Source organism: Hyla sarda, chromosome 10, assembly GCF_029499605.1.
Source record: "Hyla sarda isolate aHylSar1 chromosome 10, aHylSar1.hap1, whole genome shotgun sequence".
NCBI lineage: Eukaryota > Metazoa > Chordata > Amphibia > Anura > Hylidae > Hyla > Hyla sarda.
In genome coordinates this window covers 74,479,782-74,623,629 of record NC_079198.1, presented here as the reverse complement: position 1 = coordinate 74,623,629, position 143,848 = coordinate 74,479,782, and the positions used below count along the sequence as shown (strand labels likewise).

The following is a 143,848-nucleotide window of genomic DNA, read 5'->3' as shown; positions in this document are numbered from 1 at the left end:
TCCTTTAACTGTTTTTTGTTCAAGCGACTTTAGTTCTTGAGTTATTAGAATGTGATCCCTGGTTTAGGATACTCATCTCTTGAAGATGAATACAAAGAGTGTCTCTCTCTCTCTCTCCGGAGGACCTATTTTGTCCTGCATTACACAGAGAAGTGTTACGCCGAGCGCTCCGGGTCCCTGCTCCTCACCGGAGCGCTCGCGGCGTCGCTCTCTCTGCAGACCCGCTGAACGGGAGCGCTGCACTGACATTGCCGGCGGGGATGCGATTCGCATAGCGGGACGCGCCCGTTCGCGAATCGCATCCCAAGTCACTTACCCGTCCCGGTCTCCGGCTGTCATGTTCTAGCGCGCGGCTCCGCTCTCTAGGGCGCGTGCGCGCCAGCTCTCTAAGATTTAAAGGGCCAGTGCACCAATGATTGGTGCCTGGCCCAATCAGCCTAATTAGCTTCCACCTGCTCCCTGTCTATATTACCTCACTTCCCCTGCACTTCCTTGCCGGATCTTGTTGCCTTGTGCCAGTGAAAGCGTTTAGTGTTGTCCAAAGCCTGTGTTCCAGATCTCCTGCTAACCTCATTGACTACGAACCTTGCCGCCTGCCCCGACCTTCTGCTACGTCTGACCTTGCCTCTGCCTAGTCCTTATGTCCCACGCCTTCTCAGCAGTCAGCGAGGTTGAGCCGTTGCCGGTGGATACGACCTGGTTGCTACAGCCGCAGCAAGACCATCCCGCTTTGCGGCGGGCTCTGGTGAAAACCAGTAGCAACCTAGAACCGGTCCACCGACACGGTCCACGTCAATCCCTCGCTGACACAGAGGATCCACATCCAGCCTGCCGAATCGTAACAACAAGCCATTGATTTGCATGAGTATGGTGCAATGCTCAATTTCCCCTCTAGTGGTGCTGCAGGGAAATAGAAACACTAAATGTCAGTTTTACACACAGATTAAAACTTATGCTTGAAGATCCCAACAGAGGAACAGTTTATCGGCTTATATTATATTATATGGGGATAGTTCAAAGAGTAGGACCCCTTTTAAAATTTGACTTTCTTAATGGGTGGAATATAACATTTTAAACAATTTACCCAAAAGACCACTAAAATATATATCCAATACTTTCAGGGGGGAAGATATTTGGACATTGGATCCCAGAGGTGGCTACCAGTAATTCATCCTTCCTCCCAGCATGACAATAACATTAAAGTTTAGCTCAGCCTATGTGGATATTAACTGGATTTGTGTACAACATCTGGCAGCTTAACAACTTTTCTGAATGTTATGTATTGTCTGTGGCCAGCTTTACGCTATTGAGATATAATAGAGGTCTATAAATGTATCACACCCTTATTGCACGCTATCTAGGCACACAAGTAAAGTGAAATACCCCTTTAAATAATCTTAGCCATAAACCAGAATCTCATTTTTGCATGTAGGTGAAAATGTTCCAGTGGTCATGTATAACTGATGTGATTGTGACTGCTTGATGTAAGCTCCAACTATTAAATGCTGGAAATCAATAAATACAAAATTGCTTTAAAAAACTCATTATAAAATAGAATGCAACTGGCAGTAACAAATAAGACCATAAAGTAGTGTAGTGGCAGAATAAAACATGTGTATATTAGTACCTATAAGTTATGTATGCAGTCCAGAGTCTGGCGTACGGACAACAAACTCCACCAACTACCAGGCAATGTCATTTCTTCTAACAGCTCGAGAACTGATGTGAAGTCAGTGTAGTAAATGTAATATATGAACATCCCTACTGACAATGCACGGAATTGCTAATATTTCTAAGTGTGGTATCCAGATCTGATGATCATTTAGGTATTTCTGTTCCTAGAAGCATCACTAATAATGTCCTGGACTGCTGGATACAGCGGAAACTTTATGATTTACAGCTCACAATTAAAAAAATAAGTTGGCATCACATACATTTTTTAGTCTTTTGAGTAGTTTTTTTCTCCTTGAGTTATTTTATACTCCTTTGTTGAGAACTAAACACACTATAAAAAAAGATGTTAAAAGGGATATTTTTTCTTTAAATGGCCACTTTCAGATACAAAAAATGTTGATATGTTGTAAAGAATGCAAAACCAATAGCCAGTCCTGCTGTGTCCACGTGTCATCACCTACGTCATGGACACACTTCCTTGATTGACAGCTGTGAGGACAGGGCTCAGAGTGGGAGCACACTGTCTTCCCGCTGTGAGTGCACTTTGTTTAGGCACACAAGTTGCTTCTGCGGGGCACATTTTTCTGCGTCTGTACCCCCGATCTCCACTCTCAGGGATCGGGGAGACAAACGCGCTGTGCTGCAGGGGGAGATAACTGACAGGTTGCTTTCGCTTAGCTTTGCCTGCTCCGCAACTCACTGTCAGCCTCCGGCGCCATTCACTGTCCACCGCTCACATCTCTGACCCCCTGGCCCCGGACCTCACATCTCCCCTAGGGTTAGCTATACTACAACACCCAGCATGCCCTGGCACTATGGCTGTCCAGGCATTCTGGGAGTTGTAGTTTTGCATCACCTGGAGGCACCCTGGTTGGGAAACACTGCTGTAGAGTGACATATGTACAGGTCACATATCAAGAAACTGTAAGGGTACATTTACACGTACAGTATCCTGCGCAGATTTGATGCGCAGGATTTTCTGCTGCAGATTTCAATGTAAACTAAATGACTGAGCACAGCTTCTAATCTGCAGTTACAAATCCTATGCATAAAATCTGCACAGGATCCAGTATGGGTGAATAGACACTAAAAAGGTTTTTGATCAGGGCACCCTAAGCTATTAATGACAATAAAATCTCAATATTTTAGGGTTGGCCACAGGTCCTCTTTTCAGATTGTGTGATAGATGACCATGCATATCTGATTGGTTGTCAGTTACTTCAATGGGGGCTGAGTAGTAGTAACCTTGTAAAGCCGCCACACAATGAATGGGAATGGAGCTGTATGCTTCTGACTCTGGTCACTGTGTACATCGGCTGATTGGCAGGGGTGCCAAGTGTTGGCAGCCCACCGATATTGATGACCTATTTAGAGAATGTTGCCCCCATTCTACAGGCCCCCAGCACTCATCTTGCTATTCCCTATCGTGTGGATAGGAAACAACTTCATGAGAAGGGAATACCTCTGTAAGTGGATCTTAGACAAAAGCAAATAGCGCTCCATATTGTATTATTCTAAACTGGGGCAAGCAGATCAATTACAATCTTGCTTACCCAAATGGTTGTGCAAGTCATACAAAACAATGAAATGCCTGATGAAGCTGCCTGTGAGCAGCGAAACGCGTTGTATTGTGGTAATAAAATACCTGGTTCTTTTATCTGTTGTGGTGGTTCCTCCAGCGCCGTCTCAATCCTGCCGTTCCTTGAGAAGTTTTCTCCAGACCTTTGTTCCCTTAAGTGGATGGCACAGACACACTAAAATAGGATCACACACGGCAGCTCACTGGGAGCTCCTTCTAATTGTTGTAGTCACTACTTAGCTAGGTATGATCTATCACTTCTGTATCTAAAGCCCTGTATATCACATCCAGTACCTCAATTCGCAGCAGCCTCCTCCACTGTCACTTATGTTGCTTCAGCTAATGGAGCAGAGCTTTTTTTTACCCAAGCTTCACTATGACATTGTATTGTATCCAAAATGCATATGTAACACGTGGATCTATTATACTTTATGTTTTTTAGGGACAGGTAAATAGGCAGTGCTAAAGATTCCAACATCAAAACGTTATAAACCCTCTTAAAGGGGTACTACCGTGAAAAACTTTTTTTTTTTTTTTTTAAATCAACTGGTGCCAGAAAGTTAAACAGATTTGTAAATCACTTCTATAAAAAAATCTTAATCCTTCCAGTACTTTTTAGGGGCTGTATACTAAAGAGAAATCCAAAAAAGAAATGCATTTCCTGTGATGTCCTGACCACAGTGCTCTCTGCTGACCTCTGCTGTCCATTTTAGGAACTGGAGAAAATCCCCATAGCAAACATATGCTTCTCTGGACAGTTCCTAAAATGGACAGCAGAGGTCAGCAGAGAGCACTGTGGTCAGGACATCACAGGAAATGCATTTCTTTTTGGATTTCTCTTTAGTATACAGCCCCTAAAAAGTACTGGAAGGATTAAGATTTTTTAATAGAAGTAATTTACAAATCTGGGAAAGAAATGTATAGATTTGTGTAACCCACTTAGTAGTAGATTGTACCTGAGGTTAAAGGTGTTGCCTTTACCCAAGAAGGCCTATAATTAAAATGTATGAAGGTATATAAACGTAATTTATATAAAACCAGTCCTCAAGGTACAATTTGAAAAAAGAGAAAAGAAAAGAAAAAGGAATATAAGAAATAAGAGTTGGTCCAGAAAAAGTTAACCACTTAAGGACCTAGGGCGTATGGATACGCCTTGACGTCCTGGTACTTAAGGACCCAGGGCGTATCCATACGCCCGTGGGAATTTCGGTCCCCGCCGCGCGCCGGGCGGGGACCGGGCCGGGGTGACTGCTGATATCAATCAGCAGGCACCCCGTGCAAATGCCCAGGGGGGTCATCAGACCCCCCCCCCCCGTCGGCGATCGGCGCAAATCGCAAGTGAATTCACACTTGCGATTTGCGCCGATTCCGGGTCATACGGGTCTATTTTGACCCGGTGACCCGGAATAGAAGGGGGATCGCGGTTGTCTAAGACACCCACGACCCCCCTGTAGGCATAGGAGTGAGGTGGCAGGGTTGCCACCCCTCCTATCCCTGCTATTGGTCTGCTATTGATCGTCAGAGGCGACGACCAATAGCAGACCGGGGGCGGGGGGGTTAACTTTCGTTTTCCCCGTCCTGCCCACCCACAATAGGCGGGGCAGAACGGGGAACCGAAGGGGAACGGGCGCCGACGTCCACTTACCCGTCCGGAGGCTGCGGCGACGTTGATCGGCGGGCGACGTCACGTGCGTCTGAAGAGGACGGCTGCCGGGATCCTACGGAAGCCGGTAAGTAGATCTGGAGGGCTACAGTCTGAGACCGTGGTCTCTAACTGTAGCCCTCCAGATGTTGCAAAACTACAACTCCCAGCATGCCCAGACAGCTGTTTGGGCATGCTGGAATATGTAGTTTTGCAACAGCTGGAGGGCTGCAGTTTGAGACCACTATACAGTGGTCTCTAAACTATATCCCTCCAGATGTTGCAAAACTACAACTCCTAGCATGCCCACATAGCTGTTTGTTGTCTGGACATGCTGGGAGTTGTAGTTTTGCAACATCTGGAGGTCCACAGTTTGGAGATCACTGTGCTGTGGTCTAAAAACTGTAGCTCTCCAGATGTTGCAAAACTGCAATTCCCAGCATGCCCAGAAAGCAAACAGCTGTCTCGGCATGCTGGGAGTTGTAGTTGGGTACCTCCAGCTATTGCATAACTACATCTCCCAGCATGCCCTTCGGTGATTAGTACATGCTGGGAGTTGTAGTTTTGCAACAGCTGGAGGCACACTGGTTGGAAAATATTGAGTTAGGTAACAGAACCTAACTGAAGGTTTTCCAACCAGTGTGCCTCCAGCTGTTGCAAAACTACAACTCCCAGCATGCACGGTCTGTCAGTACATGCTGGGAGTTGTAGTTTTGAAACAGCTGGAGGTTTGCCCCCCCTTGTGAACGTACAGGGTACATTCACATAGGCGGGTTTACAGTAAATTTCCTGCTTCAAGTTTGGGCTGCGGCAAATTCTTTGCCGCAGTGCAAACTCCTAGCGGGAAATTCACCGTAACCCGCCAGTGTGAATGTACCCTAAAAATACTACACTACACTAACACCTAATAAAGGGTAAAACACTACATATACAGCCCTTACACTGCCCCCCCCCCCCAATAAACAATTTAAAACGTCTTGTACGGCAGGGTTTCCAAAACGGAGCCTCCAGCTGTTGCAAAACAACAACTCCCAGCATTTCTGGACAGCCACTGACTGTCCAGGCATGCTGGGAGTTTAGCAACAGCTGGAGGCACCCTGTTTGGGAATCACTGGCGTAGAATACCCCTATGTCCACCCCTATGCAATCCCTAATTTAGTCCTCAAATGCGCATGGTGCTCTCTTACTTCGGAGCCCTGTCGTATTTCAAGGCAACAGTTTAGGGTCACATATGGGGTATTTCCGTACTCGGGAGAAATTACACTACAAATTTTGGGGGGGCTTTTTTTCCTTTTACCGCTTGTGAAAAGGAAAAGTTGGGGGCTACACCAGCCTGTTAGTGTAAATTTTTTTTTATTTTTTTACACTAACATGCTGGTGTTGCCCCATACTTTTTATTTCCACAAGCGGTAAAAGGAAAAAAAGACCCCCAAAATTTGTAACGCAATTTCTCCTGAGTACAGAAATACCCCAGATGTGGGCGTAAAATGCTCTGCGGACGCACAACAAGGCTCAGGAGTGAGAGTGCACCATGTACATTTGAGGCCTAAATTGGTGATTTGCACAGGGGTGGCTGATTTTACAGCGGTTCTGACAAACGCAAAAAAAAAAAAATACCCACATGTGACCCCATTTTGGAAACTACACCCCTCACCGAACGTGACAAGGGGTATAGTGAGCCTGAACACCCCACAGGTGTTTGACGAATTTTCATTAAAGTTGGATGGGAAAATGAAAAAAATTATATTTTTTCACTAAAATGCTGGTGTTACCCTAAATTTTTCATTTTCACATCCTGAAATAGGAAAAAAGCCCCCCCAAATTTGTAAACCCATCTCTTCTGAGTAAGAACATACCCCATATGTAAATTTAAAGTGCTCTGCGGGCGAACTACAATGCTCAGAAGAGAAGGAGCGCCATTGGGATTTTGTAGAGAAAATTTGTCCGGAATTGAAGGCCACATGTGTTTACAAAGCCCCCATAGTGCCAGAACAATGGACCCCCGACACATGTGACCCCATTTTGGAAACTACACCCCTCACGTAATGTAATAAGGGGTACATTGAGAATTTACGCCCCACAGATGTCTGACAGATTTTTGGAACAGTGGTCCGTAAAAATGAAAAATAAACTTTTTCATTTGCACAGCCCACTGTTCCAAAGTTCTGTGGGGTGTAAATACTCACTGCACCCCTTATTAAATTCTGTGAGGGGTGTAGTTTCCAAAATGGGGTCACATGTGGGGGGTTCCACTGTTCTGGCACCACGGGGGGCTTTGTAAACGCACATGGCCCCTGACTACCATTCCAAACTAATTCTCTTTCCAAAAGCTCAATGGCGCTCCTCCTCTTCTGAGCTTGTAGTTCGCCAGCAGAGCATTTTACGTCCTAACATGGGGTATTTCCATACTCAGAAGAAATGGGGTTACACATTTTGGGGGTCATTTTCTCCTATTACCCCTTGTAAAAATGTAAAATTTTGGGGAAAAACTGCATTTTAGTAAAAAAAAAAATATTTTTCATTTACACATCCAACTTTAACGAAAAGTCGTCAAAAACCTGTGGGGTGTTAAGGCTCAGCGGACCCCTTGTTACGTTCCTTGAGGGGTGTAGTTTCCAAAATAGTATGCCATGTGGGTATTTTTTGCTGTTCTGGCACCACAGGGGCTTCCTAAATGCGACATGCCCCCAAAAAACCATTTCAGCAAAAGTTGCTTTCAAAAAGCCAAATGTGACTCCTTCTCTTCTGAGCATTGTAGTTTGCCCGCAAAGCATTTTACATCCTAACATGGGGTATTTCGATACTCAGAAGAGATGGGGTTACAAATTTGGGGGGGCATTTTCTCCCATTACCCTTTGTAAAAATGGTAAATTTGGGGGAAAAACTGCACTTTAAGTGAAAAAAAAATTTTTTTCATTTACACATCCGACTTTAACGAAAAGTCGTCAAACACCTGTGGGGTGTTAAGGCTCACTGGACCCCTTGTTACGTGCCTTGAGTGGTCTAGTTTCCAAAATGGTATGCCATGTTGGGGTTTTCTGCTGTTCTGGGACCATAGGGGCTTCCTAAATGTGACATGCCCCCCAAAAACCATTTCAGCAAAATTCCCTCTCCAAAATCCTATTGTCGCTCCTTCCCTTCTGAGCCCTCTAGTGCACCCGCCGAACACTTGACATACACATATGAGGTATTTCCTTACTCGAGAGAAATTGGGTTACACATTTTGGGGGGATTTTTCATCTATTACCCCTTGTAAAAATTCAAAAACTGGGTCTACAAGAACATGCGAGTGTAAAAAATGAAGATTTTGAATTTTCTCCTTCACTTTGCTGCTATTCCTGTGAAACACCTAAAGGGTTAACACACTTACTGAATGTCATTTTGAATACTTTGAGGGGTGCAGTTTTTATAATGGGGTCATTTGTGGGGTATTTCTAATATGAAGGCCCTTCAAATCCACTTCAAATCTGAACTGGTCCCTGAAAAATTCCGATTTTGAAAATTTTGTGAAAAATTGGAAAATTGCTGCTGAACTTTGAAGCCCTCTGATGTCTTCCAAAAGTAAAAACACGTCAATTTTATGATGCAAACATAAAGTAGACATATTGTATATGTGAATCAATGTATAATTTATTTGGAATATCCATTTTCCTTACAAGCAGAGAGCTTCAAAGTTAAAAAAAATGCAAAATTTTCATTTTTTTCATCAAATTTTGGAATTTTTCACCAAGAAATGATGCAAGTATCGACAAAATTTTACCACTAACATAAAGTAGAATATGTCACGAAAAAACAATCTTGGAATCAGAATGAAAGGTAAAAGCATCCCAGAGTTATTAATGTTTAAAGTGACAGTGGTCAGATGTTCAAAAAATGGCCGGGTCCTTAAGGTATATTTAGGCTGGGTCCTTAAGGGGTTAATATGTGGTATTTATGTGGATATGTGGATTGCAACAATTATTTAAAATAAAATATAATATAGGACAACCTATTAAACCTCAGCAGGGCCCTTGCATGGGGTATAGGGTTCCAAAAATGAGAATGGTAAAATGGAAAAAAGGTAAAACAATTATGTGGAGATAAAATATAATAAAATATAATAATGTACTGTATATCGAAAACAGTTATTGGCAGTCTCTGGTGTAAATCAAATTCATTCGTTTGAAGCGCTTGTTAAAGGGTGCCTGAGATGTTCAGCATTGGAGTGGAAATATACTGTAGTAATGAGCTGGCGAACTGTCACAGTTCATTCAGAAATTAGCATACAGATTTGACGCAATGGTACAGTGTGACAATGTTGGCACAGTTCATGTGACAGTGTGTGGATATTGTCAATCGTCGGTAGATGATACAATGTTGCCAAAGGACTGTGCTGCACTGCAGTATCGTATGGCTGTTTGTAATAGAGTTCGGTGCACAGCACCACTCACCGGCTCCTAGGAAGAACAAGACGGGCCAGACTGGCACGGCTGGGCAGTCGGCACAGATGGAAAAGTGACTGTCCGGCAGTTGGATAGCTGGGTCCTGGGCTGGCACGGCTGGCGTCCGGCCTGTTGAGGTAAATGTCCTGGACTCTGGTTTGCCGTTGGATGTTCCGGAGCTAGTTGCGGGAGTGGTGATCTGTGGTGGCGTCCTCGTGTCTGAACAGAGCGCTATCTGCGCGCGTAAAACGGTGGTCACCGCACAGAGGGCATCCAGCAGTTGCGAATCCCTCCCACATTCCACACATACACCCCCAAAAAAAGAGGCTTCGAAGAAGACAAAAACGAAGCACCCCGAGGAACTCAACCCCCACAAAAAATGGGAAAAACAAATGAAATCACTCCAACATCGTATTTAACCTTAGTTCCACTACCCTCACTGATGCACAATTAAAATTGTTAAATAAAGGATTAAAATTTGCACCTTCCAAACCACTCAATAAATTAGATACATATATCGGTATAGAAAAATATGTAAGAAGACTATGTCTCAAAAAGTATTTTCTCAAACAACCTGTCACCACACCCACTCCTCAATCGAAATTTAACCACACGTCATGCACTTTAAAAACCTAATTTTACCCTAAATATGAAGCCGGCCCAGATATTCTTACTTTTAAAAAAGCCATCGAAACTGACATTAGAAAATTAAAACCTAACTTAAAACACAGAAACATTACTCACAAAGAAAAAATGGCTCTCTCTGAACTGCAGAGCAACAACGACATCACAATCCGCCCCGCTGATAAAGGGGGCGGTATCGTGATATTAGACACCGAAAAATATAATACAGAGTGTATCAGACAATTATCTGATACACAAACATATATCAAATTGAAGTCAGACCCTACAACCGACTACAGTAAAGAACTAAAAACTCTATGCGATGACGCTCTACAGTCAGAGATTCTATTAACCAAAGAACACGAATTTATCTTGGGGACACAGGAGAGACTTCCAGTCTTTTACTGCCTCCCCAAAATACACAAAGATCCTCTCAACCCCCCCCCCCCCCCCGGGTCGCCCTATAGTATCAGACATAAACTCACTTACTTCTAATCTTTCCCAGCTTATTGACCGCCTTCTCCAACCCATCGTACAAAAAACTAGATTTTATCTGAAAGACACAACTCAGGCAATTATGATTTTAGAAAGTATCACATGGGAACCAGACTACATCTTGGTTTCCCTTGACGTTAGCTCATTGTATACAATCATTAAACATGAAGATGGCCTTAGGGCCGTCAAACACTATCTGACGGAAGGGAATGTCCAACCCGAACAAATCGATTTTATTCTACATGCTATTAATTTCATTTTAACACAACTATTTTTATTTTAATAATGAATTTTACTTGCAAGCTACCGGCACCGCAATGGGTACGAGATTCGCGCCCAGTTATGCGAATATATTTATGGCATCCACGGAAGACCAAAACATAACTCCCAGGATCAGCGCGGATCTCGTACTATGGCGGCGCTATATAGATGATATCATTTTTATTTGGAAAGGGACACAAGACACGTTAGAGAATTTTATCCAGGAAATTAACAACAATACCTCAAATTTAAACTTTACCCCACAAATCAGCACTGGCACTTTAGAATTTTTAGACCTTTTAGTCACTATAGAATCACCAAAACTGATGTGTAGTACATACCATAAGCTAGTTGCGAAGAACAGTTTTATTCTTTTTGACAGCTGCCACTTACCAAGATGGCTTTTAAACATCCCTATAGGCCAATACCGCCGATTAAAACGCAACTGCACCCTGGACTCCAAATTTAAAGAAGAAGCTCAAAACCCTACAGACAAATTCCTGGATAAAAACTATCCCAAAAAGATTCTTGATACATCTTACAGCAAGATATGCACTTTAGAGAGATCATCACTTTTCATTCCTAGATCTGATGACCACTCAAATACAAACGATGATCCCAAACTCATTCTACCTTTTAGCAGTGACCATAAAAAAATCGAAGCCATTATTAAGAAAAACTGGCATTTCTTAATCAATGACAAAATAATCGGCAAGGACATCTCCTCACGTCCACCAATAGTTTTTACCAAGGCCCCCAATCTAGGTATAAAAGTTGCCCCAAGCATTGAAGAACCACTTGATACCAAATCTTCATCCACTTGGTTGCAGACTAAAGGGTTCCACAGATGTGGAACCTGCACAGCCTGTAAAAACACAGATTTTCCGAGAAAAATCTCAGAAATTATCTCTACCTCTAATCAATTTTCACACACAATCTCTGAATGCCTTACTTGTAACAGCAAAGGCGTAATTTATCTGGTACAATGCAATTGCGGTAAGCAATATATGGGCCGCACTAAAAGACAACTTAAAACCCGTATCATCAAACACATGTATAACATAAGAAAAGGTTTAAAATCCCACCCACTATCATTACATTTTCTCGAACATCACAAACAAAATCCGTCCGAACTTTTTTTCACAGCCATACAGAGTGTACGAAGATGTTGGAGAGGCGGCGATTATATTACACGGATGTCGAAGGCCGAATCAAGAAAGATTTTCGAGTTCGACTCATTGGCACCAAGAGGACTTAATGCAGAACTCGAGATCTTTGGTTTCCTGTAGGTCCTGGATCTGGCTCGCTCCCATGACCCGTGACTGCCTGGTCGCATATCGACGCAGTGACGGTTCCTGTGAACGAACCTATCCAGGAATTGCCTCATACAGAATACGAAGTTTACCATGTATTTACTGATATATCTACATCCTCATCTCCATCTATTTTTATTTCTATTTTTATTTATTTTTATTTTTAATTTTATTAATTTTATTATTTTTATTCTTATTAATTTTTATTTATTTTTTATTTTTATTATTATTTTTATTTTCATTCCCATTTTTATTTATTTATTTTTATCTTATCTCCATCCTTATTTTCATTTTCACTTTTATTTCCACTGTTATTTACTTTTTTCATCACTTTCATCATTATTTTTATTTAATATTTATTTTTATATTTATTTTGATTTCTATTTTAATTAATTTTTTCTACTTTCATTATTATTATTATTTTTATTTATATTTACTTATTTTCATTTTTTATTATTTTTTATTATTATTATTATTTTTACTTTTATTTTCATTTTTTCAATAAATCTCATATTTATTCTTATTTTTATTTATTTTCGTTTATTTCTCATTTATTAGTTTTTACTTATTGCACTTTATTTATTTATTTTTATCTTTTCATATTCTTTTCCCCCATTTCTATCTATATTTTCAATACCACCTTTTCTAATTCACATTCCTATCCTATCACTACCAATGTCCGTCAACACTCACATCCACCTCACAGATAAATTTGATAATCCTACACACACTCTTATCACACCACGGTTCATACGTGCCCATACCCATGCGCACATATATATATATATGTATAATGCATCTATCTTTACATATGTACTACCACTACATATTATCTACTATATAAAAAAAAAAAAAAAAATCAATATCCTTATATCCACGATCTCCTCTTCATTAAATAATTTTTATAAGACTTTACATACACAATTCTGTGTACACACACTAATCCCAATTACACTCAATTTCTATTTCTTTTTTTCCCACTATTTCACACTTACACTTAATTCTCCTTTTCTGTTACGGTCCAGTAACCATCTTTTACAGTCATTACCTGATTTCCAGGTTTTTACACCGACCCTAAACGATAATGACATCACAGTACAGACACTATAAATTGTTTTATAATTTCTCCTTAATACATCTCCATTGCTACTGAAGAAAAGGCCCGAGGCCTTGAAACGCGTATAGCCATTTGAGAATACACTGTATATCGCTAACCATTCGCAACTGCTGGATGCCCTCCGTGCGGTGACCACCGCTTTACGCGTGCAGATAGCGCTCCGTTCAGACACGAGGATGCCACCACAGATCACCACTCCCGCAACTAGCTCCGGAACATCCAACGGCAAACCAGAGTCCAGGACATTTACCTCAACAGGCCGGACGCCAGCCGTGCCAGCCCAGGACCCAGCTATCCAACTGCCGGACAGTCACTTTTCCATCTGTGCCGACTGCCCAGCCGTGCCAGTCTGGCCCGTCTTGTTCTTCCTAGGAGCCGGTGAGTGGTGCTGTGCACCGAACTCTATTATAAACAGCCGTACGATACTGCAGTGCAGCACAGTCCTTTGGCAACATTGTATCATCTACCGACGATTGACAATATCCACACACTGTCACATGAACTGTGCCAACATTGTCACACTGTACCATTGCGGCAAATCTGTATGCTAATTTCTGAATGAACTGTGACAGATCGCCAGCTCATTACTACAGTACATTTCCACTCCAATGCTGAACATCTCAGGCACCCTTTAACAAGCGCTTCAAACGAATGAATTTGATTTACACCAGAGACTGCCAATAACTGTTTTCGATATACAGTACATTATTATATTTTATCTCCACATAATTGTTTTACCTTTTTTCCATTTTACCATTCTCATTTTTGGACCCCTATACCCCATGCAAGGGCCCTGCTGAGGTTTAATAGATTGTCCTATATTATATTATATTTTATTATACTTGTTGCAATCAATAAATACCACATATTAACTTTTTCTGGACCAACTCTTATTTCTTATATTCCTTTTTCTTTTTTCAAATTGTACCTTGAGGACTGGTTTTATATAAATTACGTTTATATACCTTCATAATTTACTAATCTGTTTAACTTTCTGGCACCAGTTGATTTAAAAAAAAAAAAAAAAAAGTTTTCCACGGTAGTACCCCTTTAAGGTTAAAATGGGCTTGGTCCTTAAGGGGTTGTCCAGAATTTAAAAAAAAACACTGCCTCTTTGTTATTTTGCAAAAACGGCACTACTCCTGTCTGCAGGTTGTAGGTAGTATTGCAGCTCTGTCTTATTCACTTCAGTGGAGCAGAGCTCCAATACCACAATCAGCCTGTGAATAGCAGTGGTGCTGTTTTCACAGAAAAAAAAAAGGGAACAGCGCTTTTTCTAATACTGGAAAACCCCTTTAAAGTAGTTGCTATTAAAGTACTCTGGGAAGTTAAACATGGAACATTTCACTCAATTCATAACAAGCATTAGAAAAAAAATTATTCCATATAAGCAGATTCACATAACTATAAAAACTGCCTTTACCATTATGACAAATCTGAGGTAATAATACATTAGTGCACCTAAATAAGATTTCCCTTTATCATACTGCAAACAGGCCATTGACATCTTCCCGTCACATTCCTGCAGTCATTTTATGGTAGAAGTTTTCCAATTCAGTTGAAAGTATATTAAATTGTGTCACCCGCTTTAATTCATTTACAGGTGGAGATCGGTAAAATGTTTCCATCCTGTGTGACAAATCAATACCGTGTTATTTTCATGGTAAATTATACAACACTGTAGCTGGAGCGAACAGAAGTAAAATGGTGGGGACACACATTAACCTGACACTAGCTGTATTGTGGCTTCCGTCATACCAGCAGAGACTAAGAATTGAATTTCACGCTGTTCTTCGGCTGTCTTCAATTTAAACTGTGATAACCTTCTTGGCCTGACAAATCTTGGCACGGAGACCCAGCATATACATTACTGCACATGCTGTATTCTACTAGTTGTGTGCTGAGCCCCACTGATGGGAAGAGAACATTTCCTCATCTTCTTGAACTAAGGACGACATATAAAGATGCTAACACTTACCTGAACTTTTCAGAATGAGCCGACGTGTTTTTACAGGAGGAATAGCACTATTTATTTATCATCAGTTTTCCCTCTGCAGGCAGCTATCAGTTTTCCCTGACACACTTCCTGGGGCAGTACCCATGACGTCATATGCAAATGACGTCCACATACAGTGGGGCAAAAAAGTAGTCAGCCACCAATTGTGCAACTTCTCCCACTTTAAAATGAGGTCTGTAATTTTCATCATAGGTATACCTCACCTATGAGAGACCTAATGAGAAAAAAATCCATAAAATCATATTGTCTGATTTTTAAAGAATTTATTAGCAAATTATGGTGAAGCAACATCAGAAGGGTCCGGACATGTAGTGGCTTAAGCAGGAGGGACACGTCTGGCCTGCATGATTTGCCTTTGATACTTTGGTCCCAGCATTCTGCAGGTCATTCACTAACCCCACCGGGTGGTTCAGGGATTTTTGCTCACCAATCTTGTGATCATTTTGACACCACGGGGTGAGATCATGTGTGGAGCCCCACATCGAGGGAGATTATCAGTGGTCTTGTGTGTCTTCCAATTTCTAATAATTGCTCCCCCAGTTGATTTCACACCAAGCTGCTTGCCTACTGCAGATTGTCTTCCCAGTCTGGTGCAGGTCTACAATTTTGTTTCTGGTGTCCTTTGACAGCTCTTTGATCTTGGCGATAGTGGAGTTTGGAGTGTGACTGTTTGAGGTTGTGGATAGGTGTCTTTTATACTGATAAGTTCAAACAGGTTCCATTAATACAGGTAACGAGTGGAAGACATAGGAAACTCTTAAAAAAGAAGTTACAGGTCTGTGAGAACCCTAATTTTTGCTTGTTTTGTAGGTGACCAAATACTTATTTTCCACTATAATTTGCAAATATATTCTTTGATAATGTTATGGATTTTATGGACTTTTTTCTCATTATGTCTCTCATAGTTGAGGTATACCTATGATGAAAATTACAGGCCTCTCTCATCTTTTTAAGTAGGAGAACTTGCACAATTGGTGGCTGACTAAATACTTTTTTGCCCCACTGTAAGTATATACAAAAAACAGGTACACACATAATGTCTTATTGTAACCATAAACACAGTATTATATTGATGGATTAATAAATATTTGCTAGATCATTACAAAAATTAAGACCTAAAATGGAGAGCGTATCAAGCCTGATAATTCAAAAGGCTTCTCACATTAGTAACTTACGCGTTCAGTCTCCCCCTTGCCGAGAAGGGAAAACATGCTCTATGCCCATAACATCCAAAACATAAGTATCACCTCCGTGAACTTCCTTGATGTGCCTGGTCAAACCTGACATGGACTTTGAAAAAAAAGAGGAGGACTTCTTTTCAATTTTCTAGTGTTACAACCTATGTATTGCAACTGACATTCCCCACATACCACAGAATACAGTAAATCACATGGGTAGTTTCACAGTTAAATATCTTACCGGATAAATAAATTTCGTGACTGTAGACTTAGAAGTCTGAGATTTCAACATATACTCACACAAATTACATCTAAAACGGAAACATTTGTAATTACCCTGCACTTGTAACCAATTTTTGTTCTCCTTATGAGGATGATAATCACTGTGACATACACGAGTAGATAAAACGCATCCTTTCTTTTCTACCATTCTGATACGGCTTTAGTATCCCTGATGTACGAAATAGTACGTAATACTAACGGTTGAAGGAACTCATCTACCCAGGCACCCAGTATATGGGTGGAGTGGAGGTGGAAACAACAGTTATGGATTTTAGGTAACATATGAAAGACTGGGCACCTGGGATAAGTTGAGCACAGAAAATCCCTCTCCTGCTGTGATATCAAACCCAAAGAAAAACCTTAATTCACAATCATAGTGGGGTCAGAAGTAATTGTCCTGTACGTACTGGTATCCTGCAATATTTCAAGGATGAATTTTTCATACAACAGGATGTCAAGCACCACCACTGCTCCACCTTTATCTGCACTCTTTATAATCACATTTGGATTTAGGGAGAGACCACAGCCTGCAGCACCTTTTGGACAAATCCAGGGTCCTGAGAAGAGGCCACATCCAGCTTATAATGCTTGAAAAAAGTGTGTGGAGAAGACCATGTAGCCACTCTACATATCTGCAGGGCAGGTTTTAGACTAAGTGTGGCCCTGGGCAAAAATGAATAAACCACCTAAAGAGCAAGAACTGATTTGTGCTGGATTTCTCTATGTGTGACCACGTTTACTTACAATAGCTGAGATTCAGCACGATTCAAGGAGAACAACATGGCGATCTTTGACCGTGCGACCCATTTTTGCCATGTAGCCCTAATCTTATATTGTAACCTTGTTCTTTATACAGTAATAGTCACCGCACACAGATAAACAGTGATCTCAATGCTGCCTATCAGTAATAGCGCCCACATATACTAGAAGGCTAAGTTCACAGACAGAATGTCCACATGGAGAATCTCTGTGCAGATATTCCGCAAACTGCAGGACACCGACATAATATGCTGTCACTAGGACTGCACAGGAATGCGCCGTCTCATAGACAGCCATGCAATCTGTGCGGACACAGAAAATTGAATTTTCGTGCCCGAAACATCTGTGGATCCGCCGGTGACACGACCCATGTTGTGCTTCCAGCTGTTGCCACCCCCCTTCCCCTGCCTCACCTGCCCCTGGCCTGCTGAAAATGTTCAGAACGCTGGGGCAGTGGACTAACCCTTTAAGTACACAGCATAGTTCCCCCCATATTAAGTTGGCAGCATAGTTCCCCCACATTAGTTTGGCAGTATAGTCCTCCCCCCCCCACATTAGTTTGGCAGTATAGTTCCCCCCACATTGGGTTTGGCAGTATAGTTCCCCCCAACATTGGGTTGGCAGTATAGTTCCCCCACATTAGGTTGGCAGTATAGTTCCCCCACATTAAGTTGGCAGTATAGTTTCCCCACCTTAGGTTGGCAGTATAGTTCCTCCACATTAGGTTGGCAGTATAGTTCCCCCACCTTAGTTTGGCAGTATAGTTCCCCCACCTTAGGTTGGCAGTATAGTTCCCCCACATTAGGTTGGCAGTATAGTTCCCCCACCTTAGGTTGGCAGTATAGTTCCCCCACATTAGGTTGGGAGTATAGTTCCCATTCATTAGGTTGGCAGTTTAGTCCCCCCATATTAGGTTGGCAGTTTAGTTCCCCCCACATTAGGTTGTCAGAATAGTTCCCCCACATTAGGTTGTCAGAATAGTTCCCCCACATTAGGCTGGCAGTATGTTCCCCCACATTAGGTTGGCAATATAGTCCTCCCACATTAGGTTGGCAGTATAGTTCCCCCACAGTAGGCTGGCAGTATATTCCCCCACAGACATACAGCCTACAACCATATACAGTGTATGGCTGGAGGCTGTATGTCTATGTATTGCCCTGCTTCAGTGCTCCGACCACTGCTCCTCCTGGCTTATAAGCCACAGCAGTAGGTCCCAGGACTGGAGGAGCAGTGGTCGCAGCACGCTGGCAACTTTCCATGCTGGCCAGCGGGCTTCCTCCTGCTCGATGCTCCGCGCCTCCGTTGCTATGGGTGCATGCACGGGATGTCAGTGACGTCCCGGCGGCCCCTGCGTTTTTAAAGTTAATGCAGGGCCGCAGAGAGTTAATGGGTCATAGGGATGTCCTTAATAGTGATGGGGGAAATTAATCTGGGGGGGGGGGCAATTGCCCCATTGCGCCCCCCTCCTCCTGGATCTGCCACTGATACTTACAATACCAATACTGCCAGGGCCATCTTTAAATTTGATTGGACCCTGGGCAAGCAATTTTTTTTGCAGCGGTTTTGCCACCCCTTCTCCCACCTTACTACTGGGGTGACACACTGCAACAAGCCCCCTTCACATGTAATAAGCAAACTAATGGGGTGACACACTGTAACAAACCTCCTCCTCACGTAATCTCCTTACTACTGGGGTGACACACTGCAACAAACCTCATCCTCATGTAATCTCCTTACTACTGGGGTGACACATTGTAACAAACCCCCTCCTCATGTAATCTCCTTACTACTGGAGTGACACACTGTAACAAACCTCCTCCTCATGTAATCTCCTTACTACTGGGGTGACACACTGTAACAAACCTCCTCCTCATGTAATTTCCTTACTACTGGGGTGACACACTGTAACAAACCTCATACACACATCATGCATACATCATAGATACACATCTAACACACATACACAGATCATACATACACATAAATCTATCATGCACACATAATACATATACACATATTATACAAAATCATACACATACATGTACAATACACATCCCCAACCCAAAGCCTCTCCTTACCCCCAGGAGATGATTGCTGGAGATCGAGTTGGCTGAGGCTGCCTTGCTTCTGCGCCAGGGTCACGTCAGTAGGAGCTCCCAGCAGCCCCTGGCCTCCTCAGCCCTGCAGGGCCGCACATAGTAGAAGTAAAAATAAAAATAAAGTGCTGGCAGCGATCGCCCGGGCCCCCGAGCAGTGGAGCGCAAGCAGGATGTGAGGGGGATTTGCTAGTGGAGCGCTGCCTGCTGCGCTCCTCCGAACTTGATGACATCTGATAAGTTGAGCGCTCCTTCAGAATGCTCAGGACAGGGGAGGAGTGTTAGGTGTGGACACATTTTGATCAAAAAGTGCGCTAAGAGCCTCAATTTTTTGACCTAGAGTGCTGTTGCAACTTTCTTGTTTGGAGGAGTGTTAGGCCCTGAATACTGCATTTTGCACAAATTCTCGGTAAAATTGCGGCAAAAAACGCTGCGATTTTACGCAAAATGGAGTATTGTTAGTAATGCCCTAAAGCTTTTAAGGGGCCCCTTTTGGATGGGGGCCCTGGGCAATTGCCTAGGATGCCCCGCCCTAACGCCGGCCCTGCATATCTGTTCTAGAGAGGCCGAAGCTCTCCCGGCCAGGAGAACTGAAACAGCCCTAGTGAAATGAGCTTTAATGCCTACCGGGACATCTTGACCAGCAGCAGTATATGACTGACTGATTGCAGACTTGAGCCATCTAGAAATTGAGTTTTTTTTATGCTTTCTTCCCTCTATTTGGTCCTTGGAATTGAACAAAAAGGTTAGAGTCTTGCAGACTAGGGGCGAGTGGCAGCAGGAGTCACAGCGAGAGTCCTGAGCAACTGGTATCAGCTAGCAGTCGTGTCTCGGCCAGCAACCCATCTGCTGTCATTGACTGGTTTACTCGGTCATCAACTTCCTCACAAGTGACATCTGACACCCCCAGTCAACAGTTGGTGGGTTCCTCAGACACAACCATCAGTTGGCATGGCACGGGAGCAGTCCCTGTCCTCCAATTGCCTCTGTCCTCTGATGTTCCCTCCCCCATAGACGTATCCTATGCTGTGGGTTCAGCTCCACTTTTTAGTCAGAAAGATCTACTAGAGGACAGTCAGCAGCTACTGCCCAGCCAAGAAGTGGAGGAGACATCCCCCACTTCCTTCGCTAGGCGGGCAAGTAGTGATGAGGAGAGTGGCATGGTAGGTGGTGTAGGGAGCGTTCAAAAAAAGTTAATAAAGGTCATTTAACCCCTTCCCTAATAAAAGTTTGAATCACACCCCTTTTCCCATAAAAAAAAAACTGTGTGAATAAAAATAAACATATGTGGTATCGCCGTGTGCGTAAATGTCCAAACTATCAAAATATATAGTTAATTACACCACACGGTCAATGGCGTACGCGCAAAAAAATTCCAAAGTACAAAATAGCGTATTTTTGGTGAATTTTTTTTATCATATAAAAATGAATAAAAAGCGATCAAAAAGTCCGATCAAGACAAAAATGCTACCGATAAAAACTTCAGAACACGGAGCAAAAAATTTGTCCTCATACCGGACCATACACAGAAAAATAAAAAAGTTATAGGGGTCAGAAGATGAGAATTTTAAACTTATACATTTTCCTGCATGTAGTTATGATTTTTTTCAGAAGTTCGACAAAATCAAACCTATATAAGTAGGATATCATTTTAACCGTATGGACCTACAGAATAAAGAGAAGGTGTCATTTTTACCGAAAAATGTACTGCATAGAAACGGAAGCCCCCAAAACTTACAAAATGACATTTTTTCTTACATTTTGTCGCACAATTAATTTTTTTTCCGTTTTGCCGTGAATTTTTTGTAAAATGACTAATGAATGTCACTTCAAAGTAGAATTGGTGGCGCAAAAAATAAACCATCATGTGGAATTTTATGTGCAAAATTGAAAGCGTTATGATTTTTAGAAGGTGATGAGGAAAAAATGAAAATGCAAAAATGGAAAAACGCTGAGTCCTTAAGGGGTTAATCTTTTCTATGGTGAGGACCTATGGTCTTGTCAGGCTGCTGCCACCTCTAGGGTCTGTCATTGTGCCACCATGTGACTCTTATTATATTGGGTTTTGTGATCATACAGTATTAGTTCAAAGTAAATGCTTCAAGCACCCGGAACATTAAACTTGTGAATCTAATCAAAATCTTATATTTACATTTTTTAAAAATCAATGTAATCTTTTCAAGACTGAGGCTCTATGGTCGTCGACATCATATATTACCTGTGGAATTACCACAAGAATCCAATCAAACAGGTTGGAGCGACAACAATAAACCATAAATGATTAAATGAAACTTTCACATTTTCACAGCTGTGGGGCGCTGAGAGTCAGGGGTAGGAGCAAGTGGTAGCTCACCTGGCGGAAGACCGCTAGCTCGATTGTAAGAAACAAGTATGAGTTTTTTCACTTTAGCCACTTATAGGTTTATGTGCCCACTTATCCAATGGCACAGAAGCAAGTATGAGCTTTCTCACTGCAGCAACTTATACACTGCAACAAATATTACACTATTGGAGCTGGAATTACTATGGCTGCTGGCACCAGACGTGCCCTCCAATGGGTCCTCAATAGAGATATGCGAATAAAAATTTTTTAAATTCACTCCTTTCTAGTCGTCGTCATATATTAACTCTGGAATTACCCAAGCATCCAATAAAACAGGCTGGAGCGATAACAATGAACCATAACTGATTAAATTAAACATTTGCAGTTCCACACAAAGTAAGACAGTCGGGGTGGAGGGTGGGGCGCTGAGAGGCCAGGGCTGGAACAGGAGGTAGCTTGCCTCATGGAGGAACGCCAGCTCAATGCTCACCAGAATGGGTACTCAAAAAATTTAAATAAACAAATTAAATTAAAATTACATTAAAAAAATCTCTTTAATCTCTTCAATTTTGATGCCATATGGTCTCCCTGCTGCCACATCCAGACACTCTGCGGCAGTGATTCTAATAGTGATGCCTGTAATCTGCATGTCATACTGAATAACAGTATTATTTCACTAACACAGAACACTCCATATGCGTGTTAGGACAAGGCAAAGTGTTCTACACCCCTATTGAGCCTCTCTGTAGCCCAAAAATAGGTGTTTTTAATAGCGATTTGCCGCAAATAAATTCGGATTGATACAAATTTTGGGGGGAAATTCGCTCATCTGTACATGAGATGTATGAAAATTGGATACAACTTTCGTGAGAAAGGCAGGATTGAGATTTAAAATGATCTTATCATCAAGTACTGTAATGTAAGGATAATCAATAGACAAAGCTTGGATTTCACTTACTCTTCTGGCAGATCTGATTGCCACTAGAAAAACTGTTTTCTAGGTAAGAAACTTGATAGCTAATTCCGATAAAGGCTCAATGGGGCTTTCAGTTAGAGATGATAATACAAGGGTCAAATCCCAAAGGGAAGTAAGATTAAATATTTTTCGTCTTATTCTGGATACTGCTGGAAAAAAAACCTTTTGACTAATTTCTGTTCAGCAATGCTGACATAAAAAAAAAACAGCCAAGAGCTGCCGTCTGAACTTTAAGTGTAATAAAAGATAAAGCTAAATCAAAACCATCCTGCAGGAAATCTAATATTCTGGGAATATCTGGATTAAGAAGACCTTTTTTTCATTTTTCAAGGTAAATGGAAGATGTAGAATCCTTTTTAGGAGGGTGTCAGACACTTTCTTAGAAAGACCATTTTGTTCTAATACGAGCCTCTCAATAGCCAGGTTGTCAGCTGAAGATTCTTTAGATCTTTGTGGAATAGGAGGGCCCTGGCACAATAGATCGTCCCTCTGAGGAAGAAGAATAGGCTCCACTAAGGAGAGTTCTTTTAGAAGACTGGACCAGCTTTTTTTTGGCCACATTGGGGCTATGAAGATGAATTTTCCCCTTCCTAGTCTCACCTTCTGGAGAGCTTTCATGATTAGAGGAATTGGTGAAAATGCGTATGCGAGATTGAACGACCATACTTGTTGAAGAGCATCCACCGCCTCCGGGTTTTCTCTTGGATTGAGAGAGAAGATTAGATGAACCCTGCAATTCTTCTGAGAAGCAGATAGGTCTATCTCCGGAAGGCCCCAGATTTGAGTCAGAGAGATAAAAACTTGAGAATTTAGTGACCAATTCATGGCGACTTAAAAAATCAGCTACTGGGTTGTCTATTCCCTTCAGATGTACTGCAGAAAGGGATAACACATTTTGTTCTGTCCAAAAGGAATATTCTCTCTGCTAGCATCTTCAGGGGAGTGTGTTTTGTTCTGCTCTGATGATTGATAAAGGCCACTGCTGTAGTGTTGTCCGAATAGATCTTTACATGAAGGCTCCCTACTAGGTTTTTTGAAGCTTTTAAAGCTTTGAATATTGCCCTAAACGTTCAATAATTCAAGGAACAGGTTCGAGTTTCTTGAGACCAGGGATCCTGAAGTTGGAGATCTTCCACTACAGCTCCCCAGCCAAACAGACTGGCATCTGTTGTTATGGATAGATGGATGAGAGATCCATGGAACCCCCACAAGAAGATTTTCTTTCTTTAGCCACCACTTTAGGGATTTCTTTACAATAAGAGGTACCTTCATCTTGTTCTCTAGAGAGAACTGAGAGTGATCCCAGGTCTTCAGTATTTGTGACTTAAGAGTTATAGAATGACTCCGGAATAATAGCACCAAGGGATAACAGATCTTTTATACTTGAGCAGAGCCTCATATTTGCATCTTTTGGTCCTAGATCTGTAATACGATATCTTTGAGGAGGAGGGAAGGCAAACTCGATTCTGAAGCCGAACTCTAGAGAGTTCAGAATAAACAGAATTTTTGTAATATTCGCCCACTGGCCACAAGATCGAGTAAGTCCCCCCCATCTGAAGACCGTCATTGTTTTTTAGAAGAAGAGTTTGAGGGAGGGTTGAGCAAGAATTCTCTGCTCTTGCCTCCCTTTGGGTAATTCCATCTATTTTCCCTTTCCTTTATACTGTTTGTCCCTGGAAAAGGAACAAAAATTAGTTTTCTGTTTGGTAGATTTTTCTTCAGGTAGGACCTTTTTCCTTGTTCCAGGATTTTATCTAAAACTGGGCCAAACAGGGTGTTACCCTGGAAAGGAATACCACAAAGTTTGCTCTTTGAGGTAGAATCCCCCTGCTAACTTTTAAGCGATAAGGCTCGTCTGACTGAGTTGGATAGAACCGCCAATCTGGAAGCCATTCTAATCGACTAAGTCGAGGCGTCAACTAGGAAGGCTTTTGCAAGTTTTAACATAGATATAACCAAAATTATGGCACAATATATTATATATTATTATAATTAGGGATCTATGATACCTATATATATATATATATATATATATATATATATATATATATATATATATATATATATATATATATAGTGTTGTTACATATGGCCCTACTATACACTCCTTATACTAAGAACAAATACAAAGGAATGGGATGGAGTAATAAGTGGATAAAAATATGACTTTATTAATAATTCATTACATATTAAAAACAAGAAAAGACATCATACAGAGGGAGAAAACAACTTGTGGTGGAAAAGAGGGAGTCACTCCAGAAAGTACACAATGTAAACTATAGTATTAAATACATTTCATACGTTGTACTACTGCTCATTCTATTGCACAATCCCATAGAGGAAATACCTCAACAACTATAAAGTGCCTAGAGACAGTATACATACCAATAAATAGAATCAAAGTGCAAATACAAGAGGGACTGCTGGAGAGACGCCACCCCAACGTACGTTTCGGGTTGTCCTTCGGCACTTTATAGTTGTTGAGGTATTTCCTCTATGGGATTGTGCAATAGAATGAGCAGTAGTACAACGTATGAAATGTATTTAATACTATAGTTTACATTGTGGACTTTCTGGAGTGACGCCCTCTTTTCCACCACAAGTTGTTTTCTCCCTCTGTATGATGTCTTTTCTTGTTTTTAATATGTAATGAATTATTAATAAAGTCATATTTTTATCCACTTATTACTCCATCCCATTCATTTGTATTTGTTTTAAGTTTTAACATAGGTACAGATGACAATATATCTTCTCTAAAGGTCTTATTGGTTAGATGTTGTTCTAATTCCTCTAACCAGATGAACAAGGATCTTGCTACAGTAGTAGCCACAATATTGGGGTTAATCTGAGCGGAGCAAGTGTCCCATAATTTTATTAATAATCCATCCATCTTCTGATCTAAAAGATCTTTTAGTTGAGAGCTATCTTCAAATATTAAAGTAGTCTTCTTAACCACCTTAGATACTTGTACGTCAATTTTTTGAATTTTGTTCCATAACTTCGTCTCCTCCTCATTATACGGAAATCTGAAATAAAACTCTGTGGAAAGCAACAGTCTTTTTTCAGGTTCTTTCTATTCCTCAAGAATAAGATCCTTAATAGTGTCATGAATGGTAAAAACCTGATGTTTTTTAGGTTTCAACCCCGCAAACATGATATCTTGGATAGAGGTAGATTCTGCAGTTTCAGGAATGTTCATAGCATTTCTGACAGCATTAACCAGAATTTCAGTGTCTTCAGAGGAGAAATAATGGCCCTCATTTATTATTATAAACCCGACTTCTTTTGTCGGGTTTTTTTGGCGAATCTTTGTCTGCGACATGTCGCAGACATTGTGCGCCAGTCTGCGACACGATGCAACATTTTTTTCCGACGGACCCGATGTGGATTCTCCCAAACCCGAAAAAGGGGCTTAACCCGGCATTTATGAGCTTTCCCACGTATTTATAAAGGTTTTCAACCCGAATTTGTTGAATTGTTGTGGATTTTTTCCCGACAACTGAGAGGAGTTGGAAACCAAAACCAACAAAACCCACGTGCGACAAACAGGATACGACATAATAATAAATACCAGGGGAAAAAAGCAGTCGGGTAAGAGAGCAAGATAGACTTACAACCCGATTTTCTAAGTAAATGAGGGCCAATATCTATTATCATTCTTCTGGGTATAACGTTCAATAACTTCACCTTCTTCTTGAGAATTGGAACCCAAAGAAACAATATCTACTTCAGAATCTGAATCAGAATTTACAAACACAGGTTTTCTGTCTTTTTAAAGGAGGATCCAAAAAGGAAGGAAGATCCAAATATGAGAGATATCAACCGATGGAGATGGATCAATAATCTGAGCTTTAGGCAGAGCCGCAGCAACAGAAGTTTGAACTTCAGATTTTATAATAGAGCGAAGTTCCTCCAAAAAAGAAAACGGGGATTCCTGCTGAACTAACTTATCCATACCGGCTTTACATAAGGGCTTATTATATCCTTAATGCAGTTTAATAGCACAAACCCCACATTTCTTAGGTTTAACATTGGGTTCTTTATCCTTAGATTCCTTGTCTCCCTGAAAGGAGAGAAGGAAACCCATAAGAACAGGGAAAATATAAATATACAATTCCCCCCCCCCCCCCCCCCACCACCACCACCACACACACACACACAAAAAGAAAGTAAGTGAATCCCCAATGGGTCAGCTACTCACTGGGTTGCTGGGTCCTGTGTGCTCCAGAGATGCAAAGCAGGCAGAGACCAAACTATCCATGGCAATAAAGAGGATGTTGGATAGACCTGGACTTCCTTATACTGTATGTCCCAGGATTTGAATTTGGCACCCGCCACCCGAAACCCAAATTCAGGCGCCTTCCGGTGAGTGCCGCCATCATGGAGGCGGGACTTGCGGTCTCCAGCCAATCATGGAGGACATGTGCCCACGTGACCTCACATTCATGCGCGCGACATCCCCACTGGCAGAACCTGGAAGCGACCAGGGGAACCAGGACACCTAAGGCCGGCCAGCTGAACTAGGTCCCCTGCATAAACTCCCGCAGTGCTGCAGGGGACCGAAAGCTGGACCAGAGAGGCGCCTAAGGAACAGGTCACGACCCGGTATGGGAAAGAAGAAAGGGAGGCCAATGGCAACCGACTCACCTCATACACAGCTCGCAGAAACAGGTACAGAACCTCACTGCACCCCTGCTCCAATGGAACAGGAAACACTGAGGGGGTATGGAGTGAGGGGCCTTTTAATCACTCTTGTGCTTCCTGTTCCTATTACAGATAGGGGGAATCTCATGTGGTGCTGTCGTGAGGGACGAACTGAAAAATGTTTTTCACAGTCAGCGCCCTTACAAGTCTGTTCACATCTTGTATTGTCTCATATAACTTGAAAGATTAAGTCCTCTTGAGAGTAAATGTATTTGTTCTGCGGTATAGTTGCTGAGATATTTATTACTGGTAACTCTGTTCATTCGTGTTGACTTGACCGGGTTTGTCTGGTGTTTGCACCCTCCCCTATGTCAATTACGTTTTCTTTTTCTTGCGGTTTTACAGCGGTATTTGTCCTGGTTTTTTTGGCAACGGAGAATGGCAGTAAGGCTGGGTTCACACCACATTTTGTTAACTACGGTTCCCGTATACGGCTGGGAGGAGGGGGCGGGGCTTAATCGCGGTGCCCGCACTCAGCCGTATTCGGGAACCGTATTTAATGCATGTCTATGAGCCGACCGGAGTGAACCGCAGCCTCCGGTCAGCTTCATTTTCGGCAGTATGCGGTTTCCCGACCGCAGGCAAAAACGTGGTCGACCGTGATTAAGCCCCGCCCCCTCCTCCCAGCCGTATACGGGAACCATAGTTAACAAAACGTGGTGTGAACCCAGCCTAAGCTGGATCTTCCTGCTCCTCATCCAAACAATCCGTGCAATTGTCCGTTGTCTCTAGATCTAAGAAGCTAAAATTAACAGATTTTTTTTTCTTGACTTCCACTTTTTATTTTTATCATAGGTTACATTCCCAGATTTTTTTAAAATAGATTTCAACTGCTTTTTTGTACGATTTCTTTGCCAGGTATATACCGTATTAGTTGCATAATCACTGAGATCACGGTTAAATGTTGTTTGTTTTACTGTTGCTATAGACTCCTCGAAATCCTTCAGGTTAGCTTTCATTTTAGTATGCAAATTATTTAATTCTGTTAAATCTTCATATAGTTCCAAGGTTTCATTTGTTTGTTTTATATATTTTTTTCCAGTTCAGACATTTTTTTGCCATTGCCTTTCCACAATTATGTCTATTAATTTAAAGAAGTATTCAGACAGCACGTTGTTCCATATTTCAATATATTCCTCCTATATTTTTTTACGAATCCTCAACCCACGAGGAATCATATGTTTTTCCATATACTATTTTAGGGCACGTTCACACGAGCGGATTTAAAGCGTATTTTATGCTGTGGATCCGCTGGTGAAGGCCAACTCTATGCTGTCTTTACATGTGCCTGCTCATAGCGGCAATACACAGCTACGAGCAGACATACTGTGATGTGCGAGTCGCAGTATACTCGTACATCGCGGGAGCACTCTGCCTAGCTCAGAGCAGGGAGAGTGGCCGCGATGTGCGAGTACGCCGTGCACATCGCTGCAGTGTGTCTGCTTGTCGCGGCGTATTGCCGCAACGAGCAGGCACATGTAAAGACAGCATAGAGCGGGCCTTCACCAGCGCATCCGCAGTGAAATACGCTGCAAAAATCCGCTTGTGTGAACATACCCTTAAGGTGGTAATGTCCCACCACATTCGCAACTGCTTGGATCTTAGATGTTCAAGATCCCGTAAGGTTTTTTGTTGTTGTTTTTTTTTTTACACTGCTCAAAAAAACAAAGGGAAAACTAAGATAGATCTGAATGAACTAATCGTATGAAATACTTTCGTATTTACATAGTTGAATGTGCTGACAACAAAATCACACAGAAATTATCAATGGAAATCAAATGTAATTAACCCATGGAGGTCTGGATATGGAGTCACACTGAAAATCGAAATGGAAAACCACACTACAGGTTGATCCAACTTTGATGTAATGTCCTTAAAACAAGTTAAAATGAGGATCAGTAGTGTGTGTGGCCTCTACATGCCCGTATAACCACCCTACAACGCCTGGGCATGCTCCTAATGAGGTGGCGGATGGTCTCCTGAGGGATGTCCTCGCAGATCTGGCCTAAAGCATTCGCCAACTCCTGGACAGTCTGTGGTGCGAGATGGAGCGAGACATGATGTCCCAGATGTTCTCAATCGGATTCAGGTCTGGGGATTGGGCGGGCCAGTCCATAGCATCAATGCCTACCTCTTGCAGAAACTGCTGACACACTTACGCCACATGAGGTCTCACAAGGTGTCTGAGGATCTCATCTCTGGCAGTCAGGCTACCTCTGGCTAGCACATGGAGGGCTGTGCAGCCCCCCAAAGAAATACCGCCCCACACCATTACTGACCCACCACCAAACCGGTCATGCTGGAGGAAGTTGCAGGGAGCAGAACGTTCTCCAAGGGGTCTCCAGACTATCACGTGCTCAGTGTAAACCTGCTTTCATATATGAAGAGCACAGGGCGCCAGTGGCGAATTTGCCAATCGTGGTGTTCTCTGGCAAATACCAAACATCCTGCACGATGTTAGGCTGTAAGCATAACCCCTATCTGTGGATGTTGGGCCCTCATACCACACCCATGTAGTCTGTTTCTGACCGTTTGCGTGGACACATGCACATTTGTGGCCTGGCAGTGCTCCTCCTTGCACAAAGGCAGAGGTAGGTTGTTGCCCTCCTACACGTCTCCTGGTAGCGCCTCCATACTCTGGACACTACGCTGACACAGCAAACGTTCTTGCTAAAGCTCGCATTAATGTGGCATCCTGAATGAGCTGCACTACCTGAGCCACTTGTGTGGGTTATAGACTCCGTCTCTTGCTACCACTAGAGTGGAAACACCACCAGCATTCAAAAGTGACCAAAACATCAGCCAGGTAGCATAGGAACTGAGAAGTGGTCTGTGGGCACTACCTGCAGAACGACTCATTTATTAGGGGTGTCTTACTAATTGCCTATAATTTACACCTGTTGTCTGGTCCATTTGCACAACAGCATGTGAAATTAATTGTCAATCAGTGTTACTTCCTGAGTGTACAGTGTGATTTCACAGAAGTGTGATTGACTTGGAGTTACATTGTGTTGTTTAAAGCATACCTGTCATAGTGCAAAAAAAAAATGTTACTCAGTTCCTGATCACGTACATATGATTTTTCTGTGTCCAGGGCATATCTATCTATCTCTCTCTCTCTCTCTATATATCTATATCTATCTATCTATATCTATCTATCTATATATATATATATATCTATATATCTATATCTATATCTATATATCTATATCTCTCCCTTACAAATAGCCTTTATATGTTGCTCACTTTCTTTTTGTCCTTTCCTTCTGAGGGGATGTTTCCATCTCTCTCCCTCACTGAGGAGGGCTTATCTGCTCTGAGTCAGTCTACAAATCACTGCACAGTAGTTTTTATGCATACATTTTCTATCTGTTCTAAAGCTGTATGCTAATTAGCAAAGTTGTCACTATGTGTGTGTTACTCAGCTATCAGACTCCTGAATGTCTGATCAGCTTCTTTGTCATTCAGGAGTCAGAAAGCTTTGGCTGTTCAAGCATGCTGGGAGTTGTAGTTTTGCAACAGCTGGAGCTGCAGTGTTTATAAAGCATTGGGTTAGATCAGTGTTGCCTTTAGCTGTTGAAAAACTACAACTCCCAGCATGTCCACACATCCTTTGTCTGTAGTTTTTCAAGAGCTGGAGGCACACAGCTGGAGAATACACAGCTCTAAAACAGAGTTTTACAACGATTGTACCCCCAGCAGGTGTAAAACTACAACTCTCATCATGGGAGTTGTAGTTTAGGAACAGCTGAAGGCTGTAGTGGTGCAGTGGTGATCTCCTATACTGGATATCAACATGCTTTACCGCCGATATCCAGTATGCTGCAAAATACAGAGTAGTCTGTCTGCATAAAGACAGATGACCCCTAGTGGTGGCTTTTTAATTTTAGATTGTTTAGTAAAATTGACTTTTTTTTAAAAATAAATGTATAATTAAAAGTCATCTTATCGGTAGTACCACAAAATATTAAAAGTTTTTCATAATGACAGTGCCTCTAAGTGTCCCCTTAATTTTTTTGAGCAGTGTTCATCAAATGACAGAAGATTTGTCTTGACCTAAAAAAACAGATTAGTGTGGAGGCAGTCCACATTATCCAAACTATCATCATCAGTAGGTGGACATACAGTGGTAGATATATTTGTACTACCTACTTGAGAATCCAGCATGTATCATTCAAAAAGAGTATATACATTTATAGTTATAAGTCTCTGAATATAAAGGGCAGAACAAAGGATAGTCCACGGGAGCACAGTAATAAATAAGATAGCAAAAATATACCACAAATGAAAAAATGAGAAACCAGCTCACCGCCATACAATCTATTTTCCTTGCATAAAAGCCCCAGCTCCCATAGGACAGAGGTGTCAGCAGAGTGCACTGTAGTCAGACTGGAAAGAACTACATAACTTCCTCTGGAGTATACCATAGCTGATAAGTACTGGAAGTTTTTTTTTTAAATGTTTTTATTCTTTTATTAAACAAATCATTTTAAAAAGACAGGACAATAGCACTGATATTACAGAAACATAATACCAGACATGGACAAAAGAGAAAACAAAAAAACTTAATGAAATCATGCATGTCACCAAGAAATATACCCATGAATTTACATTATTCAGTTCCTGCACCTGGTCTTCTCTTTACCTAGGAGATTTAACCATCTCAGTCCCTGAGAAAAGCAATGATTAGGTATTCCCATTGTGTTTTCGGGAAAAAAAAAAAAGTTTACATACTTTAGATATGCTGTCACTCAATGGACCTGCAAATTGGTGTACATGTTCATGTATTCTCTAAGTGGTCTATTATTAGTACTGCCAATATAAGTGAGAGATCACTCTGAACAGTGGATTCTGTGGACAAAAATTCACTATTACAGTTTATGAAATTGCAAATGTGATGTATTTGTTTGTCCACAGTGCCCACTATTTCTGAGCATGGTATTGGTATTTCAAAAGTTTATGGAAACCCTTCACTTCAGCCATGTGTTTCTCTGAATTTAGGGAAGCATACTAGGAGTTAAACATGAATAGCTAGAGTAGGGGCTCTATGGACTGGAGAAATTTACACTGTCCCATATCCCCATCTCCAGTTACGGATCATGTTTCTTTGAGTGGAGGTAAGTGTCTTTTCATAATCCTTACTATACTCTGATATTCAAAGCTATACGCAATAACAAAAGTTGGACTATTACTAACCTTATTGTGCCAAACACTCTCCAGTAGCTCTATCCTGTTGTTTTCTGACAATTTGGGCTCTAGCTCTGATCAGGGACCATGCTGGATACAACTTAGTACATGCTCTATCTACGTCCTCTGAAAAACTGGATAACCGTTCCTCTTCATTGGGTTCAATTCACCAACAGGAACACTCAATATGGTATGTTGAGAATGGCATGAACCAGTTCTCAAGGTGGTATTGCCTGCCAGGGGCTTTCTATATGTGCAGGTGGACACCCGAATGTTGTTTGCATTGTTGGTGAGAACAACATTAAGAAAAGGAGAACCAGATTTATTCCATTTATACGTGAAACTCAAGTTACATGACTGTAATTCACGTATTGGATGAAGTCCAGTTCAGTTTTTTCAAGTTTTTTCAAGACTGTAGGGACATTGGGGGAGATTTATCAAAACCTGTGTAAAGGAAAAGTTGCCCAGTTGTCCATAGCAACCAATCAGATCGCTTCTTTCATTTTACAAAGGCCTTGTTAAAAATGAAAGAAGCAAGCTGATTGGTTTCTGATTTTCCTCTGGACAGGTTTTGATAAATCTCCCCCTTTCGCCACATATCTTACTATACCACGCAATACTAAACAAAAAAGGGTTACTCCCTGTAAAAAAGTTCATTCTTCCCACCAAAAAAACAATATATTGAGCTGAAAGGACTTTTCCCTCATTGAAGCTCCAGTTTTCTGCAACTAGAACTTCTCATTAACCCTCTCCCACAACAGGACGTACCCGTACATCCTGCATATTCTATACGCTGCTGGAAATGGCACAGGAGATTAGCCCATAATTCTGTGGTCAGTTCTGAGATACTGAGTACGGAAATACAAAATACAAGAAGTATATCAAAAGTTCTTCAGCTCACCTGTGGCTTATAGTAGTTTTACCAAGTGTTTTATTATTTCGCTCTTAATTCTGTTTTCTTGACCCAAATGAATAACCTTACATTAATCTTCATTTGTCATTTCTTCGCCCAAGCCTCCTCCTTCCTCAGATCCCTCTGTAATATTAGATTATCCTCCTCCGTGTTGATTACTCTACAGTGCTTAATGTCATCTGTAAATATTTAAATTATGAGGTCACTCATTTTAGATGACTAAAATAAAACAGGATACAAGTATCCACTTTTAAACATACTACTTTTTTTCATTAAAACAAGAAAAATGGACATTTGCAAGTCAAACAATCATTCCAATAATGTTTTTATCTACATAAAAATAACCATCATAAATTTTAAAACAAGAACACAACTGTACATAAACAGGAGAACAAAAAAACATGTATAATAATATCTTGCATACTAGAAATAGTTATTCCTTTTCTCCATAAAAGCAATTGTATTAGAAAGGGAAAGTGGCTTAAAATATATAAAATCCTGAATTAAACTCCTCTTTGCTAATGAAACCGAATAAGATCCTCTTGTAATTTAGAGGAACCCATGTAGTGATGCATACCCATGGGGTAGATAAACCAGGGCTATACAATAGTCCATCAGTAAACACAAGTGATATACGTTTATGGCATGTTACAGAGGTAAGAGACACTGTATAAAGATAACGTACTGGTGAGATCACTAAGACAGGGGAAGACCTAACATCACATTAACAGTAATTACCCCTCACATCCAGTAAGGACTAACACAAGTAGCCTCCATGATATAACACACAAAGTGGATAAATATACTGGATTCAGAGAATTACTGTATGACATTATCATGCTCCGTGTTGTGGCTGATGATGCTAGGTGAATTCACATATCTTCTACGCTCCACTTGTAAGCAGACTCCTGAGTAGCTTTCTTTTCAGACATCCTTGCAAAATACTGGTTCTCAAATCCATTGGACCTGAAGGGCAGATAAAAGGTTAAAGCACATGTCAAGTAAGATTGTTTTCCCAAGCATGCCACAGACCCACAACTGACTCTATTAAGACCAATCCTGATAACAGTTATTCAATGGGAGTCCTCTTCCTTTGGCAGCACTCCAACCAGAGGTGCTGACAATTACTCTCCCTTTAGGTGAGCTCCTGTGTCAGAGAGTGCACTATTACATACAAATATCTAAGGACGCAAAAAGGGGTCAAAGTCCTAAAACAAGTAAAACCGGTGTTCTATAGCGGCAAAACAAAGATACAACCACAATACATGAACACAGCCTAAATGATAGCTGGAAAGACCATGCTAATATATATTGGATGGAGGGGAGGGGGATGACCTGTCCTCCGTCATTCTATAATTAATTGTTTTACCATAATGTAATTTGTAATGCTTGCTGATCTTAAATATAAATAATCCCATAAAAAAACTTGCTTAGTAAAACTCACCCCATTGTAGAGCTGGGAGGTACGAGCAAAAATGTGTATCACTATTTTTGTAAGTGACGGCGGTGCAACGGTATTTAACGGTCATGTCACCCGCATGCGCTCCTCTGCTCATCCTCCTATGAGTTGCGGGCCGCCGGCGCTAGAAATCTGTACTGTACTAGAAATAAAGTTTCCCGGGCTGCAAAAATAAACAAAGTAAACTTTAACCTGCCTACGTCCCCCCCATTGCTATGGTAATGTTTTAACTGTCCTGCGCTACGATCCTATTGCTGTTTCCTTGGGAAGGGAAAGTCACAGAGCCACCAGCCTATCATCGGCCGGGGCGGGACATCGCTGCGGCCGGTGATAGGCTGACAGCTTTGTGACGTTCCCATCCCCAGGAAGCAGGTGAGGTCGGTGATGGGTGTAATTTGGACCAACGGGGGAAAGTAGGAAGGTATGTTAAAGTTTATTTTGTTTATTTTTGCAGTCCGGGCAACGTTATTTGTAGTACAGTACAGATTTCTAGCGCCGGCGGCCCGCAACTTATAGGAGGATGAGCAGAGGAGCGCATGCGGGTGACATGATGTGGGGACAGATGTGGGGACAGCGCAGCTGAAAATTCATTGGGGGGCGGAAGAAAAGCAGAACAGCGCTCGCGGGCCACATATGATCAGTTCCCTGTTGTGGGGACAGCGCGCTGCAGTGGACAATTCACTCATTCAAGGGGGGGAGGGGCCCAACCGGTATTGCGGAATGGGCAAAATTCATATCGTGCCGGAAATTTTTTTCGGTATGAACCGATATACCGCCCAGCACTACCCTATTGCTTATATCACTCCCTCTCCTACTGTCAATGTCAGTCTTGCTGCTGCCCTGATCTGGGGAACTCTTAACCAGGACCCAAGGAAACTCTTGTTAGAAAACAGTGTTTTAGAAAGAATATTTACTGGATCAGGCCTTTATTTTGACTGCATGCACTGTATAATAAGTGCAGACCTGTCTTTAATAGTAAAAAGAGAAAGAGCAGTGTAGCTCACTATAGCTTAGTACGTGCCAAGGTTATTGGTGTTGCCTAAAACCCCAGTTAGGCCAAGGAACAATTCAAATGATAGTGTATAATAGAGTTATACAGGAAACCAGTCCTCAAAAGGTACGTAGAAAAAATAGAAGAAAGAAAGGGATATGTCCACATAGCTTTAAAACAATTCTAGATAAATGCAGAAATGTATATAGTCGAGGTCTAACGCAGGGCCCTTGCGCAGACTCAACGGCAACAATTAGAGATGAGCAAACTTACAGTAAATTCGATTTGTCACGAACTTCTCGGCTCAGCAGTTGATGACTTATCCTGCGTCAAATTAGTTCAGCCTTCAGGTGCTCCGGTGGGCTGGAAAAGGTGGATACAGTCCTAGGAAAGAGTCTCCTAGGACTGTATCCACCTTTTCCAGCCCACCGGAGCACCTGAAAGCTGAACTAATTTATGCAGGAAAAGGTATTAACTGCTGAGCCGAGAAGTTCGTGACGAATCGAATTTACTGTCAATTCGCTTATCTCTAGCAACAATAATAAAATAAATAAATGGATAAAATAAAACAAATAGCTGGTATAAAAAAGGTACTAAAAATAATCCCCACAAATGAGAATGTCCGTATGTTCCATATCCCGTATCAGAGGGCCATTTACTACATGGCCATATGATACTTATGAACATACGGACATTTTCATTTGTGGGGATTATTTTTAGTACTTTTTTTATACCAGCTATTTGTTTTATCCATTTATTTATTATTGCTGCCGTTGAGTCTGTGCAAGGGCCCTGCGTTAGACCTAGACTATATACATTTCTGCATTTATCTATAATAAATTGTTTTAACGCTATTTGGACATAACCATTTCTTTCTACTATTTTTTCTACGTACCTTTGAGGACTGGTTTCCTGTATAATTCTATTATACACTATTACTTGAACTGTCTGTAATAGTGTTTATCATATGGTTACATACCTGTCCACACCATCCCAGCGATACCCTGGCCATATATTAAATCTGTTGATAGGAGGATTAGGACCCTTGTATTTTGGGCGCTCTAGAAGAGAGGCAAGTCAAAAAAATAAAGGGTCAAATTATTATCACATCATAATGGACCTACATATCTATGGCAAATATCATGGGTATCCCCTTTACCTTTCTTTCCTTTGCTTTCTTTATCTATTTTCTTTTTCAGGAACTTTGCCATAGGATCTCCCTCTCTCTCCTGTTCACGTAGCATGCGGTCCAGATCCTCATCATCAATGTACCTAGCAAGAGGCTTTGCCATCTCTCGGGCAGCATCCTCAACATTCTGTCTCTGCTGTTCCTGTTGGACCAAACTGAAGGGGAAAAATCTTTGCTTCTTAGAAAAGTAATGCACTAACAAGCATCAATTATTTGCAAAAGTAATAACTTAGATTCTGCATTTTTAACACCATATTAACCCATTAAGGACTGAGCCCATTTTGTCCTTAAGGACCTGGCCAATTTTAGTTTTTGCACTTATGATTTTAAGAAGGGGTGGAGGAAAAATCGAAACACTTAATTTTGCACCTACAGACCTAAAAAAAGGGTTTATTTTTTTGCATCACCATTCGTACTTTGTAATGACATCAAAGAAACAAACACACTTATTTTTGGGGTGAAAAAAAAAAGCTATTTTGTAGTTTTTGGGGCTTCCGTTTCTACGCAGTGCATTTTTAAGTAAAAATTACACCTTATATTTATTCTGTAGGTCCATACAGTTACAAGGATACCCAATTAATGTAGGTTAAATTTATTTTACTACTTAAAAAAAAAAAAAAATTTTATAACTACATGCACCAAAATTAGTATGTTTAACCCCTTAAGGACCAAGCCCATTTTTATTTTTGTGTTTTCGTTTTTTCCTCCTCGCCTTCTAAAATCCATAACTCTCATATATTTCCATCTACAGGCCCATATAAGGGCTTGTTTTTTGCGTGACCAATTGTACTTTGCCATAAAATATACAGCGAACCCATAAAACATTTTTAGGGAGGAAATTTAAATGAAAAACCACAATTTTGCACATTTCGGAGGGTTTCGTTTTCATACTGAACAATTTACGGTAGAAATGACATGTTCTTTATTCTGTGGGTCAAAACGATTAAAATTATACCCATGATTACACACTTTTTTTTTTTTTTTAGCAGTACAAAAATATAAATCTCAAACTTTTTGTACAAAATCAGTAATCTAAAATTGCCCTATTTTGACCACCTATAACTTAAATTTTTCCGTATATAGGGCGGAAGGAGGGCTCATTTTTTGCGCCGTAATCTGTACTTTTTATCGATACCACATTTGCATATGTAAAACTTTTAGATAATTTTTTATACATTTTTTATGGATTAAAATGTGACAAAAAAAGCAGCATTTTTGGACTTTTTTTTTACGTTTACACCGTTCACCGCACGAGATTATTAACATTATATTTTGAAAGTTCGAACATTTAGGCACGCGGCGATACCAAATATGTTTATTAAAAAAAAAAAACGCTTTTTGGGGCAAAAATGGGAAAAACTGACAATTTTCATTTTTATTGGGGGAGGGGATTTTTCACTTTCTTTTACTTTTTACTTTTTTTTTTTAATACACTTTTTATGTCACCATAGGGGACTATCTATAGCAATCATTTGATTGCTAATACTGTTCAGTGCTATGCATAGAGAATAGCACTAATCAGTATTATCGGTCATTATCTGCTCCGGTCTGCTCAATCTCAGACCAGAGCAGAGCAGGAAGGAGACGGACGGAGGCAGATGAGGGGACCTCCGTCCGCCACAACAGATGATCAGCGCTTTGATCTGTACTGATCACGGCATCTGAGGAGTAAATGGCGGACATCCACGCGATCGTGGATGTCGGCCATTACCAGAGGGTCCCCAGCTGCTGATAGCAGCCGTAACCTGCCGTGTATGATGCGAGCACCGCTCTGATGCTCGCGGTCAAACACAGGACGTAAATGTACGTCCTGGTGTGCGAAGTACCGCCAAGCCAGGAAGTACATTTATGTCCGTGGTTGTTAAGGGGTTAAAGGGTACCTCTCATCAAATAAACTTTTGATATATTTTAGATTAATGAATGTTGAATAACTTTCCAATAGCATGTTAATGAAAAATATGCTTCTTTATATTGTATTTTTCCCGATCAGTCCTGTAAGCAAGCATTTCTGACTCATGCTGGAGTCCTAAACACTCTGGCTGTGAACAAAGCAGGCTGGCAGCTCTAACAGGCTGTGAACAAAGCAGGCTGGCAGCTCGTAGTGTTTAGGACTCCAGCATGAGTCTGAAATGCTTGCTGCCAGGACTGGTAGGGAGACCCCTAGTGGTCATTTCTTCAAAGTGGAAAATTAAATAGAAAGAAGCATATTTTTTAATAACATGCAAATGTGAAGTTATTCTGCATACATTAATCTATAATATATCAAAAGTTTTTTTGATGAGAGGTACCCTTTAAAATAGTCTTCTGACCCCTATAATTTTTTTTATTTTCCCACATACGGGGCTATGAGGGCTAATTTTTTTTGCGCTGTGGTCAGTAGATTTTATGAGTACAAATTTTGATGGGACTTTTTCATCTCTTATTTATTTTTCACTTTAATTTTCTATGGTGTCTGAAGTGACCAAAAATGCACAACTTTTGGTCTTGTTTTTATTAAGTGCAGGCCCTCGTCCGTGTGGTTTAACTAACCTTATATTTTTATTAGTTACGACATTTAAGCACGCGGAAAAACCACATTTATTTTTTATCACATTATTTTATTTAAAAATGAGAAACCCCTTAAAGAAGCAGCTAATTTTCACCTTAACCCCTTAAGGACTCAGTGTTTTTCTGTTTTTTGCATTTTCATTTTTTCCTCATCACCTTCTAAAAATCATAACGCTTTCAATTTTGGACATAAAAATTCCATATGATGGCTTATTTTTTGCGCCACCAATTCTACTTTGCGGTGACAGTCATTTTACCAAAAAATCCACGGCGAAACAGAAAAAAAAATTAATTGTGCGACAAAACGGAAGAAAAAAAAATTTCATTTTGGGAATTTTGGGGGCTTACTTTTCTACGCAATGCATTTTTTGGTAAAAATAACACCTTCTCTTTATTCTGTAGGTCCATACGGTTAAAATGATACCCTACTTATATAGGATTGATTTTGTCGTACTTCTGAAAAAAAATCATAACTACATGCAGAAAAATTTATATGTTTAAAATTGTCATCTTCTGACCCCTATAACTTTTTTATTTTTCCGTGTACGGGCCGGTATAAGGGCTCATTTTTTGCGCCGTGTTCTGAAGTTTTTATCGGTACCATTTTTGCATTGATCAGACTTTTTGGTTGCTTTTTATTCATTTTTTTATGATATAAAAAGTGACCAAAAATTTTGGACTTTGGAATCTTTTAGGCCTACGCCATTGACCGACAGGTATTTTTTTTATTTTTTCGATTGGACGTAACGGAGCAAGGAAAGGGGACCTCCGCCCGCGTCCTAGCTGATCGGGATTTGTATCGCGATAGTCCCGATCAGCCCGACTGAGCTGCCGGGAAGCGTTTACTTCCATTATCAGCACGGCGATCAACTTTGATTGCCGCGTCTGAAGGGTTAATAGCGTGCGGCACAACGATCTGTGCCGCGCCCTATTAGCCCAGGGTCCCGGCTATGAATAGCAGCCAGGAGTGACCCAGTGTGATGCGGGGTCACGGCGTGACCCCGTTTTAAACAACGGGACCGGGCACAGGGTGTACAGGTACGCCCTGCGTCCTTAAGAGGTTAAGGACGCAGGCCTTTTTTGCAAATCTGACCATTGTCACTTTAAGCATTAACAACTCTGGTATGCTTTTACTTTTCATTCTGATTCCATTGTTTTTTCGTTACATATTCTACTTTATGTTAGTGGTAAAATTTTGTCGATACTTGCATCATTTCTTGGTGAAAAATTCCAAAATTTTATGAAAAATTGCATTTTTTTAACTTTGAAACTCTCTGCTTATAAGGAAAATGGATATTCCAAATAAATTATACATTGATTCACAAATACAATATGTCTACTTTATGTTTGCATCATAAAGTTGACATGTTTTTACTTTTGGAAGACATCAGAGGGCTTCAAAGTTCAGCAGCAATTTTCCAATTTTTCACAAAATTTTCAAAATCAGAATTTTTCAGCGACCAGTTCAGTTTTGAAGTGGATTTGAGGGGCCTTACTATTATAAATACCCCACAAATTACCCCATTATAAAAACTGCACCTCTCAAAGTATTCAAAATGACATTCTGTAAGTGTGTTAACCCTTTAGGTGTTTCACAGGAATAGCAGCAAAGTGAAGGAGAAAATTCAAAATCTAAATTTTTTACACTTGCATGTTCTTGTAGACCCAGTTTTTGAAAATTTACAAGGGGTAAAAGGAGAAAAATCTTCCTAAAATTTGTCACCCAATTTCTCATATGTGTATGTAAAGTGTTCGGCGGGCGCAGTAGAGGGCTCAGAAGAGAAGGAGTGACAATGGGATTTTGGAGAGCGAGTTTTTCTGAAATGGTTTTTGGGGGGCATGTCACATTTAGGAAGCCCCTATGGTGCCAGAACAGCAAGAAAACCCCCACATGGCATACTATTTTGGAAACTACACCCCTCAGGGAACGTAACAAGGGGTCCAGTGAGCTTTAACACCCCACAGGTGTTTGACGACTTTTCGTAAAATTTGGACGTGTAAATTACATTTTTAATTTTTTTAACTAAAATGCTGTTTTTCCCCAAAACTTTACATTTTTATAAGGAGTAATAGGAGAAAATGTCCCCAAAATTTGTAACCCCATCTCTTCTGAGTATGGAAATACCCCATGTGTGGACGTCAAGTGCACTGCAGGCGCACTACAATGCTCAGAAGAGAAGGAGTCACATTTGGTTTTTGGAAAACAAATTTTGCTGAAATGGTTTTTGGGGGCATGTCACATTTAGGAAGCCCCTATGGTGCCAGAACAGCAAAATAAAAAAACTCTGCTGGTGCATTACAATGCTCAGAAGAGAAGGAGCGCCATTGGGCTTTTGGAAAAAATAATTTTTGGAATGGAAGTCAGGGGCCATGTGCATTTACAAAGCCCCCGTGGTGCCAGAACAGTGGACCCCCCCCCCCCCCACCACATGTAACCGCATTTTGGAAACTACACCCCTCACAGAATTTAATAAGGGGTGCAGTGAGTATTTACACCCCACTAGCGTTTGTTAGATCTTTGGGACAGTGGGCTGTGCAAATGAAAAATTACATTTTTCCTTTTCACGGACCACTGTTCCAAAAATCTGTCAGACACCTGTGGGATGTAAATGCTCACTGTACCCCTTATTACATTACATGAGGGGTGTAGTTTCCAAAATGGGGTCACATGTGGGGGGGGGGGGGTGTCCATTGTTCTGGCACTATGGGGGCTTTGTAAACACACATGGCCTTCAATTCCAGACAAATTTTCTCTTCAAAATCCCAATGGCGCTCCTTCTCTTCTGAGCATTGTAGTTCGCTAGTCGCCAGCAGAGCACTTTACATCCACATATGGGGTATGTTCTTACTCAGAATAAATGGGGTTACAAATTCTTTTTTTTTTGGGGGGGGGGGGGACTTTTTCCTATTTTCCCTTGTGAAAATGAAACATTTAGGGTAACACCAGCATTTTAGTAAAAAAAAAAAAAATGTTTTTCTCATTTTCCCATCCAACTTTAATAAAAATTCTTCAAACACCTGTGGGGTGTTCAGGCTCACTATACCCCATGTTACGTTCCGTGAGGGGTGTAGTTTCCAAAATGGGGTCACATGTGGGTATTTTTTTTTTTCGCGTTTATGTCAGAACCGTTGTAAAATCAGCCACCCTTGTGCAAATCACCAATTTAGGCCTCAAATGTACATGGTGCACTCTCACTCCTGAGCCTTGTTGTGCGCCCACAAATAACTTTACGCCCACATATGGGGTATTTCCGTACTCAGAAGAAATTGCGGGAGGCTTGTTTTCCTTTTTCCTCTAGTGAAAATGAAAAGTATGGAATAATACCAGCATGTCAGTGTAAAAAAATGTACACTAACAGGCTGGTGTAGACCCCAATATTTCATTTTCATAAGGGGTAAAAAGAGGAAAAGCCCCACAAAATTTGTAACACAATTTCTGCAGAGTATGGAAATACCCCATATGTGGCACTAAACTGTTCCCGTGAAATACGACAGGGCTCCGAGGTGAGAGAGCCCCATTTGCATTTGAGGCCTAAATTAGGGATTTGCATAGGGGCGGACACGGATGCAAGCATTACTCTTGCCTCTTCCACCACAAATACCCTACGCTAGTGTTTCCGAAGAAAAGTGCCTCCAGCTGTTGCAAAACTCCCATCATGCCTGAAAAGTCAATGGCAGTCCTGCAATGCCGGGAGTTGTTGTTTTGCAACAGCTGGAGGCTCTGTTTTGGAAATGCATTGTTATATGGGGGGTGGGGGGAGTAATTGTGTAAAGGTGTATATGTAGTGCTTTACTTTTTATTTTGTGGAAGTGTAGTGTAGTTAGTGTTTTTACGGTACAGTCACACGGGCGTGGGTTTACAGTGAGTTTCCCGCTGGGAGTTTGAGTTGCGGTGGAAAATTTGCTGCAGCTCAAACTTGCATTGGGAAACTCACTGTAAAGCCCTGCCCCTGTGAATGTATCCTGTACATTCACATTGTGGTGGAGTAGGGGGTGTTTACGGGCGCAAACCTCCGACTGTTGCAAAACTTCAACTCTAAACATGAACTGACAGTCTGTGCATGCTGGGAGTTGTAGTTCTGCTACAACTGGAGGCACACTGGTGGGAAAACACTGAATTAGGTAACAGACTAACTGTTTACCCCCATGTGCTTCCAGCTGTTGCAAAACTACAACTCCCAGCATGTACTGACAGCCGCTTGTTGCCGGGCATGCTGGTAGTTTTGCAACATCCGGAGGGCCACAGTTTAGAGACCGCTGCACAGTGATTTCGAAACGGTGGTCCTCCATATCTTGCAAAACTACAAATCCCAGCATGCCCAGACAGCAATTGGCTGTCTGGGCATGCTGGGAGTTGTAGTTTTGCAACAGCTGGAGGCACACAACAACAACTCCCAGCATGCCCAGACAGCCGTGCATGCTGGGGGTTGTAGTTTTGCAACATCTGGACTACTAAAGTTTGGAGACCACTGTGTAGTGGTCTCCAAATTGTGATCCTCCAGATGTTGCAACTACAATCCCCGGCATGCCCAGGCAGTGTACTTCAGTAATGGAATCACCTAAGGACGTGTGCTGCGCACTGAGTAAAAAATTATGCATTGTAGCAAAACAGCAAAGAGCTTTATAGAGCTGTATTCCATTTCTAGAACATTACATAGACTGGATACAATTGTATCCGCTTCTCTACTAAGAGCAGGATTAGCTACATAAAGCCTCTGAATGTAGTCAAAAAGTTCAGGGAATATTAAAAATGAAATATTTTAAAAGATTGGAATCAAACTATTAACTATTTAAGCCATGCACAACAGTTTGTAAAGGAACAAGAACTTAGCATAGCTTTTAGATTCACCAAGATTTAGAAAACAATGAAATGCAAGTATCGAACATAAACTTCTATATAGATCTTTAACCGTCACTGATACTGTTGTTAATAGGGACAATGTCCTCTATGTTGTTAAAGGGAAGAAGATGGCTTCTTCTGCCATCCCATCTGCAACATGATCATAGGGTAGACAAGGGTTGCCATTTCAGTTGTCAAATGAAGGCCCTTTAGGTCTGCCATCTTCATATGTCTATTAACCCCTTAAGGACCCAGCCATTTTACACCTCAGGACCCGGCCATTTTTTGCAATTCTGTCACTGTCACTTTAAACATTAATAACTCTGGAATGCTTATAGTTATCATTCTGATTCCGAGATTGTTTTTTCGTGACATATTCTACTTTAACATAGTGGTAAAATTTTGTGGTAACTTGCATCCTTTCTTGGTGAAAAATCCCAACATTTTATGAAAAATTTGAAAATTTTGCATTTTTTTAACTTTGAAGCTCTCTGCTTGTAAGGAAAATGGATATTCCAAAAAATTTTTTTTTTTTATTCACATATACAATAAGTCTATTTTATGTTTGCATCATAAAATTTATGAGTTTTTACTTTTGGAAGACACCAGAGGGCTTCAAAGTTCAGCAGCAATTTTCCAATTTTTCACAAAATTTCCAAACTCACAATTTTTCATGGACCAGTTCAGGTTTGAAGTGGATTTGAAGGGTCTTCATATTAGAAATACCCCACAAATTGCCCCATTATAAAAACTGCACCCCCCAGAGTATTCAAAATGACATTCAGTCCGCGTTTTAACCCTTTAGGTGTTTCACAGGAATAACAGCAAAGTGAAGGAGAAAATTCACAATCTCCATTTTTTACACTCGCATGTTCTTGTAGACCCAATTTTTGAATTTTTACAAGGGGAAAAAGGAGAAAATGTATACTTATATTTGTAGCCCAATTTTTCTCGAGTAAGCACATACCTCATATGTCTATGTAAAGTGTTCGGCGGGCGCAGTAGAGGGCTCAGAAGCGAAGGAGCGACAAGGGGATTTTGGAGAGTACGTTTTTTTGAAATGGTTTTTGGGAGGCATGTTGCATTTAGGAAGCCCCTATGGTGCCAGAACAGCAAAAATCCCCCACATGGCATACCATTTTGGAAACTAGACCCCTTGAGGTACGTAACAAGGAATAAAGTGAGCCTTAATACCCCACAGGGGTTTCACGACTTTTGCATATGTAAAAAAATAAAAATAAAATTTCACTAAAATGTGTGTTTCCCCCCAAATTTCACATTTTTGCAAGGGTTAATAGCAGAAAATACCCCCCAAACATTGTAACCCCATCTCTTCTGAGTATGGAGGTATCCCATAAGATGACCTGAGGTGTACTATGAGTGAACTACAATGCTCAGAAGAGAAGGAGTCATATTTGGCTTTTTGAGAGCAAATTTTGCTCGGGGGCATGTCGCATTTAGGAAGCCCCTATGGTGCCAGGACAGCAAAAAAAAAACACATGGCATACCATTTTGGAAACTAGACCCCTTGTGGAACGTAACAAGAAATAAAGTGAGCCTTAATACCCCACAGGGGTTTCACGACTTTTGCATACGTAAAAAAAAAATAAAAAAAATAACTAAAATGTGTGTTTCCCCCCAAATTTCACATTTTTACAAGGGTTAATAGCAGAAAATACCCCCCAAAATTTGTAACCACATCTCTTCTGAGTATGGAGGTACCCCATAAGTTGACCTGAAGTGCACTACGGGCGAACTACAATGCTCAGAAGAGAAGGAGTCATATTTGGCTTTTTGAGAGCAAATTTTGCTCGGGGGGCATGTCGCATTTAGGAAGCCCATATGGTGCCAGGACAGCAAAATAACCCCCACATGGCATACCATTTTGGAAACTAGACCCCTTGAGGAACGTAACAAGGCATAAAATGAGCATTTACCCCCCACTGGTGTCTGTCAAATCTTTGGAACAGTGGGCTGTACAACATTTTTAATTTGCACAGCCCACTGTTCCAAAGATCTGTCAGACACCAGTGGGGTGTAAATTCTCACTGCACCCCTCATTACATTCCGTGAGGGGTCTAGTTTCCGAAATGGGGTCACATGTGGGGTTTTTTTTTTTTTGCGTTTGTCAAAACCGCTGTAACAATCAGCCACCCCTGTGCAAATCACCTCAAATGTACATGGTGCACTCTCCCTTCTGGGCCTTGTTGTGCGCCCGCAGAGCACTTTGCGCCCACATATGGGGTATCTCCGTAGTCGGGAGAAATTGTGTTACAAATTTTGTGGGGCTTTTTTCCCCTTTACCTCTTGTCAAAATGAAAAGTATAGGGCAACACCAGCATGTTAGTGTAAAAAGTTTATTTTTTTTACACTAACATGCTGGTGTAGACCCCAACTTCACCTTTTCATAAGGGGTGAAAGGAGAAAAAGACCCCCAAGATTTGTAAGGCAATTTCTCCCGAGTACGGCGATACCCCATATGTGACCCTAAACTGTTGCCTTGAAATACGACAGGGCTCCAAAGTGAGAGCGCCATGCGCATTTGAGGCCTGAATTAGGGATTTGCATAGGGGTGGACATAGGGGTATTCTACGCCAGTGATTCCCAAACAGGGTGCCTCCAGCTGTTGTAAAACTCCCAGCATGCCTGGACAGTCAACGGCTGTCCAGCAATACTGGGAGTTGTTGTTTTGCAACAGCTGGAGGCTCCATTTTGGAAAGAGTGGCGTACCAGACGTTTTTCATTTTTATTGGGGAGGGAGGCTGTGTAGGGGTATGTGTATATGTAGTGTTTTTTACTTTTTATTTTATTTTGTGGTAGTGTAGTGTAGTGTAGTGTTTTTAGGGTACAGTCACACGGGCGGGGGGTTACAGCGAGTTTGAGCTGCCGCGCAAAATTTGCTGCATCGCAAACTTGCAGCCCGATACTCACTGTAAGCCCCCTGCCCATGTGAATGTACCCTGTACATTCACAGGGGGGGGACCTCCAGCTGTTGCAAAACTACAACTCCCAGCATGCCTGAGAATGTTTGGGAGTTGTGGTTTTGCAACAGCTGGAGGCACACGGGTTGGGAAACACTGAGTTAGGAAACAATGTTTCCCAACCAGTGTGCCTCCAGCTGTTGCAAAACCACAACTCCCAAACATTCTCAGGCATGCTGGGAGTAGTAGTTCGGCAACATCTTTAGAGCCAGATGTTGCCGAACTACAACTCCCAGCATGCTTGGAGTTGTAGTTTTGCAACATCTGGAGGACTACAGTTTGCAGACCACTAATACAGTGGTTCCCAATCTGTGCCCTTCCAGATGTTGCAAAACTACAACTCCCAGTATGCCAAAACTGTCCAGGCATGCTGGGAGTTGTAGTTCTGCAACATCTGAAGGGCCAGATGTTACAGAACTACAACTCCCAGCATGCCTGGACAGTAAGGGCATGCTGAGGATGTGTAGTTTTGCAACATCTGGAAGGGCACAGTGGTCTCCAAACTGTGTACCTCCAGATGTTGCAAAACTGCAACTCCCAGCATGCCCAGACGCCAAGGGCTGTCTGGGCATGCTGGGAGTTGTAGTTTACAGGGTCCTATTACAGCAATGCATGTCGCTTTACGGCGACGTGCATTGCTGTAAAGGGCCCGACCGCGGCTGAAGATCTACTCACCTGTCGCCGCCGCCGCCGCCGTCTTCATCGTCTGGATCCGGGTCTTCAGGGACGAGGTAAGTACCGGGGCCCGTCCCCCGCCGCGTCCTCCGGTCTTCCTCCCGTCCTCTCCGGACTTTCAGGGGCCGGGCAGGACGGGAGGAAGTAACCGCCCCCCCTCCTGCGATTGGTCGGTTAACTAACCGACAGATCGCAGGGGATCGGAGGAGGTGGCCGGCTTGCCACCTCGCTCCGATACTCCAGCATGGTCCTGGCTGTCTGCGACAGCCGGGATCATGCGAAATTACCGGGCGGTCGGGTCCCAGAGTCCCGATCAGCCCGGTATCGCCGCAGATCGCAAGGGCGATTTCCCTTGCGATTTGCGGCGATCGCCGACATGGGGGGCCTACATGGCCCCCCTCGGCGTTTGCCCTGGATGCCTGCTGAAGGATTTCAGCAGGCATCCAGTTCCGATCTCTGCCCGGCGAGCGGCAGAGACCGGAAAACGCCATGACGTATGCATACGTCATGGGTCCTTAAGACCCAGGGTGTGAAGACGTATGCATACGTCATGGGTCCTGAACAGGTTAAAGCGTACCTGTCAGATCCCACAAAAAAACTATTATATGTTACTCAGTGCCTAATCCTGATCAAGTACATATAATTTTTGTCTCCATCACCAATATTACACTAAAAAATAGCATATTACAGCTGCTCAATGTCCTTTCCATCTTCCAAAAGGGAGCGAGCATGTCCCCCCTCTTGCCTGCACTGTGATGACTTCTCCTCCTCCATCACTCTGCTGACTCACTATTTTGGGAAGAAAGCCTGGCAGCCCTGCTCTGCAACCTTTACCTCGCAGGTTTTATGCTGTACACACACACACACACACACACACACACACACACACACACACACACACACACAATTACTGGAGATTGCCTGTACTCTACCAAAGACAATATGGTGAGTGTATAACTTACATCTTCCCAAATAAGTACAAAGGTTTAGAACACTTTTTTTTATGCATATATTTTATATCTGTTTCTGTCATTCATGTGCATCATCCTTTACCAGTCCTGTAATGCTGGAACTTAAGAGTTATCCAAACACTGCACATCCAACTATTCCAAAACTACTTTTTGTAGCAGTGTTGCCTTCAGATGTGGGCCTACAGCTTTTGCAAAACTACAACTCCCAGCATGCCCAGACATCCTTTGACTGTCCAGGCATGCTTGGAGTTGTAGTTTTGCAACAGCTGGAGGTACATATTTGATAAAACTCTGTTACAGCAGGGTTGATGCAGGCTCTGCTCCACCTGTAGCCTTGTCAATCAGCCATCTCATGTCCATGATCCTTGAACACGCTCATGCTACTGTGGGACTCAGTGTCCCTGGAGGTATGGGGACCCCTAGAGGTGGGATTTTCAAAAGGCAGTTTTGTTTAGTAAAATGTAAAAAAAAAAATTTGAAGAGACTGTGTGGTCCTCAGGTCTTCTTTACAGTGCTGCGCGGCACACTCTCCTCTTCTGCTTTGTGTGAAGCATTCCCTCCCCCTGTGTGTGCGGAACCTGAAGAGGGAAGAGCACTGCACAGCACTGTGAAGAAGGCCTGGTAACCGCAAAGTATTGTGAAGAAGAAACAGGAACCGCACATTGCGGTGCACGAGGCAGACACGGGGACCGCAAAGCACATATAATGAATGGGAGGTAGTTTGATTGACATACTGTAAACAGATATGAACATACTAAAAAAAAAACTGTTACTTCTCATTCAGCCAAAGGTTCACATGCTCATATGCCTGGGGGGAATATAAGAGCTTAACTTGTCTTTATAACTTACCCTTTGCCCCATTTGGCATATATTTCATCCTTCTTTTCCTGCTGGGCCTTTTTCTTTAGTTGCTCTTCGCGCTCAGAATTTAAGTCTCTGCGTTTGCCACTCTTGTCTCGAAAAACTGTTTCTGTATTGCTTGATTCAACTAAACAGAAAATAAACATTGAAAACACTAGTATGAGAACCATTCTCCAGATTCAAAAACCCAAACATTATTAATGACAATATGAACACAATTTAGATCTGGAGCACGATATCTTCAACTAGAAATAAAGAGGGCAGATTTGGATTTTGCATGAAACATGTAGAGTATAATTTGGATACTGAGCAGGGGATATCAGATGTGAATGCAGGTACTGGTACAACACCAATTAATCACTTCAGAGAACTGGAGAAACCAATATCAAAACTATAAAAACTATGCCATAGCCAGTTGATCTCTCCAGATGATAACAAGTTTTGAATATGCAAACAAGTTATTCAATTTCTAGAATTTTCAGGCTCTTACCTTAGGAGCAACAAAACACAATGGTGAGAAAATACACTGTTCTACAGGTAAGAAGCTACGAGCATGCAAATAGCTGTTCTTACATAATTTTGGAGTGCTAAAAACAAAAATAACATAGAAAAAAAAAAAAAAAGGATATTGGCTCGAGTTTCCATGATAAAAACAACCAACTAATGGAGTAAGATTTATAAAATGCATGATGCAACTTACACCATAGATTACATACAGTGTGAACCCACCCTTGGGCAGCGTTTTTAAACATTGGGGGAGATTTATCAAAACCTGTCAAGAGGAAAAGTTGCTAAGTTGCCCATAGTAACCAAACTTGCTTATTAATTAGTTTTTCTTGATAAACATATTCAATAGATTATTTCACATATGCACTGTTGCAAATATAATTCACTTAATTTTAATAAAAATATCCAGGTTTATATATACGTATTAAGTTTTGCCTATTACCTGTAGTTGGAAAATGTAAAAATTAGGGATGTCCCGATACCATTTTTTTTAAGACCGAGTACGAGTACCGATACTTTAATTCTAGTACTCGCCGATACCAAGTACAAGTACTTTTAGTAAAGGGAATCAGACAGCAGGGTGACCCGGTTTCTGGTGCTGCTTACCGTATGATATGTGGGTCCTTGTTGTCTACAATGGAGGCGGCTGCTGTAGCATGAGCCAAGATTTCTCACTTCTCCATTGGACAGAACAGGGAATTTGTATTGGCGGCGAGACTGATGATCACATGGTGAGCAGCGGCAGAAACCGGGTCACCTGAACTATCTACCTATAAATTTAAGTTAGTGCAGGCGACTCTGCTGTAAGATTGTCTTTAATAGTAGGTAGTATCCCCTTGTAAGTAGTATAGATAGTTGAAGACATTAGACAGCAGCCCACCCTGTAGACAGCAGCCCCCTCCCCCCTGCAGACATTTGTATCAGCCCTCCTGTAGCCAGCAGGAACCCCCTTTTAGCCAGCAGGGCCCCCCTTTTAGCCAGCAGGGCCCCCATTTTAGTGAGCAGCACCCAACTTTTAGTGAGCAGGACATCTCTTTTAGCCAGCAGGACCCCCCTTTTAGCCAGAAGGACCCCACTTGTAGTTGCTTACTTGCCTTTCGCTGCTCCGCTGTCCCGTTCTGCAGCTCCCTTTACTGCTGCTGCTCCGTTCTGCCGTCTGCATCCTGTGGTCTTATGGAGGAACATGTGACACACACTTCACTCTGCTTCCTCAGTAGCGTTACGCTGGGCGCAGGGGAGGACGTGGAGTGACGTGTGTGTCACATGTTCCTCCATAAGACCACAGGATGCAGACGGCAGAACGGAGCAGCAGCAGTAATCGGAACAGCAGAAAAGGCTGCGGCATGATGCGGATCAGAGAAGCAGCGGAACACTCCACCAGGTATCAGCTTTGGTATCGGGGACATTGGATGAGTCCCCGATACCATGCAAATACCAGGTATCGGCCCCAATACAGATACAAGTATCAGTATCGGGACATCCCTAGTAAAAATGTCTGTTGCATGGAAACGCAAAAAATGTATTATTCATGGACAATTATATTGCTTTACTATTCTGTAAATCTGCAACCACACAGCAATAAACACATTTTTTTCTCACCTTCCAGGTTCTTGTTACTTTTCTCTCCTCTCCTCTGTTCTTCTTTCTCTTCTCTTAGAACCTTTGCAGACACCAGGCCAGATCTGCCCCCTGAGAGCATCTAAAATGGACAGAACCAGATTAAAAAGGTTTCAATTAATCTTTATTATAAACAATTTATAAAACAGAAATAACCTATATAAAATGTGGGCTACAAAAAGTTGAAAGGATACAATTGTCCAAAATGTCTCGGTATGCATTAGGTGATCATAAAAGAGCAAAATGACCTCGCAAATGGCGCTGCTGGTTCCGTGTAGATGTAGGAATAAACCAAAATCCAAGGTGGAATATTGTAAAAGCTTGTGGATTTTATTACAAATTAATAAAATCAATAAAAGCAATTAAAAAAAAGCGATACAAGTTGAGATTACGCGTTTCGGGGGAGCCACCCCCTTCTTCAGATCAGTATGCAGACTATACAGACAGAGATTCTATAAATAGTGGAAAAAAGGGCGCCAGGTACATTAGGGGGAGGAGTTATGCAAATGACATACATGTGAAACAATAGGAAAAAACACAGAAACCGAATGTAATCAAAGTATGTCAATCTTAGGTAGCTAACAGTGGGGACCATAGGTTATTAGACAGGGAATTCAGTGTGTCTATTGGGGAGATGGGCTAGTGGCCATACCTGGGTACTGTGGGCATCTCCCCAATCTCCCATCTCCCCAATAATCGTCATTACACTCCCCTATTTCCTTTCCTTTCTTAGTCCTCCCATGCTCTGTATCCCCCCCATCCCCCTGCATCATGCATCACTCTCCCCCAAACAACACACTTCACTCTAATTTAAATCCATTTATTCATTTCTAGATATCCTCTTCCATCCCCCTGTAGTTCTCGCCAGCTTACACAGAACCACACACTGTTAGATGCAGCGCACGGATCTGTCAGCATACCACTGACAGCTCTCCGTGATCACTGCTTCCCGATTGGCTGCACTAGCCACGTGACGCACGCACCTTAGCAACGCGTCCGTGGCAACTCCCCCCTGACGCGCGCCCCCGCATTACACATCGCGGCCGCTGTCAGAGCTATTCTGGCTCACATCTGGACCCCGGATGTTTACATCTGCGGTCCGGATGTGTGGCCTGACACTGCCAGACATCGGCAGCCTCATTTTTGAGTTACACACTGAATTCCCTGTCTAATAACATATGGTCCCCACTGTTACCTACCTAAGATGGACATACTTTGATTACATTCGGTTTCTGTGTTTTTTCCTATTGTTTCACATGTATGTCATTTTCATAACTCCTCCCCCTAATGTACCTGGCACCCTTTTTTCCACTATTTCTAGAATCTCTGTCTGTATAGTCTGCATACTGATCTGAAGAAGGGGGTGGCTCCCCGAAACGCGTAATCTCAACTTGTATCGCTTTTATTTAATTGCTTTTATTGATTTTATTCATTTGCAATAAAATCCACAAGCTTTTACAATATTCCACCTTGGATTTTGGTTTATTCCTACATCTCCACGGAACCAGCAGCGCCATTTGCGAGGTCATTTTGCTCTTTTAGGATCACCTACTGTCTCCAAGAGACGGTTTTTACCTCACCTGTTACCTCAGTCTCAGCAGCGGTTCCGGCTATCTTGTAACCCGTGCATTGGGTTGATATACAAGTTTAATACTTGCTCTAAGGTGAGCAGTTACTACCTAAGGGGCCTGCAAGCTCCGCACCTACTTCCCTTCCTTTTCCCTCTACCACCCAACGATATCACACGAGGCGCCCTCTCTGGTCTCTTTTTTTTCTCCCCATACTTGCTTGGTATGCATTAGGATTTTCCTTTACTTCAAGTAAGGGATTATTCCCTATTGACTGCTTAAGGCACAACTACTTGATTATACCAGATATTTTAATGAATCAGCTTTTTTCTGCCCTATAATCCCTCAAATGTGAAGCCTTTTATAGACTTGTAAAGCAAAGAGAAAAACAGGCGCTCCCTTGTGAAGAACCAACGGATCACAGGTGTGTGGGAGGGGGAGGGAAAAGTAAGGCTCACCCTGCCAGGTTGTGCGTAATCCCACACAACCAAGATGTGCGTTTGGTATGATGATCTCAGTCTGCAGCCTTCCCAGAGATGGCGTAAAGATGTGAGGTGAACTTCAGAAACGATGGGAATATCGGCGCTGACCAAGGAGAGGACAATAGAGCCAGGTGTGTAGCGAACAGATTTAATCCAATGCTAGCATTGGATTAAATCTGTTCGCTACACACCTGGCTCTATTGTCCTCTCCTTGGTCAGCGCCGATATTCCCATCGTTTCTGAAGTTCACCTCACAACTTTTATAGACTTGGACAGTTTCTGATGGTAGATCTCACAGCCTTCAAAAATAGACTTCCATGCCTTATCCATTTCAGATAATGAGTCCTCAATGTCTGACTCAGAACCCTCCTCTGCTGAACCCTCGTATAAGGACTGCTCTGCTTATAATAACTGATTATCACACAATAAGGAGAATTTTTATGCTTACCATAAAATATCTTTCTCGAAGGATCCATTGGGGGACACCGACCATGGGGTGTATGCTTTGGTCACCAGGAGGCTTGACACTACGGCAACAAGAAAAGTCAGCTCCTCCCAGCAGGATATACCCGCCCACAGGCACCTGAGCTAATCAGTTTTAATCCCAGAGCAATAGGAGAAGACCGACAGGTCAAGTGAAAACCACAAACTGTCCGAGCAATCAGAAGAAAAGGCAACTGACACACCTTCGGACAGATAACTGAAATAGGAACACCAGAAAAAAGGATGGGAGCTGTGTCCCCAAATGGATCCTTCGAGAAAGATCGGCTCCATTGGGGGACACAGACCATGGGACGTACCAAAGCCATCCCTTGGGTGGTTAAGGAATCAGACAGGTGGACAGTTGGACCACAGCCATCTGCAATGTCTTACAGCCCAGAGTAGCATCAAATGATGCGAAGGTATGAATCTGGTAGCACCCTGAGAAAGTGTACAAAGACAACCACTTGGGAAGAGAAACCGCGGGTCCTCAACCGTTGTCTCAACCGCCACGCTGGCAAAAGCAGAGAAGGTAAATAGGGGTGGCACAGGAGACCTGAGATAGGAGGTCTGGACAATAGGGAAGGCGCAGCGTTAAGACGTTCAGGAGTTTGACCATGACGACTAACCACGGTTGGGCCACGAGAATGGCGGGAACGCCCTACTATGAGAAAAGAGAGGAAGCGGAGGAAACAGACAAGGTAGGACAACGCCCGACCACTAAACAGATAAGGTAGGGCAAAGCCCGACCAAGAGAGAGGAATGCTTCGGTTGTGGCAGGACAAGCAGAGGTCCACGCCAGGAGCGCCCCAGGGGTTGCAGATCACTGCAAACACCCCCGGATGTGGGGACCAATCGTCTTGGACGACTGAGGACCAACCGAGAAGACCACATCCCAGGGACGGCCGGAATGAAGATAGCCAGAAACCTGAGTTCCACCCAGAAGGGAAATTCCCAAGAAGCAAGCAAAGAAAGAATTGCCCTAGACCCCAACATGTTGAAGGGGAAAAGGGCTTCTCAGGGGACCAAGGCCCCAGACCGGCCGGTTCCTGAAAACACCTCCCCAGCTTGACAGACTGGCAGGGAGGGGCAGGAAGGAGCACCCCTGAAAAATCAGGGGGAAAACGAAGCCACCATAGAAGGGACCGACAAGACTGTCGAGAGCCAATGGAGACCTGTCCCACCGGAAGAGAATCACCAGTTGAAAAGGTCAGTGATTAAAGTGGGCAAATGGCACGGCCGCCACCAACCGACCCAGGACATCCATGCAAAAGTGAATGGAAACTGGAGCAGGGTGCCAAAGTCATCGGACTTTAGATAAGAGAGTCGGACGATTGTTCGGCGGAGTCGAAAGCGGGCAGAGGCCGCGTCGAACTGGAGCCCCAGAAGAGCGGTTGGACTTGTCCCGACAGATCATCCAACCGAAGTGAGACAAGGTCTGGAGGTTGAGACTAAGACTCTCCAGGATCTGGGCCCTGGCTGGAGCTCTGATCAGGTCGTCGTCCAAGTCAGGAATCACGGAAACAACTGATGTCCGTATTGAAGGGCTATCACAGGCGCCAGGACTTTGGTAAGGGTACGCGGAGAAGTGGCCAGACCGAAATGGAGAGCCACAATAGAAAATGACCATCCGGAACTGCAAAGCGGAGGTACCGCTGATGACCGGGAAACGATGAGACGTGGAGGTAGGCCTCCTTGATGTCCAGCGAGGAACGAAAACTCCCCTTGAATCATGGACGCCAGAACCGAACGGAGAGACTCCATTCGGGATGGGAAAGCAGAAGATGCTGTCTGACATACTCGAGAACCAAGATTGGGTGAACAGAAACGCCTTTCTTGGGGACCACAAAGAGGTTGGAATAAACCTCGAAAACGTTCCACTGAAGGAAACGGGACCATTAATCCCTGGATAAAAAGGAGCTGGAGTGCGCCCCGAATGGCCTTCGCTAGAGAGGGGAACCAGAGGATCCAGGAAAGAAAAAGGCAATCCCATGGAAGGGAAGCAAATTCGATCCTGTATCCGCTGACTACCACATCCCGTCCAAGGAATCCTGAATGTGCGTGGTCCAGGCATCCCGGAAGAGTAAGAGGCAACCAACCACCCGAGAAAGGTCGGCGGGTGGGGCGACCCTTCAGGCCGAGGAAGGCCTACGGGTGCCTGATGGGGCAGAAAAACAGCCGGAACGGATAGCCGACCTCTGGGAGGGACGGATCCGGAAGGGGGGAGCCCTCTACCCGTGAAGGCGCCTGGCTGGACCCTTTGTTGGAACCAAAGGTCCGCAGGACCGGAAGGAGGAGGACTTCCGATGGAAAGTGGTTCTGCGAGTCTTATCCAGAGGTATAAGGAACTCTTACCACCCATCGCCTCCCTTCTTTAAGGCTGTGTCCGCATTCCAGGCTATAAGCCACATGGAGCGATGGAGGGCTACCAGGTAGCCTGTGACAAAGGCAGCACAGCGGCTGCGCATGGGAGCAGAACACAGAAAATCTCCGTCTGAGGAGCATCGGAGAGCTAGTTCAGATAGATCCTCCGGAGGGATCCTGAATACTACTTGGCGGAGTTGGGAGACCATACTGAAAGGGCATCTGACACCCAGGCAGAAGCAAAAGCAGGAAGAAAGGAGGAACCTGCGGTCTCAAAGGCAAATTTTGCCAAAGTCTCCACCTTTTTGTCCGCTGGATCCTGGAAGGCAGCCGCATCAGTCAACGGCAGGGTAGTCTCCTTATAAAGCCCAGAGACCGGTAGATCCACAGTTGGAGAGGAGGTCCACCGAGCAATGAGGTCCTTGGAGAGGGAACACCGCGCTTGAACCTTCTTTATTTCCTGAAACTTCTTGTCATGGTGCCTCCAGGCGGATTCCAGCAGGGCGTCAATTTCAGCGTGAGAGCTGAAAGTCTTGGGTGTCGGTCGGGCACAAAGAAAGGAGACTTCTGGAGCCACGTCCGAAGTTCCTGGGTCCTTTAAATGGAAGGTGTCTCTTATGGCCGAAACCAATGAGTATACCACATCAAGCATATTCGTGCGGTCCTCTGAGTCGGAGGCCGAAGCAGAAACCTCATCCACAAGTTCTCCAGGTGAATGGGAACGAGGTGAGGCAGCCCTGGAAAAGGCAACTTCTGGAGCCACGTCCGAAGTTCCTGGGTCCTCTAGATGGAAGGTGTCTCTTATGGCCGAAACCAATGAGTGAACCATGTCCGACATATCCATGCGGTCCTCTGAATCAGAGGCCGAATAGGAAACTTCATCCACAAGATCTCCAGGTAAATGGAACGTGTGAGGTGGCCCTGGAAGAGAGGGATAAACTGACCTGATCTGGAGAGCCAGAGCGGCGACCATGGGAGCGTCCTCTAGGGGAGCAACGCTTGCTACCAGCTGGAGTAACAGGACGATGCCTGTGAGGGGAGCGCCTGTGCCTGCCAGGAGACTCGGGGGAGGAGTCAGATGAAACACCCCTATGACGCTGTAAGAGCGTCAGGATAGGGGAAGAGCGGTTCCCTCTGGAAGGCCGGTGTAGGGAGGATTTCTCCAAGGCAGTCACCACAGAACTGGAGCCCTTCACAGGGGGGTCTGGGGGAGCAGTGGTGTAGGTAGAACAAACGGGTTCAGCAGAACCATACATTTTTTGCGTTACAGCCCCTAAAGGTGTAATAAGTAACCTCCCGTAGCTGTTTAGAGAGAGGAACCGGTCTGGCCTTGGACATAAGTCTCACCCAGCAAGGGCATCACTGATTGGCCCTGAAAATCCCTCTGCACGCACACAGCACCGATTTGTGGATAATTTGCACGCTCTGAGGAATCCCCGCTGGCCACGGGTGGGCGGAGCTAAGTCCGTACAGGGCCCGCGGTCCAACTACATGCGGCCGACGGCAGCCTCCACAGCCGGCAGCCTCCACTGCCGAACAGGAAACTATGACAGGCACGATATGCAGCCGAGGCTGATCACATTTAAAATAGTGAAAGTCACAGCCGTTGCTCGCAGGTGGGCGGGGCTTAAGACCGTGCTGAGAACAATGTGGCCGGGAAATAATGGCGCCCGCTCTCAGCCCTAAGCCCATATGCGGTCGCATGTGCGAGCTCAGTGGGAAGGGAGCGGGTAAAAACACCGTTGGCAGCTTTTACACGCTGCCGACGGGAACAGAGAGACGGGCGCGAGATGCGGCTGAGACTGAAGCCGGCACTCGCAAAGTGAAAGTCGGCAGCAGCGGCTGCTGAGGGAGGGAGCTGGCCAGTGCCTGAATACAGTTCTCACTACTGCAAAAAGTGTCACACTACTGCATATGTCCCCCAAACCTGAAACTAAGAGGGCTGACTAGTCCCTCTTGAATAAGCCACCAGACCACCATGAAGGGGTTGCCCAGGTGAAAATAAAGAGTGAGCCAAAAATTAGGGGTCTCCAGAGGTTGCAAGTCCGCACCTAAAGGGGGAAATACTCACCTCAGTCTGAAGAACTTACCTCATGAAGTCTTCAGCCAGCTTTAGTCACCTCCATCACGCCGGGCTACCATGTGCGAGCGAGGCAAGCAGGGAGGTAGGGGGACCCGGACAGATGAGGTACAACCCCAGGCGCTGACCGTTGGCGAGAGGGGGTTGACCGCACATATACGCAATGTCTGTGCCCCCTCAATCGCAATGGGGAAACAGTGAGCCGCAGTTCCTGAGTCCCCACCTGAAAAAAGGAAAGAAAACGGAATAAAAAACTAACATCCCTAAATCTAGGAAAATAATAAAACATAAGACCTGGTCTGGAGAACTCCAGACCATGTCCACCTCCTTAGACAATAAGCTAAAACTGATTAGCTCAGGTGCCTGTGGGCGGGTATATCCTGCTGGGAGGAGCTGACTTTTCTTGTTGCCATAGTGTCAAGCCTCCTAGTGACAGCAGCATACACCCCATGGTCTGTGTCCCCCAATGGAGCAGATAGAGAAAACTGATTTTTTATTGACCTCATCTGCAATATTTCCTTCTCGTTTTGCTTTAGAAAATATATAAAAAATGGACCTGCTGCATTTGCTATTTTGCACTGGATCTTTGTTTGTATCTGATCAGTGTTATCCATCTCTAATGAAATATATGGGATATATAAGGAGTTACATAGGAATAAGTCATTCTCTATGCCATAAGAAATGCCATTTGTACGAAATCCTTCAATGACTACCAAAATACATCCTTAAAACAAGACTGTAAAGGGAACTGTTACCCCCAATAGGACCATATGGAACATCCAATGCTCAACAATTCATCCCATTTCAGAGGACGCTTCCGATCTTGCAACTTCGTCACAGACTCAACCGGGGCTTTAGGTGAAGGAAAGGATGCAGGGTGTGGAGCCTTTGGATAGGGGATAAGATGTCTAGCAGCGGAGTATCCCTTTAATGAGGATAATTGTGTGACCAAAAGAGCTAACCTGTCTTCAGGGAGACCAATTTTAATTTATATTGTGGAAAACATAAATTTGTCCCATAACACATTCCCTCACACAAAGGATGTAATTTTCTTCACCACACAGTTTGACTGGATGAAGCTTTACTGGAGAGCATGCTCTTTCAGTGCTGATCTAACATTCAAAATTCTGAAGCGATCTAACATTCTCGCAAGATCAACCTATGTGACTGCTGCAGCTATGCTGTAGCTACACAGTCACTTTTGCTTTACTCTGATGGCAGAAAGAAGGCAGTGTCTGGCAGCCAACACCTGTTGCTGGGTAGCTGCCTCAGAGACTATAGAGATCGATCATTCTAAAGGACACAATTTCCATAAAACTGTATTCAGCATATCATTACCTGGGACCCTTTGCTCCTTTTTTCAGATTCAACTCTGCGTCGAGGTGGTGACAAGTCTGAATCAGAGTCTCTTCTCTGTACTTGTCGGGGAGGTGATAAGTCAGAGTCTGATCCATTGTGTTGAGTGCCCCTTCGAGGTGACATATGCGAGTCCTTCTGTCGTATAGCTGAAAAACAAGATATGGATGCATGAAAACAGAACTCAGTGCAGTCATTACAGGTATAAATACAAAAAAAACAAGGCTCAGCATATTTGTAGTGTCAAATGAACATAGCACAGAACAGCAATCAAAAGATTGGTAGAAATATTCCCCTGTGGAAACTTAAAATGTAAAAATAAAAATAAAAAATGTGTTTCAAAAATATAGTCCCTCCTCAATAAAAATTAAATCATCCCCCAAAACAAACAAATGTATTTGCCATTGCCGCATGCAGAAATGTCCAAACTGTCTATTCTTTCTGCGGATTTTCCTAGTGCCCGCCATATTCTTCAAGTGTGCGGAACACCGGTCCTGTTTTCCAGGCGGACATTCCGCACATTATCCGCTGTGTGAACTAGGCCTATTGGTGGTTTAGCTGATGATCTACTTTACATATCTGCCTTGCATGAAGTGTGGTATGTCATTAGCAGTGAAAGAATTACTCCTGATCGTGTTAAATATGTGTCCATCAAGTTTAACCTCCCATGTAGTATATCTATGGAAAAAAAAAAAGGAAGAGGAATATTCAAACCTTTTTTCCGACTGTCTTGTGGTGGTGACACTGCTCTATTCCGGGGAGGAGAAAGGTCAGAATCAGAATCATGCCGCAAAGAGGAATGTGAAGAACTTTGAGATTTCTTCGTATTATGCTTAGATTCTTTAGCATAGGACTCCATACTTGGTTCACGTTTTTCTTTTTTAAGAAAATCTGAAGAGGTATTTTTATTTTTCTGAGAAGAGTCTGTGTAGAAGGATTTGTGAGTTTTGGTTGGATTGAGATGCTTTTTTCTTTGCGGTGACAGTTTTCTTGCTTTTCTGGAAGGGGATAGGGTAGGAGAGTCCTGCCTGGTCTGGGTGGGCAGAGAAGCATCTGGGGAATCCCATCTGGTCCTCCTGTGCGGATTGTCCTGCCTGCCCCTTCTGGGTGGAGAGGCATTTGGAGAGTCTTGCCTGCCCTTCTTGACTGAAGAGGCATCTGGAGAGTCCCACTTGGTCCTCCTAAGTGGAGAGTCTCGTCTGCCTCTCCTAGGTGGAGAGGCGTCTGGAGAGTCTTGCCTGCCCCTTCTGGGTGGAGAGGTGTCTGGAGAGTCTCGTCTGCCCCTTCTGGGTGGAGAGGTGTCTGGAGAGTCTTGCCTGCCCCTTCTGGGTGGAGAGGTGTCTGGAGAGTCTTGCCTGCCCCTTCTGGGTGGAGAGGCATCTGGAGAGTCTCGCCTGCCCCTCCTGGGTGGAGAGGCGTCTGGAGAGTCTCGCCTGCCCCTCCTGGGTGGAGAGGCGTCTGGAGAGTCTCGCCTGCTCTTTCTTGAGGGACTCGGCTGCCTTTTAGGGTGAGGAGAATGGTCCGGAGAGTCATGCCTGGCCCTTCGAGCTGGAGAAGGGTCTGGAGAGTCATACCTGGCCCTTTGAGGGGGAGAAGGGTCTGGAGAGTCATGCCTGGCCTTTCGAGGGGGAGAAGAATCTGGAGATGCAGGAGAACTGAGACCAGTGTTACCAGCATTAGCAGAGACATCTTCTGTAGCCCTATAGAGGATATAAAAATATAACTGAAGACAGATTACATAATAATGGAAACAAACAATGCATTCTAATATCTAAAGGAAGAAGCAAACAAGGAAATACCGTATTTATCGGCGTATAACACGCACTTTTTAGGCTAAAATTTTTAGCCTAAAGTCTGTGTGCGTGTTATACGCCGATACACCCCCAGGAAAGGCAGGGGGAGAGAGGCCGTCGCTGCCCGCTTCTCTCCCCCTGCCTTTCCTGGGGTCTAGAGAGCTGCTGTCGGCCCTTTTCACCCCCTGGTTATCGGCGCCGCTGCCCGTTCTGTCCCCCTGACTATCGGTGCCGGCGCCGATAGCCAGGGGGAGAGAAGCGGCGCCGACAGCCAGGGGGAGAGAAGGGGCAGCGGCACCCATTGGCGGCGCCGCTGCCCCGTTGCCTCCCCCCATCCCCGGTGGCATAATTACCTGAGTCGGGTCCGCGCTGCTCCGCTGCTCCAGGCCTCCGTCGTTGCTATGCGCTGAACAGCGCGGCGCATGACGTCAGAGCGCTGCGCCGTGCATAGCAACGATGCTGGGGACGCACGACGGAGGCCTGGAGCAGCGCGGACGCGACTCAGGTAATTATGTTGGCGCCGCTTCTCTCCCCCTGGCTATTGGCGCCGGCACCGATAGTCAGGGGGACAGAACGGGCAGCGGCGCCGATAACCAGGGGGTGAAAAGGGCCGACAGCAGCGCTCTAGACCCCAGGAAAGGCAGGGGGAGAGAAGCGGGCAGCGACGGCCTCTCTCCCCCTGCCTTTCCTGGGGGTGTATCGGGGTATACACGCGCACAAACGCACCCTCATTTTATCATGGAAATTTGGGTAAAAAAACTTTTTCTACCCAAATATCCTTGGTAAAATGAGGGTGCGTGTTATAGGCCGGTGCGTGGTATACCCCGATAAATACGGTATATGGGTGGCCAAGAACTCAAGTTGTATAATTTTTTTTTTGTAAAAACTGAAGTTTTTACTAGAGTTTAAAAAGAGACACCATCACCAATTTGATTTTATATTTAACGCATGTTAAATTCTTTCAATTTTGCACCTAAAAATCCATATGATGCAGGGATGTGGCATTCCTATCGCCCGACGCCCGGGACTAGCAGTTTTGGGCGCCGGGCAGGTGAATTTGTCCGGCCCTTAGCCCGGAGCTTCGGGCAAGCAGGGCCGGACCTGACAAGTGCAGCGGCGATCTGCAGTCTGTATGGAGCGGGCTCCCGACTCCTGCCCGCTCCATACTCTGCAGCCTGTGTCCTCCGAAGCAGAGCAGGGGAGATGAGAAGCTGTGTACAGTATTTGTCTTCTCTCCCCTGCTCTGCAGACGTGCAGGGGGGAGATGAGGGGGCGTGGCTTCTTGCTCCCCATGCAGACCTGCATCCTCTGCCTTCACTCCCCCCAGCTGTAGCTTCGGAGAGCTGAGGGGAGGAGGCGCGTCTGCACAGGGAGATGCATGCGGCGCTCACAGGAGTATGGAGCGGGCTTGGGATTCCTGCCTGCTCCATACTCTGCAGCCCCGGCTGTTCTCAGTAGCCGGGGGCTGCCGCTAATAGCCAGCATGCGGCGATTTTTTTCTTTTGGTTCAGAGAATAGGTTATTGAAAAATTAAAAAGGTATCCTTATAGTAGGTAGTTATGGCTATTATAGGGCGAGGAGGAAAAAATTTGAGCGTAAAAGCGAAAATTGGCCCGGACAAGTGGATCGTCATGAGGGACAAGTAGATTTTGCTCCATTTTAGTCCCGTGGACAAGTAGTTTTTTATAAAATTTCCACACCCCTGTGATGGCTTATTTTTTGCGCCACCAATTCAACTTTGTAATGACATAAGAAACGGGGAAAAAAAATCATTGTGCGACAGAATTGAAGAAAAAACGCCATGTTGTAACATTTGGGGGCTTCCGTTTCTACGCAGTACATTTTTCGATAAAAAGGACACTATTCTGTAGGTCAATACAATTAAAATGATACCCTACTTATATAGGTTTGATTTTGTCTTACTTCTGGAAAAAAATCATAACTATATGCAGGAAAATGTATACGTTTAAAATAGTCATCTTCTGCCCCCTATAACTTTATTTTTTCACATCCAGGGCGGTATGAGGGCTAATTTACTGCGCTGTGATCTGATGTTTTTAGCGGTACCATTGGTCTTTATCGGACTTTTTGATCACTATTTATTCATTTTTTCAAGATATGAAAAGTGACCAAAAATATGCTATTTTGGACCTTGGCATTTTTTTGCGTGTACGCCAATGACCATGCGGTTTAATTAACGATATATTTTTATAATTCAGAGATATTTCCGCATGCGATACCACAGGTTTATTTTATTTTTTTGCAATGTTATAGCCCCCATAGGCTATAACACAGCACACACTGATCATTGTTATACCATAGGATAACATTGATCAATGATTCTGCTGCTTGACTTCTGATGCCTGGAACTCAGGCACGGAGCAGTTATTCGGCGATCGGACAGGACTGGTTCTCCTATCATGGAGTAAGATAGCAGGAGAACCAGAGCACCAAATGGGACCAGGTAAGTATGATTTTATTACAAGACGGAGGCTCATATTATGACAATTCTTCTTTACTAGCTCATATAGCAGCAAACAAAGGGTTAAAAGAAAAAAACAGTACGATGCAGAAATCTTAAAGGGTACCTCTCATCAAATAAACTTTTGATATATTTTAGATTAATGAATGTTGAATAACTTTCCAATAGCATGTTAATGAAAAAATATGCTTCTTTCTATTGTATTTTTCCCGATCAGTCCTGTCAGCAAGCATTTCTGACTCATGCTGGAGTCCTAAACACTCAGAGCTGCCAGCCTGCTTTGTTCACAGCCAAACAGGCTGTGAACAAAGCAGACTGGCAGCTCGTAGTGTTTAGGACTCCAGCATGAGTCTGAAATGCTTGCTGCCAGGACTGGTAGGGAGACCCCTAGTGGTCATTTCTTCAAAGTGGAAAATGAAATAGAAAGAAGCATATTATTTAATAACATGCAAATGTAAAGTTATTCTGCATACATTAATGTATAATATATCAAAAGTTTTTTTGATGAGAGGTACCCTTCATTGGGGACGGAGCCCATTATGACCCTAAGGACGGGAGCATTTTTTGCAATTCTGACCACTGTCACTAAGCATTAATAACTCTGGGATGCTTTTACTTTTCATTCTGATTCCGAGATTGTTTATTCGTGACATATTCTACTTTATGTTAGTAGTAAATTTTTGTCAATACTTGCATCATTTCTTGGTGAAAAATTCAAAATTTTGATGAAAAAATTGTAAATTTAGCATTTTTCTAACTTTGAAGCTCTCTACTTGTAAGGAAAATAAACATTCTAAATAAATAATATTTTGATTCACGTATACAATATGTCTACTTTATGTTTGCATCATAAAGTTGACATGTTTTTACTTTTGGAAAACATCAGAGGGCTTAAAAGTTCAGAAGCAATTTTCCATTTTTTCACAAAATTTTCAAAATCTGAATTTTTTAGGGGACAGTTCAGGTTTGAAGTGGATTTGAAGGGCCTTCATATTAGAAATACCCCATAAATTACCCCATTATAAAAACTGCACCCCTCAAAGTATTCAAAATGACATTCAGTAAGTTTGTTAACCCTTTAGGTGTTTCACAGGAATAGCAGCAAAGTGAAGGAGAAAATTCAAAATCTTAATTTTTTACACTCGCATGTTCTTGTAGACCCAGTTTTTGAAATTTTACAAGGGGTAAAAGGAGAAAAAGCCCCCAAAATTTGTAAACCAATTTCTCTCGAGTATGGAAATACCTCATATGTGTATGTCAAGTGTTCGGCGGGCGCAGTAGAGGGCTCAGAAGGGAAGGAGCGACAATGGGATTTTGGAGAGTGAGTTTTGCTGAAATGTTTTTTGGGGGCATGTCGCATTTAGGAAGCCCCTATGGTGCCAGAACAGCAAAAAAAAAAAAAAAACACATGGCATACTATTTTGGAAACTACACCCCTCAAGGCACGTAACAAGGGGTCCGGTGAGCCTTAACACACCACAGGTGTTTGACGACTTTTCGTTAAATTTGGATGTGTAAATGAAGAAAAAATTTTTTCACTAAAGTGCAGGTTTTTCCCCCAAATTTACCATTTCTACAAAGGGTAATGGGAGAAAAATCCCCCCAAAATTTGTAACGCAATTTCTCCCGAGTACGGAGATACTCTATATGTGGCCCTAAACTGTTGCCTTGAAATACGACAGGGCTCTGAAGTGAGAGAGCGCCATGCGCATTTGAGGCCTGAGTAAGGAATTTGCAATAGGGGTGGACCCGGTTACAAGGACGGGGCTTGTCTCCACCAAAACCCTACAGCAGTGTCTCCCACAGGGTGCCTCCAGTCAGTGCATGCTGGGAGTTGTAGTTTTGCAACATCTGGAGGACCGCAGTTTAGAGACCACTACACAGTGGTCTCCAAACTGTGACCCTCCAGATGTTGCAAAACTACAACTCCCAGCATGCCCAGACAGCCTTTAGCTGTGTGGGCATGCTGGGAGTTGTAGTTTTGCAGCTTTTAGAAGGCCACAGTGAAGATCACTTATCGCGATCTTCACTGCAGCCTTCTCAGCCGCACTTTCCGGCCGCCGCTCTTCCTCCTGCCGCCGCTGCTCTGGGATGCCGCTGCAGGTCCGGGTAAGCCGGGCCATGTCCCCCCATCCCCCCTCGCCGCCCGTGTTCCCCCCGCTCTGTACAGACTTCGATCGGTGCGCAGAGTGGGGGGGTATTAACTATAACCCCCCAGCCCCCCTCCTGCCATTGGTGGTCAGCCTGACCGACCAATGGCAGGGATTAGGAGGGGGTGGCAACACTGCCACCTCGCTCCTATGCTTTAGGCTGGTCGGGGACAGCTCCGATCAGTCTTATTTTCCGGGAGATCGGGTCACCAGTGACCCGATTTGCCCGGATCGCGGCAAATCGCAGGTCTGAATTGACCTGGGATTACCGATCTAGGGGGGGTCTCAGGACCCCCCTAGGCACTGCCACGGGATGCCTTCTGATGGATATCAGCAGGCATCCCAGTCCGATCACCGCCCAGGCGAGCGGCAGTGATCGGAAATGCCGAGGGCGTATGGATACGCCATCCGTCCTTAAGTGACGGGATGCGAGGGCGTATGCGTACGCCATCCGTCCCCAAGGAGTTAATCATATGTACAGCAATACAATAACAACCAATCATATGAGGGTAACAATTGATATATGGTAAAGTGCCAACTGAAACATCCTCCTCTTTGCTGCTTATTGATGAGATAAGTTGCTGTACAATTTTCTCCTTTAATATTTACATTATTATTCAGTTCTTCATTTCCCATATTTTGTTATTACCTTTTATGTATTAATTTTTATACATTTAATATATATTTATGTATTTCATGATCTATATCTAATTTACTTTTATTCATTCATATATTTATTAATTTTTCTATATATTTATTTATTTATGTTTTCAGGTTCCATTTGACATTTATTCATAGACAGTTTAATAAAATTCAGAGGATCTTTTGCTACGATTTTCATTTTTCATTTGTTTGTTTTCTATTTTCTTTCCCTGTTTTTCTGTTAAATCGATATTCCCATTCATCCCCTCTATTTACCTTGATTTCTCCCTTCTGCTCGGGCTCGCACTACCTCTGTCATGGTTCTGCTCTGTGTTCGTTATCTTCATGATGCCGTTTCTTTTCCCTGCATCTCGCGATATTGACTACGCAGCTAGTGATTAGCTGCTGCACAATCACCCTGTCGCATACAGCCACTGGATGTCATCCTGACTAAATCTCTGCTTCCACCTTCTGCATATTTTCCAGTATTTCACCTGCATATTCCCTATTATGCAAAATCCAAGATGCAAAAAACTTCAGCACAGCAAGCTCCCATACAATAGGTCTTCACTAGTGAGCATACAGTTCACTCCCTCTCTGGACGTTTTTCAGGTGGTGCAAACTAATGAGAAATCGTTCAGGCAGGTACAGTTCAACAAAGTGTAAATGAAAGCACTCACTTCATTGTGCAGATAATGTTCTTCAAACTTTATTCTTGGAACTTCGTACACGGAGGGGGTGAAGGTGCAGGGCGGCAGGATGGTGAAGGTAGGGGAAAAGGACGCCGGGGAAACGTTTCACACCAAACTGTGCTTTCTCAAGCCCTCATTCTTATATTCCCTATTATTCTCTTTCACCCTAATTGGCCCTTAGCTGTTGGGATTATATTTATTTTTTAATTATATCCTGTACAAACATTAAATATACAAAAACATTTTTATTTAACATTTATATATTATTCCTTCCATTTTAAATGTTTATATAACACATATATACACACACACACACACACACACACACACACACACACACACATATTCTATATTTATTATGGCCGCAGATGAACTTGACATGAATTCTGCTGACCTTAAAGAACATCACTTATGTTAGTGAGGGCCATATTCACTCACTGGTCAATTAATAAATCTGTTCAATCTGCTATCAAACATGCCATGTCCTCCATACAGGAATCCATTGCCAAGTCTGACTATAGCGATTTCTCAGGCAACCCCACATAATACATCTAGACGTGTTTCTACTCAGATACCTTCTGGTCGGCTGATGAATTGTCTTCTCAATTAGCTAAGGGTTTCCTTAAATCCAGTTAAGTGTCAAAAAAGAGGAATCATTGCCAAAACGAACTCTCCACTCATGTCCCTAAAAAATCCTCTGTGGTCTAAAGAGATCAAGATCTTGATGACAGCACACATAATAGGCATAGCAAATTATCTGGTGTAGTTGATTCTCACCCCTTACCCTCCGCCCCCGAGGAAGAGTAATTTAAACTGGCACATTAGACCAATGAGGACATATCAGCAGATGAAGAGAATCTTATTTCTTTACCTGAGAAATCAGATTCCAAAATTGTGGATAGTAGAGTTCAACCTTTTTTTGACCCAGGGCAAATTAGACACCCTAGATCCGGTGAATGGGTGCCTCACCCTAATGTTGCTAAATATCTCAGACTTTTGCTCAAAAAGCCTCTTGACAAAGTAGCACGTAACAAACTCCAAGCAGAATGCCCGAGACCTATACTACCTAATATTACTACCTTGACCCAACTTTGATCAAGTTTATTATGAAATTTTGGAAGAACCCAAAGAAAGAAATAGACAGGTCCTTTAAATCCTGTCAAGATAAACTGTTAGACATGCTGGGCCCCCTGTCTGAGATTATGGATCTCTCAGAAGAAGCCATTGCTTCAAATAAACCCATTGATAACACCATCGAGAGGCTGGATTCAGAGTGCAATGTGTTTCTTCCGGAACGCAAAAGCTGCTATTTGTTCAGAAAGAAGGAGTTCTCTGTTAATGAGGCTTGATCCTCAACTAACCCATCTGGCCACTTCAGAACACAGCAATTCAAATTAGAGGTGCACCGAAATGGAAATTTCAGAACCGAAACGAAACCGAAAAAAAAAAAATGTCCGGCCGAAACCGATACCGAAAATGACTTCTCCCCGTCTTCTGGTAAAATGCAGCGCTCCGCTCATTAGATTCCCCCACATTAGATTGCCAGCTCCCCCACATTAGGTCGGGAGTTCCCCCACATTAGTAGGCAGCTCCCCCCCACAATATTAGGCAGCTCCCCCCCCCCCCACAATATTAGGCAGCTCCCCCCCACATTTGTAGACAGCTCCCCCCCACATTTGTAGGCAGCCCCCCCCCCCCACATTTGTAGGCAGCTCCCCCCACATTTGTAGGCAGCTCCCCCCCCCCCACATTTGTAGGCAGCTCCCCCCCCCCACATTTGTAGGCAGCTCCCCCCCCCCACATTTGTAGGCAGCTCCCCCCCCCCACATTTGTAGGCAGCTCCCCCCCCCCCACATTTGTAGGCAGCTCCCCCCCCCCCCCACATTTGTAGGCAGCTCCCCCCCCACATTTGTAGGCAGCTCCCCCCCCCCCACATTTGTAGGCAGCTCCCCCCCCACATTTGTAGGCAGCTCCCCCCCCCACATTTGTAGGCAGCCCCCCCCCCACATTTGTAGGCAGCTCCCCCCCCCCCACATTTGTAGGCAGCTCCCCCCCCCCCCACATTTGTAGGCAGCTCCCCCCCCCCACATTTGTAGGCAGCTCCCCCCCACATTTGTAGGCAGCTGCCCCTCAACAATATTAGGCAGCCCCCCCCACATTTGTAGGCAGCTGCCCCCCAACAATATTAGGAAGTTCCCCCACAATATTAGGCAGCTCCCCCCCACATTAGGTCAGCAGTTCCCCCACAATAGTAGGCAGCTTCCCCCCACCCCACAGACATACAGCTTCCAGCCATATACAGTGTATGGCTGGAGGCTGTATGTCTGTACTGCTTCCCCCACAGTGATCCGGTCACCGCTCCTCTGGCCCGGGGTCACATCTACTGCTATGGCCTATGGACTATAGCAGTAGGTGCCGTGACCGGAGGAGCGGTGACCGGAACACTGAACAAGATGACGCGGTCACTTACCAGGCCCCGGCCTGCGTGCGTTCTCCTGCGACGATCCTGCGGTCCTCCTGCGTCTCTATGTTGTCAGTGACGTCCCGTGCGTACGACCATAGAGGCAGAGAAGCGAAGGATCGCAGGAGGACGCGGGGGAATGGTGAGTGACCGGCGGACATCCTTATGTCCCGAAAAGATTTTTCGGGACACAGGGATGTCCGGGATAGGAATACTTCTTTTTATGTGCCCGGGCCGGCTCCCGTGTGTGGCTGCAGGCGGGGGCCAACCAGAGCATATAAAAACTAATACTGTATACTATAAACCAGGGGGCCTCCAGCTGTTGTGAAACTACAACTCCCAGCTTGCCCGGACAGACTTTGCCGGTCCGGGCATGCTGGGAGTTGTAGTTTCACAACAGCTGGAGGCCCCCTGGTTTATAGTATACAGTATTAGGTTTTATATGCTCTGGCCGGCCCCCGCCTGCAGCCACACACAGAAGCCGGCCCGGGCACATAAAAAGAAGTATTCCTATCCCGGAGAGAGCGCCCCCCCCAGATGTTGCGCCCGGCCCCCCCTGCATCCCCCACGAATGCCTCTGCCACTGGCAGTGTTTGCAACTTGTGCTGTGGGCGGGCAGGGGAGGTGGGTCATTATCGGCACATTTTTTGTTGTTTCGGCATTTCCCCGAAACAGCTATTTTCGGCCGCCGATATATCGGTGCATCCCTAATTCAAATGATCCATTACTCTTTGGGGAATCCTTTATACAGGAATTAAACACGTGGGCCTTTTCTCCTCATCAGACAAGGCCCAACATCCCTTAGAAAAGTTTTCGATGGGAAGGTTTTCAACAGGGCCAGGAGAGGCAGGAGCCGCTTTCCCGGCCGTTACATCCAAGACCGTCACCAATTCAGAGGCTCCTCACACTTCTCCAAACCTCCACATTTTGCTGATCCTCCCAACAAACTCATTTCTACCACTATAGAGGGAGACCATGGAGAGCCAGAGGACAGTGTGAATACTCCAAGTCCAGACCTTCTACAGGTAAGTAATGTTTTCACCTTTTTCCCACATTCCTCTAGGAGGCAGGAGTCTGGTCCATGATTACATTGGACACTTGGGTTTTAAACACTGTAGGTTACCAGATAGAATTCATGACTTACTTTTCAGACTCCTCTTCCTCATCCCATACAATTTTGCAAAGCAGATAAAAATCTTATGGATTTAGAGGTCAAAGAATTGGCAGTGAAAAACACGATTATTTCAATTCCTCATCAATCAAACTTATTTCTAAGCAATCTCTTTCTCGAAAAAAGAAAAATGGAGGTCACAGGCCTGTTATAAATTTGAGATCTCTCGACAATTTAGTCAAATACCAACACTTCAAAATGGAAGGGATCCATTTATTAAGAGATCTGTTAAGACATGGAGACTGCTTGACCAAAATAGACCTCAAGGATGGCTCTCTCACGGTCCCAATTCATGCTTCTTCTCAAACTAACCTTCAGTTTGCATGAAAAACTCAAATTTGGCAGTTTACTTGCCTTCCTTTTGGCCTGGCTTCAGCACCCTGGTGTTTCACAAAACTGATGAAACCAGTGGAAGCTATGTTGCAAAGCCGTGGTGTTCGTCTGATAATATACCTAGACGATATTCCTTATTATGGCTCAGTCTCGTTCTCTCAGTTACCTCCACATGCAATGGACTTTGTGTAGATCTAGGATTTCTGAATAATTTCAAGAAATTTATTCTGACCCTTTCCAGGGAAGTAGAGTTCTTAGGCTTCATGGCTAACACCAATCTAGCCACATTGAGTCATCCATTCAGGAGCTTGAAAACGATCAGGTGAGAAATGTGTTCTGTTTTGAACAGGCAAATGATTTCTTTGAGAACCACTGCTCGAATTGTCTATCTGTTGTCAGCTTCAATTCAGGCCATTTTCCCAGCTCCCCTTCACTACCGGGCTCTTCAACGTCTCAAGAGTCAAAATTTGAAAGCGGGTCTGGGATACACAGATACGATTTCTCTTACTTCGGAGACAAGAAGAACTTCTCTGGTGGTTAGAGCACATATAATCTTGGATTGGAAAAGCCATTTTCAATTCCATTCCAGATCTTGCTATAGAATCAGACACAAGTCATCTTGGTTGGTGTGCTCACTGCAGTCAATTGTCCACAGAAGAATCATTGTTAAATATTAACTGCTTAGAGCACCTAGCAGTATTTTTTGCTTTGAAGAGCTTTTCAAGGAACAGATCTCATTGTTTTTCTTTTAAGGATGGACAACATATCTGCAGTGCAATATGTCAATCGTCTAGGAGGCACGAAATCGAAATTCTTAGCGAACATCGCAAAAGTTTTTTGCCATTTCTGCTTGGAAAAAGACATTGTCATCAATGTGGAATACCTTCCAGGCCTTTCCAACGCTGTAGCAGATTGGAATTTCCGATTTCTTCTACATTTGAGCGATTGAAGTCTAGATTCTTCGCTCTTTTTTCAAATCAATACTCTATGGAAATACTGGAAGTAGTACAGCTTCACTCCTAGCCCTCTGATACATCTGTGTCTTGGACCCATCTGCACCGCCCCGGCTTCAAGGCAATTAGAACACAGAAAAACGAATGTCCAGCACTGGGTGTTCAGATGAATTTCTTTGGCTCTTTATTTAGGATCAACAGTATACAAACGACACGGTACAAACACTGATGCGTTTCACGCAGTAATGCACTTAGTCATAAAATAGTTTCTTGTTACAAACAACATGTTAAAAAGATTTTTTAACACTTACCGTAAAATCTCTTTCTTGAAGGATCCATTGAGGAACACAGACCGTGGGTGTATGCTGCTGTCTCTAGGAGGTATGACACTATGGTAACAAAAAAGTCGGCTCTTCCCAGCAGGATATACCCGCCTCCAGGCCCTGAGCTAATCAGTTTAAGTACCAGAACAATAGGAGAGTACCGACAGGTCAATGAAAAAACCTGAACTGTCCGAGAACCAGAAGAAAAAAATATAACTGAACACACCCTCGGACAGAAAACCAAAGAGCAACCCAAAAGGGCGGGAGCTGGTTCCCCCAATGGATCCGTCGAGAAAGATTTTAATCGTAGGTGTTAAAAAAAAAAAAAAATCTCCTTTTCTCGATCGGCTCCATTGGGGGACACAGACCGTGGGACGTAACAAAGCTGTCCCTTGGGTGGGCAGATAATCAGTTAGGCAGACGGCTGTTCCACTGCCGCCTGCAGCACTTTACGGCCCAGACTAGCATCAACCGATGCGAAGGTATGAACCCGGTAAAACCTCGAGAAAGTGTGCAAAGACAACCAAGTAGCCGCCTTTCAAATCTGCGAGGCCAAGGCATTGTTCTGGAGAGCCCAGGATGCCCCAACAGAACGGGTAGAATGAGCCACAACCCTGAAGGGAGGAACCTTCACCCTACAGCGATAGGCTTCCGAAATGGCAGACCAGATCCACCGAGAAATGGTGGCCTTGGAAGCAGGATGTCCCTTGCGACGACCTTCCGTAAGGACGAAAAAGGAATCACACTGACGAAACGAAGTAGTGACAGAGAGGTAAGACCTAACAGCCGAACACATCCAGTTTGTGGAGTAAATGCTCCTTAGGATGAGAAGGAGCGGGACAAAAGAACGGAAGAACCTTAGGCAAAAAGGAAGGATCTGGCCGAAAGACAATCTTGTCCTGATGAAGCACCAGAAACTGAGAAAGGCAGGAGAGAGCTGACAATTCAGACACTCTCCGGATGGAGGTGATAGCAACAAGAAACGCCACTTTCCAAGAAAGTAGGCGCAGGGACACCTCCCCAAAAGGTTCACCTTGGAGGACCCCCAGGACCAGATTCAAGTCCCAAGGGGGAGAAGGGGACCGATATGGAGGGGCAGCATGCGCCACTCCTTGAAGAAAGGTCCGGACATGAGAATTAGAAGCCAGAGGATGCTGGAAACGAATGGAAAGAGCCGAAACCTGACCCTTAAGGGAACTGAGAGACAAACCTAGTTCCAAAACCGACTGCAAGAAAGAAGGCGGGGAACAGAAAAAGTAAAAGGAGACACAACCTGAGCTTCGCACCAACGAAAATAAGACCGCCAAGTATGGTGGTAAATTTTTGACGAGGAGGGCTTATGAGCCCTGAGCATGGTGCGAATGACTGGGGAAGAGAAACCACAGGCTCTAAAAACCGCAGTCTCAACCGCCACGCCGTCAAATGCAGAGACTGTAAATTGGGGTGGCAAAGAAGACCCTGAGACAGTAGGTCCGAACTTAGTGGAAGGCGTAGTGGAGTGTCGTCCAGGAGCCTGACTAAGTCGGCGTACCACAACCTTCAGGGCCAATCTGAAGCTATCAGAATGGCGGGAACTTCCTCCGCTTTGAGCTTCCTCAGAACCCTGGGAAGGAGCGGAAGGGGAGGAAACAGATAGGGCAGAGGAAACCCTGTCAAAGGAATTATTAGGGCGTCCACAGCTAGCGCCAGAGGGTCCCTGGACTTCACTACAAACGGAAGGATCTTCCGATTGTGCCGAGACGCTAAGAGGTGCACGTTTGGAATGCCCCAGAGGTCGCAGATCTGCGCGAAGACATCTGGATGCAGGGACCACTCGCCGGGGGTTGGCTGAGGACCGGCTGAGAAAGTCCGCTTCCCAGTTGAGCACACCCGGAATGTGAATCGCCGAAATGACCGGAACCTTGGTTTCCGCCCAGATGAGAATCTCTCACCTCGGCCATGGCTGCCGAGCTGCGAGTGCCGCCTTGTCGACTTATGTATGCCACGGCCGCGGCGTTATCCGACTGGATGCGGACAGGGCGGGACTGAAGCAGGGACTCCCAATGAAGAAGGCAAAGAAGAATCGCCCTCAGTTCCAAGATGTTTATCGGAAGAAGGGCTTCCCGGGGAGACCAGAGGCCTTGAACCATCCAGTCCCTGAACACACCGCCCCAGCCCGACAGACTGGCACCAGTTGTAACCACCTGCCAGTGGAGGGGAAGAAATGATCGCCCCTGAAGAAGAAAGGGGGAGCGGAGCCACCAGAGCAGAGACTGACTGATCCAACGAGGGAGAGCAATCTTGCGATCGAGAGACAGAGGAGATCTGTCCCATCGAGAGAGAATCACCAGTTGAAGTGGACGGTAATGAAATTGGGCAAAGTGTACGGCCTTCATGGCCGCTACCATCCGACCCAAGACTTCCATGCAAACGCGGATGGAAACTGGGAACTGAGCCTGAAGGGAGCGGACTCCTGACAGGAGAGTCAGATGTTTGTCCGGCGGAAGGCAAATCCGGGCAGAGGCCGTGTTGAATTTAAGTCCCAGGAAAATCAGAGACTGGGTGGGAGAAAGGACAGACTTGTCCCTGTTGACCATCCACCCGAAGCGATCTAGGGTCTGGAGGGTGAGATCCACATTCTCCAGGGTCTGGACTCCGGTGGGAGGCTTGATGAGAAGGTCTGTCTAGGTAAGGGATCACTGAGACTCCTCTCGACCGCAACAGGGCTATCACTGGCGCAAGGATCTTGGTAAAGACCCGAGGAGCAGTTGCCAGACCAAAGGGGAGGGCTACGAATTGAAAATGCCCCTCCAGAACTGCAAAACGGAGGTACAGTTGATGGCCGGGAAATATTGGAACATGGAGGTAGGCATCTTTGATGTCCACCGAAGAGAGAAATTCCCCTTGCTCCATGGATGCCACTACCGAACGGAGGGATTCCATTCGGAAGTGGCGGATGAGAAGATGACGGTTGAGACGATTGAGGTCCAGGATTGGCCGCACCGAACCGCCCTTCTTGGGGACCACAAAAAGATTGGAATAGAAACCCCGAAAACGTTCCCTTGGAGGAACGGGGACAATAACTCCCTGGAGAAGCAGGGACCAATGAGCCTCTTGGAACTGCTTCGCCAGAGAAGGAAACCGGGGAGCCCGGGACCGAAAGTTACGATCCCTCGGGAGGGAGGCAAACTCGATTCGGTACCCGTTGGACACCACGTCCCTGACCCAAGAGTCCTGAATGTGTGTGGTCCAGATGTCTCGAAAAAATAAGAGATGACCTCCCACCCGAGAAAAATCTGCGGGTGGGGGCATCACTTCATGCGGAATTGGGTTTGCGGTTGCCCGATTTGGCCGCAAAACGTCCGGAACGGCTGGTGTCCGACTTCCAAGACGGGTGTGCCCGGAACGAGGGGGCCTTCTTGTCCCGTGAAGGCACCTGCCCCGACCCCTTATTGGGGCCAAAAGTCCGAAAGGACCGAAAGGAAGAGGACTTCCTCTGAGAAGTAGAGCGAACCTTATTTTGAGGCAACAAGGAACTCTTGCCCCCCGTCGCCTCAGAAATAATCTCGTCAAGGCGCTTGCCAAAAAGACGGACACCAGTAAAAGGAAACTCAGTGAGAGACCTTTTGGAAGTGGCATCCGCATCCCAAGCCTTAAGCCACATGGAACGGCGGAGAGCAGCCAGGTGACCCACAGCAAAGGCAGCACAACGGGCTGACTGCATGGAGGCTGTGCACAGAAATTCCCCAGCTTTAGAGCATTGGAGAACCAAGGCAGAAAGCTCCTCTGGGGGGGATCCCGCCTGGATACCCTGACTGAGTTTTGAGCACCACAACAATAGAGCTTTGGACACTCAAGCCGAGGTGAAGGTGGGAAGTAGAGAAGAGCCTGCTACTTCAGAGGCAAACTTCGCCAAGGACTCCTCTTGTCTGGATGTTTCCATGCAGATTCCAGAAAGGTGTCAAATTCAGCGTGAGTGCTGAACCTTTGAGGTGCCGGTTTAGCACGATAAAAGGATACTTCAGGAGTCACGTCCGAAGATCTTGGTTCCTCTAAGTGAAAGGTCTCTTATGGCCACAACCAATGAGTTCACTGTTTCAACTGAATCCAAGTGGTCTTCAGAGTCAGATGCCGATTCAAGCGCATCATCCGCCAGTTCACCAGGAGAATGTGAACGAGTGGAGGCAGCCCTGGAGGGGGGCGACTCAGAACGGGTACGTGGCTCTGGCGAGGCAGAGTGGCAACTGCGGGAATGTCCTCTGGAGGAGCGATGTTTGTGACTAGATGACCCGGGGGGGGGGGGGGGGCGCGGGACCCACAAGGGGAACGCCCAACGTCTACCTGAAGACTCAATGGAAGAGTCAGAAGATGCACCCCTAGTATGCTTGTGAGAGCATGAGGTATGTGGAGAAGGGGAGCCTTTAGAGGGCCGGCGCAGGGCAGACTTCTTCAAGGCAGACACCATGTCACGGGAGGCCTCAGCCACCGAACGGGAGACTTGAGTCAAGTCAGCCATATAGTGGGATAGGGAAGAAACCCAGGCTGGAGGGGTGGCCTAATCCACCGGAACTGAAAGAGAATCCGGGGGAACCATGGGGTCTGGGGCAGCAGAGGAGCAGGCAGAGCAAGTGGGTTCAGCAGAACCAGGCATTTTGGAATTACAGGTCTTACAGATAAAATAGGAAACTAATGCTCCAGTTGTCTGTTTAGAAGGAGGAACAGTTCTGGGTACGGACATAATGAAAAAAAAAAAGAACCCTCTCACCCAAGTCTGTGTCCCCTGTGTCCCCAGCTGTTGTGAGGAGAACTCCGCTCTGAGAGAAAGAGAGGGAGAAACAGGCCAGCCAATAGCCATAGAAGGGCGTGCCTGGAGCAGAGGCACTGTCTAATTGGCCTCTGTCCCCCGAAAATCGCACGCACGGCGCTGATTGGAGGGCGGTTTGCGCCTCCAGTAAGCTCCGGCGGCCCTGTGGGCGGAGCTATATAGCGCCCCGGCCGCCGTGAGGAAGAACAGTAATGTCGCCCGCTCCTTTCCCCGGGCGCACATGTCAGTCGCGTCTGCGGGGAAGGGAGCGGGCGATTCACATGTACGTCGGCAGCTGTCTGCTGAAATGAAAGTAAGTTGGCGCTCTGTGCGCCGAACAGTACAGACGCCGCGGCTGTCAGCCGCATAGTAAGTGCTGCGGCTGACAGTCCCATAGTATAAAACACCCACACACACGTACATAGTAAGAAGTAACCCCTTCCTGCTCAAAATGCCCTTGCTCGCCCCTGCTTTGAAGATAGAGCCCCAACACAGGCCAGCCCCTTAACCTGAAAGTGGTCCAAAAAATGAGGGTCTCCAGAGATTGCAAGTCAGCACCTAAGGGAGAAAATATATACTCACCTCAGTCAGAAGAACTTACCTAATGGAGTCTTCTGCAAGGTCTTCAGTCAGCTTTTGTTACCTGCATCACGCCAAGCTACCATGTGCAAGCGAGGCGAGCAGGGAATAGGGGGACCCGGACCCATGAGGTACAACCCCAGGCACTGACCATCGGCGAGAGTGGGTTAACAGCGCATATATGCAATATCTGTTCCCCCTTACTCGCAATGGGGAAACAGTGAGCCGCAGTTCCTGAGTCCCCACCTGAAAACATGAAAAAAAACTAACACATTCCCTAACTAGGAAAATAATAAAACATAAGAAGATCCAGAGAAATCTAGACCATGTCCACCTCTTTCAGACACTAAGCTTAAACGGATTAGCTCAGGGCCTGGAGGCGGGTATATCCTGCTGGGAGGAGCTGACTTTTTTGTTACCATAGTGTCATACCTCCTAGAGACAGCAGCATACACCCACGGTCTCCCAATGGAGCAGATAGAGAAATACTCTTGACATTTAATCACATGGTACAATTAAAATCAACAGTTGGAAAACACGGTATGGATTCAAATACTTGTGTTTCATTCGTATGGCTTCATAGTTAAAAATGTAATGAAACATGAAACATGTACAATATGTATTACATGTTTCATTACATTTTTAACATTTAATACTATTAACCCCTTAAGGACCCATGACGTACCGGTATGTCATGAGTCCGCTCCAGTTCTATAACGGGGGGGGGGGGGGGGAGGGGGCCACGGCCATAGCGGGTTGGGCCTGGTCACTAACAATGGCTGGGACCCGTGGCTAATAGCGCGCGGCACTGATCGGCACTGTGAGACAGCAGGAGGGTCCCTCACCTTGCCTCCTGGTGTCCATTCGCCGAATGACTGCTCAGTGCCTGAGATCCAGGCATGAGCAGTCAAGCAGCAGAATCATTGATCAATGGTTCCTATGAGAAACCATTGATCAATGTAAAAGATCAGTGTGTGCAGAGTTATAGCCCCCTATAGGAACATTACAAAAATAAAAAAAAATAAAAAAAATAAAAAGGGTAAATCAAGATCATTTAACCCTTTCCCTAATAAAAGTTTGAACCACACCCCTTTTCCCATTTAAAAAAAAAAAACTGTGAAAATAAAAAACATATGTGGTATCGCCAAGTGCAGAAATGTCCAAATTATAAAAACATATCGATTAAACCGCACGGTCAATGGCGTACGTGCAAAAAAATTCCAAAGTCATAAATAGTGTATTTTTGGTCACTTTTTATATCATGAAAAAATGAATAAAAGATCATAAATAAATCCTATCAATACAAAAATGGTACCGCTAAAAATGGCGCCAAAAATTAGCCCTCATACCGCCCCATGCGCGGAAAAATAAAAGTTATAGGGGGTCAGAATTTTAAACGTATACATTTTCCTGCAAAAACAGAAAAACCCTTGGTCCTTAAGGGGTTAATAGTAGGTACAAAAAGGCAAATAAATAAGGTATATATGATATTAATAGACAGTGATCAGATCTAATCTATGATTTAACCCCTGTGGGTGTATCGTTTTAAGTGAAAACCTCCAAAATGTTTTTCTGTTTAATAGATGTCTCCGCAAATCTCCACCCGGGGTTTCTTCTTAATTTTCTCTATACCTTTTATTCTTAGTGAATCAGTATTACTATTATGGACTTCACAAAAATGTTTTGTTAAGGCTGAGACTCCTAGCTTAATTCCTTTCATATCCGAAAGATGTCTCCTAATCCGAACCTTCAATTTATTGCTTGTAGAACCCACATATTGTAGCCGGCACTCAATACAGGAGGCTAGATAGACTACATATTCTGTATTGCAGTTAATGTAACTTTTTATCGGATATGTTACACTGGTAGCATATGATGTGAACTGGTTTGACTTCTCCATATATCCACAAGTAATACATCTCGTGTGTCCACATCCTACACTACCAGTGTATTTTAACCACTGTGTATTTTCCTGAGTGTGACTACTTTTTGCTCTATATAGGCTGGGACAAATAACCGAACCTAAAGTCAATCCTCTTCTAGAGACTATATTCACACCTGGTGCGATAACCTCTCTCAAAACCGCATCTACCTCAAAAAAATTGTAGGTATTTGGAGATGATGTGTTTTATAGCTACAGACTGTGCGCTATATGCTGCAACAAATTATGGTTTCCTACTAACCTTATTTGTATTTTTTCCCTGTATTACTAAAAGTTTTTCTTTTTAGAGTTTTCCTGTCTCTCATTAGTTTTCTGCATAGCATTTTGTAAATTTATTTCAGCATATCCTCTCTCTCTCAGTCTAATATTAAGTTCCTTTGATTCTTGTAAAAAAAATTTCATTTCGTGTACAATTTCTTTTTAATCTGCAAAGTTCTCCATACGGTATATTTTTAGTAGCGTGTTTGGGATGAGAGAGGCTATCGCACCAGGTGTGAATATAGTCTCTAGAAGAGGACCAACTTTAGGTTCGGTCCTTTCTCACAGTCAATATAAAGCAAAAAGTAGTCACACTCAGGAAAATGTTTATAATTTTATCCTTTTATAATTATATAATTTATAATATTATCCCTCCTGATTCCCATCCTGATTTTATCTTTATTTTTTCTCTTTTTCAGTGTGACCTCTATACATGATGGATTTGTCCTCTTCATTTATCTGTCTATCTGTTGGATGGATACTTCGTTGTCAAGTTGTGCTTCCGGTTCCTGTTATTTTTATTGAACTTATTCTGATTTTGCAATTCTAACCTCGCCACAAAGAAGAGGATATTTCAGTTGGGACTTTACCATATATCACCTGTTACCCTGATTTGATTGGTTGTTATTGTATTGCTGTACACATGATGACACAAAGTTTTCTGCACCGTACTATTTTTTCTTTTAACCCTTATTGTTTGCTGCTATATGAGCTAAGAAAGAAGAATTAGCATAATATTTGCCTCCTGTCTTTAATAAAATCTATATTTTCCGTCATCAAGACTAGGAAAATCTCCAATTGTCATCAGTGCCACCCGCACTACCTGTCTGTACCGACAGGTTAGTGCAGGTGACACTGATGACAGATTTCCTTTAAAACAGTATTTAGTGCAGAATGTCTGAATGTGGAATAAAATAACCAAGTCCTATATTATTGTGCTGCATTACCTTGAATTTTGTTCATGGGAACCTTCATCTTCAGGGGAGTCATCACCTACAATAAAATCAGATATTTGCAGTCAATCAACTGCTTACTAAGATCTTGCATTTATAAAGATAACAAAGATAAATAAATGTTTAACCCCCTTCCCCGGCATAACTTTGGGGCTTGCATTGCTCATGCATTAAGCTAAAATGGTGGCTAAATGGAGCACTGATCTCACTGTTTAAAGTAAATGCAATTTTATAATAGCATGTATACTAGTGTTTCAAAATTATTATAAAAGCTCATCCCCTAATAATTTTTTTTTTTATAACCTTATAAATGTATATAAATAAAAAAAATATATGTCACCTATACTTGTTAATGTATACTGTACTCACCTTTTATCACTTTCCACTTATTGGTGTTCCTGAACTCTTCCATGCGCTTGATCTCCTCTGGACGTTCATCTACAAACTCTGCCACCTGTAAAGGTCACACAAAAGAAAAAGTGACACAACACAACAATAACTGGATGCATTAATTGTAATGCACTAAAAAAAAAAAATTCTCCAGTGGGCCATTATACTAACATGGAACAGTTTATAGCAACATCAAAAGGGGCACCCCGGTGAAAAACAAATGTTTTCATATCAACTGGTGCCAGTAAGTGAAACAGATTTGTAAATTACTTCTATTTAAAAATCTTAACCCTTCTAGTACTTCTGTGCTGCTGTATGCTCCAGAGGAAGTTGTAGTTCTTATTTGCCTGACCACAGTGCTCTCTGCTGACACCATGTTAGGAACTGTCCAGAGCAGGAGCAAATCCCCATAGCAAACCTATGCTGCTCTGGACAGTTCCTGGCACGGACAGATGTGTCAGCAGAGAGCACTGTGGTCAGACTGGAAAGAACTTCAAAAACGTGCTCTGGAGCATACAGCAACTCATAAGTACTGGAAGGGTAAACCCCTTAAAGGGGCATTCCAGGCAAAAACTTTTTTTTTACATATATCAACTGGCTCCGGAAAGTTAAACAGATTTGTAAATTATTTCTATTAAAAAATCTTAATCCTTCCAATAGTTATTAGCTTCTGAAGTTTTCTGTCTAACTGCTCATTGATGATGTCACGTCCCGGGAGCTGTGCATGATGGGAAAATATCCCCATAGGAACTGCACAGCTCCCGGGACGTGAGTCATCAGAGAGCAGTGAGACAGAAAACAACAACTCAACTTCAGAAGCTAATAACTATTGGAAGGATTAAGATTTTTTAATCAAAGTAATTTACAAATCTGTTTAACTTTCCGGAGCCAGTTGATATATAAAGATAAGTTTTGGCCTGGAATACCCCTTTAAGGACTAAGCCCATTTGGGCCTTAAGGTCTCAGCCAGCTTCATTTTTGCGTTTTCATTTTTTCCTCCCTACCTTTTAAAATCCATAATTTATTTTTCCCCATCCACAGACACATATGAGGGCTTGTTTTTTGCGTGACCAATTGTACTTTGTAATGACACCTTTTATTTTACCATAAAATGTACGGAGCAACCAAAAATTATTTATTTTGTAGGGAAATTAAAAAGAAAAGCACAAGTTTGCAACCTTTGGAGGGTTTTGTTTTTATGCAGTGTACTTTACAGTAAAAATGATGCTCTATATCAGTGTTTCCCAACCAGTGTGCCTCCAGCTGTTGCAAAACTACAACTCCCAGCATGCCTGCACAGCCTTCGGCTGTGCAGGCATGCTGGGTGTTGTAGTTTTGCAACAGCTGGAGGCACACTGGTTGGGAAACACTGCTCTATATATTCTGTGGGTCGATACGATTAAAATCATACCCATGTTAACATGCGTTACCATTATTGTACCAATTTTAAAAAAATCTCAAACTTTTTTTTAAACAAAATTTGTATATTTTAGGTTGCCCCATTATGACCCCTGAAGCTTTCTAATTTTTTCGTATATGGGGCTGTATGAGGACTCATTTTTTTGCTCCATGATCTGTAGTTTTTTTTGGTACCACTTTTGCGTATGTGACTTTTTGATCACTTTTTATTTATTATTATTGTTATTTTAAATTATTTTTTTGAAAGGACAACTGCAGCGCTAGCAAATTAGGGCCCAAATGTAATTATATCACAAGTTATATAAGTTTCTAAATGGGATCCATTACCTGGCTGGTCCCATTCCTCCGCTATGCCGCCACCGGAAGTCATCTCCTGGTCCCCTAATGCGCGTAGCGTCGACCTATTATTCTCTATGGAGCCGCCATCTTGGTCGACGCTACGTCACAATTGCCCATAATGCGCCGGGGGATTGCTTCACTCCCCCTGCCGGCCCCTCTCCTCCCATCCTATAAATATTCATAATATTATGCGCTCAGCCCTGATTGGCTGAGTGCACAGTAGGGGCCGCTAGTGCTGGGCGGTGTCAAATTTGCCCCCGCGAGCGCGATCGCTACCATCACCGCTAGCGGGGTCCCTGTGCCCACTAGCAGTGTCACAAGAATGCTGAGCGTGGCTCTGTTCCCCGTCCCTGTCAGCTCTCAGGGTACGGGAACAGACTTAAAAGCCTCGCGCGCAGCTAACGTAGTACTGCGCATGGCTCATAGCGCTGCCTACGTTAGCCCTACGCTATTTGCGTAGTGCTGCACCTGCGCAGTACTACGTTAGCTGCGCGCAAGGCTTTTAAATCTGTTCCCGTACCCTGAGAGCTGACAGCGACTAGCAACAGAGCCGTGCTCGGCATTCTTGTGACACCGCTAGTGGGCACAGGGACCCTGCTAGCGGTGGGGATTGATCGTGCTCGCGGGGACACTGGCTGACAGGCGCAGCGGGGGGGGGGGGGGGGGGGGGGACACAGTAAACGGATTAGCTTCTATCGGCCACAGAAGCACACCGGGACAAGTGAGGGCACCGCGCTGGGCTCTACAATTCATCCGGAGGGTGGGGGAGGGGCCCGACCGGTATAGCGGTATGGGCAAAAATCCATACCGCTATATGCGGTTCTCACCGGTATACCTCCCAGCACTAGGGGCCGCAGCCTATCAGTACATGTGGTGATGGTGGAGAGGGCTGATGAGCTGGGAGGGGGAGGATGGGAGGAGATTTTTTTTCTAACTTTTATTACACTTCTATAGTCCCCATAGGGGATTATTGATAGCAATCACTTGATTGCTAACACTGTTTAGTGCTACACATAGGCATAGCACTGATCAGTATTATCGGATATCTACTGCTCTGGTCTGCTTGATTGCAAACCAGAGCAGAAGACACCGTTATGACGGTGGGAGGCCGGTGAGGAGATCTCCACCATCTTGGCTGTAGCGCCACGGGCGATCTGATCACCCATTCAGTGCTGCACTGCCGCAGATGCTGTGATCAGTATTGATCAAGGCATCCGAGGGGTTAATGGTGGACATCAGCGCTATCGCTGATGTCCGCCATTAACAGCGGGTCCCTGGCTGCTGATAGCAGCTGCGACCCACAGTGCATGATGCAAGCTCCGATCCGGTGCTCAGGTCATGTATGGAACGTAAATGTACGTCCTGGTGCGTAAGGTACCACCACACCAGGATGGACATTTACATCTAAAGTCGTTAAGGGGTTAAGATTTTTAAATAGAAGAAATTTACAAATCTCTTTAACTTTCTGGCACTAGTTGATTTAAAAACAGGCTACCCTGTGAGTTTTTTGTGTGAGGTTTGCAGGCAGATCCACACGCCGGTATGACCGACGAGTGCCCCGCCTCCAAACCCGACAGAACACACAGGGCTTCCGCCAAGTTGCCCTGTGTGTATGCTCATCAGAGAATATGCTGTGTGTTTCCCGCTTTGCAGCAGATTTTGTGAAATAGACTGTAAGCGCTATATGGGACTGTACCTTTAGGCTAAGTCTCCACTTTTTTTTTTTTTTTTTTGCAAAACGCAAAGAAAAACGCCAATTCTGCCACATGGCGGTTTTTTGGTAAAAAAACGCTGCGGCCAGATGTTAGCTCTAAGTCAATGAGAAAGCGCAAATTTTGAATTCCACTTTGCGTTTTTTCACTTTTTCTGCGTTTTTCTCCGCTCTTTGGCGTTTTGAAAAAAAAACGCTGTAGTTCCCTCAAAACTGCGTTTTTTGTCAAAATCGTGGCGTTTTGCTCCAATAGAATTCTATGGGAGTGAGAAAATGCCAAGAAAAACGCTATGTGGATTTTAACTTCGGCGTTTTTTAATTTTTTTTTTTTACTTTAGCGATCCAAAAAAGTGATGTAGCTGTTTTTAAGAAAATTTCGTAGGGTATCATTAAAAATTTTATTTTTTAAATATACAGTAGTGAAGGAAAAAATTGTATCTAACGAAATGTATATTATTGAAAAAAAAAACTATTACTTTTTAAACAGGGATCAATTTGTGTGTGCGGGGAAATAAAAATGTAGCTGACGATTATAAAAATGTATTGTGTGTGTTTTTCACTTTTTTTGCTTTATTTTTTTTAGTTAGTACTACTACTCCCAGCATGGAACACACTGTTCCATGATGGGAGTAGTACTACCTGTACTAATAGACAGATCGCCCGCTGCGATCTTTCTGTATAATATATAGATGCGGCCGCTCTTCTATGGTCCCCTGCCCTGACGTATATTTACACTTATTCATATTTCCCACAGAGCTGTGATTGGCCAGATGGTTCCAGCCTATCACAGCTCTAGGAATATGTGTATATATACGGCCGTGCAGTGGACCATAGGAGAGCTGCCGCCGCATCCATACATTATACAGGATCACAGCGGCTGTCAGAAGTGATAACCGCTGTGATCTTTCCATAACTGCAGCTACTACTACTCCCAACATGGAGCACACTCTGCCTCATGCTGGGAGCTGTAGTACCTGCATTAATAGACAGATCGCAGCAGGTGTCAGAAGTTACACTTGCTGCGGTCTATTAATACAGGTACTACAGCTCCCAGCATGGAGCAGAGTGTGCTCCATGTTGGGAGTAGAAGTGCCTGCTTAAGGACACATCACAGTGGATGTCACTACTGACACCCGATGTGATCGTCCTGTCTATAGCAGAGATGGAGCGACTGTATACATCGCTCGCATCCCTGCTCTGCACTATACTCCGGGCCGGCCACTCATTCATTCATCTTTTCCTCAGAGCTGTGATTGGCTGAAACCATCCGGCCAATCACAACTCTGGGTGGGAAATATGAATTTCTGTTGACATCAGTGGCCGGAGTATAGTGCAGAGAAGCGAGCGATGTATAGACCCGCTCACTTCTCTGCTATATTATGGACGATATATGTCTATAGTACAGGTACTATCACTCCCAGCATGGAACAGCCTGTTCCATGCTGGGAGTCGTAGTACTACATAAAAAATTTAAAAAATGTATTTTAAAAAAAATAAATAAAAGTGAAACACACACTTTATTAAAAAATAATAAAAATTGGGTTATAAAATATATACGGTACATTGCGTTTAATAAAAAAAAATTCCATCACTGCGGCAGCCTTTTTTTTTGGTACCCAAGAAATTTTGGGTACCAAAAAAAAAACCGCCAAGGTGCAATTTCCACACAAATGAAAAAACGCACGAAAAAACACATGATGACGTCACTTGCACTGGCGATTTTCAGGCGTTTTTTTAATCCCTAAAAACACAGTGCAAAAAACCAAGTGGAGACTTAGCCTTAGGGAGAGATTTATCAAAACCTGTGCAGAAGAAAACTTGACAAGTTGCCCATAGCTTCCAATCAGGTTGTTAATTCTTAAGAAAGCCTATGAAAAATGAGAGAAGCAAGCCGATTGGTTGCAATGGACAATTGGTCAACTTTTCCCTCTGCACACAAGTCATTTGCTAAATATGGTCTGGGCAAAATGCAGAAGCCTCTGTGTGACTACTGAAGATGGCCTGAGAGTTGGCATTAGACCAACTGTGGAGGTACTGAAGGGAAGATGTGGTGCAGAAAATGGATGAAGAGTGGAATAGAGTCCTTCCTTCACCTAGATTAGCCTTCTCCAATCATAATGAAAGCATTATCCAACTCTATATTCTACTTTTTCGGGCATACTACATAACCCCTAGGGTCCATAACTTCACACTGTTGACATTCAGCCAGTAGAATTACACTAGCAGCAGGCACCGAGATCGATAGTAGGACCGAGATGACATGTGCCTTCTCATAGATGGCAATGACATAGGGCAGCATTCTGCCCAAAGAATGAACATCCCCCCCCTATTGGGACTCTGCTGCAAGCGGAATTTCCTCAGCTGAATATCCAGTGTGGACAAGGTCTTAAATGAATGCCCTAAATGCCTTGGCCTACCAGATAACTTTTTTTTAACCTGTTTTGGAAATGCCCAAAGGTCCTTGGTTGCTGGAAGCAAGTGATAATATTTCTAATTGACAAAATGGGCACACCTGTACCCCTCTGCTAGAGATGAGCGAACTTACAGTAAATTCGATTTGTCACGAACTTCTCGGCTCGGCAGTTGATGACTTATCCTGCATAAATTTCAGGTGCTCTGGTGGGCTGGAAAAGGTGGATACAGTCCTAGAAAAGAGTCTCCTAGGACTGTATCCACCTTTTCCAGCCCACGGGAGCACCTGAAAGCTGAACTCATTTATGCAGGAAAAGTCATCAATTGCCGAGCCGAGAAGTTGACGAATCGAATTTACTTTAAGTTCGCTCATCTCTACTCTCTGCCTCAAGTAAAGTCTTCACTTTTCCCTATATTTTGCTATAAAAAGTGACAGACAAAATAGGATCACCTCCCGTTCTCTTACACTGGCAGAATAGAAGGCACTTGTTAACTCCACTCTTCCCCACAAGAAATTTAAAAAAATTGTGGGGAAAAAAAAATTGAAAACAAAAAAAATAAAGATTTAGTTGGATTCTTGTGTCTGCGCAGTGCTCTTTTCCGTAAAAATATCATGTTATCTTAATTCTGTAGGTCCATACGATTACACCACCAATTTAGATTTTATTTTATTTAGCAGGTGACTGTGTGTGAAGGGGATTTTGTTCAAGTGTGAACTGTGCTTTACGTTACTGTGACAAGACGTGGAAACACGAGTGGTGTACCCTTTTCTCCAGTAGCGAGACAGACAGTCAGTCTGAGGAGTACAAAGAAAAGCTAAGTGTGAACTAGGTCTTATAAGGTTGCAGACTGCATGTTTTAACTGGCAGGGATTAGTCCACCAGTTGGCAGAGAAGGTCTGTGTTGTGTAGGTCTGTGTTGTGTAGCTAGTGTCTTGACGGCATAGTTTTTTTTAATGTTATGTTTTTATTTTGTCCTGCAACCTGTGTAAATAAACCTGGCAGTGGCAGAGTCAGTTGCATTAAGAGACGTTGGAGTGGACCTGGTTTACTGAGGTGAAAATGTGTCCTTTTGGCTGTGGCGAAGGACGATCCCTGAGCTAACCCCAGAGTAAATCTCACAATATAAATTATATACACACACGTATATATGTGTGTGTCCTTTTGTACAAAGTAATATGCTTAAAATTGTGCTCTTTTGACACCTATAACTCTTATTTTTCTGTATAAGGAGATGATGGCTGATTTTCTGTGCAGTAATCCAAAGTATTTACTGGTATTTTTAACGTTTACACTGTTCACCGTGTGGTTTCATACACGTAATATTTTAATAGTTTAGTTTAGACATTTTTGTACACGGCACGTGTTCGTTTTTATATTATACTTATTTTAAAAATGGGAAAAGGGGGTTGATTCAAAATTATTTAAGGGGCTTATTAATTTTGATTTTTTTGGACACTATTAAATGCCACCTTGCCACAATTTGAGAGGTGCCCAAATTCTGCCGAAATTGAGACACAAATAAATGAAGAAATTTTACACAGTGGGAAACAAAAAATGATAAATGCAAACACACTATTGATAAATTCCCTGCAATATTTTCTAATTAACCCCTTAAGGACCAATGCAAATAAACCTGTACGCCCCTGAAAGACCAGGCCTGTTTTTTCAAATCGGGGATGTCTGTCTTTATTACAGAATAACTCTGGTAACGTTTTGCCAATCACGATAATTCTGACATTGTTTTTTTTGTCACAAGTTGTCCTTCATGTACATAGTAAAAGTAAGCCGATATCATTTGTAGTTTTTTTTTACAATGCAAAAAATCATGAAATTTTTACAAAAAATTTAAATTTTTTGCTATTTTAACACTAATAGGTTGCATATATTTATACATACTGACCAAATAGTTTATGAAACATACTTTCAGATGTCTACTTTATTTTGACATCATTTTTTTGTTTTTAATTAACATTTTAAATTCGTTAGAAGCCTAACAATTTAACTTGAAATTTTGAAAATTTGAAAAGTACATCTTTTTTTGTGTGCTATGCAAGGTTTGCAGAAATTAAAAGGTAGTAGAACATAGGAACACCCCCCCAAATGACCCCATTTTGAAAACTAGACCCCTCAAGGTTTTCGCTAGGGGGTACAGTGAGTATTTTAACACCATAGTTTTTTGGCAGGAATTATTACAAAGTCAGTGTTAAAAATTCGAAATTTGCAATTTTTCACAAATGCATCATTTGGGGGGCATATTTTTTGTACATCACTTCTGATATTGAAAGAAATGCACCCTATATTTTATTTAGCTGCTTGTCCCATGTTCAGAAATACCCCCGCTTTGGCCATATATGGTTCCTTGGCCGCGTGGTAGGACTCAGAAGGAGAAGAGCGCCATTTGGCTTTCAGGGCAGAACAGTACCCCCACCCCCACAAGTGACCCCATTTATATACCGCACCCCTACAAGTTATTGGCTGGACCAGGGACCACTCTGACTGGTCCTTGGTCGGCTGGCAGTATAACGCGTCTGTCTGTGACAGTTAAGGCTCCTGATGGATATATCCGCCATATTGTGGGAATAAGCACCCGCTCATGGCGAATATATCCATCACTGCTGCGGTTGGGTAGCTCAGTGTGTCCGCTCATGACTGCCGGCGGGAAATCCGCCGCTATGAGTGGACACACAAAGCTACCCAGCCGCAGCAGGGAGCTCATTACCGTGACTGCTGCATAATGTGTAGGATCACATGGTGGACATCCGCAGCATATTACATGCTGCGAATGTCCGCCAATGCGATCCTACACATTATGCATTTTTTTTAAATTAGATTAATTTAATAAATGTATTTTTAATATATATATATATATTTATTTATTTTTTTACACTTTTATTACATTTTTATTTATTTTTACACTTTTATTTTATTTATTTATTTTTACACTTTTTAATGCTTTGGAATACTTAGTATTCCAAAGCATTGCAGTTATATGCTGCCTGCCAGTTTTCACTAGCAGGCAGCATATTAGGACGTGCCTCTGGCACGTCCTTTCAGGCAATACCCAGGGCAGACCTGGGGGTCTTTGTAGGACCCCCGGCTGCCCAGGTATGCAGCAGCACCCCACGATGCTCCGGGGTGCTGCAGAGGAGACAGAGGGAGCCCCCTCCCTCTGTCAGAACACCTTACAGCGCGCGGTCACTTCTGACCGCGGCTGTAAGGGTTAAACTGCCGGGAGTGAAGTGAACTTCACTCCCGGCAGTGCGGCAGGTCCCGGCCAGCCGCGGACACACACAGCACCCCGCGATCGCGATGCGGGGTGCTGCAGGAGTGACAGAGGGAGCTCCCTCCCTCTGTCATAACACTTACAGCCCGCGGTCACTTCCGACCGCGGCTGTAAGGGTTAAAACTGCCGGGACCAAAGTTTACTTCGGTCCTGGCAGTGCAGCAGGGTCCCGGCTGTGTGATACAGCCGAGTCCCTGCCGCGATCTCGTGGGTGCACTGGGCAGCACCCACGAGAAGAATGGACGAGTATAGACGTCCAGGTGCGGGAACGCCCGCCAACCTGGACGTCTATACTCGTCCTTGGTCGTTATTGGGTTAAACGACCTTAAACGAAATTAATCTAAACTTGTTACTTTGTTTTGGTAAATTCTAGTTTTCCTTATTATTGAGACTCAAATGTAATGCATAGACCGTATTTTTCGCCATATAAGACGCACTTTTTCTTGCCCAAAACTGGGGGGGAAAAGTTGATGCGTCTTATACGGCAAATACACATTAAAATCCTGTCCTATCACGGCGGTCCCTGCGGCCATCAACAGCCGGGACCCGCGGCTAATACAGGACATCACCGAGCACGGTGATGCCCTGTATTAACCCTTCAGACGCGGCAATCAAAGCTGACCGCCGCGTCTGAAGCGAAAGTGACACTAACCCGGTTGCTCAGTGGGGCTGTTCGGGACTGCTGCGGTGAAATCGCAGCGTCCTGAACAGCTTACAGGACACCGGGAGGGACCTTACCTGCCTCCACGGTGTCTGCTCCGTGCCGGGATCCCCTGCATGGCCGGCGCTCTCCTTCAATGTCATCACGTTATCACGCACGGCGTCCCATCATCCAATAGGATCGGCGTGCGTAGCGGCGGCGACGGAGAGTGAGGATACCGGGCAGCAGAGATGTTCCGGAGGGACGAGGACGCCACGAGGACGCAGCAACAGCGATGGAGGGCGACATCCATGGCAGCGGTGACGGGTCCGGAGCGGTGGGGACACGTGAGTATTACCTCCTATACCAGTGGTCTTCAACCTGCGGACCTCCAGATGTTGCAAAACTACCACTCCGCGCATCCCCGGACAGCCAACGGATGTCCGGGCATGCTGGGAGTTGTAGTTTTGCAACACCTGGAGGTCCGCAAGTTGAAGATCACTGTCCTATACTTTACATTGTATTTGGTTCAGAATCGTTTTTTTTAGATTTTCATCCTTTAAAATTGGTTGCGTCTTATATGCCGGAGCGTCTTATATGCCGAAAAATACGGTACCTCACCAGGTTGCATATCCTAGGACACTGTGATGCAAGCTTCACTAGTGAGTCACCCCTATTTGTTGGTGTTGTAGTTTTCACTAAAGTAACTATAAGCTGCACAGCTATTTCCCTACAGGAGAGGGGAGTGACAGGGGTAAGGACCTGCTCTATCATTTTTAAAGGGGTACCCTGGAGGAAAACGCCCTTCCCCCCCCCCCCTCCTTTTTTTTTTTTTTTTTTTTTTTTTTTAAATCAACTGGTGCCAGAAAGTTAAAACAGATTTGTAAATTACTTCTAATTAAGAATCTTAATACTTTCAGTACTTATCAGCTGCTGTATGCTCCAGAAGAAGTTGTGTAGTTCTTTTCTGTCAGACCACAGTGCTCTCTGTTGACACCTGTCTGTCAGGAACTGTCCAAAACAGGAGAGGTTTTATATGGCGATTTGTTCCTGCTCTGGACAGTTCATGACACGGACAGAGGTGTCAGCAGAGAGCACTGTGGTCAGACAGAAAAGAACTTCACAACTTCCTCTGGAGCATACAGCAGCTGATGAGTACCGGAAGGATTAATTTATTAAATAGAATTCATTTATAAATCAGTTTAATTTTCTGGCACCAGTTGATTTAAAAAAATGTGTTTTCCAACAGAATACCCCTTTAATTTTAGTGCATGTCATGCTCTTTACTATTATTACCATGCCATTGCAGCTGTACTTTAGTGTCCCAAGTAAGATGATCAAGTAAGACCTCAAACTTGGTCCTATCTTCTACTTAAGGACATTTTATATTACAGGACAAAAAAACTGAAGTACCGTATGTCCCAAAATCAGAATATACATTTATAATAACCCCAAAATGCTGCATTTTTCAAATGAATATTTGCTTTGAATGCTAAAAAATTTTTTATGACTGTACAGCATAAAGGACTGAATCACAGGAACTCACCACTGGCTGGTCTTCCTCCTCTTCCACAGGTTCATCCTTTTTGACAGGTCCCTTCTTCCAGTCTTCTGCATCATCATCGACTATCCGCATCCTAATTTTAGGAGAAGTGTTATTACAGTAGGTCTAGACCTATTACTGCAGACTTATTGTTGCTCTCCGTAACATCTGCCACTCATATTTTCTCAAGTCAATGGGGAAAACCAACAAATCTGCAGCATTTTCTGACACTAAAATTGACGTTATAGATTTGAAATCCACACCACAGGTCCATATCCACATGGAGTTTGTGCACATTACCTCCTGTGCATCTGTCACTTGACTTATACCTGCTAAATTATCGACAGTCTATCAGTGGAGTGTGGCCAAATTCAAGGCATACTGTTTGTGGATTTGTTAGCTTTACTCTATATACAAAACATTTTATTGACCGTCCCTGATTGTCAGAGAGGCCTGGGGGCCATGTCTGCCCTGCTCCTCCTGTTGATTGACACACAGGGCTTGCTTGATAGTGGGTGCCTTGTGTAGATTGTCAGCGGATGTATCATCCGTGGATATTGTGGTGCACGCACGGTGAGTCTTAGGATAAGAATCACTCACAGACTCACTGTGCATGCACTGAAGGCGATCTACACAGGACTGGCGCTGTTTGGTGAGCCCTGTGTGTCAAAACAATAGTGAGCGTGACCTTAGAGGGGAGAGACGTTGTAGCCTTGGGTTTAGTGGACCCCCAGACCACATCTCTCTGACAATCTGTGACAGTCTACAAAACATCTTTACACCGAATAAAGCCAACAAATCCACTTACAAAAGGTATGCCTTGAACGAGGACACTAATCCCTGCTCGCCTGTGTCAGCAGTTAAGCAGGTGTAATTCAAGTAACAGATGCACTTCAAATACATTTTTTGAATATTTTATAAACTATATATTTAAAGGGAACCTGTCACATTGAACTTACAGTCCTATCTGTGGTCATCACATTATAGAGCAGAATGATACATAGTTTTATGGGTAACAATTTGGGATTATTTACTTATTCATGTAAATCTCTGCTCATACTGGACTAAGTAGTCATGTGCTTGTGTGTATTTGGCAGCTACTTGGTGACTGACAGCTATTTGTATGTGTGCATATAGAGAGATACCCGTCAGTCACTGAGTAGGACCGCCCAAATTACTAATTAGCCCAAAATGAGCTCGGAGTTCCATGACTAATTGATAAGTTATCCTGGAACTTTAGCCACCAATCTATATATCAATCTGTTCAGCTCCTTCTGCTCTAACATAAGGTTTGCAGATTGGACTGCATATTCAATTGGACAGGTTACCTTTAAATTATAAAGTAATACTAAAATTAATTTTATATATTTGCATTCATTATTTTTATTTGTAATATACTGTATTTAAAAGTACTTGTCACAAATTTTTGACATTTCCTAGAAACATGTCAAAAGTTATGATCAGCAGGTGTTCAGACCTCTAACGATTAGCAAAACAAGCCAGGAAAGCCCGCCCTGCGGCACGCTCCTCTCCCTGCTATGTGTGACATGATCAAGACACGCTCCATAGACATTTCGAGACCCCCTCGATCATGTGACACAGAACAGAGCGCGCTGAGCACAAACTTCCCCCGGCACGAAGCCGCGGCCGACATGCCCCCTCCATGCAGCTCTATGGGAGAGTCGGTGTGAGGTGTATTTTTGCATCCTATGCAGCTCTGCATTCGCTCCTCCTCTCAGCCCCCCGAAGACTGACAAAGCTACAGCCGAGGGGGAAGGCAGAGCAGGGCAGTGTATCAGCTGCCGTGATTGGCTGGGAGAACGTACATACCTCACTCAGCTCCTAGGGACCCCACTCTGAATAGGTGGCCTTGACGTGGCGAGTGGGCTTATACCTTTTAATCAAAATGTATACTAACAACCTGTTAGTTTTTGAATTTATGCTGAGTTTTAAGTAGATCAAAATACAATATGTAGATGTGTGACCATGTCTGTTTTCTCTACCTGAATTCACTCAGCTCCTAGCACCGTTAGTTGTACAGCTGCACTGAGTGTGTTCATGTCAGGAGGGACGTAGAAATGCAGTGGTGTTCATGTCAGTTCATGAACACCCTAGGACCCTATTGCTGTACAATAAACAGTGACGAACACCACTGTGCACTTCTACGTTCCTTTTCACATAAACACCCTCGGAGCTGCTGTAGAATGAACATTGCCGGGAGCTGAGTGAGGTGTGTAAATCCTCCCATTCAATCGTGGCAGCTGTTACACTGCCCTGTTCTGCGTTCGCACCTTCCCTCGGCTCTCCGAAGACTGTCAAAGATGCAGCCAAGGCGCGGTGGGAACGCAAAACTGCATAGGACGCAAAAATGCACATCACACCAGAGCGCTGATCTCCGGCTCTGCCATAGAGCTGAATGGAGGGGGTATGTCGGCCACAGCTTCATGCTGTAGTTGAAATGTCTCTTCATGTAGAGAGGGGGTTTGCTGATCGCTTGGCTAAGTAGTCATACTTTGTATTAAGAAGAAAAGAAAAAAAGGCAAAACTCAGAGCTATAAGATGCTCCTGGATTATTCTAACTGGGCAATACAAGTACAGTGGTCCCTCAAGTTACATTATTAATTGGTTCCAGGACGACCATTGTATGTTGAGACCATAACTCTATGGAAACCTGGTAATTGGTTCTGAAGCCACCAAAATGTCATCCAAAAATAGGAAAAAGAGGGGATTAAAGAAAAATAAGTAGATAACTAATACAGATAAAGCAAATCCTTACATATAAAAGTAAGAAAGATTTGCCGGGAGCTGTAATCACTGTCTATGTCAGTGTTTCCCAAGCAGGGAGCCTCCAGCTGTTGCAAAACTACAACTCACAGCATGCCCGGACAGCCAAAGGCTGTCCGGGCATGCTGGGAGTTGTAGTTTTGCAACAGCTGGAGGCACCCTAGTTGAGAAACACTGGTCTATGTAGAGGACAGGAGCTTCTTCAGGGTCCTGTACAGTACAGGCAATGTCTTAAAAAAGTAAAATGGAGTTGCCCTCACCTGGTGTCCAAAAGGAGCAGGTAGCCCTGGCACAGGTAAAGTGTACAAAACAAGTAATACCTCCCTGTACTGTAGGGGGCACTACCAGACATCAGTCAGTGCATGCACTTCAGGAATACAAGGGTTTTAGCAGTGAAATGTCCATTCTGATTGGTCGGTTCTTCCAGCCATTGAGAAGTTTCTCAGATTTCATAGCATTGTATGTTGAGTCTGGTTTCAAGTTACAATGGTCCAGAAAAGACCATTGTATGTTGAGGCCACTGTAAGGTGAGGGATCACTGTATTTACTAATACAGAAAGGTCCGGAGAGGCCACAGTCACCAAGGACAACTACAGTCCTGTCAGAACATGGGGGGCGCACTCATCTGTAATACAGATTATATAGATACAAACAGCTTAAAATGGGTAACGCAGAGCTACATATACGCTGGGACTTGTAAACCGCATAATGACTGGAAAGGGGGAGACAGTACACAGTGATGCAGCACGCGCCTATCTTACCCTTTCCCTTCCGGCCTCTTCTTTTTCTTCTTCTTCTTGACGGGTCCATCAGCTAAACTCCCCGTATCCAGATAGCGCTTCAAATACTCAGCCTTAGAAAGCCCCTGCATACCACTAGCGGGCGCAGCCATGTTACCAGAGACGGAAGTCAATGTCAACAAACACTTCCGGATTAGTGATAAAGAAGAACAACTTCCGGTGATGTAAAGTTTTTTCCATTCTGTGGAAAACGCCATGCGCAGTAGTTCTAGCGTAGACTCGCGCATGCGTATGGCGTTTTTCACAGATTGGAAAATACCTGTATTTCCAATCCGTGAAAGTGCTATGCGCATGCGCGAGTCTACGCTATTAACGTAGACCTGTAGGGCTAGCGTAAACCTGCGCATACGCAGTAGTAAATTTAGCTTATTGGAAAATACTTTAGATCATAGGCTTACGTTAATAGATTATCTCTTAGCGTAGCCGTGGAAATTAGCGTAGCGTAGTTAGTGGGTAGCATAGTGTAGCCTTAGGCTTACCATAGATTTATATTAGTGTAGTGTACCTAGCGTAGGTTTTAATTTAGCGTAGTTTAGGATTAATAGGGAAAGGAGGTAGGGTATAGGTTTTGAAGAGACTACAACTTCCAGCATGCCAAGGCATGCTGGGAGTTGTAGTTTAGCTTATATTACATTGAAGGGACCACAACTCTCAGCATGCCCAGACAGCTAAAGGCTTTCCAGGCATGCTGGGAGTTGTAGTTTTACACAGGTATAGAGTAGTTAGCGGAGTGTTAGCGCAATTTAAGCGTAGTTAGTGTAGCATTAGCGCAATTTTAACGTATTTAGTGTAGCTTAGTGTTAGCACAGTTTTAGCGTATTTAGTGTAGTGTAGTGTTAGCGCAGTTTTAGCATAGTTAGTGTAGCGCTAGCGCAATTTTAACGTATTTAGTGTAGCTTAGTGTTAGCACAGGTTTAGCGTATTTAGTGTAGCTTAGTGTTAGCGCAGGTTTAGCGTAGCTTAGTGTTAGCGCAGTTTTAGCGTGTGTAGTGTAGTGTTAGCGCAGTTTTAGCGTAGCTTACTGTTAGCGCAGTTTTAGCGTATTTAGCGTAGTTTAGTGTTAGCGCAGGTTTAGCGTATTTAGTGTAGCGTAGTGTTAGTGCAGTTTTAGTGTATTTAGCGTAGCTTAGTGTTAGCGCAGTTTTAGCGTATTTAGCGTAGCTTAGTGTTAGCCCAGTTTTAGCGTATTTAGCGCAGCTTAGTGTTAGCACAGTTTTTTAGCGTATTTAGCGTAGCTTACTGTTAGCGCAGTCTTAGAGTAGTAGGTGCAGCGTAGTACTGTATTAGCGTAGTGTTAGCGCAGTTTTAGCGTATTTAGCGTAGCTTACTGTTAGCGCAGTCTTAGAGTAGTAGGTGCAGCGTAGTACTGTATTAGCGTAGTGTTAGCGCAGTTTTAGCGTATTTAGCGTAGCTTAGTGTTAGCGCAGTCTTAGAGTAGTAGGTGCAGCGTAGTATTAGCGTAGTGTTAGTGCAGTTTTAGCATATTTAGCGTAGCTTACTGTTAGCGCAGTCTTAGAGTAGTAGGTGCAGCGTAGTATTAGCGTAGTGTTAGCGCAGTTTTAGCATAGTTAGTGTAGTTGTACGCAGGTGTAGTCAGCTAACTTAGTTTTACAGGCAGATAAAGCGTAGTTTAGAGAGTGTAGCTTAGCTTAGTTCTAAAGTGAAGGGGCTATAACTCCCAGCATGCCTAGAGAGCCAAAGGCCGTCCGGGCAGGATGGAAGTTGTAGTTTTGCAAAAGAAGCAGAGGCACTTGCGCTCTGCTACATTAAAGTAACAGAGGCCATTGGGCTCTACTACTTTAACGTAGGAGAGGCGAGTACGTCCTTGTACGTTAAAGTAACAGAGGCAGTTGCGATCTGCTACGTTAATGCAGTATCCAGCCCTCTGTATATATGGCTGGATACATTGATCAGAAGGCCACTTACCCACATCCGTTCCTGCTCCGTCACTGGACGTGTAGCATCGCAGGATGATGACGGAGCTGGAACGGGGGTGGTAAGTTAGGCTCTCCAGGGGAAGTTCCCCCAAAAATGTACTAACCCATTTTTTTGTGTTTTTCTTCTCGTTTCAGATACGTGAATGCGGAGGACTACGTCGGATTCGGTGGACTACAACCATGACGTGCATTTTTTCTTTGGTTTTAATAAAATGTTTAACGAGGGCTGTGGGGGAGTGTTTTTCCTAATAAAAATGTTTTAACTTGTGTGTGTTTTTTTAAAATTATTATTACTTTACAGGCATAGTAGTGAAAGCCGTCTTGTAGACGGAATCCATTACTAAGTCTGGGCTTAGCGTTAGCCCCAAAAATAGCTAGCGCAAACCCCCAATTATTACCCCGGTACCCACCGCCACAGGGGTACCGGGAAGAGCCGATACCAACAGGCCCAGAGCGCCAAATATGGCGCTCTGGGGCCTAGGCAGTAACAGGCTGGCGTTATTTAGGCTGGGGAGGGCCCATAACAATGGTCCTCGCCCACCCTGGTAACGTCAGGCTGTTGCTGTTTGGTTGGTATTTGGCTGAAAATGTAAAGACTGGGAACCATACACGTTTTTTTTTTTTTGTTTCTTTTTTTTAAATGTGTGGTTCCCCGTCTTTTCATTTTCAGCCAAATACCAACCAAACAGCAACAGCCTGATGTTACCAGGGTGGGCGAGGACCATTGTTACGGGCCCTCCCCAACCTAAATAATGCCAGCCTGTTACCGCCTAGGCCCAAGAGCGCCATATTTGGCGCTCTGGGCCTGTTGGTATTGGCTCTTCCCGGTACCCCTGTGGCGGTGGGTACCGGGGTAATAATTGGGGGTTAGCACTAGCTGTTTTTGGGGCTAACGCTAAGCCCAGACTTAGTAATGGATTCCGTCTACAAGACGGCTTTCACTACTAAGCCTGTAAAGTAATAATAAAATAAAAAAAAGCACACACAAGTTAAAACATTTTTATTAGGAAAAACACTCCCCCACAGCCCTTGTTAACCATTTTATTAAAACAAAAGAAAAACATGCAGGTCATGGTCGTAGTCCACCGATTCCGACGTAGTCCTCCGCATTCACGTATCTGAAACGAGAAGAAAAACACAAAAAAATGGGTTAGTACATTTTTGGGGGATCTTCCCCTGGAGAGCCTAACTTACCACCCCCGTTCCAGTTCCGTCATCTTCCTGCGATGCTACACGTCCAGTGACGGAGCAGGAACGGAGGTGGGTACGTGGCCTTCTGATCAATGTATCCAGCCATCTATACAGAGGGCTGGATACTGCATTAACGTAGCAGAGCGCAACTGCCTCTGTTACTTTAACGTACAAGGACGTACTCGCCTCTCCTACGTTAAAGTAGTAGAGCCCAATGGCCTATGTTACTTTAATGTAGCAGAGCGCAAGTGCCTTTGCTTCTTTTGCAAAACTACAACTTCCATCCTGCCCGGACGGCCTTTGGCTCTCTAGGCATGCTGGGAGTTGTAGCCCCTTCACTTTAGAACTAAGCTAAGCTACACTCTCTAAACTACGCTTTATCTGCCTGTAAAACTAAGTTAGCTGACTACACCTGCGTACAACTACGCTACCTATGCTAAAACAGCGCTAACACTACGCTAATACTACGCTGCACCTACTACTCTAAGACTGCGCTAACAGTACACTACGCTAAATACGCTAAAACTGCACTAACACTACGCTAATATTACGCTGCACCTACTACTCTAAGACTGCGCTAACACTAAGCTATGCTAAATACGCTAAAACTGCGCTAACAGTAAGCTACGCTAAATACGCTAAAACTGTGCTAACACTACACTACACACGCTAAAACTGCGCTAACACTAAGCTACGCTAAATACGCTAAACCTGCGCTAACACTAAGCTACACTAAATACGCTAAAACTGCGCTAACACTACACTACACTAAATACGCTAAAACTACGCTAACACTAAGCTACACTAAAAACACTAAAACTGCACTAACACTACACTAAATACGCTAAAACTGCGCTAACACTACACTACACTAAATACGCTAAAACTGTGCTAACACTAAGCTACACTAAATAAGTTAAAATTGCGCGAATGCTACACTAACTACGCTTAAATTGCGCTAACACTCCGCTAACTACTCTATACCTGTGTAAAACTACAACTCCCAGCATGCCTGGAAAGCCTTTAGCTGTCTGGGCATGCTGAGAGTTGTGGTCCCTTCAAAGTAATATAAGCTAAACTACAAGTCTCTTCAAAACCTATACCCCACCTCCTTTCCCTATTAATCCTAAACTACGCTAAATTAAAACCTACGCTAGGTACACTACAATAATATAAATCTATGGTAAGCCTAAGGCTACACTATGCTACCCACTAACTACGCTACGCTAATTTCCACGGCTACACTAAGAGATAAGCTATTAACGTAAGCCTATGATCTAAAGTAATTTCCAATAAGCTAAATTTACTACTGCGCATTCGCAGGTTTACACTAGCTCTACAGGTCTACGCTAATAGCGTAGACTCGCGCATGCGCATAGCACTTTCCACAGATTGGAAATACTTTACATCACAGGTCTTTTCCAATCTGTGAAAAACACTATACGCATGCGCGAGTCTACGCTAGAATTACTGCGCATGCTCGACATTACGCAGACATTACGCAATTAGTGTAGCGTACGCTAATAGCGTGAACTCGCGCATGAGCATGGCGTTTTCCGACGTTTGGAAAAAACTTTACATCACCGGTGTATTATCTCCAACGAGCGTGCACAGTTAACCGATGACGTCACGTTCTTGAAAACTTAGAGCACATGCGCAGCACTACGCTAACAGCTTAGGGCTAACGTAGGCAGCGCTAGGAGCGTAGGCTGCGTATGCAATTGTCTGTACCGTGCAAGCAGTTTTCTACGATTCGTAGAATCCTAAGAGCGCACGCGCAGCTTTCCTCCGCTACGCAGTTAGCGTAGGAAGGCTAGCGTAAGTAAGCGTTGTTCAGAGTTGTTCAGAGAAGTCTGTAGAAAACTGTATGCGCATGCGTAGTGTACCATAGCTAGCTTAGATTGTAACGTAGTTAGCGTAGCATGCTGGAAGTTGTAGTTTTGTATGTTTTACAGTGAAGGGACCACAACTCCCAGCATGCCCAGACAGCTAAAGGCTGTCCAGGCAGGATGGGAGTTGTAGTTTTACACAGGTATAGAGTAGTTAGCGTAGTGTAATGTTAGCGCAGTTTTAGATTAGTTAGCATAGCACAGTGTTAGCGCAGTTAGCGTAGGCGCGTATTTAGCGTAGCATAGCGTTAGCGCAGTAAGCGTAGTGTTAACGCATTTAGCGTAGCCTAGTGTTAGCGCATATTTAGCGTAGCATAGTGTTAGCACAGTTTTAGCATAGTTAGCGTAGCATAGTGTTAACGCAGTTTGTGTAGCATAGTGTTAGCGTGTATTTAGTGTAGTGTTAGCGCAGTTTTAGCATAGTTAGCGTAGCATTAGCGCAGTTAGCGTAGTGTTAGCGCGTATTTAGCGTAGCATAGTGTTAGCGCAGTTTTAGCATAGTTAGCATAGGGTTGTGTTAGCGCAGTTTTAGCATAGTTATCGTAGCATAGTGTTAACGCAGTTAGCGTAGCATAGTGTTAGCGCGTATTTAGCGTAGCAGTGTTTGCGCAGTTTTAGCATAATTGCGTAGTGTTAGCGCAGTTTTAACGCAGTTAGCATAGTGTAGTGTTAGCGCAGTTTTAATGCAGTTAGCATAGTTTTACACAGGTGTAGTGTAGTTAGCGTAGCATAGTGTTAGCGCAGTTTTAGTGTAGTTTTACACATGTGTAGTGTAGTTAGTGTAGCACACTTTTAGCACAGTTTTACACAGGTGTAGTGTAGCTAACTTAGTTTTACAGGCAGATAAAGCGTAGTTTAGAGACCGTAGTATAGGGTGTAGCTTAGCTTAGTCATAGTCATACAGTGAAAGGGCTGCAACTCCCATCATGCCCAGACAGCCAAAGGCAGGATGGGAGTTGTAGTTTTGCTAAAGTAGCAGAGGCAATTGCACCCTGCTATGTTAATGTAGCAGAGGCCGTTGCGCTCTGCTACACTAAAGTAGCAGAGGCCATTTTGCTCTGCTACATTAACGTAGCAGAGGCGGGTACGTACTTGTACGTTAAAGTAGCAGAGGCAAGTGCGCCCTGAGCACTTGTACTAACCCATGTACTAACCCATTTTTTTGTGTTTTTCTTCTCGTTTCAGATACGTGAATGCGGAGGACTAAGTCAGATTTGGTGGACTAAGACCTGCATTTTTTTTTGTCTTAATAAAATGGTTAACGAGGGCTGTGGGGGAGTGTTTTTCCTAATAAAAATGTTTTAGCTTCTGTGTGCGTTTTTTTTAAATTACTTTAAATGCTTAGTAGTGGAAGCTGTCTTATAGACGGAGTACATCACTAAGCCGGGGCCCTAAAAACAGCTAGCGCTAACCCCCAATTATTACCCTGGTACCCACCACCTCGGAGGTACTGGGAACAGCCAATACCAACAGGCCCGGACACCAAATATGGCGCTCTTGGGCCTAGACGGTAACAGGCTGGCGTTATTTAGTCTGGGGAGGGCTGGTAACAATGGTCAACACCCACTCTGGTAACGTCAGAGTGTTTCTGTTTGGTATCTGGATAAAAATAAAAAGATGGGGAACCACGCACATTTTTTTTTAAATAAATAAAAAACGCATTGGTTCCCCTTTTCATTTTCAGCCAGATACCAACAAGCAGCAACTGCCTGACGTTACCAGGGTGGACGAGGACCATTGTTACCAGCCCTCCACAGCCTGTTAAAGCCTAGGCCAAAGAGCGTCATATTTGGCGCTCTTGGCCTGGTATGGGCTGTTCCCGGTACCCCTGTGGCGGTGGGTACCAGGGTAATTGGGGTTTAGTGCTAGCTGTTTTTGGGGCTAACACTAAGCCCGGGCTTAGTAATGGACTGCGTCTATAATAAAAAAAAGCAATACAAAAAACACACACAAGTTAAAACATTTTTATTAGGAAAAACACTCCCACAGCCCTCGTATACTATTTTATAAAAAAAAAAAAAAATGCAGGTCATCGTTGTAGTCCACCGAATCAGACGTAGTCTTCCACACTCACGTATCTGAAACAAGAAGAGAAGAAAAATACAAAAAATGGGTTAGTACATTTTTGTGGTTCTTCCCCTGAAGAGCCTAACTTACCACCCCCGTTGCAGCTCTGTCATCTTCCTGTGTTGCTCCAAGTCTAGTTACGGAGCAGGAACAGAGGTGGGTAAGTTGCCTTCTGATCACCGTATACAGCCATCTATATAGATGTATACCCCTAATGAACTAACTAGCGCACCTCAGGGCGCACTCGACTCTTCTACATTAACGTAGCAGAGCGCAATGGCCTCTGCTACATTAACGTAGCAGAGCACAACTGCCTCTGCTATTTTAACGTACAAGGACGTACTCGCCTCTGCCACGTTAACGTAAAATGGCCTCTGCTACTTTAATGTAGCAGAGTGGAACGGCCTCTGCTACATTAACATAGCAGAGTGCAATTGCCTCTGCTACTTTTGCAACACTACAACTCCCATCCTGCCTTTGGCTGTCTGGGTATGCTGGGAGTTGTAGCCCCTTCACTGTATCACTGAGCTAAGCTACACCCTATGCTACACTCTCTAAACTACGCTTTATCTGCCTGTAAAACTGAGTTAGCTACACTACACCTGTGTAAAACTTTGCTAACACTACAATATGCTAACTTCACCACACCTGTGTAAAACTATGCTAAAACTGCCCTAACACTACAATGCACCTGTGTACAACTGCACTAACACTAAGCTATGCTAACTGCGCAAAAACTCAAACCAGTCTATGGGCCGCACCTCCCCTCAGACAAGGCAGCAACGGACGCCGCACAGCACCACACCAGTGTGAACAAGGTGTAATAGCTCACTTACCATGCTCTCCCAGTCAGACTGGGAGGCTGCTAGGAAAGAAATGGCCCTTGTGTAGCTAACTACTACTTATATAGGGTTGGGCTGAGGGGGTGGGGAAGAGTGCAGCACATGTTCAAACAAAAAAAAAAAAGGAGGGGATAGAAATCACAGTGTGAATTCGGGTAGAAAATAGACATGGTGCACATCTACAATCTTGTATAATGATCTGATTGCTTCTCAGCATAATATCAAAAACTAACAGGTAGTTAGTATACATTTTTGATCAAAAAGTACAAGCCCACTCGCCACGTCAAGGCCACCTATTTAGAGTGGGTCCCTAACGTCCCTAGCATAAAATGGCATAGCACTGGGCGACGACCCACTGGCAGAGCGGCCCCAATGCCACACAAACCAGTCTATGGGCCGCACCCACCGCGGCGGTCCCGAACAGCCCGACTGAGCAGCAGGGATACTTTCACTTCAGACGCGGCGGTCAGCTTTGATCGCTGCGTCTGAAGAGTTAATACAGGGCATCACCGCGATCGGTGATGTCCTGTATTAGCCGCGGGTCCCGGCCGTTGATAGCCGCCGGGACCGACACGATATGACGTGGGGACACCGCGTGACCCCGCGGCATATCGATGGAGCCGGCGGAGGACGTAAATATACGTCCTGCGTCGTTAAGGAGTTAAAATTGTCATCTCCTGACCGCTATAACTTTTTATTTTTCAGCATACGAGGGCTCATTTTTTGCACTGTGGTCTTTTTTTTTTTTTTTATCTGTACCATTTTTTTTATGGGACTTTTTGATCACTTTTTTTTAAAGTTTTTTATGGTATATGAAGTGACCAAAAATGCACAATTTTGGACTTTGGTATTTATTTTTTACGTATACGCCATCAACCGTGCGGTTTAGCTAACCGTACATTTTAATAGTTTGGACATTTACGAACGCGGCAGTAGCACATGATTATTTTTTTATTACATTATTTTATTTTAAAAATGGGAAAGGGGGGGGGTAATTTAAACCTTTGATAGGGAAGGGTCTAATTCCCTTTTATTAACTTATTTTTACACTTTTTTTTAGCCCCAACACTGGGCTATAATATGCAATTTTTTGATTGCTTACACTGATCAGTGCTATGCCATAGCATAGCATTGATCAGTGTTCTCGGCGCTCTGCTGCTCTAGCCAGGCTTGGAGCAGCAGATCGCCGAACGGATGACAAAGACAGGTGAAGACCCTCTCGTCGTCCAGTAAGCTGATCGAGACATCGTGATTTTGTCGCTATAGTCCCGATCAGCTCTGCTGAGCTGCCAGGATAGTTTTAGTTTAATTTTAGATGCAGCGATCAACTTTGATTGCAGCGTTTTAAGGGTTATTGCCGGGCATGGGCCGATCGGTGGTGCCCAGCTTTAGCCATGGGTCCTTGCTGCCCGTAGCAACCGGGACCCACCGGGTTTAACCAGTTCTCCGCTTGTGAGAATGATTTAAACCCCGTTAACGGGACTCAGGACGTACAGGTACGCCCTGGGTCCTTAAGTACCAGGTCATCAGGGCGTCTGTTAAAAGGGGGTACTCCAGCCCAAAGACATCTTCTCCCCTATCAAAAGGATAGGGGATAAGATGTCTGACCGCGGGGTCCCGCTGCTGGGGACCCCTGCAATCTTGCATTCACCACTCACCTCTGAGCTGCTTACGGCACTGCCAGCTCACAAACTGCCGGGTGACGACCACGGGGCCGGAGTATCGTGACAGCGTGCAGCTCAAAGAGGTGGGTGCCTAATGCAAGATTGCAGGGGTCCCCAGGAGTCAGACATCTTATCCCCTATCCAAAGGATAGGGGATAAGATGTCTTAGGGCCGGAGTACCCCTTTAATGGTCAATATGGACTAAGATGTGTATGGCTGTATATGGGAAAAGATCAAATAATCATTTGTTCTGCCATCAACCTACTTGTAACTATCGTGTAAGGCAACCGTAGGAACTGAACATTAGCTTGAAATGTGTCAGAAAAGCAGCTTGTATACTGTTGTCTATATATGCTTGGATATTAAATAAGACTTAATAAAAGCTGGAGGTTTTACCAAAAGTACAAGATCACTTGCAAAATAGTACTACCATAACTGATAATACAAATGATATTCATCTCTTAAAGGGGTACTCCCGTGGAAAACTTTTACATTTTTTTTTAAATAAACTGGTGCCAGAAAGTTAAACTGATTTGTAAATCACTTCTATTAAAAAACATCTTAACCCTCCCAGTACTTTTTAGGTGCTGTATACTAAAGAGAAATCCAAAAAAGAAATGCATTTCCTCTGATGTCATGACCACAGTGCTCTCTGCTGTCTATTTTAGGAACTGTCCAGAGCAGGAGAAAATCCCCATAGCAAACATATGCTGCTCTGGACAGTTCCTAAAATGGACAGCAGAGGTCAGCAGAGAGCATTGTGGTAATGACATCAGAGGAAATGCATTTCTTTTTTGGATTTCTCTTTAGTATACAGCCCCTAAAAAGTACTGGAAGGATTAGAATTTTTAATAGAAGTGATTTACTCATCTGTTTAACTTGGCACCAGTTGATTTAAAATAAAAAAGTTTTCCACAGGAGGACCCCTTTAACTAATGGCTGTTTGCAAAAAATATAAAATCATGTTTTTCTTCTAAAGAAAAAAGGGGGAGATTTATCAAAACCTGTGTAGAGGAAGAGTGGTGCAGTTGCCCATAACAGATGGCTTCTTTTATTTTTAAAGAGGCCTGTGAAAAAAACGAATGACACCATCTGATTGGTTGTTATGGGCAACTGCACCACTCTTCTACACAGGTTTTGATAAATCTCCCCCAAAGTGTCAGTGGTAGTGCTGGGCTGCAGCATAGATGCCTTCTACCCCACCCCTCCCTGCATCACTGGTGTAAGGCCACAATACAGGAAGACATACACTCTACACTTGGTCTTAGAAGCTCCCTTTAGCTATGGGAGCTATAGCACTGCAAAAAAAGTGAAAAAAAAATAAGTTAACAAAGGTCATTTAATCCCTTCCCTAATAAAAGTATGAAATCGCCCCCCTTTTCCCATAAAAAAAACAAACAAAAAAAACCTGTAAATAAAAATAAACATAAGTGGTATCATGGTAATTAGTCCTTAAAAAGTTATAGGGGTTAGAAGATGAGGATTTTTAACATATAAATTATGGTTATGGTTTTTTTCCGAAGTATGACAATATCAAACCTATATAAGTAGGGTATCATTTTAACCGTATGGACCTACAGAATAAAGAGAAGGTGTCATTTTTACCGAAAAATGTACTACGTAGAAACGGAAGCCCCCAAACGTTACAAAATTCAATTTTTTCTTAAATTTTGTCGCACAATGAATTTTTGTCTCCGTTTCGCCGTGGATTTTTGGGTAAAATGACTGATGTCACTGCAAAGTAGAATTGGTGGCGCAAAAAATAAGCCCTCATATGGAATTTTATGTGCAAAATTGAAAGCGTTATGATTTTTAGAAGGTGATGAGGAAAAAATGAAAATGCAAAAATGGAAAAACCCGTGGTCCTTAAGGGGTTAAATACCTGTAATGTTTCACACTAGCACATGCAGTTGAGAAAGGCATCTTTGCCGGAACGCGTGCTGCTACATTCAATGCTGTATATGCAGTAAGAAGCGAAGTAAAGAGCATTTAAAATCATTTCTAGAGTGCCGGGATTTATTACTATCTACTACTGTTACCTATCCGCGAGCATTGGGAGAATATTGCAGTGCCGACCTATCATTTACTCACATAATCTTCATGTCAGCTGTCTGTCGCTGCGAGCATGATATAGAGCTTACAGATTCCCTTTAAAACATACCTGTTTCAAAATGATTTTCATAACCCTGTGTGTTTTTGTTACGTTAACCCTTCAAAATGGCAGTTTCTCATTCTCTCCATTTTAGGGTGCGGGACCAGGGCTTGCAATAGTGCACACCCAGGCACTTCCTCCCTTAGTGACCTAGACAATCGCAACACAACCTCAGTTCTTACTGCTATGACATAACATAGTGCACTGACTAAACAGGCCGACTCTTCGCTGGGGGATGATTTCCACTGTACACTCCTACAGAAGGAGTTACACTTACTGCTACAGAGAAGCTAAAAGGAGTGCAGCACTGTGGACAAGACTAGGGACACTGGTACTTTACATGAGTGATCAGAGATGAGAGAGAAGCCGCAGCAGTGACATGTGTCAGGCTAGTGGTTGGCTAAGCAGGAAGGTCCTGTAAATCCTATAAGACACCATACTGCACAGAGAATTGGATTTGCGGTAAAGTGGGGTTAAGTAAGAATCAAGGCACAACATTAATGGGGGAGATGTGACATGGGGGTGTGGACATGTGAAATGGGGAATGTGGACATGAAATTGGGGTATTGGCCAGGATATTGGGGACTTCATTAATTATATTTCAATCGTATATCTAAATAAAAATATTAACCTCCATAATCTAAAATTTTCCCCAAATCGTGCTGCGCTACTTTGTGTTCTACAAAATTTTATCCACATATCTAGGTATGAATGTTGCCCAATAAATGTAGGAAGAAACCTCACACTTTAAAATCAACATAAAAAACAAAACTCTGTTTTATTTCAAGAAAATAAAATGACATTACCATCTTTGTTTTAAGAAAGAAAAAAAAAAAAAACATTGCTGCAGCGAGTATTCACAATGGGAGATGATCGCACAGCATTTTTTTGCTGCAAAGCCAAGAACCACTGCATAATATATATATAAAAAAAATAATAATAATAAAAAAAATTTACGCTATTTGCTACAGCTAGCATAGGTAGAGCTCAAATAGCAGTAAAACTGTGGTTCAATGGCCCTGTGTGAATACACCCCAATTCATCTTCCACACAAGAATAAATATGTTGCACTTAAGCAGGACCCTGGTATTAAATGCGTTCATGGTTTTTAAATGGTATTTCCATCCCATTTGGATTCCAGCAGCAGATTGAACCTGTTCATTCTTCTGCCGGAATCCATCAGGAAAGTCCCATCTGTCAATCGGACCGCACTTCTGTCCACAAAAAATTGGCATGGATATAAGCGCTAATTGTGGATAAGCTCTGTCCATGCAAAAGATTTTGGATTCACAGAGGAATTCAGAATTTTCTCAGTGTGAACATCCCCTTATAAGCACAGCTTTTTATGTCACTTCATCTATATTTTGCTGAGAAACAAGCGTATGTGGCTTCCATAAGACCCTGCCCACCTAATGCTCCTGGTAAGCAAGCAATTACACAGTTAGGAGCAGAAAGCCCTGGTTGTCTATAAGTTCATCACCAGTGAAAAATTTTATTCAAGAGCAATTTCAAAACACTTGTTACCAGATGGTACGGTCCATCTACCAAATAACTAATGTAGTAGAATGGAGCTTTTCCCAGTTTCTAAGGAATTTACCAATCAAATATGGTGTACTGTGTGAGGGTTAATACTGTACTGTTGGTAGAAGAAAATAAAAAACCTTGCACCCCAATGCACGTTGAGAAGGATGCTTAATTTTCAGTCTTGGCATCTACTTATTCTACTATTCAAAATATAGGAAACATTAAAGTATACTTATTTGCAAAAACTTAATATTAGTAGATCATATATTATATATTTATTTGTAATATACAGTGGTTAAAAAATGTGTATATTTTTGTGTTAAAAAAAAATGCTGTCTTGTCCCTGCAGCTATTGCATATGTGTCTCTGTGAGGAGACCAAATACAGGAAGTGAGGCTCTTGGCTTGTCAGTCATCCTGCTGTATGTCCACTCACACTTCCTGTATTTTGTCTCTGCACAGAGACACACAGGCAATAGCTGCAGGGACAAGACAGCATTTCTTTCAGCCACAAATATACACATTTTTACCACTGTATATCACAAATATACATATGTTATTTAGATTACATAAAAAAGTTTTTGCAAGTAACAGTGCCCATTTAAATTGAAAAGGGTTTTCAGAGCAAAAAATGATTGATGGCCCATCCTCAGGATCAGCACCCCACCAATCAGCTGTTTTGCAGGCCTGCTGGGCCGGGGCAGGAAGCAGTTTTCTGTTTACTGCAGCTTAGCACCTACAGATGAAATATGAACTGAGCAGAAGTAACCAGGCATGGCCACTACACAGCAAACACAGCCAACTTTGCCTACAGCCCCATTCACAGACATGATCTGGCCATGGCAGTCCTGCTATAGCTGATTGATGGCTTCTCCCAAGGACAGGCCATCAATCATTTATGTCTGGAAAACCCCTTTACGAACACTGTCTGGCACAAAATCAAAAGGAGGTTGTCTTAAAGACATAGCGTCCTATCACTAGGATAAGCCACCAATGTCCGATTAGCAGAGGACTTATCTCTGACTCATGCAGAGTGCTACAATGAAATACAGTGCGGCTGCCACATTGTTCCAGCTATTGTCAGATTAGTGCCATATTGTAACGATGTCCCACCAATGTCTATGATGAGACATAAATAATTGTCCTTTAGTTCAGATATCCCCATGGTTAGTCAAGTAAGGGCTGGGTTCACATCACGTTTTCTCCCATACGGGAGCGCATACGGCAGGGGAGAGCTAAAACCTCGCGCTCCCATATGCCTTTCTATGCACTCCCGTATGCCTTTCTATACGCTCCCGTATGTAATTCATTTCAATGAGCCGGCCGGAGTGAAACGTTCGGTCGGCTCATTTTTGCACCATATGTGCTCTTACAACCAGACCTAAAACCGTGGTTTACCACAGTTTTAGGTCTGGGGAAAAAGCGCATACGGCGCAACGTTTTACTCCGGTCGGCTCAATGAAATGAATTACATACGCGAGCGCATAGAAAGGCATATGGGAGCGCGAGGTTTTAGCTCCCCCCTGCCGTATGCGCTCCCTTATGGGAGAAAACGTGATGTGAACCCAGCCTTACCCTTTCATTTTACCAATTGTTACCCATAATGACAGTGCAATGTGCACTGATTAGGTAAACAAAGCTGTATGCACGGTTATTCTTACGTAACACACAGAAAATAGCAATAACTATATTTTTTTGCCATGAACATAAAATACTGGTGTTTTGATCCTTTCCCCTGCACCGTGGGTATTATTGATTCTGTGTCTAATACTTGTCCACAATCTTCCTCTCAAGAAAAAAAAAAAAAAAAAAAGAAGAAGGTCAGAACACATAGTGCCCCCTATCTTGAGAACTTTAAAGGACATATAGGATAACATTATACAATGGGGGCCCTATATCCTCTTGGATGGTTTCTATGCCAATATAGAAAGTTGGTTATTTCTCAGCATATCTGGCACAAGGTGATGTAGCTGCTGGACTGTTCTAGAAGCAGATTGCAGAATGACTCTCTGCTTTCTTTCCACAGTCTGAAGCGTGGATTATAGACTGCTAACAACTACTTGGTTCGTGTTCTTCATAACCTTCAGTTTTCATGTCATTGAGACCCAGGTCTTCATTCTGTTCAAATGATCGCTCATACTTCTCCACTTTCATTTCAGGATCCTCCTCTGGAGCATACACATTCTGCAAAGAAAGGAAATTATTACAATGGGAGCACAATATCGGCAGTTACCTCTGTCTTCATACACTCACTGGCCACTGTATAAGGTACACCTGTTAAATTGCTTGTTAACGCAAATAGCTAATCAGCCAATTATGCAGATGTGGTCAAGACAACTTGCTGAAGTTCAAAAAGAGAAACAGAATGGGGAAAAAATGGGATTTAAATGGCTTTGAAAATGGCATGGTTGTTTGTGCCGGACAGGCTGGTCTGAGTATTTCAGGAACTGCTGATCTACTGGGATTTTTACACACCGTCATCTCAAGGGTTTACATAGAATGGTCTGAAAAAAAAAATCTCCAGTGAGCTGCAGTTGTGTGGACGAAAATGCTTTGTTGATGTTGGAGGTCAGGAAGAATGGCCAGACTAGTTTAAGATGACAGAAAGGCAACAGTAACTCAAATAATGAATTTGTTCCAGCCAAGGTATGCAGAATACATGGGCAACTCAGCAACTTTTCCTCTGGACAGGTTTTGATACATCTCCTCCAGTCTCTAAAACACACATTAAAGGACATCTGCAGTGCTGGGCAAAAAAAACGTTTTTACCTAATTTAATAGGTCTTTGAAAGACCTTTCCAATGAGGTCTCCCCCGTCAAAATTGGCCCAGCCGTTCTCAGCACACGAATTACTGAGGAGAAGTGGAAGTAAAACTACATCTCCCATCATGCCTTGTGCTTACTTCCTGTAAGCTGCTGCCCGCCCCCTGTTCTATCCCCCGAGCAAATTATATTGTAACGCCTACATCTCCCTCCACTATACATATACCCTCCCCTTCTGCTCATCTGCCCCTTCCCATGCTGGCTCCTGTCCTGTGATTAAGCAGCTGCCTCCGTGCTCATGTTAGATCCTAACTATATAGACAGACAGTCTGCATAGCTATACTCAGCAGTGTCGGCACTGGAGAGTGGATAGTGAAAGTAAAAATGGTAAAAAACATAATTGTTTGTCTATAAAAAACTGTCCTGATAGGGGTCCCTCCATCTTTTTCACAACTACAACTCCAAGCATGCCCAGTTATTTTTTATGCTGTTCGGGCGTTGCAGTGGTGCCTCCAGCTGTTGCAAGACTACAAATCCCAGCATGCCCTGTCACCTTTCTGCTGTATGTGCATGCTTGGAGTTGCAGAGGTGACTCCAGCTGTTGCAAGACTACACATCCCAGCATGCCGTCACCTTTCTGCTGTTCGTGCATGCTTGGATTTGCAGCTGGGGCCTCCAGCTGTTGCAAGACTACAAATCTCAGCATGTGTAATCCAGTGTATACAGCAGAGCTGGGTGTGTGATCGAGTGTTTACAGCAGAGCCGAGTGGGTGATCGAGTGTATACAGCAGAGCCGAGTGGGTGATCAAGTGTATGCAGCAGAGCCGAGTGGGTGATCAAGTGTATAAAGCAGAGCCAAGTGTGTGATCATATGCATACAGCAGAGCCGAGTGTGTGATCATATGTATACAGCAGAGCCGAGTGTGCGATCGTGTGTATAAAGCAGAGCCGAGTGTGTGATCATATGTATACAGCAGAGCCGAGTGTGCGATTGTGTGTATACAGCAGAGCTGAGTGTGTGATTGAGTGTATGCAGCAGAACAGAGGCTCTGCTGTATACACTGGATCACACACTTGGCTCTGCTGTATACACACAATCACACTCGGCTCTCCTGTATACACTCAATCACACAAGTAGTCTCCTGGGAGTTGTAGTTCAACACCTATATTGTATCTCTATAGTCTCCTGGGAGTTGTAGTTCACCAACTCCTCTATTGTATCAGTAGTCTCCTGGGATTTGTAGTTCACCAACACCTCTATTGTATTTCTGTAGTTTCCTGGAAGTTGTAGTTCACCAACTCCTATATTATTTCAGTAGTCTCCTGGGAGTTGTAGTTCATACAAAAGTGTTTCCCAACCAGGGTGCCTCCAGATGTTGCAAAACTACTACCACCAGCATTCCTTGGTTGGGAAACACTGGCATACACACACCTAACAGGGACTACAACTCCCAGCATGTGTCATTCAGTAGTCCCCCCCCCCCCTCTCACACACAGAAATCATCTCCAGTATGAAATGTATTCCCTGTAGTCTATACACCACCAGCCCCTGCAGTGTAATATGTCTCCTTGACACACATGTCCTCCCCTCCCCCCTCCCTGCTCTGTGGTTTGCTCTGTGTTTTCCCTGTGAAAACCTCAAACCTCCCTGTGATAGGTGAGGTCCTATGTAGACAGAGCAGGGGAGGTGGGAGGAGCTGTGTACGTCCTCTTTCTCCCCCTGCTTGAATCTTACAGATAGGAGACAGAGAGAGATTACAGATAGGGGCGTTTCTGCGGCTGAGCCTATGGCTGCTTCAGAAAGCACCCGCCTATGCATATGCATAAGCAGGGAGGACTGGACGGAGGCTAGGGGAGCACAAACACTGCTGGGAGGAAGAGATCTCCGTCCCCAAGATGGAGGCTGCAATGTAATGAATAGGGGACGGACGCAGGACTACTGGACCATGCTGGCAACTCGAATATCTCAGAAATGGCTGCATATAGGTAAATATAACTATTTGACTGAATTGTATAACTTTTGTTTGGGGAACATTTGGGCAACATTTGGGCAGGGATTTTAGACCACTACAGTTGTCCTTTAACCTCTTCAGGACATAGGGCGTATGGATACGCCCTGCATCCCGAGTCCTTAAGGACCGAGGGCGTATCCATACGCTCGTGGGAATTCCGGCCCCCACCGCTAGCCGGTTGGGGACCGGAGCCGGATGCCTGCTGAAATCGTTCAGCAGGCATCCCGGCATATCACCCAGGGGGGTCATTATGCCCCGCCATGTCGGCGACAATTCAGTCCAGCGATCTACGGCGATTCCGGGTCAATCGGGCCTCCAGGGACCCGGTGACCCGGAATTACTGGCTGTTCGGGGCCGTCTCTGACGGCCACGAACAGCCAGAGCCTGCAGGGGTGAGGTGGCACTGGTGCCACCTCACAATCGCCCTGATTCGTCGGCCGGATTACCGGCCGACCAATCAGGGCGCCTGCTGCGGGTGTCACTCCCGCACCCGCTCCGCCCCTCTTCCGGAGGACGTGAGCGGGTGCGGGACGTGCACCCCTGGTGCTGGGGACCCCGATCCCCGGCGTCAATGTTGGGATCGGGGCCCCAGGAGCAGCGGCGGCAGCAGCGGCGAGGGACAGTCCTCATGCGGCTGGATCGTTGGAGGTGAGTGACAGCCTCCTGCTGTTGCTTAGCAACAGCTCCCAGCATGCAAAAAGGGCATGCTGGGAGCTGTAGTTATGCAACAACAGGAGGCAGACCACCACAACTCCCAGCATTCCCTTATGGGCATGCTGGGACTTATGGTTTTGCAACAGCTGGAGGCACATTTTTTCTATGGAAAAGTGTACCTTCAGCTGTTTTATAACTACAACTCCCAGCTTGCACAAACAGCTAAAGTGCATGCTGGGAGTTGTAGTGGTGCATCTGCTGGTTGCATAACTACAACTCCCAGCATGCCCGTTGGCTGTCAGTGACTGCTTAGAGTTGTAGTTTTGCAACAGCTGAAGGCACACTGGTTGTGAAACTCAGAGTTTTTTTTTTACCTAACTCAGTGTTTCACGACCGGTGTGCCTCCAGCTGTTGCAAACTACAACTCTCAGCAGTCACCGTACATCATGCACCGTACATGCTGGGAGTTGTAGTTTTGCAACAGCTGGAGGCACACTGGTTGTGAAACACTGAGTTAGGTCACAAACTCAGTGATACATAACCAGTGTGCCTATAGTTGTTGCAAAACTACAACTCTCAGCAGTCACCGACAGCCAACGGGCATGCTGGGAGTTGTAGTTATGCAACAGCTGGATGTCCCCCCCCCCCCCCCAATGTGAACGTACAGGGTACACTCACATGGGCGGAGGATTACAGTAAGTATCTGGCTGCAAGTTTGAGCTGCCGCAAACTTTCTGCTGCAGCTCAAACTGCCAGCGAGAAACTACTGTGAACCCCCGCCGGTGCGACTGTACCCTAAAAACACTACACTACACTAACACAAAAAATAAAAAGTAAAAAACACTACGTATACACATACCCCTATACAACCCCCCTCCCCTCCCCAATAAAAATGAAAGCGTCTGGTATGCCACTGTTTCCAGAACGGAGCCTCCAGCTGTTGCAAAACAACAACTCCCAGTATTGCCGGACAGCCGTTGACTGTCCAGGCATGCTGGGAGTTTTGCAACAGCTGGAGGCACCCTGTTTGGGAATCACTGGCGTAGAATTCCCCTATGTCCACCCCTATTCAAGTCCCTAATTCAGGCCTCAAATGCGCATGGTGCTCTCACTTTGGAGCCCTGTTGTATTTCAAGGCAACAGTTTAGGGTCACATATGGGGTATCGCCGTACTCGGGAGAAATTGGGTTACAAATTTTGGGGGGTATTTTCTGCTTTTACCCTTTTTAAAAATGTAAAATTTTTGGGAAAACAAGCATTTTAGGTAAAAAAAAATTTTTTTTTTTACATATGCAAAAGTCGTGAAACACCTGTGGGGTATAAAGGTTCACTTAACCCCTTGTTACGTTCCCTGAGGGGTCTAGTTTCTAAAATGATATGCCATGTGTTTTTTTTTTTGCTGTCCTGGCACCATAGGGGCTTCCTAAATGCGGCATGCCCCCAGAGAAAAATTTGCTTTCAAAAAGCCAAATGTGACGCCTTCTCTTCTGAGACCTGTAGTGCGCCAGCAGAGCACTTTTCACCCCCATATGGGGTGTTTTCTGAATCAGGAGAAATTGGGCTTCAAATTTTTAGGGGTATTTTCTGCTAATACCCTTTTTAAAAATTAAAAAATTTGGGGAAAACAAGCATTTTAGGTAAAAATTATTATTTTTTTTTTTACATTTGCAAAAGTCGTGAAACACCTGTGGGGTATTAAGGTTCACTTTATCCCATGTTACATTCCCCGAGGGGTCTAGTTTCCAAAATGGTATGCCATGTGTTTTTTTTTTTTGCTGTTCTGGCACCATAAGGGCTTCCTAAATGCAACATGCCCCCCAAAAACCATTTCAGAAAAACGTACTCTCCAAAATCCCCTTGTCGCTCCTTCCCTTCTGAGCCCTCTACTGCGCCCGCCGAACACTTTACATAGACATATGAGGTATGTCCTTACTCGAGAGAAATTGGGCTACAAATACAAGTAAAAATTTTGTCCTTTTACCCCTTGTAAAAATAAAAAAATTGGGTCTACAAGAACATGTGAGTGTAAAAAATGAAGATTGTGAATTTTCTCCTTCACTTTGCTGCTATTCGTGTGAAACACCTAAAGGGTTAAAACACTTACTGAATGTCATTTTGAATACTTTGGGGGTGTAGTTTTTATAATGGGGTCATTTATGGGGTATTTCTAATATGAAGACCCTTCAAATCCACTTCAAACCTGAACTGGTCCCTGAAAAATACTGAGTTTGAAAATTTTGTGAAAAATCGGAAAATTGCTGCTGACCGTTGAAGCCCTCTGATGTCTTCCAAAAGTCAAAACACGTCAATTTTATGATGCAAACATAAAGTAGACTTATTGTATATGTGAACCAAAAAAAAATGTATTCGTAATATCCATTTTCCTTACAAGCAGAAAGTTTCAAAGTTAGAAAAATGCTAAATTTTCAAATTTTTCATCAAATTTACGGATTTTTTACCAAGAAATGATGCAAGTATCGACAAAAATTTACCACTATGTTAAAGTAGAATATGTTATGAAAAAACAATCTCGGAATCAGATTGATAAGTAAAAGCATTCCAGAGTTATTAATGTTTAAAGTGACAGTGGTCAGATGTGCAAAAAACGCTCCGGTCCTTAAGGCCAAAATGGGCTCCGTCTTGAAGGGGTTAAAGCAGATTGGATACAGCAGCAAAAACAACACACTTGGCGCAACAGTAAACTGAGGGTACAATTCTCACAGGCTCACCAAAATTGGACAATTGAAAAGTGGAAGAACGTTGCCTAGGCTGATAAGTCCCAATTCCAGCTGTGACATTCAGATGGTAAGGTCAGAATTAGGCTTAAATGGGCACTGTCAGATATAAAAACTTTTGATATGTTGTAAAGCATGCAAAACCAATAGGTTTTGCAATTGCTTTCATTTAAGGGGTACTGCAGTGGAACACTTATTTTATTTTTATTTTTTTTAAATCAACTGGTGCCAGAAAGTTAAATAGATTTGTAAATTACTTCTATTAAAACATCTTAATCCTTCCAGTACTTATTAGCTGCTGAATACTAGAGAAGAAATTATTTTCTTTTTGGAACACAGAGCACTCTACTAATAACGAGCACAGTGCTCTCTGCTGACATCTCTGTCCATTTTAGCAACTGTCCAGAGTAGGAGAAAATCCCTGTAGCAAACATATGCTGCTCTGGTCAGTTCCTAAAATGGACAGAGATGTCAGCAGAGAGCACTGTGCTCGTGATGTCAGCAGAGAGCTCTCTGTTCCAAAAAGAAAATAATTTCTTCTGTAGTATTCAGCAGCTAATAAGTACTGAAAGGATTAAGATTTTTTAATAGAAGTAATTTACAAATCTGTTTAACTTTATGGCACCAGTTGATTTAAAATAAATAAAAAAACTTTTTCTACCGGAGTACCCCTTTAACCCCTTAAGGACCAGGCCATTTTACACCTTAGGACCAGAGCGTTTTTTGAACATCTGACCACTGTCACTTTAAACATTAATAACTCTGGGATGCTTTTACCTATAATTCTGATTCCGAGATTGTTTTTTCGTGACATATTCTACTTTATGTTATTGGTAAAATTTTGTCGATACTTGCATCGTTTCTTAGTGAAAAATTCCAAAATTTGATGAAAAAATTGAAAATTTTGCATTTTTCTAACTTTGAAGCTCTCTGCTTGTAAGGAAAATGGATATTCCAAATATTTTTTTTTTATTCACATATACAATATGTCTACTTTATATTTGCATCATAAAATTGACGTGTTTTTACTTTTGGAAGACACCAGAGGGCTTCAAAGTTCAGCAGCAATTTTCCAATTTTTCACAAAATTTCCAAAATCACAATTTTTCAGGGACCAGCTCAGGTTTGAAGTGGATTTGAAGGGTCTTCATCTTAGAAATACCCCACAAATGACCCCATTATAAAAAGGGGATTTTGGAGAGTACGTTTTTCTGAAATGGTTTTTGGGGGCATGTTGCATTTAGGAAGCCCTATGGTGCCAGAGCAGGAAAAAAAAAAACACATGGCATACCATTTTGGAAACTAGAAACCCCTTTGGAAACCCCTTGAGGAACGTAACAAGGAATAAAGTGAGCCTTAATACCCCACAGGTGTTTCACGACTTTTGCATATGTAAAAAAATTAAAAAAGTCACTAAAATGTGTGTTTCCCCCCAAATTTCACATTTATGCAAGGGTTAATAGCAGAAAATACCCCCCAAAATTTGTAACCCCATCTCTTCTGAGTATGGAGGTACCCCATAAGTTGACCTGAAGCGCACTACGGGCGAACTACAATGCTCAGAAGAGAAGGAGTAATATTTGGCTTTTTGAGAGCAAATTTTGCTCGGGGGGCATGTCGCATTTAGGAAGCCCCTATGGTGCCAGGACAGCAAAATAACCCCCACATGGCATACCATTTTGGAAACTCGACCCCTTGAGGAACGTAACAAGGGGTACAGTGAGCATTTACCCCCCACTGGTGTCTGTCAGATCTTTGGAACAGTGGGCTGTACAAAATTTTTAATTTGCACAGCCCACTGTTCCAAAGATATGTCAGACACCAGTGGGGTGTAAATTCTCACTGCACCCCTCATTACATTTCATGAGGGGTGTAGTTTCCGAAATGGGGTCACATGTGGGGTTGTATTTTTTTTTTTTTTTTTTTTTTGCGTTTGTCAAAACCGCTGTAACAATCAGCCACCCCTGTGCAAATCACCTCAAATGTACATGGTGCACTCTCCCTTCTGGGCCTTGTTGTGCGCCCCCAGAGCACTTTGCGCCCACATATGAGGTATCTCCATAGTCGGGAGAAATTGCATTACAAATTTTGGCGGGCTTTTTTCCCTTTTACCTCTTGTCAAAATGAAAAGTATGGGGCAACACCAGCATGTTAGTGTAAAAAAATTATTTTTTTACACTAACATGCTGGTGTAGACCCCAACTTCACCTTTTCATAAGGGGTGAAAGGAGAAAAAGCCCCCCAAAATTTGTTAGGCAATTTCCCCCGAGTACGGCGATACCCCATATGTGGCCCTAAACTGTTGCCTTGAAATACGACAGGGCTCCAAAGTGAGAGCGCCATGCGCATTTGAGGCCTGAATTAGGGATTTGCAAAGGGGGGGACATAGGGGTATTCTACGCCAGTGATTCCCAAACAGGGTGCCTCCAGCTGTTGCAATACTCCCAGCATGCCTGGACAGTCAACGGCTGTCCGGCAATACTGGGAGTTTTGCAACAGCTGGAGGCTCCGTTTTGAAAACAGTGGCGTACCAGACGTTTTTCATTTTTATTGGGGAGGGGGGCTGTGTAGGGGTATGTGTATATGTAGGGTTTTTTACTTTTTATTTTGTGTTCGTGTACCCTGTACATTCACAGGGGGGGGGGGGAACCTCCAGCTGTTGCAAAACTACAACTCCCAGCATGCACAGTCTATCAGTGCATGCTGGTAGTTATAGTTTTGCAACAGCTGGAGGCACACGGGTTGGGAAACACTGAGTTAGGACACAGACAATGTTTCCCAACCAGTGTGCCTCCAGTTGTTGCAAAACCACTACTCCCAAACATTCTCAGGCATGCTGGAAGTAGTAGTTCGGCAACATCTTTAGAGCCAAATGTTGCCAAACTACAACTCCCAGCATGCTTGGAGTTGTAGTTTTGCAACATCTGGAGGACTTCAGTTTGCAGACCACTAATACAGTGGTTCCCAATCTGTGCCCTTCCAGATGTTGCAAAACTACAACTCCCAGTATGCCAAAATTGTCCAGGCATGCTGGGAGTTGTAGTTCTGCAACATCTGAAGGGCCAGATGTTACAGAACTACATCTCCCAGCATGCCTGGACAGTAAGGGCATGCTGAGGATGTGTAGTTTTGCAACATCTGGAAGGGCACAGTGGTCTCCAAACTGTGGACCTCCAGATGTTGCAAAACTGCAACTCCCAGCATGCCCAGATGCCAAGGGCTGTCTGGGCATGCTGGGAGTTGTAGTATACAGGGTCCCAATACAGCAATGCATGTCGCTTTACGGCGACGTGCATTGCCGTAAAGGGCCCGACCGCGGCTGAAGATCTACTCACCTGTCGCCGCCGTCTTCATCGTCTGGATCCGGGTCTTTAGGGACGAGGTAAGTACCGGGGCCGGGCCCCAGCACTCCCCCGTCCTCCGTCGCGTCCTCCGGTCTTCCTCCCGTCCTGTCCAGACTTCCAGGGGCCGGGCAGGGTGGGAGGAAGTAACCCCCCCCCCCTGCGATTGGTCGGTTAACCGAAGAATCGCAGGGGATCGGAGGAGGTGGCCGGCTTGCCACCTCGCTGCTATACTTCAGCATGGTCCTGGCTGTCTGTGACAGCCGGGATCATGCGAAATTACCGGTCAGTCGGGTCCCAGAGACCCGATCAGCCCGGTATCGCCGCAGATTGCAAGGGCGATTTCCCTTGCGATTTGCGGCGATCGCCGACATGGGGGGCCTACATGGCCCCCCTCGGCGTTTGCCCTGGATGCCTGCTGAAGGATTTCAGCAGGCATCCGGTTCCGATCTCTGCCTGGCGAGCGGCAGGGACCGGAAAATGTGTCCGCTATTGAGATAAAAGGCTCAAAAATCTTTCTAAATGATCAAATACTGTACTATACTCACTTCAGAGTGTAATTACCTATAAAACCTGATATAAAGCAATATTACAGTAGACTCTACCAGTGATGTTTAATTCCCCCTCTTGTTCCCTTCAATGACACTTCATTCTTCTCTCTTACCCCCTGTGCCACATCATTTTCCCCTTTATTACCCTCTATGCAAATTCTAACACCCCTAACACCCCCTGTGCCATTTCATTCCCCCTTTAAACCCCTAGTCCATTTTATTCCCTGTGCCAAATCATACCCCCCTCACCCCTTGTGCCTCACCACTTTTCCCCTTCCCTTGTTGTTCTCACCTGGCCAGCAGGCTCAGGTGCAGAAGCTCTCAGTGGGTTTGACATTCTCTTGACATCCTCTGAGCTGAACTTACTGAGAGCAGCAGCAGTGGCTGCGGGCACTGTCGAGTGACGTCAGGAGTGTCATTTGTCAATGCCTCCAGCCGCCGCTGCTCACAGCCTCTCAGAGGAATGTCAGGAATGTCAGGAGAAAGCCAAACCTACTGAAAGCTTCTGTACCTGAGCCTACTGGCCAGGTAAGAAGAACAACAGGGGGAGGAGGGAAGGAGAAAAGTTATGTGGCACAAGGGGTGAGGGGGATGAAATGGCACACAGAGGGTACAAATACATTAAGTCTTATGGGACTCTGCCGGGGAATAAAAAACTGTCCACTATTGGGAGGTGTCCACTAAGGGATATTTTACTGTACCTGGAGATAGCTGTTCCCTGCTGAATCCTCCAGAACAAAATGAACTTTTATCTGTCCTTCTAAGATCTGTGGGGGGAAAGAAAAAAAAATAAAAAAAAAATAAAAAAATTATTCAAAAACATCAATGAGCAAGTAACAATCTGTTCATGAAGATTTGTGTTGTCACACGTATAACAATATGGTGGATCCATTGTACTGTATTGCTCCCTGTTGACTTCTGATTGATCTGCTCGGATTCCAGTATTTACTGAACTCCATATTCTCACTGTCAAGAACGATGGAAACTTGAGGAAACCTACCAATGCTAGTGTGTAAAGTGATGAACTAAAAAGAGATTCCCAGGAATATTTACCTGGTCAATTTTTCTGCCGAATTCCTGCAATTTCTCCTTTCTGTCTGATGTACTGCTGTCGCCAAGAGTAAAGGGATTTTTGTCAACCACCTGTAAGAACATTAACAGAATAAAGAGTCTACAAATTCACGTCATGTACTGCATGTGGTCTGGCTCAGTCTATGTTCTGATGAATAACAATATCTAAGCTACAAAACAAGAAGCAGAAAATGACCAAGTAATATTTTTACATAATTTTAAAATGTCATTCCTACTTGAACATGTATGTTATATCCTCAGCCCTACCTTTGGGAGCCACATCTATGGACCCCTCCACCTGCGTGTGGCCGCCATTAGTGGTAGCTCACAGTGCCATACTATTTGTGCACTTTTCATAAATGTTGATTAGACATACAAATTTAACTGGCCTTATGGAGCTAAACCATGCGGGCCTGTAGTGCCTACCTTAAATGGGGTTTCTAAGATATTAATATTAATGGCCTATCCTTAGGATAAGCAATCCATATCAGGTCTGAGCGGGTTGAATTCCTGGCAGGCCCACAATCAGATGCTGCGTCCATAGAGGCGTGCTTTTTACAGCAGCTATATCTAATAGAGCTGGGCGGTATGACCAAATACGTGTATCACGGTATTTTTGTAACTTATGTTATATACCGGTATATAACGGTATTTCTTTCACCCCTCACCCCCACCCCAAAATCATGTGACCCGCCAGCGCTGTTCTGCTCCCCCCAATTAATTATCAGCCCAGCGGGGTACTACTCACATATGTCAAGCACTGCCCTCCTCCTCTTTGTTGGGGGCTGCTGGTGCTGGAACTCTCTGTACGCCAGTGGTCTCTAACCTGCGGACCTCCAGATGTTGCAAAACTACAACTCCCAGCATGCCCGGACAGCCAACGGCTGTCCGGGCATGCTCGGATTTGTAGTTTTGCAACAGCTGGAGGTCCGCAGGTTGGAGACCACTGCTGTACGCTGTATATGCCCGGGCTGCAAAAGATACAGAAAATAAACTTTAACTTACCCACGTCGGCCATATGCTGGGGACTGGAACGTCGGACAGCCGTCAGCCTATCACCGGCCGGAGCGATGTCCCGCCCCGGCCAGTGATAGGCTGAGCCCACTGTCATGTAAAAAGCCGGCTTTTTACATGACAGTGGGCTCAGCATAAGGCCAACGTGGGTAAGTTAAAGTTTATTTTCTGTATCTTTTGCAGCCCGGGCATATACAGCGTACAGCAGTGGTCTCAAACCTGCAGACCTCCAGCTGTTGCAAAACTACAACTCTCAGCATGCCTGGACAGCCATTGGCTGTCCGGGCACGCTGGGAGTTGTAGTTTTGCAACATCTGGAGGTCCGCAGGTTGGAGACCACTGGAGTGCAGTGAGTTCTAGCGCCAGCGGCCCCCAAAGAGGAGGAGGGCTGTGCTTGACATATGTGAGTAGTACCCCACTGGGCTGATAATTAATTGGGGGGGGGAGCAGAAGAGCTCTGGCGGGTATGAATGAATGAATCAGCGCTGGGCTGATTCCTTCATTCCCGAGGGGGAGGCGGTATCGGAAAAATTCATATCGTGCAGCCCAAAAATTTCGGTATTTCGGTATGCTGTTCACTTTGTGGTGGAGAAGATAGGCGATCAATATTAAAGCATTCCTGTCATTAAAAACAACTTTTGACATGTCGATCAGTCGTGTCAAAAATGTTTAACACACACTGAATCTCACTCCTTAGATCCGCTGTGATCATAAGTTATTAGCCGGGAAAGAGGGCTGTATTACACCCCACTCCCAGGCTGGCGGTAAGATCCATCCACTTTTCTGAATAGAAATCTATGCAAAGAAATGTACGGTTCTCTCGCCAGCAGGTCTCAGGAGTAAGACCCTGAGCAATCAACAACTTTAGACATGGCTGATCGACATGTCAAAAGTAGTTTTAAAATAACCTGGAAAATCTCTTTAAGTATAATGACATCATTATATGCTGATCTGTGCCTTCTCTCTCATCACTGTGATAAGGGCAGTTTTTGGCATGCGCAGGTGGACATTGCTGCTATATATTTTTTCCTTTAACTTTTTATGCTTAATTTGAAAAAATGGTATGATTTAACGTTATTGGTAATAACACCTTATTAGAAGACACCATTTCATTTTTACCTCAGATAAATAAAAATCATACAGCATAACATGCAGAATCATCTATTACCAGATCTTTTATGTCCTTCAAGAGTCCCTCCAGAGTAGTAAACTTCCCTCCCAGAGCTCCCATTCCCAGATCAAACTCCAGTTCTGGAATGCTTAAGCTGCAGGTCTCAGACTGTCGGATTAAAATAGTAAAATTATCTTATCACAACTGTTAAATCTAAGAATGCTTAAGTAATTGTGATGGAAGGATGAAGGGATTGATACAACTGCAGCTAATACGATAATACAAGAGAAAAGTTTAAAAAAAATAAATCATCTGTAATAGTAACAAATAAAAAATACACAATACAAGGGACATAACTAGTCTTCTACAACAAAGGTCACCAGGATAAAAAGCTATAGGCTATATTAAACAGTTATATTTACTCACTTTTAATACATCTCTAGTAAGATCAGATGGATCTGTTATGTGTAGTGTAATTCTAGTACCAAGAGGTTCAATCGCTCCTCCAGATTTAACCTACAATAAAAATATTGTACATTTACACACTGTTACAGGGTACAGTCCTAGAAGTCCTTTACTGCTCAATTTGGAATTTTGAATTTTCCTAGCAGGTCAGTGAAATACACACTACTTCTGTGTGATCACTCTCCCTGATCACAAATTATTGCATAACACTGTAAGACCCCTTAATGATCAGCAATGCTTCCTAGAATTTTGCAAATAGTGACATGAATTTACTGTCATGTTGCCATGTGCAGCTAATCCTGCCGTCCCTTTTCTGGAATTGTAACTTTAGAAAAAACAAACCACCATTTTGTCCCCAGAGGATAGTGATGGAGCACAGCTAAAAGCAATATACTATGAAAAATCTATAAATAAGTTTTGCAGATATCTCCATGAATGATTGGGACACGGACGTGTATCTTTTCATAAAACAAAGTGTCTAATGCTTGAGCTAGGTTAACAAATTCTGGATTTTGGACTAAACCTTGAGAGTTTCCAAGAAGTCAAAAAAGAGGAATCAAGAGAAGAGAGATGTAGGGCACTGCACACTTTGCTTTCAAACATAAAGAATTAATGTTCTAGTAGAGCATAAGCAGAGTTTTTCAGCACAATTTTTCTGATCACAGGTGGGTATAATGAAGGGGGGGGGGGGCTGATGACAGGCGGTGATGATGAAGGGGGGGGGGTGGGATGACGACAGGGTAATGATGACAGGCGGTGATGATGAAGGGGGGTGTGGGATGGATGATGACAGGCGGGGATGATGACAGGCGGGGATGATGATGAGGGTGTTAATGACGGGGGTCTGGATGATGACAGGGGCGGGGGGGATGATGTATTTCCCACCCTAGGCTTATAGTCGAGTCAACTTTTTATTGGGTTTTTGGGGTGAAATTAGGAGACTCGGCTTATACTCTAGTATATACGATTATATATATTTATATTAAATAAAAAATGATGAGTAGGTAAATCACAAAGCTTTTTTGACTAAGGCTTGATCCTTATACTTTTAATATGAACTTACCTCATTGGTTCTGTGGCCGCAGGCATCACAGTTCGTGGCCATGATAATGACTTCTTTAAAGTGAGGGATTTCTGAGAATCAGTTAAGGGAGGCATCACATTGTACACAAAGCAGTAAAAACAAACCCATCACTTATTGTAACCCCAGAATACTATATTTTGCTCCAGTCAGAAAATTGTGTGCTCCCAAGTATGTACAGTCCGTGGTGATGCAGACTATGCACGCATTTGTCCATTCATACGGTCCCTGCTATCATACATACATTTCATGGCATGCTATGCCAATAGCTTAGCAAGATACAGAACGTACTTACAGCGGTTGTCCTGTCTGAACACCCTGCTCTTTTACTGTACAGCGGAGCAGGGCTTCAGCTGTGGTCTGTACATGATGACATCATTCTCTCACACCTAGCCAGCAGAATAAGTACTGCGCTGCTTTGGTGACTGGAGCAGAGCGGAGGAGGAAGAGGGACCAAACTCTGTGTGGGAGCAGAGGGGATGTGAGTGGAATTACCTATTTTTGAAAATTAGGGGCAACTTACCTTCCATCTGGGGAAATGGGGAGGGATACCCATCTATACCTACTGGGGGCAAAAATTACCTACCCAACTGGGAGCTACCTAATTAACTTCTCTAAAGTAACAGAATGCACACTGCGATTGTAGGATACGCACTAACTTCATATTGGTTGCTGCAGGAGCATTACACTCAGGACAGTTAGTGTGAAACTGAAGAACCTGTAAAAAGAGAATAAAGCATCAGCAAAGGGAGATTTTTTTGTTCTCACCATAAAATCTCTTATCGTAGCCTTCATTGGGGGACACCTATACTGATGGTATATGCTCTTGCCACTAGGAGGCGCTGACACACTAGGAAAAAAAGTTGGCTCTTCCCTGTCAGGATATACCCGCCCACTGGAAGTGAGGTAATCAGTTTTGTCACAAAGCAGTAGGAGAAGCCAACAAAGAAACATGTCCAAAAGGACCCAGAAAGAATCCCGGATTAAGAAAACTCAACCAGAAAAAAATATCTGGACAAAAAAAAAAACGAAGAGATAGGTGGGTGCGGTGTCCCCCAATGAAGGCAACGAGAAAGATTTTAGGGCGAGTTTAAAAAAAAAAAAAAAAAAAAAAAAAAAAAAAAGAAACTCCTTTTCTTTGTCGCTCTTCATTGGGGGACACCTAACTGATGGGACGTACCAAAGCAGTTCCTTAGGGCTGGTATAACCACCACCAGCGAAAGGGAATCAGTCCCGAGACCAAACCCACCTCACCCAGAAGGCCTGCAGATGAGACCCCAGGCCAGAGATAACCGAAGCCCAGAAACAGAGCTCCCGGAAGATGGACTAGGATGCCAAGGAAGGGACTGTCCCCTTCGCAGAGACTTAACACCTACGGTTCTTATAGAGAGACAAGACAGGTCGCCTAGGAAGCTAGATGGGCCGGAACATCCCAGGAGGAGGTAGGAAACCAACTCTAAGGAACAAAAAAACAGACAGAGGGCCAGCCCGGCTGGAAAACAAAAATGGAAAAGGGCAAGACCAGAGAACCCCATCCAGAGTCAACCGATTCAAGAGAACATGGCGGAAAAAAAGCCAGGGAGAGCAGTGTAACACCTGAGAAGAAGGCAAACATAGAAGGAAGAAAAAACACCAGAAAAAAAATAAATAAAAATAAAAGAGACCGAAACCGGCTCTAGAGAGGCCTGGTGCAGAAGATCGATGATCTGAACATCTACAGACCCAAAAACACCTATCCAGGAGCCCACCGCGAGCACCCGAGAGGCGAAACAGCCCAACTGGTGTAATCCGAACGACCAAAACGCCCTCCATCTTGAGAAAACATGGACCCCGAAGGAAAAGATGAAAGGGAATAGTGGCCAAGAAAGGAGCGAAATGCCCAGAGAACACCGGAGCAACAGTCATGGTAACTGGAGGTTCCCGAGTCATCTGGAAGACTGACACGGAAGAATAAACGGCCAAGAAAGGAGCGGAAGACCGTGAAAAGGAGTATCCAGGAACACGGAGCGGTCGACATGGAAATTGGAGGTTTCCGAGTCTCCTGGAAAGGTTTACACCCGAAGGGTAAGTAAACCCAACGTCCGTGAAACACTCCAGGTGACAAACATACATGCAGAGACAAGAAGAAGTGCAGTACAGAAAGACCGCCCCATAAATAGGATCACAGAGAAGTCTGTCAGGACCGCTATACATACCCGAGACCTCAACCGTCACTAGGGCCCAAAGAACCAGGAGGGCCGACCTAGAAAAGCAGGCACGCCACAGCATCCTAGGATAGTGTCCAAGACAAGGAGACTAACCGGTCTTGGAGCCCAGTGGTCCGAGCGGACCAGAGCACTCTGAAGCAACAACCCTTCAGGACGGGAACGGAGGGGGAAACAAAAAGGGAACCCAGCTGGGACTCCCAGGCTCTGGGCACAGGAAGGTTACTCCAGTAGACTGTGGTGTCAGTGAAGCGCAACTGACACAGTCAAAGGGAAGGAGGAACACACCCTACCAGGGAGATTGCGCCGAGGGAGAGCAATGGCAGGACCCAAACAACAGACGGTGGCTAGACCGGCTGTTGCCGAGCCATACACGATTACATAAACCCCTCCAAAAGAGGACAGTGCCAAGGCTGCATAAGCAGCAGTAGATAACCAAGAAACAGGAAGAGAGCCAGTCTGCAATAGTGGGCAGTAATCCACAGGCCCAGCCAGATACCCCACCTATATAGTGGGAAGAGAGAGATGGCTCCATCTCGACAGTAGAAAGTGCCCAGCGAAATAGTCCCCCTAGTTGAGGGGAAAACAAGGCGTGGTCAAGATGACAATGCCAAGACCCCTGATCCCAGGGGGATTGTCGAGCCCCCTGATCCCAGGGGGATTGTCAAAGAGTGCCAGGCACTGTAGGAGCAGGAAAATGCCACCTTACGGCACCGTTTAGACGTAGCCCTCAGGAACTATACGAGAACATATCAAGGAGCCAATGTGTGTCCCCAGAGGGATTGGAATCCTGAACACTAGAGCTGGGCAAAGGTGCAAAGACTTGACTACAAATGCAAGGAAGAAGCATGTACGCGCGCGCACACACACACACACACACGCACTCACGCACGCGCGCGCGCGCACACCCCCCCCCCCCCCCCCCACAAGCAACAGCGTTGAGAGGAACACCTCATCGGAGTGAAACTCTGGGCCAGATGGGCACCAACAGAGCCAGTCTGGTCGTATGTAAGGCAACAAAGCAGGCACCTGAGCCACCCTGCACAGGAATCCAGGAAGATACCTGGAGACATAAGTGGTGGGCACTTAACGGACTTTTATACCCCACCAGGCCCCATGCCAAAACAGAGGTGCTCAATCGCCGCAGACTTGCAGAAACAAGATTACAGGAAGGCCCGAGGCACACCCCACTGACAAAAGGGAAGGTGGGCTCTACACATGCAGAGGGACCTTCGCATACGCTGGGATACAGACATAGATACCTCACGATAGAAGTGAGGTACCAAGACTGCAGACATGAAGGAAACCGCAGACAGCCATAAGTTCGGCAGTATGGAAGACAGGCTCAGCACCCAACGGTGTGTCACAATCATGCCCCTAGCAGATCAACTTGGAACTTTTAGAAAGGGGAACAGAGAGTGCTGCTGTTGCTGTGAAAAGCTATAGAACCTGTAGGAAATTCCCACACCACATCTCCTAATGGTGTCAAACACCAGAACTGTTGTCGCAGCTGCAAGAGATGAAGGAGGTATGTGGGGCAGGAAACATGCAGACAGTCTGATTAGGATAACAGGTTCAATGAACCCACAAAGACTCACTTTGTGGACCTTCACATAGAAAGTGAGTGACCGGGATGCAGTCACAGGAGCATCAGGAAAGGGGGAGGTGACCTGGCGGATTAGAAACCATGCAGGAAGTCTGGCTAAATAGCATAGGGACCTTGCCCACACCGGGTCCCGCATTTAGAACCACACATTGAAATTGGGTTACCAGCCGTCAGCCATGAGAGCAGCAGGTATGTAAAGAGGGACCAGGTAAAGCAAGGAACCCTGCAAATTAGTTGTGGTGCATTGTATAAGACCCATGGAGCAACATGGGGTGACTCACTCGGAACTACACCTCAGCAGTGGGTTACCTGTACGTAGCCCCTTACTAGAAAATAATAAAGACCAGGTCTGAAGAGCACCAGACCTGTGTCTTGCCTCCTACTGACACTAAAACTGATTACCTCACTTCAGTGGGTGGGTATATCCTGCCAGGGAGGAGCTGACGTTTTTTTTCCCTAGTGTCAGCACCTCCTATTGGCAAGAGCATATACCCATCGGTATAGGTGACCCCAATGAAGAGCGACCGAGAAACATTTTTATTCTATAAGCACACAGCACATATTGGATTTACTAAAGGAAGTTTCTGTTGCACATTAAACAACACACGTACATCCTGTAAAAGTAATGGCAAGCATGCTCAGTGTAAACCTTCTATTCCCTCTGAGCACACTCCGTCTTACCTCATCCTTCAGATCTTCTGGCTTCTCTTCTGTATTCTTCTGGCCATCAACACTCTAATCAAAAACAACAACCAAATTATTATTCTCAAAGAATAGAAAGAAGGGACTTGTCTACTCGAAATGTGGAAGATCCCATAGGCAGCACCTGCATAGCCATAGTGTAAAGCCCCACATCACTGTAGATAGCATCTCACCTCTATTCCTAGTAAGGAGTCCTGCTCTTGGCTTCTCCTGTAGTGAGTAACAGTAAGGGCTTCATCTTTCTGGGGAGCAAATGGATTTTCTACAAAACTGTTCCCAGAGGGGTCATCTATGATCTTGAAAGAGAAAAAAAGGTATATAGGACAATATCCCTGTGCTGTACACAAAGGCCTTTCTTCAACGTACACAACAGTAGGATGAAATAAATGTCCCTGTTTACTAGTAAATAATGTTTAATTAGTAGGGTTTGTTCACACCATGTTTGGCAGGGGTGTTTGGATCCTGTTCTTACCCAGGGAAACGACAGCCCATGCAATTGGCTGTTCTCACCATGTAAATCTATGTATGGCTTCAGATCTCTCCTGTACTCTGGGGCCCCCACTATGATGTCTATATGCTATAATCGGGCATGTTGTCAGTGGTGCCCTGATAGAACTTTCCCTTTAAAAACTTTTCTGACTGTTCCAACTGAGAATCAAGTGTCAGTAAATCTACTTACACAAGTGAAAGGAGTCTCTCCATCCTTCAGGCTCTTAAGTTTTGTGATGAAAACATCAATTTTCTCTGCAACCTGTGCGTTCTCAGCCTATAGAGAAAACATACAACACGTACACAAATTATATGATGAACTGCGTGACGGTAGAGGGATAATTAGCTGGTAGCATGGTAACATTGGCCCTAACAAGCCCAACATGTCTTAGGCTTAGGTCACATTTGAGTCAGAGTCTGTTCCAGATGAAAACAACATAGCTATACAGTCTGTAGCACAACAGACACCAACGGGTTCATCTGGTTTCTGTTTTGCAGGAGATTTGCATTTTTTCTCTGCTCATGTCCCACCATTTAAAGTGTACCTGTTGTGGGCAAGCGGGGCTGGGCGCACTGAGGGCAAGCGGGGCTGGGCGCACTGAGGCTTTGTGACACACACCCAGCTCACACATCAGGGTGATTGACAAGCCGGGAGCCTGCACAGAGTCCTGCTTGTCCCGCCCTCACTTCCTGTATTTTGACTCCTCAGAGACATACAGGCAATAGCTGCAGGGACAGCATTTTTTCACCCAAATATATACCCAATTTTTCACCAATTTATATACATAATAGTATTATCTAAAAAGTTTTGTTAATGGCAGTTACCCTTTAAACGGATTCTGTGAATGGAGCTTTGCCACATAGGTTATTGAAGCCTTGTTATACGAAGTTCTAGTTGAGATTTATTAAATTCAGCTGGAAACTTTTTTTTAATTTATTTATTTACATCTTTGGCCTTCATCGAGGCAGAGATTTGTGACATCTATTTATAATTTTTATAACCACCATCTAAAGACTACAAGTTACCCTTGTATATGCATGCACCATTAGTGGTACAGCCATCAGCATACATTATATATTCTATTACCAGGGTTTGGAGCCATTTAGGGACATCCATTATCAGTTGCTGCCATTCCTTTTGCAGAAAGGGCAGATTCAGAAGGTATTCAGTGTAAAACATTTTTAGTGTAAACATATCCCAATATGCCCCACAGACTGTGCTGTTATGATATATCACAGAATCTGCAATGAAGGGTCCAGCACAGTTGTGAACAAATTCTTAATGAACAATTTCATACATCAGTAGATATTTTGACTTCAACATTATTAATAGCAGCAGTCGGACCCCCGCCATCAGCTACTTATCCTCATCCTGTGATGAGTTTACTTTTCTCAATTTTCTACCTTAAAGCGTACCTGTCAGATTACCCAAAAAAATAAACTGTTATATGTTGCTCAGTATCTCATCCTGATCATGTACATATCATTTATGTGTCTATGACCTATATTTCTCTCAGAATTACCTTTATTTCTGAATTACCTTAATGTTGTTGACTATTAGCAGGGGGGCGGGTCCCTTTCTTCTCACTCTCCTCAGTCACTGGCCACAGGAGTGAGCAACTGTAACCCTTTCCTTTCTGGTTTTATGCTACACACACACACACACACTGTGTGCTTACAGATTTTGCAAAACTACAGCTCCCAGCATGCCCACACATCCTTCGAGTTGTAGTTTTGCAACAGCTGGAGGCATATGACTGTTGTCCCCCTGTATTAGATATACACACACACACACTGACTTCATTTATTCATACACATGCACATTACCTAGACAACAGATTTACACACACATATATTTTAGGGATCGACCGATATCGTTTTTTTAGGGCCGATACCGATAATCGGTGGAGGTTAGGGCCGATAGCCGATAACTTATACCGGAATATCGGTATAAGTTATCGGCTATTTACCCCCCGCGACACCGCTGCAGATCACTGATTTAAAGCGGGCGCTTTAAATCAATGATATGCAGTGGCTTTTGCGGAGCCATAGACCGCCGCCGCCACCCGCTACTCTCCCCCTGCCTGTCCGGGGGTTCTGAGTCCTATGACCGCCACCGCTCTCCCCACCGCCGCGGCCCCATTGCCTCCCCCATCCTCGGTTTTATAATTACCTGTTCCCGGGGTCCACTCTACATCTGGCTCCGGTGACGTCCTCCTGAGCTATCACTATGCGCACTGACAGTGACGTCACGTCGCTGCGCACAGCGTAACGCAGGACGCAGCAGGAGCCAGAAGTAGCGTGGACCCCAGGCACAGGTAATTATAAAACCGGGGATGGGGGAGGCAATGGGGCCGGGGCAGAGTGGTGGGGTGGACAGGGGGGTTTTCATTGAAGCGGTCGCGGTGCGGGGCATTATCGGCAAGGTAATTGCCGATACCGATAATTCCCAAAATCGTGATTATCGGCCAAACCGATAATCGGTCGATCCCTAATTAGAGATAGATAGATAGATTTTTTATATATATATATATATATATATATATATATATATATACACACATACATACACACACACATATATACACATGCAGGGACACTTACTTTTTAAACAAAAAATCCTCCATTCAGTCCCCATCTTCAGTCACCAGCTTCTTTCATCATCTGCTCACAGGCAGCAGTGTACTCCCACCCCTCCCCCCCCTTCTCCTCACACAAGGAGACTGAAGTAAACACAGACAGTGAGGGAGCAGATCACGGCAGCTTTAGATCTGCAGACCTGTCAATCATAAAGTGGGTCCATGACGTAAGTCATGACAAGTGGACACAGCCAGGCTGGTATGTATCCCAGGAGGCTGTTTTTGACTGGCTTTTTCAGTATGAAATACTGAATTTTTTTTTTATGAAAGCAATTGCAAAACCTATTGGTTGCTTTACCACATGCACACTTTACCACATATCAAAAGTGTTTATCTCTGACAGTGCCCAGTTAATCAATTTTATATCCTGGAGTCATATGAATGTAATACTCCATTCTTACCCGCCTGTGAGGCTGTTCCTGCTGAAGACCCACAATTGTCCTTTCTAAGATTCCTTCAATGGTGGTGAGAGCTGGAAGAAAATACACAATCCATAAGGAATGGCGCATCTTATAGACTGCACAGTGTACACAAGGCATACGATATATTTACCTCCTTTCTGGGTACACGCAGGGATCTCAAAGTCAATCTCAGGAATACGCATGGTTGCATAGTCTGTTTTCACAACCTCACGGTCCACATCCTGGAGCAAAAGAAATGTTCTAGTCTTACATATGCACAGCCTCGAAAAAACTTGCACAAGATGGATTATACTCTTGTGGAGCTCCAATGTTACTCACATCGCACACAAGTGTCATAAAATGTATTTGTGACAAACACTTCCAGTCCTGGCTGCCAAGACAAGGATGGTGACCTGGACTCTGCAACAGATTACAGCACTTTCGGTATATCTGAAAGAAGTTTTCCAAGACTAATATTGATGGAGCCCATACACTTTTACCTAAAGCAGGCTGACTTTGGCAGTGTATGGAGGCCACCTGACCGATTAGCATGTTTTATTCCAACTGTTCCAACCCCCAAAGATATCTGTCGAAGGAATGTTTGGTTGACAGCAATTGAAGTGGTATGGCAATCTATATTAGATGAGTGGGGGTTCAACTCTTGGCACCCCCAACAATAAACTGACTTAAGGGGCTGTGACACTTCAGCAGAGTCTTCATGTTATACCGGGCATAGCGCTTCACATTTTATAGTGGCTGTGCCTGGTATTGCACCTGAATGGGACAGAGTTGCAGAGAGCTGAAGAACCAGGCGCAGCCACAACTAAATATGTAAAGAAACATTTATCTTTGTTGTCTTTAGAATGTGTGTTTTTAAGCAATTTATATTTGCTTCGGTTTTACTTATGTGCGACATATATTTATCATAATACTGCACGGGTGTTCATAAATTTGGCACACGTAAGCAAAACCCCGTAAATCACTTCAGAACACTACTTTGTACGATTCCTTTTACCCTGTTACGCCAAAAAATGTGCAACTTTTTGTTTTAAATACTCTTCACAGCCAGTTTTGTAAGCTAGGTCTGGGCTGGTATAGATTTGCAACAAATTGAGTGAGGGCTTTAAGAAAAGCCACACTTGAGCCACCAAAATGGGCTTGCACGTATTCACAAAAACAAAAATAGAATAGGCAAAATAAATCTTTGATATAAATACAACATAAAATCACATTAAAAATATATGAGCACCAGAACACGCCCCCCCGACAAAGCTACCAATAGCAATACATATGTTGGGGTAGTTCTGTATGGATCTGGCTTCACATATGGTATCGGGTTTTATTTTCCCCCGATTTCCCCCGCTGAGCTATCTTGACAGTGTATTCTCCTATTGTTATTTAGTGATACAGTATAGCTGTATTTGCCAATTTGTACTATTCTAGGTACAATATATTTGCACTACTTTCCCCTTTTTATTTTACTTTTCCTGGAATTCAAGTGTCAGTTTGCCTGTATTCATGCATGTGCTGTCCTGTTTGTGTTCTGGTGCCCATATAAGATGCCTTAATGCCTTCAATCCGCTAATCTGTGGAGGTTCCAGAAGCCAGACCTCCACCAATCTGATATCCTAATAATTACCCCAGTGTTTAAGGGGTACACTAGAGGGGGAAAAATTTTAACATCAACTGGTGCCAGAAAGTTACACAGATTTGTAATTTCCTTCTATTGAAAAATCTTAAAAGGAGAACTGTACAGAAAATTACCACCTTGGCCAGCGATAGGCTGAGCGCACTGTCATGTAAGGCGCTTGGGCAGCAGGGAGAGAGGGGGCCTGAGCTCCTTACATGACAGTGCACTCAGCCTATCACCGGCCGAGGCGGGAAATCGCTGCGGTCGGTGTGAGGTGCAAGTTTGCTTTTGCTCCTCCCCTCAGCTCTGCAAAGATTTCCGGAGCTAAAGCTGGGGGAAGGGCAGAGCAGGAGGCGAGAGGACGTACACGCCCCCCTCATCTCCCCTTCTCAGCTCCGCAGGTTTGCACGGGCTGTAAGGGGGAGGATAAACTCCAAGGGCTGGGCCGAGTGCTATGAATGTGCTGTGTACAATGCTGCTGGGGATGATTTCTAGCCTGCCTTTGGAGAACGCAGGCGGGGCTGAGAAGGGGAGATGAAGAGGGAGTCATATGTACCTCCTCTCTACCGCTGCTCTACCTTCACTCTGCTCATGCAAACCTGTGTTTGGAAAATGCAGGCGGAGCTGAGAGAGGGGAGATGAGGAAGGCGTGGACGTCCTCTCTCCCCCTGCTTTGTCTTCACTCTGCCCTACCCCCAGCTCTAGCTTCGTAGATCTTCGGAGAGCTGAGCAGAAGCAATTTTGCACGGGACGCAAATTTGCACCTCACACCGGCAATATGCTGAGCGGAGTATGACTCACAGTCCCCAGGAAGAAGACCAGCACCGGAGGACTGGGACACAGATATCGGCACAACAGAGGAACGTCAGAAGGGGAGTTAAAGTTTGTTTGTTTTTTAAGTTTTTGCAGCCCGGGCACAGAGGAAAAGGAATAATTTTCAGTACAATTCTCCTTTAATCCTTCCAGTACTTATCAGCTGCTGTATACTAGAGAGGAAGTTGTGTAGTTCTTTCCAGTCTGATCACAGTTCTCTCACAGCCTTATGACAGACCATTCATATTAAAGTGCTCCTGTCCTTTAACCAAGCGTTTTTCAGTTTTTGCTCTAATTTTTTCTCCTTACCTTTTAAAATCATAAACCTTTAAATTTTGCACCTAAAAATCCATTTGAGGGCTTATTGTTTGCGCCACCAATTCTACTTTGTAATGACATCAGTCATTTTACCCAGAAATCTACGGCATAACGGGTAAAAAAAAAAATCATTGTGCGACAAAATTGAAGAAAAAAAAAATACCATTTTGTAACTTTTGGGGGCTTCCGTTTCTACACGTAAAAATTACACCTTCTCTTTATTCTATAGGTCCATACGATTAAAATTATTCCTTACTTATACAGGTTTGATTTTGTCGTACTTTTGGAAAAAATCATAACTACCGTACATGCACGGAAATTAATACATTTAAAATTGTCCTCTTCTGACCCCTATAACTTTTATTTTTCCACGTACAGGGCAGTATGAGGGCTCATTTTTTGCACCGTGATCTGAAGTTTTAATGGGTACCATTTTGGTTTTGATCATACTTTTTGATAGTTTTTTTATTCCTTTTTTATGGTATAAAAAAGTGACCAAAAATCCTCTATTTTGGAATTTCTTTGCACGTACACAATTGACGCACGCGGCGATACCACATACGTTTATTTTTATTATGTTTATATATTTTTTACATGGAATTTGGGAAAAGGGGGGGGGGGATTTAAACTTTTAATAAGGAAGGGGTTAATGTGTGTGTTTACATTTTTTCCCCCCCCTCATGATCGGTGGGGGTCTCAGCACTGAGACCATGACTAATGTCTGTGAGATGCCAAGTGTTTTTCTAATTTTATTTTAAAAATGACAGGTTTAAGTCCCAGAAGCCCCTTTAAAGGAGTACTCTAACCTAAATCTTTTTTACACCATTAGCTAGGATTTACAAAGTTATATAAGACTCCCAATTACCTCCATTGCCTTCTGTGTAAGGATCCATGTGTTTCTGCGTATCTGGAAGTGCAGCCTTCCTCACAGCATTATGACTTTCGTTCCACAGTATATGCGTGTCAGCAGCCATTTCTGAAACGTTACGTCATCGTTTCTCCTTTCCTCCCCTCAGTTAGCCCTCCCCATCCAGTGCACCTATGTGCCCCAAATTGCATATTCATAATGCTGTACGTTTACTCAGCCGGCATTCGCTGGGCTGAGTAAACGCCTATTTAACCTTCCTCCTATCATCTGGCGAGTCGCGCGTATGCGCACTCGCCAGCATAGAAGGACCGGACATGTGATTTTGTTCAACCAGTAATATAACAGATAGTTACGCCGCCGTAACTGTCTGTTATATTCACAAAGCATCCTACTCCAATACTGCAGCGGAGTATTGGCGGAGGCAGAGTGGGAGGAGATGGCGTAGTGGCAGGGGGTGGAGATCGCAAGAAGGGGAGGCAGCTTGGGGCGTTACACAATATAATTTGTGGGGTAGGGAACAGGAGTGAGGGAGGGGTTGGGAGTGGAAGAAGAGGAGTAAGCATGCTGGGAAAACGTTCATGACGTCACGGCCATGCTTACAGTACCCGGAAGTGAGTAAAATTACCAGGGAGGATTGCAGGATAACGGCTGGACCGATTTTGCCAAGCAGGACCTCTAATGAAAGGTTTTTATATCAGAGTACTCCTTTAAGGCCCCTTTCTCACTGCTGGTATGCTCCGGCAAATTTGGCCGTCAAACTTTTTTTTTTGCAGTTTGCCGACCCTAATTTTGCCGCGGCATACCAGCAAATAACGGTTCCCAATGGACCCCATTGTATTCAATAGCCACCGTTGTTTTCAGAGAAAAAAGCCGGAGAAAAAGTCGGTGCAAGCACTATTTTTTTTCTCCAGCTTTTCTCGATCCTAAAATAACGGGCTTCACATTACCGGAGACAGCCGGCAGTGTGAACGTAGCCTAACCTCTGAACGACAATGGACGTAAATGTACGTCATGGTGCGGTGGTACTTAACGCACCATGACGTACATTTACGCTACACACCGCTATCAGCAGCCAGGAACCTGCCGTTAATGGCGGATATCCACGACCATGTGGATGTCCGCCATTAACCCCTCAGATGCCGTGATCAATACAGATCACGGAATCTGTGGCAGTGCGGTACTTTAAATGGTTGATTGGATCGTCCGCAGAACTGCTGCGGGGATCCGAACATCCAGCATGGCGGCCAGAGGTCCCCTCACCTGCCTCCAGCCATCTCCTGGGGTCCTCTGCTCTGGTCTGAGATAGAGCAGAAGATGACCAATAACACTGATCAGTGCTATGCCCTATGTATAGCCCTGAACAGTATTAGCAATCAAGTGATTGATATAAATAGTGCCCTATGGGGACTATTAAAGTGTAAAAAAAAAATAAAAAAATTAAATGTGGAAAATCCCCTGCCCAATAAAAATGTAAATCAATTTTTCCCATTTTACCCCCAAAGCGTAAACAAAATTACAAACTATCAATATAAATTGTTAATCATCCCGTACAGTGAACAGCATAAACGTTAAAAAAAAAAAAATGTTCAAAAAAAAGTCCAAAATTGCTGCTTTTTTTGTCCCATTTTATTAAAAATTTTTTTTATAAAAAGTAAAATATAAGCAACAGTAGTACCGATAAAAACTATAGATCACGGCGCAGAAAATTAGCCCATATACGGAATATACGGAAAAATTTGAAAGTTACAGGTGGTCAAAATAGGGCAAATTTCAAACATACTAATTTTGTTAAAATAGTTTGAGATTTTTTTTTAAAGCGGTACAATTATAAAAAGGCATATAACATGAGTATCATTATAATTGTATTGACCCACAGAATAAGAAATCAGGTCATTTTTACCGAAAAGTGTACAGCGTAAAAACAAAACCTTCCAAAATTTGCTAAATTGCGGTTTTCTTTTTAATTTTCCTACATAAATAATTTTTTTTGTTTGCGACGTTCATTTTATCGCAAAATAAGTGATGTCATTACAAAGTAAAATTGGTGACGCAAAATTGGTGCCGTCGGCGTATCACTGGCTGCAGCGATGTCCCGCCCCGGCTGGTGATAGGCTGAGTGCACTGTCATGTAACGAGCTGGACAGAGCTCCTTACATGACAGTGGGCTCAGCCTATCACCGGTCGGGGCGGGACATCGCTGTGGCCGGTGATACGCCGACGGCTCTGCGGTGTCCCCGTCCCCAGGAAGTTGAACGAGGCAAGCACCACTGGACTGTGAGGCCGGTACCGGACCATCGTGGGCTCGTAGGAAGGTATGATAAAGTTTATTTTGTGTATTTTTGAGGCCCGGGCACAGTAATCTATAAATGTCTAGCACTACAGTTGTCCTCTAAGGTTAATACTAGGGATGTAAGAAAAAAATCAATTTGCTCGATTATCGCAATTTTTTCACTTGGCGATACTGAATCGATACAAAATATTTTTGAATCGATCCTTTTAGGGATGTGGAATTTCTAACTCCTGACGCCCGGAACAGCATGTCCCAGGCGTCAGGAGATACCAATTCCACATTTGTGGAGCTGGGCAGGCCAGATCTGACGCGGCAGCGCTCTGGGGGTATGGAGCGGGCTCTGACTCGTGCCCGCTCTGTACTATGCAGCCTCCGGCTGTTTTCCGTAGCCGGGGGGCGCTGATGCATCACCGCCGCTAATATCCAGCATGCAGCGCTCAGAGGGGTGTATGGAGCGGGCTCCGGATTCGTGCCCGCTCCGTACTCTGCGGCCCCCGGCTGTTTTCTGTAGCCGGGGGCCGCTGATGCATCACCGCCGCTAATATCCAGCATGCAGCGCTCAGAGGGGTGTATGGAGCGGGCTCCGGACTCGTGCCCGCTCCATACTCTGCAGCCCCCGGCTGTATTTAGTAGCCGGGGCCGCCGCTAATAGCCAGCATGCAGCGATCGACGTGGCTGGCTATTAACCCTTTAGATTACCGCTGTCAAAGCTGACATTGGCATCTGAAGGGATCTGTGAATGCTCCCTGGTGGGCTAGTGGGGTGGATGCCCCCCCGCAGCGCGATCGCAGGCGGGCGATCCACTGTGGAGGTAGCCGAAGGGCTTACCTCTGCTTCCTGCTGTCCCGTGGCTCTGTCATTGATAGATCCTGGCTGGACTAGGCTCTATCAATGGATCGCAGATCAATGGAGTTCAATATTCATCTGTCTGAGGAATCTAATGATTCCTCCTAAAAGTCTAATAAAGTGTAAAAAAAAAAAAAAAAAGTTTTAATAAAAAAGTGTAAAAGACATCATTTTTTAGGCAGAATCGGGATATATTGCGATGTATGGTCACCAAGATGGTATCGCGATATATCGAATCGCCACACTGGTATCGTGATTCGAATCGTATTGCCAAATTCTTGGCGATTAACGCCCCTAGTTAATACTGTAATGATCGGATATCAGCGGTGTTTAGTCCTCCTGTCAAAGCATTTCTATGCGGTATAAAGAGGATTTTGATGGCCTATTACACAAGTCCTCACCCTCTTGCTCCTGACACTGAGTGAGTATCGGACCCCTTGGTCCTGGATGCGTCCGGCGGACTGGATCTCCGTGTTGCTCCAGTTACAAGAGTCACAGTTGAAGGAGCTGACAATGATCTCCCTGAAGAATGGCACCTTGGTGAGAAGAAGTCTGGTCATGCCCTGTAAGACACACAAGTCATGGCATAAATATTACCCACAATGCACAAAGCCATCTGGGAAACTGATTGGCACGTTACATGATGGTCGGCGGTACCAGGGGGACTGACCAAAATTATTCCAGAAGTGACTAAAACTTTGCTCCCACTTGAATTAGTGTAAACACTGTGGGGAGATTTACCAGAACCTGTCCAGAGGAAAAGTTGTTGAGTTGCCCATAGCAACCAATCAGATCGCTTCTTTCATTTCTGAAAATGAAAGAAGTGATTTGATTGGTTGCTATGGGCAACTCAGCCTCTTCACAGGTTTTATTAAATCTCCCTGTCTTCCAGCCAGTGTGCCTCCAGCTGTTGCAAAACTACAACTCCCAGCATGCCCGGACAGCCTTTGGCTGTCCGGGCATGCTGTGAGTTGTAGTTTTGCAACAGCTGAAGGCACACTGGTAGGGAAGCACTGCTCCAGCCTCATGCACATTGTTCTAGAACCTTCTCCCCCGCCAAAAAATAAAACTAAAACTCCCCCTGTGCCCGCCTTCCGTCCCACCAACACTCACATTCTTGTAACAGTTCATACACAGCGATTCTATCTCGTGCGGCTGCTGCTCCTCATCGTCAGCACTGATGTCCCGAAACACCGGGGCGGAGGAGGGGGCTGTGGTGGCGTGGAGGAGAGACATGGTATACCGGCTGCCCAGCGGCAGAGATTCGTGTCTACGCTACAGTAACGTAACTGCACGCCGCCGCTCACCGAAACGTGAGAGAGAGGACGCGTTCTCCGGTAGTCACATGACCCGGAACTAGCTGTCAACCACACGTGCGTAATGGGTCCCATCCACTATTAATGCTGCGTGGTGCTCTGCAGTGCCTCTTGTGGTCAAAATGAAAATTGCTCAGTGTTAGAAGAAGTGCTCCACAGTGCCTCTTGTGGTCAAAATGGAAATTGCTCAGTGTTAGAAGAAGTGCTCTGCAGTGCCTCTTGTGGTCAAAATGGAAATTGCTCAGTGATATGTAGCTTGTCAAAAAAATGGCCACTTTGCATAGTAGGACTTCACT

The 143,848-nt window shown here is 44.0% G+C and overlaps 2 protein-coding genes and 1 long non-coding RNA gene across 4 annotated transcripts; 1 reads left to right on the top strand and 2 right to left on the bottom strand.

Annotated features, from left to right (window-relative positions):
* Positions 1 to 33,869: 33,869 nt before the first annotated feature.
* BUD13 (BUD13 homolog) lies at positions 33,870 to 97,527 on the bottom strand. The gene is made up of 11 exons (XM_056542973.1): positions 97,329 to 97,527; positions 93,787 to 93,877; positions 82,414 to 82,498; positions 82,039 to 82,084; positions 61,244 to 62,229; positions 60,512 to 60,678; positions 52,182 to 52,281; positions 50,064 to 50,202; positions 37,171 to 37,355; positions 36,991 to 37,072; positions 33,870 to 34,527 (listed from the first exon to the last, which is right to left on the bottom strand). Exons 1-11 carry the CDS (start codon positions 97,457 to 97,459, stop codon positions 34,434 to 34,436), a joined length of 2,106 nt encoding a protein of 701 aa, XP_056398948.1. The 5' UTR covers positions 97,460 to 97,527; the 3' UTR covers positions 33,870 to 34,433.
* LOC130293827 (uncharacterized) lies at positions 60,598 to 81,826 on the top strand. The gene is made up of 2 exons (XR_008848310.1): positions 60,598 to 60,731; positions 81,511 to 81,826. It is a non-coding gene; the product is annotated as an uncharacterized LOC130293827 (long non-coding RNA).
* A 12,359-nt stretch (positions 97,528 to 109,886) lies between the features above and the next one.
* On the bottom strand, positions 109,887 to 143,634 carry ZPR1 (ZPR1 zinc finger). Of its 2 annotated transcripts, XM_056543240.1 has the most exons (14): positions 143,350 to 143,633; positions 142,638 to 142,799; positions 135,623 to 135,713; positions 135,472 to 135,542; positions 132,622 to 132,708; positions 132,116 to 132,238; positions 131,922 to 131,975; positions 128,082 to 128,148; positions 127,413 to 127,483; positions 126,311 to 126,400; positions 125,942 to 126,052; positions 123,742 to 123,831; positions 123,390 to 123,455; positions 109,887 to 112,816 (listed from the first exon to the last, which is right to left on the bottom strand). In XM_056543240.1, the coding sequence occupies exons 1-14, from the start codon at positions 143,470 to 143,472 to the stop codon at positions 112,682 to 112,684; spliced, it is 1,341 nt and encodes a 446-aa protein (XP_056399215.1). In that variant the 5' UTR covers positions 143,473 to 143,633; the 3' UTR covers positions 109,887 to 112,681. The 2 variants fall into 2 exon arrangements, with proteins under 2 accessions (XP_056399215.1, XP_056399216.1); XM_056543241.1 differs by lacking the exon at positions 125,942 to 126,052 and having other exon boundaries at positions 143,350 to 143,634.
* Between the last annotated feature and the right edge of the window lie 214 nt (positions 143,635 to 143,848).

Coding starts and splice junctions, on each gene's coding strand:
- BUD13 (XM_056542973.1), bottom strand. CDS start 97,459: ATGGCTGCGCCCGCTAGTGGTATGCAGGGGCTTTCTAAGGCTGAGTAT. Junction 60,679..61,243: donor ACAAGACAGTCGGAAAAAAG/GTTTGAATATTC, acceptor CTTGTTTTTCAG/CTATACGACAGAAGGACTCG. Junction 50,203..52,181: donor AAGTAACAAGAACCTGGAAG/GTGAGAAAAAAA, acceptor TTTTCTGTTTAG/TTGAATCAAGCAATACAGAA.
- ZPR1 (XM_056543240.1), bottom strand. CDS start 143,472: ATGTCTCTCCTCCACGCCACCACAGCCCCCTCCTCCGCCCCGGTGTTT. Junction 135,714..142,637: donor TCAGTGTCAGGAGCAAGAGG/GTGAGGACTTGT, acceptor CTTTTGCTCCAG/GATGTGGACCGTGAGGTTGT. Junction 127,484..128,081: donor AACCAATATGAAGTTAGTGC/GTATCCTACAAT, acceptor ACTGATTCTCAG/AAATCCCTCACTTTAAAGAA.